A 144,179-nucleotide genomic window follows, 5' to 3' on the forward strand; every position below is an offset into this window, starting at 1 on the left:
GTTCTTTATATCGACGCGTAGGTAAAAACAAGATCTACAACTTTCATTTAGACTTTGTAGGCTAATTTTGACTTTATTTTTAATATATTAATAATATACTATTTTTAGTAGACCGGGAAAGGAAAACTCCGTTCGAAAATTCATAACTCCTTCATCTGAACTCCGTTTTCGTCTGTCTTTTTATCGTTGGACTACTGTTGATGAGATCTTCAATTATCATTTAGAAAGTTTTGGCTAAATATCACTCGACCTCAATCTCGAGTTTCGGGCTGCATAATACTAATGCTGAAACTTCAAAAAATCATAACTTCCTCATACGAAGTCAGATTTAGACGTTCTTTTGATGCACGCTCTCGGTTTAACGTATTCTACGACTTTCATTTAGATTGCTAAGGCCAAATATCGCTCTAACGTAAATTCACTATTTACGTCGCGCTGTGTCGTGCCGGTTCTGTCGCGAAACTTCGACAGGTCATAACTTCTTCGTTATAACTCCGATTTCGGCGTTCTTTATATGTACGGAATCCTTGTAACATATAGTACAACTTAGTTAAGATTACTCCTTTTAAATAATCTTCCATCAAAAAGTCATTTTTGATGCTTATCGTCTCTAAATTGACTAGCCCGGATCTATGGGCGTTACAGTCACCCACCTGGAACTCCAGCTTAGATCGATGTCTGTCAGCATAACTCTTTTGCCGACTCTGAGCGGTCTTCAGTCGCTGTCTGATCTGCTGGATCCTCTCGGTAGTCTGCAGAACTACCTCTGTCCGTCCTATCACCCAGTGACCGATCTCACCCGAACAGACTTGGGTGCGACATCTCCATCCATACAACAACTCATATGGGCGGGGCACCAATACTGGAATGAAAGTTGTTGTTGTAGGAGAACTCTGCAAGAGGTAGGTAGGAGTCCCAGATCCCACCGAAATCAATAACGCAAGCTCTCAGCATATCCTTGAGAGTCTGTATGGTCTGCTCACTCTGACCATCTGTCTGCGGATGATAGGCTGTGTTGAAGTGCAGCTGCATGCCCAGTTCCTCGTGGAACTTCTGCCAGAAACGGGAGGTGAACTGAACATCGCGTTCTGAGACAATAAAGACCGGCACCCCATGGCGAGCAACGACCTCGCGGATATACAAGTCGGCCAGCTTCTCGGCCTATGAACTCTCCCGTATCGCCAAAAAGTGGGTGCTCTTGGTCAATCGATCCACGATGACCCAAATAGCGTCGAAGCCCTTCGCCGTCCTCCGCAGCTTGGTAATAAAATCATCGTGATCTGTTCCCACCTCCACATGGGAACCTCTAGAGGTTGCAGCTTTCCATGCGGCCTCTAGTTCTTGGCCTTGACCATCCTGCAGGTCAGGCACCTCTCTACGTACCAAGCAATTTCTCACTCATGCACGACCAACAGTAACTCAATCGCAAATCCCGATACATCTTGGTGGCCCCCGGGTGGATAGAGAAGCGAGACTTATGAGCCTCCTCCATAATAGTCTGTCTGACCCCACCAGACATCGAAACCCAGACCCGACTGGAACGGGTCAATAATCTCCAGCTATCCTGCACAAACCAGGTGTTCTCACCCCTAATCCTCTCAAGCTTCCAGTTCTCCTGACGCATACCCTCTGCCTATGCTTCCCGGATCAAGCTCACAAGCGGAGAATCCACCGATATCCTCATACATTTCACTGGGGTAGAAGATCCAACTGACTTGCGGCTCAGAGCGTCCGCAACCACGTTCGCTTTACCTGGGTGGTAAAGGATCTCATATTCGTAGTCCTTGACTACATCCAGCCACCTGCGCTGTCTCATGTTCAGGTTCGGCTGATCCATGATGTGTCTCAAACTCTGGTGGTCCGTGTATATGGTACAGCGGACCCCATAGAGGTAATGTTTCCAGATCTTGAGAGCGAATACCACCGCTCCCAACTCCAAATCATGAGTAGGATATCTTTTCTCGTGCGGCTTCAACTGCCGTAACGCGTAGGCTATCACGCGTCCTCTCTGCATGAGGACTGCTCCCAGTCCTGTGATGGATGCATCACAAAACACTACAACATCCTGAACTCCCTCCGGGAGAGTCAAGACTGGAGGCTCACAAAGTCGTTGTCGGAGGGTCTCAAAGGCCCTTTGCTGCTCAGGGCCCCACCGGAAATCCACCCCCTTCCTCGTCAGACGAGTGAGTGGTACTGCAATCTTGGAGAAATCCTTTATGAATATCTGGTAGTACCCTGCCAATCCCAAAAAGCTCCTGATGTCCAAGGGAGATTTTGGAACCTCCCACTGCATAACCGCCTCGATTTTGGCCGGATCGACCAAAATCCCCTCCTGGTTAATGATGTGTCCAAGGAACTGAACCTCTCATAACCAAAACTCACACTTTGAGAACTTGGCATAGAGCCGCTCTCGCCTCAAAACTCCCAATAGCTCCCGAAGATGCTCATCGTGTTGCTCCCGTGTCTTGGAGTACACCAAAATATCATCTATGAATACAATGACTGAGAGATCGAGCATCAGTCTGCAGACCCGGTTCATCAGGTCCATAAATACTGCTGGCGCGTTGGTGAGCCCAAACGGCATCACCACGAACTTGTAATGCCCGTAACGAGTCTGGAACGCGGTCTTCTTCACGTCCTCCTCCCTAACCCTGACCTGATGGTATCCGGACCTCAGGTCTGTCTTGATGCTCCCTGCAACTGGTCGAAAAGATCATCTATCCTCGGGAGTGGGTAACGGTTCTTCACCGTCAACTTGTTAACTCCCGGTAGTCAATGCACATCCGGTGTGAACCATCCTTCTTCCTAACGAAGAGAATCGGTGCTCCCCACGGGGAACTGCTCGGACGAATGAACTGCTTGCCCAGCAGTTCCTGCAGCTGTGATGATGATAGCTCCTGCCTCTCTGGTGGTGCCAACCGGTACGACGCCTTGGCAATAGGAGCCGCGCCTGACACTAGGTCGATCCTAAACTCGACCTGCCTCTCCGGAGGCACTCCAGGTAACTCCTCCAGGAATACGTCAACAAACTCCCTGACCACTGGAACATCTGATACTGAAACCTGATCCCTGACCCGCGTATCCACCACATACTCTAGATAACCTGCACACCCGTGTTGAATGTACTGCCGAGCCCTAGCAGCTCCTATTGCCAAGTTGACGGTGAAGAACCGTTACCGGAACGCGGTCTTCTTCACGTCCTCCTCCCTAACCCTGACCTGATGGTATCCGGACCTTAGGTCTGTCTTGATACTCCCTGCAACTGGTCGAAAAGATCATCTATCCTCGGGAGTGGGTAACGGTTCTTCACCGTCAACTTGTTAACTCCCGGTAGTCAATGCACATCCGGTGTGAACCATCCTTCTTCCTAACGAAGAGAATCGGCGCTCCCCACGGGGAACTGCTCGGACGAATGAACTGCTTGCCCAGCAGTTCCTGCAGCTGTGATGATGATAGCTCCTGCCTCTCTGGTGGTGCCAACCGGTACGACGCCTTGGCAATAGGAGTCGCGCCTGGCACTAGGTCGATCCTAAACTCGACTTGCCTCTCCGGAGGCACTCCAGGTAACTCCTCCGGGAATACGTCAACAAACTCCCTGACCACTGGAACATCTGATACTAAAACCTGATCCCTGACCTGCGTATCCACCACATACTCTAGATAACCCGCACACCCGTGTTGAATGTACTGCCGAGCCCTAGCAGCTGAACAAAACCATGATCCCAATCTAGTGCCCTCGCCGTAGATAATCAGTTCTCCCCCACTTGGGGTTCGAACCACCACCCGCTGACCCTCACAGTCAATCATGACACAGAAGTGACTAAGCCAATCAATACCCACGATCACACACACATCCCCCATAGGAATCAGAATCAAGTCGATCGGAAAAGATACCCCGAAGATCTCTAACACGCAACCTCGATAGACTGAAGAAGCAGAAACCCCGTGTTCGTTGGCGATAGAGACTCGCAACGGACACTCTAGCTCTCCCACTGGCAACCCGAACTTCCACTGAATGATTGAGCAACAAACGACCGACTCGCCCCCGAGTGATATAATACCAAAGCAGGTAAGGAGTTCACTAAAAACGTACCTAATCACATGCACAAACATATAAGCATAAAACATATATAATCAGTAAGATAAGGGATAGAAACATACCAGCGACCATGTCTGGTGCTGCTCTGGCCTCCTCTGCTGTAAGCTGGAAGGCGCGTCCCTGGGCCCTCAGGGGTGCTGCTCTACCCTGACTCCCGTCAGTAATCCTCAATGTAGCCGACGCTGGAGCCTGCACCGGCTTGGCAGCGAGCTGTGGACAGTTGGTCTTCACGTGAACAACCTGATGACAGTGGTAGCAGATCCTCATATCCTGAACCGGGGCTGTCTGGCGACAATCCTCCGCAAAATGCCCTTCCCTGTCGCATTTTCGGCACGTTCTGCTCAATCTGCAAACTCCCGAGTGACCCTTCCCGCACTTGCGACAAGTGTGGCCCTGCTGTCCTCCTGACCTGGAATCAGCGGTCTTGACCGCTTTGGCGCATACTGTGACTGTACCGGGGCCTGCTGCTGCTCCCTCAACTGCATCTCAATCTCCTACTCACGCCGCCTAGCGGCCTCCTATAACTCCAGAAGCGTATCACAATGTTGGGTCGCCACAAACTGACGAATGTCAGTCTTGAGCATGCTCAGATAATGTGTCATCTGAGCCTGCTCAGAAGCAAACTTCGGGCAGAACATCGCCCTCTCCGTGAACATACGGGTGATCTCCGTCACCATCTCACCATCCTGTCTCAAATCCAGAAACTCCTGAGCTAGCCACTCTCGCTCGACCCACGGAATGTAGCGAGCGCGGAACATATCCCTGAACTGCTCCTAAGTAACCGCAACTCTCTGATCATTAGTGTATGACCCAGTCATCAAGCTCCACCGGTCCTTTGCCCCAGACCTCAGCAGGTTCAGGGCACATCTGACCTTCTAGTCAGTAGGACATGAACATGTGAAGAAACACCCCTCCACGTCAGAAATCCACCTCATGGCCTTGATGGGGTCCTGAGTCCCATCAAAAGTAGGGGGCTTCATGTTATCGAAGTCCCTGTACTGAAAAGCTCGACCGGCTCCTCCCCCTGCCGCCGTTACAGCTGATGTAGGTGCTGCGGTAGCCGTCTCCGCAAGGGCTGCATAACGCTCGTTGAAATACTCCACCATGGCGGTCTTAATAGACCTACACATCTCCGGTAGCTGTGCCCGGAACAGAGTAGCAACCTCATCATGCATGATCTCTCGAATCTTGGCGTCCAACTCATCTGCCCTCATCTGACCAATAACCTCGGGCACTGTCGGTCCCTCCTGACCGCCATCTCCTGATCCTGATCCTGATCCGGATCCAGTCACAAAGCGTCTCGTAACCACCATACTGAAAATATACCAGGAAAATATCAGATAACTCGTATAAATAACGAGAAACCAACTCCCAACAAAACCCTAGGGGTTGTGACTTCCTTGCTACGCGTATGGGTCCTGTGCTTTCAGTAGTACGGGCCCGTACTACCTTTCACACCTACCCATATTTGTCTCAATTATCATCACAACGCCCTAACAATATAAATAACATAGTGAGCGCTCAATCCTCACTCCTTGAGGAATGCTAAATATCTCATACTAGCCTACCGACCTCGCACAACCCACCCATCCCTGAAACTTCCACCAACCCTGCAGCACTCGTTTATGCTAGCCATACATAACGCTGTACCCTATAGACTTTCGAATACATGATCCTACCCTAAGCCCTTTATCAAACAAGAATAGGAAATAAGGCCAAACTAAACATTCTCAGGCTATAAGATCTTAATTATGTACGACCGGGATGCATACACTAAGCAACTATAGTAATGATGCAATTTCATATAAGGGAAACCCTAGGCTACCAAACATTATATAATTAGACAATTCTATCATGCAATTCCTGAAGATCCCTAGCCTAGTACTAGCATGATGTTCTAACATATCACAAAATGAAATAATTCGTAAGGTATTTTGGGGTCTATTCGTGAGCTCCGGCTGATCGTACACTTGCATCCTCCCTTATTATTTTGAAAACCATTTGAAAAATTCATTTTAAAATCTTGTCCTTAGTTTGAGACTGGAGACACACGAGTGTTTCCCCCAATTCATTCAAACCGAGGCTCTGATACCAACTTGTAACACCCATAAAAATCATGCCAAAATTAAAATTTTTAAAACATTTCAAAACCAATAATTATTACAAAACTTGTTTTCAAAATGGTTTAGTGTCAGAGTATCCCTGAATCAAATCATAAAAATATAAGGAGGTGCACGATCACGCCTTCGCCTTCCCGCGATCATCAGAAGTACCTGAAACAATAATCGATAAATGTAAGCTCAAAGGTTTAGTGAGTTACCCCCAAAATACCAACGCCATAAAACATATCCATAACATATAATCAAACAGCATGCATAATGAGCCTTCAGCCTGATTGGACCGCCTCGCAGGCCTTCAGCCTATCTGGACCGCTCTCCGAGCTTTCAACACGTCTGGACCGCCTCGCAGGGCCTACAGCCTATCCAGACCGCTCGCCGGGACTTCGGCCTGACTGGACCGCCTCACAGGGCCTTCAATCTATCCAGACCGCCCTGGGTATGTTGGCCTTCAGCACAAAGCAGGACCGCCTCAACCCAACCCCCAATCAAACAATCATGTGCACATAAATATCATACGCTAGCATATATAACAGTCAAAATGATATAACAGATCACTAATCATAGCAACATCCTATAACCAGGATACAGACCTAACCGGCCACTAACATAGCATCATCCTATATACCAGGATACCGACCTAACCGGGTCACTAAGCATATCACCATCCTAAATACCAGGATGTAAATCAATAAGCATATCATGCAATAACCCAAATACTTATCCGAAAGGGCCAACATTGGTGCCTTAGACCCAGTTGATATAGTGAGGAGAACTCACCTCACAAGTAGCTCGAAGTGATAAAGTCAAACTCCACCAAATGCAACTCCAAGTCCAACACCTACATCCACCAATGGTTCACTTCCATAAATTCCCAAATTACCAAAATACCCCAGAAGTCAAACTGGTCAACCCTTGGTCAAAGTCAAAGTCAATGGTCAACGTCAACAGTCCATGTTGACCCGACTCGTCGAGTGCAGCTAGCAACTCGTCGAGTTCCTTAAGAATTCAGAAATCACCAAAACCCTAATCAACTTGCCGAGTTTCCAACCAACTCGTCGAGTCTTTGCGTGTCCAGATGTCGGGGAAAAGCCTAACTGACTCGTCGAGTTCTCTTACTGACTCGCCGAGTCCATGCATAATCAAATACGAGCAATCTTCATCCGACTCTCCGAGTCGACTATGCGACTCGTCGAGTTCTTGCAGTCCGTTTCTTATCCAGATGTTTTTAAGCCGTCCCCAAGCTCCCTTTTGTATATCCAGCTTCCTAAGGCACAGATTGCACGTAAAGTTGCAAACTTTACGTGCATGCAAGGTCTTAAAGGCTTATAATCACTAAAACCTAGCATAGAATGACGTTTAGGGCATGGTGAGGGGTTCATATGAGATAAAGTTGATAGCTTTGTGAGTTTGAGACCTGGAGGAGTCCAGATCTGAAATTGCAACTTCATATCATGGCTAATTACCCGAAATGACTCCCAAATATACTAAAGATGGCCTTAAACCTAAGCATGAAGAGATCTAGCTAAAGATAAGCCAATGTAACAACTTGTGACCTTCAACACGATGCCAAGATGAAGTAGAGTCAGATCCACAAGCTCCTCTTTGCTCCAAGCTCCTTATACTTCAAGCCTTCTTCTCTAAATGCACCAAAAGCACTCTTTAATCCTCACAAACACTCAAGAACAAGGTCAATAGCGATTAGGGTTCCTTATGGCCCTTAAGAGGGGATAAGGGACTGGAGGTAAGGACTTAAGGTCCTTTAAATAGGGTGTAAACCCTAAAAATCAGGGTTTCATCACCCAGTTCCTACTCGTCGAGTCCGGGTCCTCCGACTCGTCGAGTAGGTCCAATAATCCATGCGGGCTAACCCGCCTTTACACGATGAGTTGGGACAACCAACTCGTCGAGTAGGTCCATAAACATGTACAAAATGCTTTCAAAACTCATACCTGGGAGTCGGGTGTTATATAAAATCTGATAAAAACAAATGAAAAGAGACATCAAACAACTAATCTTATTAATCTACTTGAAGGAGATGATCCACAGTCATCAGATCTTCAGAAATCGGAGAAGAAACGCCTCCAAAATCGTATTTTTGTCGTCTGGTACCTCTGGAATCGCCAACCTATGTTACTGGAAGGTTATGAGGGTCTCTTTATACGTCTAACAACAAAAATGACGCGCATGCGATCGCATGTATCAAAGTTTCGATCGCAGGTTTTGAAGAAAATGCGTCACATGCCTTTTTAATGAAGTAGGATGCTATTTTGGCACTTTTTGGGATACCTGCGATCGCATAGAGAGAAAGTTGCGATCGCATGTTTTCTGTGACATCCCCATTTTTCACGGCCAGAAAAGACCGATTTTGTTTATGCTTTATAAAAAATCAGAGTAATTCTTTTGATAAAAATGTTGCAGAATTTGTTCCCAGTAAAACATGATAAATACGTTATCAAAGCATTTCCGAAGAAATGTGTTTTTATTCATTTTAAAACATTTGGGATGTCATTGTCAATACAGAAACATAAGCATAAACAGAACTTACATTCATTTACACTAGTAATCTACATCTCTTTAATCTCTCAGTGTATTGTAACTTCATATCGACACCTGTGATACAAATAAACTGAGTGGGTCAGGTTGGGAAACCTGATGAGTACATAGGGTTTTCAACCCACAATAATTTAATTAATATGTTCAAACATCAAACGATCAACCCAATTACCCATCCCCATTATCTTCCTTACTCTTAAGGATCTACCCTAAGAATCATCTATCCTGCATTCATTCATTTCGAAGCCCATTGCTTCCAGGGTTTATATGATAGGCACTAAGTCCATAGCTGCCAATGCTTGTTCGTAAAGCACTAATTCCATAGCTGCTAAAGTTCATTCATCGGGTACTAAATCCATAGCTACCAGTGTTCAGCTAATAGGTACTAAATCCATAGCTACCAATGTTTATTTAACAGGTACTAAGTACATAGCTACCAACGTTTATCTAACAGGTACTAAGTCCATAGCTACCAATGTTTATTCGATAGGCAGTAAGTCCATAGCTGCCGATGTTATTTGTTAGGCACTAAGTCTATAGCTGCCAATATTCACTCATATCATCTTTCATCTCTCATCATTCATCTACCCATGTTTTACGCAACATATTTGTAGATATAAAATACATATACAGTTTAAATTATTTAAAACATGTATAAAATCGTTCATCCAGCATAGAAAGCAAGTATTTAAATAATATGCACACATAACATGTAATTTATATTAAATACTTCATATTTATGTGTAAGATGAAAGTAACTATGCATTCACCTGATAAGGTGGTGACTCGGTACTCGGACAACGCTTCGTTTACTTAAAACAGCTTCGTTCGACAAAACCTAGTATCATTACCACTAGGGTTTAGTCTAATATTCACCGAGACTAATTAATAGTCTAGCTATTATTACTATTATATAAGCGTTAAACAACACTCTTATATAACTCATAATAATAGCCTAAATAATTATTTGAAGGTCCTAATAATGTTAATATAATTAATTAGAAGCTATATTAAAAATAGCGTAGGCGTAGCTCACTTACAGCGAGTTTTATAGAAAACCGGGCTTCGCTTGGAGCAGCGTTTCCGAACCGAAAGGCTCTTCTTCTCGAAGCCGTCAGGCACTCCGGGGCTTCCGCCTCGTGCTAGGGGGTTCCCTAGGCTTTTTTTTTGGGGGGGGGGGGGGTTTGGGGGTTAGAGAGAGAGAGAGTTTAGAGAGAGAAAGAAGTGGGGAAAGGTGTGAGGAATGAGGCAGCCCCGAGCCTCTATTTATAGTGCTCCTGGAGCGACACCACGTCGTGGTGACTTTCTCCACGTCGTGGTGTTGCGTAGGCTCCAAGGCTTCCCCTGGTGCTGACACGTGGCATCGCATACATGGTGGAAATCAGCCGATTTTCAAAAATTCATAACTTTCGCATACGAGCTCCATTTTTGGCGTTCTTTTTTCCACGCGTAGGTAAAAACAATATCTACAACTTTCATTTAGACTCTGTCGGCTAATTCTCGACCGATATTAAATTTAACAGTAGGAGGAGATTAGACTGTTAAATGACCGCGAAGAATTCGTAACTCCTTCATACGGACTACGTTTTTGTCTGTATTTTTACCGTTGAGTTCCTATTAATGAGATCTTCAACTCTCATTTAGGTCGCGTAAGCCAAACACCGCTCGAACTAAAATTTGAGTTTCGGGTCGTGCACTGCTAAGCCAAATCTTAGAAAATTCATAACTTCCTCATACGAAGTCAGATTTGGGCGTTCTTTTTATGGACGCTCTCGGTTTAACATATACTACAACTTTTGTTTTGATTTATAAGGCTAAAAAGTTCTCCATCGTAAATTCACTATTTACGTCTCCCGGTGCCGTGCCGGTTTTGTCGTAAAACTTCGACGGGCCATAACCTCTTCGTTATAACTCGGATTTCGGCGTTCTTTATATGCACGGAACCCTTGTAACATATGCTACAAATTGATTAAGATTAATCCTTCTAAATAATCTTCCATCAAAGACTCATTATTTTGATGCTCTTTGTCTCTAAATTGACTAGCCCAGATCTACGGGCGTTACAATTATCTCCCCCTTAGGATGATTACGTCCCAGAATCATCAACGAAACAGGGTTGTATAATGACTCCATACGTTATCTCTTCATCCTAAGTAATAATCGTATCTTCTATGTTGCTTCAAACAAGTATCTAACTCTTGGACTCCATAACTGCAGGTGTTGCTCGATCTTGCACCTGCTCCCTATCTCACATTGGACTCCAAATTATGACCTTCAAGTCACAATCTCGATCCTTACTGGAGACTCCATCTTCTTCTTAATGAACTTAAGACGAGTCCTTTGATTTCCACAATAGACTGATGGGTCATGTTCTAATGACCTCTCATCGTATGTTGTAATGCTTAGACTCAGGTCTTTTAGAGTCAAATTCCAGAACAGACTATACCTTCCTTCATGTGCTAATGTGATACAATCACATTTCAACATGTAGCATTTCTAGCTACCAACTTCTTTAACAACGAGCGTGATCCTTCTATTAATCGCTTTGATTCTCTTCAATCTTCTGGCTTAAGTCAGACGCTACATCGAACTTGGTTCTCCGAACCACTTAACATACTCATCGGAGTCGGACTCAATTTGATATGACCACTAGGGTCGGAATAACAATCATCTTCTTAGTTATTACCGAAACAATGGTAACGACATACTTGAATAAAACAAAATCGATTACTAGTTTCTTGGTAACCTTGTGACTTTTCCTGATCCAAGCGTGAGTCCTGTGCTTCCGGTAGTATAGGCCTCTACTACCATTCACACCTACTCATACTCGTCCCAAGTATTGTCTCATAGTTTTTCCAAGTCACCATTCAAGAAATTCACATAACAACTTAACACAGCAGATAACAAAACGAAGGTTTTATATTATTCCTTGAAACGATTACATAGGTGTTCAAGTTCACCCTAGACTATGCCTCTATTAGGCTACACCATACGATACTATGTCTACTGCATAACTCGATCTTCAGACATGAAGTCCTCATTCTTGATTTCTCGTGTTGTTATCTGCTTCGTCGAGGATCATGTGGAATGCCCTTGGCTTTGGCGGTGCCTCTGGCCTTGCTGCTTCATTTTTCTTTGGGCAGTCTCTAGACATATGCCCCTTGCTTCCGCATCCATAGCATACCTTATCATTTTGTGTAAAATCCTTGGAATAGTGACCGATCCTCCCACACTTGTAACAGGTTACTTCTCCATCGCATCTTCCGAAGTGCTTCTTCTTACACTTTTCACACCACTTGGCTCCATAACTTTGGTTATCCGGGTTAGACTTCTGGAACTTTCCTTTCTTATCAGGTCTTGAGGATTCTTCAAGCTTCCTCTTCTCTCCAACTCCAGCTTCTTCCAGACCCTTTTCCCTTATTTGGGTCTCAACATTCTTGGCTGCCCAGATGGCGGCTTTCAAAGTGGTTGCTTGCTTGACCATTGGACCAAAGTCCGTTGGTAATCTGTGGGCAAACTTATTGACCTTGGAGAGTTCAGTTGGAACTAAGTAAGGAACAAGCTTCATTTTCTCTGTAAAACTTGCAGCGTACTCGGTAACGCTGATTCTTCCTTTCTTTAGGTTCTGAAACTCGTTTTTGATCTCTAGTAGATCCTGCTCAGAGCAGTACTGCATTTTTAGTTGCACCAGGAAATCTTCCCAAGACATCTTGCTTGCTTCTCCTTTGGGCATCGTATCTGCCAATAACTTCCACCAGCTCAAGAATTCAGTCTTCAGTTGTCTGACCGCAAAGACGGTTTTCTGCTTGTTGCTACAGTCGCAACTCTCAAACATCATTTCCATTTCGGAGATCCAGTCCATAATCTCTACAGGCTTCGGGCTTCCTGAGAGACTCGGTGGTTTTGCACTCAAGAAGTTCTTATATATTCGCCCATCCTTGTCGCTTCCCCTCTCCGGGCCATTTCTTCGTTCTCCTTGAGTCCCAGCTTGACTCACAGGGCGGGTGTAGTTCCCTTCCTCCGATTGCTCGGGGACCAGTTCAGGTTGTACGATCGGTATTGTAGCTTCCTCTCGGTTCTGTTGAAGTAAACGTCTGGTCTCCTCTATTTGACGATCCAACATCATTTGGATCATCGCTTGTATTCCGGTCATAGTGATTGGCTCAGGAGCGGCTACCACAACAGGTATTTGCTCAATCACTGGGGGTTGATTCCTGTTTCCGTTCGCGTTTCCGGCTCCGCTTCGGGTTCTTGCCATTTCGATCTTATTCACCAAATTAGGCATTTGGTGTGAAATGACGAGAATTAAGATAGGAAATATTTTATTTACAATCGACGTGTAAACCTCCCCATCACTCCGAAAAGTTACACGCCAGTTCTAATACCATATTTAAACGTTTAGAAATCTGAACACATAAATTTTCCAGATCCGGTCGGCAACAGACCATAGATCCGATCATACATTTAGCATCATAAAGCATCATAAATCATTTAGCACATAAAAGCATGTTAGGCATTTTCCCTAAATTAGCTAGTGCTTGTGTATATTCAGGTATATTACCTAAATTATATTAGACACACTCCTCACGATCATCGCTTAGCATTCTAAGTTTAAGTCTAGAAATAAATCCATATTCCTAGTTCGCTTAAACTAATGCTATGATACCAACTGTGACATCCCCATTTTTCACGGTCAGAAAAGACCGATTTTGTTTATGCTTTATAAAAATCAGAGTACTTCTTTTGATAAAAATGTTGCGGAATTTGTTCCCAGTAAAACATGATAAATACGTTATCAAAGCATTTCTGAAGAAATGTGTTTTTATTCATTTTAAAACATTTGGGATGTCATTGTCAATACATAAACATAAGCATAAACAGAACTTACATTCATTTACACTAGTAATCTACATCTCTTTAATCTCTCAGTGTATTGTAACTTCATATCAACACATGTGATACAAATAAAATGAGTGGGTCAGGTTGAGAAACCTGGTGAGTACATAGGGTTTTCAACCCACAATAATTTAATTATTATGTTTAAACATCAAACAATCAACCCAATTACCCATCCCCATTATCTTCCTTACTCTTAAGGATCTACCTAAGAATCATTTATCCTGCATTCGTTCATTTCGAAGCCCATTGCTTCCAGGGTTTATATGATAGGCAATAAGTCCATAGCTGCCAATGCTTGTTCGTAAAGCACTAATTCCATAGATGCTAAAGTTCATTCATCGGGTACTAAATCCATAGCTACCAGTGTTCAGCTAATAGGTACTAAATCCATAGCTACCAATGTTTATTTAACAGGTACTAAGTACATAGCTACCAACGTTTATCTAACAGGTACTAAGTCCATAGCTACCAATGTTTATTTGATAGGCAGTAAGTCCATAGCTGCCGATGTTATTTGTTAGGCACTAAGTCTATAGCTGCCAATATTCACTCATATCATCTTTCATCTCTCATCATTCATCTACTCATGTTTTACGCAACATATTTGTAGATATAAAATACATATACAGTTTAAATTATTTAAAACATGTATAAAATCGTTCATCCAGCATAGAAAGCAAGTATTTAAATAATATGCACACATAACATGTAATTTATATTAAATACTTCATATTTATGTGTAAGATGAAAGTAACTATGCATTCACCTGATAAGGTGGTGACTCGGTACTCGGACAGCGCTTCGTTTACTTAAAACCGCTTCGTTCGACAAAACCTAGTATCATTACCACTAGGGTTTAGTCTAATATTCACCGAGACTAATTAATAGTCTAGCTATTATTACTATTATATAAGCGTTAAACAACACTCTTATATAACTCATAATAATAGCCTAAATAATTATTTTAAGGTCCTAATAATGGTACTATAATTAATTAGAAGCTATATTAAAAATAGCGTAGGCGTAGCTCACTTACAGCGGGTTTTATAGAAAAACGGGCTTCGCTTGGAGCAGCGTTTCCGAGCCGAAAGGCTCTTCTTCTCGGAGCCGTCAGGCGCTCCGGGGCTTCCGCCTCGTGCTAGGGGGTTCCCTTGGCTTTTTTTTTGGGGGGGGGGGGGTTGGGGGGGTTAGAGAGAGAGTTTAGAGAGAGAAAGAAGTGGGGAAAGGTGTGAGGAATGAGGCAGCCCCGAGCCTGTATTTATAGTGCTCCTGGAGCGACACCACGTCGTGGTGACTTTCTCCACGTCGTGGTGTTGCGTAGGCTCTAAGGTTTCCCCTGGTGCTGACACGTGGCATCGCATACAGGGTGGAAATCAACCGATTTTCAAAAATTCATAACTTTCGAATACGAGCTCCGTTTTCAGCGTTCTTTTTTTCTACGCATAGGTAAAAACAATATCTACAACTTTAATTTAGACTCCGTCGGCTAATTCTCGATCGATCTTAAATTTAACAGGAGGAGGAGATTAGACTGTTAAATGACCGCGAAGAATTCGTAACTCCTTCATACGGACTCCATTTTCGTCTGTCTTTTTACCGTTGAGTTCCTATTAATAAGATCTTGAACTCTCATTTAGGTCGCGTAAGCGAAAAACTGCTCGAACTAAAATTCGAGTTTCGGGCCGTGCACTGCTGAGCCAAATCTTAGAAAATTCATAACTTCCTCATACGAAGTCAGATTTGGGCGTTCTTTTTATGAACGCTCTCGGTTTAACATATACTACAACTTTTGTTTAGATTTATAAGGCTAAAAATTCCTCCATTGTAAATTCACTATTTACGTCTCCCGGTGCCGTGCCGGTTTTGTCGTAAAATTTCGACGGGCCATAACCTCTTCGTTATAACTCGGATTTCGGCGTTCTTTATATGTACGGAACCCTTGTAACATATGCTACAACTTGATTAACATTACTCCTTCCAAAATAATCTTCCATCAAAAACTCATTTTTTTGATGCTCTTTGTCTCTACATTGACTAGCCCGGATCTATGGACGTTACATTTTCATTTTTTACTTCCGGATGAAATTTTGGCACTAAAAAACCTCGAATCCAAGTAGCGATCGCATAAAGGATCCATGCGATCGCATGGACCAGAGTGTCACACCCCCAAACCAAGGATGGCGGAAACGTCCGGGGGTGGAGGACTTCATGTATAGTATCACAACAACGAGTATAATAGTGCCCAAAGTAAATACAACCATCATAAATATAATTGAAAAAGTTATACAATAGTATGTGTTTACATGTTTCCAATCAATTACACTTATGATGACAAAAATGAAATGTTTGACGATTTAACGTCCCATCCTCAAAAGCGGCTGATTTCCTGTTTCACTGAATTCCTGAAAATACAAGTAGTTTGAAAAAGCGTCAACAATTAAGTTGGTGAATTCATAAGAGTTTTATTTGAGAAAAGAAGCCGTTTTCCTTGTAAAAAAAAGCGACAGAGTATGATTTCAGAAAATTCAATATTTTCTTTATTAAACGCGAAATGAACTCTCCTATGTTATGCAATAACGTACCCTAGAAAGACCTGTAGATTCCTTCTATAACCACCCAGTGTATATAGGTTATATAAAATTTAAGTTAAATGAACTGTCGAATACAATAGGTCGGCCCTAGATCCACAACCAAACAAGGAAGAGGAAGTAAGGCGGACCCACCAATTCTAAGTTGATTGTGTCTAGATTCTTATATAACTCTAGCACATACACTTAGCAATTATAGCCGAAGTCTAACAATTCCAGATGAAATGTAGTTTTGATAGAAATATGTTTCCAAAGAAAATCCCATATTTTCCTTATAAAAGTCATGTTGTCTTAAATGTCAAGACAGAGAATATATGTGTGTGTTTTGTACTTATAATGTTCATAATGGTAATGTGTTTCCAAAGAAAATCCAATATTTTTCCTTATAAAAAGTCATGTAGTCTTAAATGTCAAGACAAAGAATATACAATTATTTTTCCATACTTAAAGTAATTCATGCAAGTTTAAATCGGCATAAACTCGTTTAATTTAGAAGTAAAATCCCTTTTCATTTTAGAATTTTTCTTGTAAACTCGAAAGATTGTTAACTCCCTATGTGAGTCGCTATAACCATACTACGACAGAATAACCTGCTGCGACGTTCTTCAGGCGTCGGAAACGAAATGACATTTGTCACCCCCGATCGGCCGATCGGGCTTATGCAAGCAGTATGGGTGTCGGTTGTCAATCCCAATATAGATCTATACACAATTATCACGCTCTCCCTACAAGAGACTCTGGTTATAACTAATTCAGGATTTTCTGTGGTACTTAAGAGTACCCCGAAGGAGAATGTCTCACAACTTACGTTAACTAGTTTACAAATAGTTTTGGGTATAAAAACCTCTTCCGTGGAGGAAGTGAAATCACCTTTTATGAAAATACATTTGTGATATAAATCCATAAACTATTACTATTATAGTTTATCAAGTAGCACATGAAAAACCCATTTGTTTTGAGAGTAAAACCTTTTCCATGTAGTATGCTTTTATCGAAAATTCATAAACTATACTTAATGTAGTTTATTGTATGTGTTCGAAGTGAATGGAGGAAAACCTTAACATGAATGACTAATTTCTGTTTATGATGATAAACTAACAAGAATGCATCCAAACATTGAGAAACTTATTGTTATGCACTTTGCTCAACATACTACAAAGTGTTGTTAATATGGTAAACTATGCAACTAGTTTTTATCCTTTCTGCACTGTTTTGAAATTATCATAAAACAATCATACGATGTCGAAAACTAACTCCGTAAACTCTGAGAGTTTAGAAAATGTGTCTAGTTTATTCATAATTTTTATTATGATTTTTAGAAGTCTCTAACTTATGTGAAAGTGTTCATAATCACAGACTGGTCCGAATTCGTTTCTGAAATGATAGGCAGTTTTGTAAAAATTACCATAAATCGTAGAAAAATCATATGGAGATGTGCAAGTAGTAATTTTAAAGGTATAAACCTGAACTACTTTCATATAATACAGTTTTGAAAAATATTAAGCTTAAGTTGGGTAAAATAGTTCGTGAACAGGTCACAACTTTTCTGTTGTAAGCTGTCAAGTTGAGTTTTGAATATGTTTTGGTGTTTTAACTTGTATTCCCCCCTGAAAACTGAAGAAAACTAGAAAATGTAGGGGTATGAACTCACCTTGAGTGATTCTTGGAAGAGTGGAAGGTCGAAGACGAGGAGTATCAAGTCAAGAACACTTGATGAACACGTGAGAGTTTGGATGATCCTAAGAACGATTTTTGGTGTTAAGATATGAGTCAATGATCCAAGAGTGCTAAGAAATTATGGAATGACACTTGAGTTTAGATGGAATACTTACCAAAAAGTGTTGTAGCAACTCAAGAACACTTGCACAAGGTGGTGGAAAGTAGAGAGAAAGAAGCTTTCTTGAGGTGATATGAGAAGTGTGTAAGTGAAGGATTTATCAAAGTGAACCAAGAAATCCTCCAGGGATTTCTTTATATAAATGTTGCTGGAGCAATTTGCAAGATTGAAGGGATGTTTAACTTGGTTTGTGTGATGTGGATAGGGTTGGACTATTGAGAGGATGACACATGGAAGGCAAGTGGGCACACTTGACCCACTTGTGGGGTTAATATCTTCTTAATATAAACTAATGATTTTTAATTAATAAATTCTTGAGAAATAAATAAAATAACAGTCCTGGGGGTTAAAAATGATAAAATATGGATTTTGGTGAAAATCCCACGTTAAAATCATGAAAAACGGGCTTAAAACGAAGTCGTGGTCGAAAACCGGGTGGAAAATGGGAAATCCGAAGTCAAGGCTTGGTTTCGGGTTTCAGCAGCCTTAGATCCGAAGTGGTGGTTTGGTCGCTGAAGTGGATCCGAAGGGAAAAAGGGACTGCGGTCCGAGCAGGTACCGCAGGCGGCTTGTCAGGAGGGACCGGAGGCGAGTTCGGATGCGGTTCAGCGCTGCGGTCTTCAGCAGCCTCGGTCCTCAGTAGTTCCAGTCCTTAGTCATTGCGGTCCGATGGCTGCGGTTCGGAGGCTGCGGCTCGCTGGCTGCGGCTTGCTGGCTGCGGCTCGCTGGCTGCGGCTAGATGGCTGCGGCTACACAAGGGGACTCCGGTTCAAGTAGGGTTTGGTCCCTATAGAGGGACTTCGGCCCTAAAAGGCTATTTTCCAATGTATCTTTCCGTTTCGAATGGTTTTTCACCAAGTCAAGTGTCGGGATGTCCCAAATGATTAAAATAAATCAAGAGAGGTTTTGAGAGAGATTTGGGAGAGATTTCACATTCTTGGAGAGATTTGGCATATTTAGAGAGATTTGGGAGAGATTTCACATATTTGGAGAGATTTCACATACTTAGAGAGATTTGGGAGAGATTTCACATATTTGGAGAGATTTCACATACTTAGAGAGATTTTGGAGAGATTTCATATACTTGGATAGATTTGGGTGAGATTTCACATACTTGGAGAGACTTGGCATACTTGGAGAGATTTAGGAGAGATTTCACATACTTGGAGAGATTTGGCATATTTAGAGAGATTTCACATACTTGGAGAGATTTCACATACTTAGAGAGATTTGGGAGAGATTTCACATACTTGGAGAGATTTGGGAGAGATTTAATCTTAGCCATTATTATCGTATAATCTCGTAATACAAGGTTCGTGAACCCCGTTATGTTTCGTTTATGATTGTTTTAAGTCCCCGAAAGGGTCCTTAGTCATGTTTTGATGCGTTTAACTCCCTTTTTAGGGTTTTTACACTATTAACACATAGATTTTTCGAGACACTTGAATTTTTTACATACAAATGCATATTTTTGTTCATAGAATAACTTCTAACATACAGGCACTAATTAAATTCGACCGGTTTGACTTGTTTGACTTTGACTAGAATTTGACGGTTGTCACACAGAGTTGCGATCGCATTTTTTGCCTAAGACGTCCAAAATTTCGTCTACTTTCCAGATCATTTTGAACCGCATCAATCGGATTTACGGTTCATGAGATATGGTAAAAATACTGAGAGGCGGTCAAAGCTGCCATCAACATCTTTTAACTTTAGATTGTAGATTCTATCTTCGTGTGATCAATTCGATCGAATTTTTCTTGACCAAAGCATCTTCCAATCATTCCTCAACATACTCCATAAGTTCCAAGCTCCATTTGAAGCTCCAAACGCGCATCCAACTACTCCCAAAGCATTGCTCCACTTGAACTATCTGAAATTGACAATAAAACATGAGCAGTATGGGAATTCTAACGAAATACATGAGTTGAACATTATTTATATAAATGACATGCGAATGTACAAAATATGATGCTAAAATGATAATAAAACTACCCTATAAGATGCATAAAATGGCATCTTACAGTAATGTATCCGCACTCCCTTGTGTTATATGTGTAATGAAAGATACTGGTTGTCAATGACCAAGAACTATGTATTTTACTTTGTACTTGGTATAGAAATGCTTTTTCTGTATTTTGAATTGACCTGTGATATCTTTAGGCTAGGGTTATTCGGCATTTCGACTGTAATTATTTTCTACACACTCCCTCGTTCTAGGGTCAACGTTAATTAGCTTAGTGTGTGTCTCGGACGTTGTGTATCCACTACTATTGGCATATATGCTTTTAATGATTTTTGACTAGTATACTTAGCTGAGGTTTTCACGTTAACTCGAGAAATATTAGCCTATGTTCTTGGCTATACTATGAGGTTTAGCTACATGTGTTTTGGCCGAGATCGTCACCTCAAGGCCTTTTACTGTCTGATTTTTAGGGGAAAGGTTATGAATCTTTTTAAGACCCCTTTTTTATGTCATCAAGTAAAATTTATACATTCTCAACTCTGAGATGTTATTGGCAAGTTTTAGGTAAAAAATTATGATTCTTTGAGACCTATGGTTGCATCCTTGCATAGATTTTGCTCAAGTAGCGTAGGTGATCAGTCGTTGTTGCTACTTGGAAAATATACACAACCTCTTTACTTTGTGTTTTTGCAATTGGTTAAACAGAATTATGGAAAGCTCTTTCAAAATAAAGATTATATTAACTCTTAAAAAGGAAAGACACGAAACATTAGACTCTAAATGTCTAAGTACCAGGGTGCGGGCCCGGTCTTCACGTCGGCACTTGGAGTATGGTTATCCTGTGTGGAGTTTGACTATACCCCCTTTTCTCATCATTCGCTTTATTTTTGGTCGAGTGCTCCACTGTGACTACCTCTTCATGGTTGTGCATCATTTTCTCATCTTCTCCAAGTGTTTCTTGATAGCTTGGGGTTCCCTTCTGCTTCCACCATCGGGTCTTGGTGTGGAAGAGCTAAATTTCGTCCTCTATGCTCTGCAGGCGCTCGCACATCCCCTTCTCCTTAGCCCATCATGCGCTGCGAGCGTAGGAAGCGTCTCCTCTCGGCCGGGTGAGAATGTCACTAGCTCTTTTCTACGCGCCTATGAATCTTGCGTTTCACATGATTATTTGGGGTTTTGTTTCGTTCATCAGAGACCCTTCTTGGTTCTCTTCTACATCAAAGCTTGCGTGTTAGAGCGATTGAAACTCCGTCACAATCTTTGTTGTTTCTAGCGCTTAGCATTTTCATCTCAAAGGGGTTTGGTTCATCTTTGACACTGGCGAAGATCCGGTTCGAGTCTTGAATCAATCTTTGTCTGGGCATGGCTTGGCCATCGATTGTGGGCCAGACTGATGCCCTTACCCGTGGGTAGGCATTTCCTCGCTTTGCGATTTTTTCTTCGTGCTTTGGCTGGACTATCTTTGGATCAACATTTGTTTCTTTCCGTGAAATAGATGTTGTGAACCGCCTGAACAGGTCTCTATGCCTTTTCCTTGACTCGTTGACCTGCATTTTTGTCGTTGCTGGTCTCCCCTGTCGATTTTCCACCTTCTGGAAACTTTCACTCTGACACGATTTGGTTTCTTGCTTTGTTTCTTGTTGGGCACTGCATTCATTATCTGGCCTGGTTGCTACGACCGTCACCGACCCGTCACTTGTGCTGAATTTGAGAATGCCGTGGAGAGTGGACGAAATCGCTTGTAGCTGAAAAAGTGCAGGTCGGCCCAGTAGGATATTGTGTTCTGCTGGACAGTCAACAAACCAGAACTTGAGTATCCTCGTCACCTGTTTTGTCCCATCATGACTGACTAGTGTAAACGGGAGCATGATTGTACCTGCTGGCTAGATGCCATGACTAGTGAACCCGACTAGCGAGCCCTGCTGTGGTGGCTGGAGGTACTTTTTCCACTTGATTGGCAACCGCCGAAGGCAGTGCTCATAGATTACGTTGACCCTGCTTCCGTTATCAATGTATGCATGCTTAACATGGATTTGGCCAATAAACCCTATGATGTGCAATGGGCCGTTCAGATCCCATTGTCCTGGCCTGGGATCACTCACTGAAAAGGCTATGTTAAGCATGTTTTGATTGTATACCGTCGTGCTTGCTTGTTGGCTTTGGCGATTACTGCATGGGCGAGGCCCGGTGATGGTAAGTATCTCTGGCCTCTTATCATGGTCCTTTCCCCCATCCTTTTGATTTCTAGGCTGGTGTTTGTCCTCATCAAATTTTGTTTTGAGCTCTTTTGCGATGTCAACTATGTTTCTAACGAGCTGCTTCTCATCTATCTCCCTTTCAACACCGTGCATTCGGTGGTATCATGAGTTTTTCTCTTGTGATATTCATAGAACTTGGTCTTGTCCTTGCTCTCCTTTGATGGAGTTTTGTTTATTTTATGGACATCTGCATGACCACTCCTGCTATCATCTTTGTTGAACGACATGTACCTCCTCGACATGTGTCTAGAGTGACGATTGTGTTTCTGCTGGTTACTGTCTTGCCTCTCCTGCTAAGATGAACTCAGCCGGGACGTCGCCTCCTCCTGTTTGATGTATGCGTTGGCTACAACTTTGATATTGGCTTCCTTTCTCTCTTCCCCATCAATTTGTCTCAGGTATTTTTCCACACGGAACTTGAGCTCGTCTCTAGATCTGGGGACTATCCCTTGCATCTTCTTACATAGGGGCCCGAGAAGCAGACCTGGGCGAAGGCGCCCGTCACTAGGATCTCTTAATGTCCTGGGACGTTCAAGGTAGCTAGCGTGAATTGATCGTAATAGTCACGAATCGAATCTCATTCTCTTTGTTTACACACAATCACAGAGTTGGCATCCCCTTTTCCTTTCCTCAACTGATGAAGTTATTAAGGAAAAGGTATTTCTGCTGCTCAAAATTCGAAATACTGCCTGGGCTAAGAGACTTGAACCACTTGCCTGCGTTTCCTGTTAAGGTGCAGGGGAAATAGGTGCAGGTGAAGCGACGATCCATCTTGAGGGATTTCATCGTCCACTCGTAGTTGTCGATGTGGTCATCTGGGTCAGTAGTGTCGCCGTATTTTGGCTTGTTCGGTATCATCGCGGTGTGTGGGATCTCGTACTACATCAGTTCATGGATGCAATTAGAGCTTGCACTTCACATGTGGTTGTCCATGTACGAGTACGATATACCACCATAGGCCATATGTTGTTGCGCCTGGTAGGGGCTCACGTACATCTGGTTATGCATGTCCACCAGCGAGATGTACGGTTGATATTGTTGCAAGTTTGGCTGCGATCCAAATTGCTGGAATACGTATTGCCCTGTCGTGTGAACTATGTATGGGTTTGCTCCCGTGTACTGTTGCGTGGACGGGTTGAATGGTTGAGAAGTCACCATGAAGGGGGTGGATTTTGGTGCTACTAAGAAATGGACGTCAGGTTCATAGGAGCTGGATCCCTGGTTGATCGAGGTCTGCACACCCATGACTTGCGGCTGAGACACTTCTGGGATTGGACCTTGAGCCTGTTGTGTGAACGGATTTAAGACCGGTGGTTGTTGTATGAACAACGACACATGGGGCAAGCCTGCCATGGTGGCGTGTGGGTAGACCATCGATGAATATTGTGACTGCGGTTGAATATTGTGAGGGATCCAGGTTCAGGTGCCTGAACTGTGTGGAAACGATTGTTGCTGCGAAATAGGTATCTCTGTTTGTTGTGTTGCAACAATCTGGGGAGTTGTGGTTACGATTGCTTCTTGTGGAGGTGGGTTAACTGTTGGACGCCGTAGACTGGCTATGTAGGTTGCCTCAGTTTCGGCTGCAGAGCTAGATGGTGTCTGTGAGACTGGCGTGCGATTTGAAGCGTATTCTTCCTGGATGGGAACTTTCCCTCCATCTAACGACTTCATTGGACGCATCGAGCTTCTCTCCACTGCTCTTGATGTCGCCGGAATTTCACCTGCCATTTTTGCTACTTGATTGTGCTTCGTGGATGTATCATTCTAGAGATACGTCCGGCTGGCGCCAAATGTTTTGATATATCGGATTTGATTGGATTGAGACTGTGGATGAGTTGTGCTGGTTCCTTCTCCTGATATCACAATACAAAAGAAAATAGACGACGTCCGGGAGGGTTTCCTAGGACGAAGCTCTGACGATCAAGTTAGAATTGATCCTGAGAGAAGATAGGGTAATTCTGAGAGAAAAAGAGTTCCGTCCCCTTCTTCGCGAGGAAGAAGGGTCCTTTTATATCTGATTGAGAGGCACGTGCCTCCTAACTGATTCAGTTGAGCTTTCCCTCATGAGACGTGATGTGGCGAATTCGTATTGAAGGATCCTCTTGATGGGTTTTAGTATACTACAACATCCTATGGTGCACATACAACCCTAAATATTTTGGATCTATGTTTTCACTAATTATACATGCAAATGGATTCCAAGGCATTAAACCTATAACTAGCATGCAATTTGACATAAACAAATATGATAATAGTTAGAATAACATACCTCTTTGTTGTAGCTTGATTCCATGGAGCTTAAGAGCCTACTGCCCCAAGTGTGATACCTCAAATGGTTCACACAACACCAACAACAACTTGGAATAACTTTAGAGAAAAGTCCTTATGCTCAAAATCGGCTAGTCCTCACATATGAATCCTTAGGCCCAATTTTCTTGAGCTATGGGGTCTTTATATATTGTGGCTATTAGGGTTACACCATGTAACTCATGTCTTTCCATATTCTTCATGCTCCATGGGTTAAAACCTCTATGGAGTATCCATGGGTTACCCCATGGGTTTAGCCTAACATGAAGAACTATGGATCATAAGACCACATATATAAGAATGAATGATTTACACAATCAATCCCCATATATTTAATTAGTGTCTTTTGATCACAAAATTAATTCCAAATTAATTCTTGATCAATACTAATTAAATAATATGATTTCATATTAATATATTAGAACTTATAATATATTAATAAATCATATATATCCTTCTCTCACAAAAGTCGATCCAAATCGTTCCGATGCCATGCAACCCAAATGGACCATGACAAATCGGGTCAAGTACATACCAATTATAGTTATGGACTTAGACACTAATCCAACAGTCTCCCACTTGGATAAGTCTAAAACTATTATTGCAAGTATGACTCCAAAACCCGACTAGCAATCGTAGCTCTTAAAAGCCGTTGTCGAACTCTGAACAAATCAATGACGCGAGCATTAGATAATGGATCATATATTCCTCCATTCTAGATATCATATAGACTGAGACATGGATTATAATCATTCTCTCTGTCCATCTGTTGTTTCCCGATTTCCGATTTATGACGACTGACTAATTGAACAAATCAAATCAGTCCAGGCCCGACCGATCACTTACGTTTGTCATCACCAAATCATCGAGGGGCCCACATATATCGCTTTTATCCCTCCAAGGGTAAAAGGAATGGATAAACTTCGACTCATATGCTTGTTCTACTACTTGTTGAATCATACACAAAGGCATGTTTTATAACATCGAGTTACCAATGCGTTTTCTTACAATCAATGTATAACCAACTCATAGTCAACAACTCATATCTCTAGGTTTGAAGACTTATATGATATTATCGTCTCATGATTCACTAGTGATAAAATCCATGAAGTGATTCAAATGATCGTGGGTTGAATCCAATACTTGAATCTCATTCCAGGAGTACTCATGAACACTGCAGCCACTTTGTCCCAGACAAACTACAGACCCTTCATGAAAGTCTTGCCTCAATACCTACTTCCAAAGTATGATCGACTGTGGATAGTTTGAATAACCTAGTTATCCGGGAAGTCAAAACATGCAAAGTGAAACACAAGAATAATCGAATCCAATATGGTCTCAGAACTTATGAATATAAATAAAACACCTTTTATTTATCACCATATTGATTACACATTATTCATTGCATAATGTTTCAAATAATCAACTTAGTACTTGAATCAAAACAATAGTCATGCCATGCTCTAAGCATGCACACTATGTTTGTCCAAACAACAGTTATGCCATACTCCAAGTATGCATACTATGTTTGTCTATGATCCTTACTTTGTGGAATAGATCAATTGAACATAATTCTAATGATTCTCATTTCACAATCCAAATCCAAATCCTTATCGTAAATGTAAGAATTCCAAATTCCTACCATTTACCGAAATCTGTTAGATTCTAAACTTATATGCATTGATCCTCTCGTAATGACTATGCACAAAGTCACAAAGACTTGTCAACAGCCATTACAAAGTATTCCAATGGAGATCAATTCCATGGAAACGAAGTCTCACATTCAAAGTACATTCCTTTGAACATCCTTCTTGCAGTAAGTTTTCTAATCTTACACATATTTGAAAAACAACTTCCACATATGGAAACATTTCCACATTCTCATTTTGACTATCACTTCTGAACAAGAGTTGGCTCTTTTCAGAATATGTCAATATGGTTCTTTCAAAATTAACACTATACTTCCAATTGTCCATGAGCAACCAATCTTTGGTAAACCTTAGATTGTCCTCAACAATTGCTTAATCATTTTAGTCATATCCAGTTCTAGTCCTTTTTCCCTCTTAATGCCCCAGGCATTTGGAAAATTTAGAACAGATGAATATTATAGCACATGTAATCGATCCTATATCTGAAGCATATGGGAAACGATTCATGATGTCTCACATAAAGACATGATACTAGACCAGTATTTTGCTATAATATTTCTATTTCTATTTACCATGTTCTCATAATTCAAATTATGAAAAGGAATGCCGTAATCATAATCGAATTTTAGAACGCAAATAATGTTCCCATATATGGAATTTCCTTATGTTGAACCTTTCTAACATAACATTCATATATATACTTGACTAAATTTGATTAAAATCTCATGATCTAAGCTTTTAGATTTGAAATGAAGTATAATTTCCTCTCCCTTAATTATAGCAAAACAACTTTTCAAATCCTGCAAAGCACATTTTGCAAATTGAAACTTTTGTTTTCTATAATTAACATTGCTAACTCGCAACAGCTAACATAATAATCATGCTCCCACTAGCATGATAATTATTAGCATAACACTTATGATCCCACTAGCTTTGACATGTATCCAGAAATCAGCTGGACTTCTAGAAATCAATACTTTATTAACTTTCTTACCAAAGTTCAGATTTCTGATACGAGATGCTTTGATAAGACTTTATCAAAATCATACACCTTTCCTTAGATAGCTTACATGTCTATCTAAACAATTTTAAGAACTATGAAAAGGGATGCCGTAATCATAGTCTCAATTGTTTAGACCTTTGCCATTTCTCACAAGTCCAAGTTAGTGTGCCGGTTAACCACACACGCTCCACTAACGACTTTGAGAATGCAAATATCACAATTGCTTTCTACTTAAAATCTACTTAGTGAAAGAGTTTCCTCACCATCATCTTCATGAATCGAAGAGAAACCTTATGACACTTAGATTTTATGGTGTATGTTATCCATGTAAATTTGTCAGAACCATAATCACAAGACAAGGTTAGTGACAAATACAAACTCATATGGACTGAACTTGTGCAATCTTAACTTCTTGCCACTTGGCAGCACAAGGGCCTATCATTGCTTCCAAGTAGTTATGCAAACAACTGAGAACTCATAGAACTCATATGCACAATCAACTTTAACTGGAATGGGCACAGAAATAAGAATATGTCAACACGATAGGTTACAAACCTCAAGTCGTGTGCTAGTGATAAACAACAGTTTTTATTCTTGATTAGTTCTTGAGACTTTTTCAAGATCTTTAAGACTCCCACTGACTTCTTGTCATATAAGATTCTCTTGTCAAGAACCATTCCCTGACAAAGAAAATATTCAAGAGTTAGTGCGGATTCTTATCAAGACAAACACTTCACACAATTGGCCTTAGTTGGTCTTTGTTTTATCCAAAACATCACAACTTACCAATTTTAAATGTACAAGAGTAAGAAAACATTTTACTCTACACTTGACAAGTGTTATAAACCTTCTAAAGATTATGTCACTCAAGTTACATTCTTGGAGTATCACTCTAAGACTCAATTTTGGAACGAAGTATGATTCATCTATTGAGCTATCCATTTCAACAATTCACGATTCCTCTTCTTAGTCAAACAAATGCACTAAGATATCCTTAGAAAATCAATTGTGATATGGTTTCATAATCACTAAGATAATCATAAAACAAGATACTCAATTACTCTCCCATCTTTTCAGATTGGAGAAACTTTTATCTTTCTGCCTAATTTGATTATACTCATTCGTCCTGTCATACATTGAAACTTTTCCAATATTTCAGAATTATACTTAAACTTGTAAGTATAACCATATTTACTAAACTTTAGTAAATCATAACGAATAGTCTTATCGTTTTCTGTGGTGGATCTGACCAGCGCACACTCAAGTGTACCTGATCCCCTAATCCTTCACTTGACTCACATATACATGTGATCAAGGAATTAGTCTTAATTTCCCAAAGATGAAAAATTCTCATTCATCATACAAGTTGTATGATTCCAAGTTTCTATCCAACTGAAACTTGGGTGATGAGAATCTTTCCTTATTTGGTAAATTATGACACTACCACAAACGAAAGAATCAAATCCATTTTCCAATGTTGCTATCAATGGAATCATATAAACAACAATTTTTCACAAATACCATTGTAAGGATATTTAAAATAAATAAAAAAAATAAAACCTTTTCTTTTATTTTAAAACATGCGGAAAAAAAACTTATCCTTGCAATGCAAATGCATATGAAAACAATGTTGTTATTTATTCCTAGGCAATCTATCATAACTCTTAAGCAACAGCTCAACATTCTGATCACCGAACCATGTGATCGAAATCCATCCTCGCGATCAGAATCAACATATTCTTCCTTTAAGCTTCCTCTTTTCTTTGATTCTTAAAACATCAACATGTGACCTAGTCACATCATGTATAAGAATCTCCAAGTAGGAACTTAATCGAGTCAGATAGTGAACTTTACCCGAAGTAGAGTCAAACTTTTGACTTTACCATCCTCATGATATTTCACGTAAATAGGGTAGCTTCGCAACCAATGCCCCTTCCTTTGGCAATAGAAACATATGGACCCTTTGGGAATGGTACACGAGACTATCTCAGACTTAGCCTTTCTCTTTACCATTTGGAAGAGAAAGCTTTTCTGGATTTTCAATGTTACCATTGTCAATGTCCATGGAAGTTTGGGAAGTAGATCTTCCAATCAAATTTTCTTTACCAGTGCCCTAAATCATTGCTGATTCAGCAGCAACAAACAAATAGGTAAGATCAATAAGGGTCATGTCATAGTCTGTTACATAGTAGTCCTTAAAGAGCTCACTATGTGACTTAGAAAGTGATTGAAGAACCTAGTCAACAACCAACTTCCTCAAGACTTTGACACCCAACTCTCCCGGTTTGTCAATATGTGACTTCATCTCTAAGATGTGAGTGCACATAGACTTGCCAATAGGGCTTGAGTGACCTTGAACTATTCAAGTCTTTAAACTTGTGGGTTTAGGAGAATTATTGGAGGAGGTGTAGGAAGAGAAATATGATTTCCATGATCTAACCACGGGACATCATCTTCATTAGGAGAACTTGTTTCAAGAGATTTGGGAAGATCATAGTTGTCTGAGCCAGACATCTAAAATGGGATATATTCAAGTTAGTTGATTTAAGTCCTTAATATAACACCCAATATGAAATATTAAGGCTAGGACCCAACACTATATTTTATAACTTGGAAGAGGGATGCCGTAATCCAAGCTATAAAATATTTGAAGGTAGGCGAATGACGATTCACCAATTTCCACCATGAAAAACGAAATAGGAATTAGGTTTTAATTGGTTTGAAACTCTTAGATCTTTTAAGATTCATTGAACTTTTCAATGGCATGTTTAAATCTCGGTTGTGCCCTCTCAAGTTTGTGACTGGGATGCCGAGGATCACAAACAAGGTGTGAATAACCATGCAAATTGACTTGGTACCCTTAATTTTTTATCCCCTAATCGATGTGTCGGTTAACCACATGCGCTCCACCGATATATGATAAACCTTAAGCCACCCTTTACCAACCTTGTTAAATCCAAGTTAGTGTGCCGGTTAACCACACACGCTCCACTAACGACTTAAGCAAGGTAGTAAGTGTAATTTCATGGGTTAGCACCAAATTCACATTTTCCTAAGTAACTAAGATTGGGAATTTATAAGTGTTTAGTTACTTAGTATTTATCATTATACTTTTAATGAAGGGAGAATTAATGTCCTGTCAAACCCGTTCAGCTAACGACCCTCCACCAGTCAAGGAAGCGGTGGGTGAGAGTGGACACCCATTAAACTGCCATTTTATAGGTAGTAACCTTATACCCCCTTATATACCAGCTTCGTGAATGAGGCCTACTAACGGTAAGACTGACTTTGTTTTTATACATATATATATAATTATTAAATATTAATATTATAATAGTATAAGGGTTGAATTTTAACTTTTAAAATTCTAAGGGTTTAACTTAGAATTAAAGTATTCATGCGGGGAAACTTTACAAATTCCAAAACTTGAGGGCAAGTTTTGAACAATTCAAAAAAATTTTCAATTCCATAACTTATGAGTTTAAAGTAGTTTTAATGGAAAAACTCTTCAAGTTCCATAACTTGAGGACAAGTTATGGAAGACTTTAAAACATTTAAAAATGAGACTCTTCATTTTTTATAACTTATGGAAATTTTAGGAGTTTTAAAAAATCCTAAATGTGACTTTTCATATAACTTGAGGACAAGTTACAAAAACACATTTTATGAACAACTTTTAGATTAATTTGGATCGAAAACAAATTATCACATAACTTTTCTATTAATCTAAACTAACTCATAAGAACAAGATAATTCAAATCATCAATCTTCAAGAAATTAGCATGAACACATAAACTAATACAAATATTGAAATTATGACAATTATCTTAGAAATTGGATTAGCATGAACATTACCACATCAAAAACAAGTATATAAGTTCAAAAACAGCTTAGGGTAATGTTGCTAGTCCAATTCCAGCCAAAAAACTCGAAAATATGATGTGAGGGGGTCCAACTCGCCGAGTGCAAGAACAAACTTGACGAGTTGGATGAGTTTGTACATGGACTCGTCGAGTCCCCTGTCCAGACAGCAAAAAACTTCTATTTTTAGCCTTTTGCATCAAGTATAATTGAAAACAAACCTTGTATCTGATACCACTGATGGATTTTAGTATACTACAACATCCTATGGTGCACATACAACCCTAAATATTTTGGATCTATGTTTTCACTAATTATACATGCAAATGAATTCCAAGGCATTAAACCTATAACTAGCATGCAATTTGACATAAACAAATATGATACTAGTTAGAATAACATACCTCTTTGTTGTAGCTTGATTCCATGGAGCTTAAGAGCCTAGTGCCCTAAGTGTGACACCTCAAATGGTTCAAACAACACCAACAACAAGTTGGAATAACTTGAGAGAAAAGTCCTTATGCTCAAAATCGGCTAGCCCTCACATATGAATCCTTAGGCCCAATTTTCTTGAGCTATAGGGTCTTTATATATTGTGGCTATTAGGGTTACACCATGTAACTCATGTCGTTCCATATTCTTCATGCTCCATGGGTTAAAACCTCCATGGAGTATCCATGGGTTACCCCATGGGTTTAGCCCAACATGAAGAACTATGGATCATAAGCCCACATATATAAGAATGAATGATTTACACAATCAATCCCCATATATTTAATTAGTTTCTTTTGATCACAAAATTAATTCCAAATTAATTCTTGATCAATACTAATTAAATAATATGATTTCATATTAATATATTAGAACTTATAATATATTAATAAATCATATATATCCTTTTCTCACAAAAGTCTATCCAAATCGTTCCGATGCCATGCAACCCAAATGGACCATGCCAAATCGGGTCAAGTACATACCAATTATAGTTATGGACTTAGACACTAATCCAACACCTCTATCACGTCTTTCTGTCTCGTCGCCTTATTGGCTAGAGGAGAATCTTCGATATTATGATGACCGTGGCTGTCGTCAGATGGGCAAGTGGAACTCTCTGATTGGTTCCACGTTTGACGGGGTATTTCTTCTGGGAGAAGAGGGCAAGGCACAGTTCTACCCCGTAACCGCCATACCAGTGGATCCATATTGGCGGAGGCCCGACCTTGGCCTCGGACTGGGTATGACCAGATTCTAAACTAGGTCAAGCTTGGCGCTAGTTTGATTTCTCCTCTTTTTTTTAACGTTTTTCCTGAGGGATACGTTAACATGAAGCTATTGAAAACTTGGTCAATAATGGATCTGTAGACAACATTTACAATTGAGGTTGGTCAAATGGATACAATGTAACGCCCGCAGATCCGGGCTAGTCAATTTAGAGACAGTGAGCATCAAAAATGAGTTTTTGATGGAAGATTATTTAGAAGGAGTAATCTTAACCAAGTTGTAGAATATGTCACAAGGGTTCCGTACATATAAAGAATGCCGAAATCCGAGTTATAACGTAGAAGTTATGGCTCGTCGAAGTTTCGCGACAAAACCGGCACGACACTGCGCGACGTAAATAGTGAATTTACGATAGAGGACTTTATGGCCTTAGTAATCTAAACAAAAGTAATGGTATATGTTAAACCGAGAGCGTACATAAAAAGAACGCCCAAACCTGACTTCGTATGAGGAAGTTATGATTTTTCTAAGATTTGACATAGCAGTGCACAACCCGAAACTCGAATTTTAGATCAAGCGGTTTTTGGTCAACGCAACCTAAGTGAGTATTGAAGATCTCATTATTAGTAGCGTAATGATAAAAAGATAGACGAAAACGGACGTCGGATGAATAAGTTATGAATTTTTAACGGACTTTTCCTGTCTCGGCCTGTTAAAAATATAACTGTAAAAATTAAATCAAAATTAGCCGACAGAGTCTAAACGAAAGTTGTAGAGTATGATCTCAACTACGCGTGGATATAAAGAACATCGAAAACGGAGCTTGTATACGAGAGTTATGATTTTTCTAAGTCGGGAAGGTGCTGTGCGAAATCGGGTGACGTGGCGCAATCCTGGCCGTTGCTTCCTCCCCAAGGCTGGCCACCAGATGGTGACACCTGGCCTGGAACTTGACGAGTTGGAGGCCAAATCGAAGAATTTTGGTGATTTCCAGCCTATAAATAGAGTGTCGAGGCACCCTTATTTTTCACACCTTCCAACTTCTCTTTCTCTCTCTAGAATCTCTCTCTAAGCCTCCCTAACCCCCCTAAAGCCTAGGTAAAACCCCTAGCGCCCGAAGGAAGCCCCGAGGCTCCCGAAGCCCTGAGAAAAAGGCCTTTCGGCTCAGAAACGCTGCTCCAAGCGGAGCCCGGTTTTTGAGAAAAACTCGTTGTAAGTGAGCTACATCTACCCTATCTTTAGTATAACTTATGTTTCAATATAGTAATGTTATTAGGACCTTATAATAATTATTTGGGCTATTATTATGGGTTATATAAGTTTCGTTATAATATATTTTTAACCACTCACGGTACGGGGAATCTGGTTTGGAGGGCCGCTTGGGTTGCTGGATTTCAGAAGTGCTATATGCCAAAATGATCCTGCCTCCGGTGTTCCATGTCTGGCCCCTGTCTGTACATAGTGGGTGAAGAGTATTGTTTAACGCTTATATAATAGTAATAATAGTTAGACTATTAATTAGTCTCGGTGAATATTAGACTAAACTCTAGTGGTAATGATACTAGGTTTTGTCAAAAGAAATTGTTTTAAGAGTAATGAAGTGCTGTCCGAGTGCCAAGTCAACACCTTACCATGTGAGTGCATAGTTACTTTCATCTTACACATAGATATGAATTATTTTATATAAATTACGTGCTACGTGTACATATTGTCTGTATACTTGCTATCTATGCTGGATGAATGATTTTATACATGTTTTAAACTGTATATGTGTTTTATATCTACAAATATGTTGGGTAAACATGGGTAGATGAATGATGAGAGATGAAAGATGATATGAGTAAACATAGGCAACTATAGACTTAGTGCCTAATAAATAACATCGGCAGCTATGGACTTAGTGCCTATTGAATAAACGATGGTAGCTATGGACTTAGTACCCGTTAGATAAACGTTGGTAGCTATGGACTTAGTACCTAATAAATAAACACTGGTAGCTATGGATTTAGTACCCAATGAATGAACTTTAGCAGCTATGGAATTAGTGCTTTATGAACTAGCATTGGCAACTATGGACTTATTGCCTGTCTTCTAAACCCTGGAAGCAAGGGACTTCGGAATGAACGAATGCAGGATAGATGACTCTTAGGGTAGACCCTTAAGAGTAAGGAAGATAATGGGGATGGGTAATTGGGTTGATTCTTTGATGTTTAAACATAATAATTATATTATTGTGGGTTGAAAACCCTATGTACTCACCAGGTTTCCCAACCTGACCCACTTAAGCTTATTTGTATCACAGGTGTCGATACGAAGCTACTTTACACTGAGAGATTTAGAAGAGATGTAGATCACTAGTGTAAATGAATGTAAATTCTGTTTATGCTTATGTTTCTTTATTGACGATGACATCCCAAGGTTTTAAAAGGAATAAAAATATATTTCTTCGGAAATGCTTTGATAACACATTTATCATGTTTTTCTGGGAACAAATTCCGCAACATTTTATTAAAAGAAGTACTCTGATTTTTATAAAGCATAAACAAAATCGGTCTTTTCTGGCCGTGAAAATGGGGATGTCACATACAATCTCGGAGAGAAATCTCCACCTCGGTTTGATGCTGAACATTCCTATGTCCGTCCTAACAGGACTTTTCACTTCCCAATCAGTGACAAGACCTATCCCGAAGACATTCAATGTCATTTTGTAAAACTTTGTGTCCTAAGCAACAACTGTGTCATTGTAGAAATTATCCCATAAACATTGGGACTCTTTGATAATATTCATTGCATACCAGTCACTGGAACAACATATATACTGGATCAGTGTGACAATCGTCAAAATTTAAGACAATTCTAGATTTGGATAAACTTAGTTGCACGTATAGGCACGACACATACTAGAATTAGTAACTAGAATCTAAGCTATAACCTACTAGAAACTTGGAAACAATTAGAAACAATGGATAGCGTACTTAGATTTCACATTGATATGTGAATTCTACAACTACCTAACTGTAGTGACTATCCATATTCAGGCCACTCTTTGACTCGAACACCTTTTCATGAATCATATACACACATCATGCACTTGACCTAGTAGTAGAAATTAGGTCCGAGTCTCATAGGAACTTAAGTCAAAGTTGAAACTAGGACTAATATACTTGATTCTTCAATTTCGCTCGAATCTCGAAACCACTACATAGAAATGCCAATAAACCGATAAAAAAATAAATTATAAACATTATTTTAAACTTGAATAAGAGTTATGAAACTCTAAAATAGTTTGAAGTCTCAAAATTTAATTAATTTTGATATCCAAAGGCTTACAAACTCCTTAAAACCCTAAAAGCCCTAAAAATTCTTAATTTTTAGAAATCTAATATCAAAATTTATAAAAATGGTTATGAAATTTATAATAACATCATAGAATAATTAAAATTTGAAAATACAATCAAGGAAGATATAAGTTAAAATATTCAACATATATCCCTAATTATTAGTCTAAAAATCAAGAGTTTTATGCATAAAAACTTGGTTAAGTTGCATCTTTTATAAATATTTGATATTTTTATAAAAGATTTAAATTTTATAAAGATAAAAGAGAAAGAAAGGGATATTACACCTCATAAATTCGGCCTCTCTCCTACCCATACACCTTTTCCCAAAATCATAATCACATCCCTCATTTCCCACACTCCACCCTTCTCTTTCTCTCTCTAAAAACTTCTCTCCTCCTTCTCTCTAGAAAATACAAAGTTAGAAGCAGAATCTATAGGAGAAATTTTTCCATTCGATAATTCATGAGTCTACATGTGTCTCGGTATTTTGGTGGACGATTTTGGTGGAGTAAAACCCCAAAGAGATGACAAGGAAATGAGCTATCCAGAGAGATAGAATCTATCTTTTCTCTCTTTTCTTCTCTCTAAAACCCCCATTCTTTCCCCTCTCTCTAACCCAAAATAATATTCAGTCAAGAACATCATTTTACTCAAAAAATGTTCATCATCTAGTGTTATACATCAAGGTAAAATCGAATCCCTCACATTTCCTTTACTTTACCTTCAAAGGTTACAAGTTTTCTTACAGTTTCTTGTTCTTCTACACCATTCTTTATGAACCTTCATGTTTATAACCATGAATTTCGGTTTTGATGATGATGGTGGTAGGATTTCACCCAAAAGCAACATGCATGTTGTAAATGGTGAAGTCCCATGACCAAAACCTAAGTCAAAATCAACATAATGCACTTTTCTACAAGTTTTGGTGGAAAATCACCACATGCACCCTAAGTTTTCTTTCAAAAACGACTTTTGAACATTAGAAACTCATGAATGGTCTTCAAACCAACATGCATGTAATGATCTTCAAGCTTAGATGTTAGATGATCAAAGTTTGTTGCTAAAAGCTTTCAAAGATGTTCACAAAGGATTTATTCACAAATAAATATTTAAAACTTCTTTTTTGTTCAAATCCAATTTTTCCCAGAATCCCACCAACGAAATGACAAGTTCTGCAAATTTTCAGAAGATAACTTAATTTTATCGAATTATTATAGTTAATGCAAGAAAATATAGCAATAATTCACATAAAATACTTTTTATGGTTAATAAATTCTGGAAAAATTCTGAAATTACCCATACACTGATTAATGACGTTTCATGAAGTTTCATGCATTTATGTGACTATCTTCTATTAATTTTGAATTTATTTTTGTTGAAGAGAAATAAATAGTAAAATTAAGTTATAAATGTCCAAAACCATATTAAATAATTTCTGCGTCTTATGGAAATTATAACGACTACATGCGCAAATTTACAGATTTTTCCATGAATATTTCTTATTTTCCCGATTTAATGAATGTTTAATGGGTTAAATTGGTAATAAACTGTTATACTTTTCCAAAAACTATAAAAATTTACTAGAATATCTTATAATACACATTAATCGTGAATAAAAACTTTAATGAATTTCTCTTACTGTTTACTAATTTTTCATGAATTAATTATCATTTAGGAGAATAAATCAGGTAAAAATAGCTAAACTGTTCTTAAAATAATAATAAATTTCCATAACATCGTGTATTATAGTTTAGCCACAAATAAAAAGTTTGGGCAGTTTTCCAAACAGTTTAGTATTTATTTTAATTTTTAATAGAATAAATACACAAAAATTATAAAAACAGGTTAAGTTGTTAAAAAACCAGTTTTGATATTTTTACCAGTTTGTATACATCAAATAATAATTTTACAAAAATTTTGAATAATTATTGAATCATTTTGCTATTTATGCTATATTTCTTACATTAAATATACATAAATCCAAAACTCGGACTCCAATATATGAAAATCAATTTTGGTAATTTTCCCAGCTTATGTACACTGTATATAAATTTTTCAAAAAGTTTGGTAATTTTCATTTACTATTTAATAATTATTCATGAATTAATCATTATCTCTATTCTAATAAATGAATAGTTTTAATCTCCTTTTGCCAAGTGTCACTCTAATACAACTTCTCATTAATATTATGTCATGTGTCATGTAGATATATTAGATAACTCATTTCAAAATTCAAATTTATATTTTCTAATTATATGTTAAATTTGAAGTTATAATAACTTTAAAAATTTGATATATCTCTTAATTAATAATTTATTTAAAATGTCTGATTTAAAATAATTGATTAATAATTATAAATTTTTATTATAAAAGTTTAATTAATTTTATAACCGTGGTTCATACGGGTTATAAACTTGTTTAAGTGAATAAAACAAAGAAAACATCTACACTGTTTAGAAACCAACTTTTATATTTTTCCCAGATTTTATATGTCTAATAACGCTAGTACAAAAAGTTTGAGAAATTTTAGAAACTGTTTTCTAATTATCTCTATTTTTGTTAGAATAAACACACAAAAATCATAAAATCGGGTTAAACTGTTTGAAAATCAATTTCGGTATTTTTCCAACTTTGTATACATTGCATAACAGTTTTACAAAAAAGATTAGGAATTTTTATTAACTATTTACTATTTTTCATGATTTTATGATATTTTCAAGGAATTAAATGGTGGAAAAATAGTTAAACATATCTAAAAATCATGAAAAATTACATGAGGGTTCTAAATTATAGTTAGAACTGAAATGTAAAATTTGACAATTTTTAGAACTAATTTGATTTAGTTTTGAATTTTTAGCTTGTAAAGTGTAGTGGTGTTGATTATGATGGCATGTGCGGAATAAGAAAAGATCTAGTGAATCATCATACAAACTCAAGAACACAAGGAGTAAATAATTCTGTGTAAGCTCATATTAGATCTAGAAAGGATATACAAATGAGTTTGTACAAATTTCTCTCTCTGGTCTAACACTCCAAATGGTTAATTTACTTAATGGGAGTCACTCACTTCCTATTTATAGGAAATACTCAACCCATTTACACATACAAGAAGGTAAAGCCTAAGACTCCACATCCAAGCATGACTTTGTACCCTAACATTCTCCCCCTCAAAGTTAGGATTGAATGTCCCGACTTTAGTCTCCAACGAGCTAGCGCGATCAAGACCAAACTCCCCTTCGAAGTAACACCGGTCTTCAAATCCGTAAATGAATACCCGAAAAACCCGCTTCGAATACCCATCATTCTCCCCCTTTTTATAATCAAAAAATGATTATAAAACCCATTAAGGCTGAGAAGCGCCCGAGGAATAAACTTCACAATACTCCCCCTTGATGTTTACCAAAAATGAAACACCAAAAATCTTGCACGGAAAAACAATCACGAAAAAACTTCAAAAATTTCCAGTTTGTAAAATTTTTTGACTTTTTGAGTGAAAGTTGCAAGATTTTCCAAAATCCGGGTAAAAAATTGTCAATAACAGAATTCTGCAGGGATCCATTGCACCAAAAACAACTTAATATGCGAAACTCTATCCCATTTGCGAAACGGGACATAAAGTGTAAATTCGCACAAACTGCAGGGACTGAACATGAAACTTCTGCATTCTTCACAATTTTTGCTCAAGATTCGAAACTGGACTAATTCTGTCAAGTCTTCGAAATTTCAGGGACCAAGTTCGAAACTTCTGCATTCTCAGCAATTTTTGCTGTAAATTCCAAACTTGACCATTTATACCATATCTTCCAAACCACAGGTCCAATTTCGAAACATTTATGTTTTCTTCTTTTTTCCAATTCGTGAACCCGGTAGCTAAACGTCAATACTCCCATCGACTTTTTTCCAATTCGTGAACCCGGTAGCTAAATGTCAATACTCCCATCGACACAACGCACTCTATGTCGACGAAAACAATTCCAATCTTTCGAAAGTAACAAACAACCCTTCGAAATCGGTTAACTGTAAAACCCTTCGATAGCAAACTCAAATTTAAGTGAACTTTGACTTGCTCATGTTGACTTCGCTATCAATCACTGAACATCAGCGATAACACTCAAAACGATTTCATAACCTTCGAAATCAAATACTCATGCCAAAATTGACAATTCCATATTCTCCCTGAATCATTCGTTAGCAGCCATGATCAAAATTTCCAAAGCTTATTTCCAATGATTCGCTGTCAAACAATCAACTTCCCAATTTCATCCACCCACTTCGAAACTCCAAAGATCACCAATCGATCTTGTCCCAGTCGACTACAAGATTCATCAATCGAACCTCAAAACTTTCGATTTCCAAAATCTTCATTAGCGAAAATCAGTCTCAAATACTCCTTCGTTTTCTTTCTTTTTCACTTCAGTATCTGAACTTCTCAATCCGAATTCAACTAGAAAATCAAAATTGAATTCTCCTCCTTTCGAATGTCAAAGTCGATTTCCTAATCTTCTTAATTGATAACCACTCGAGTCCCAATCCTTCGACATCAGCTTTCATTATCCAAACATAATCAAAATATTCAACCATCGCTTCCCAGTCTAATACCAAATCAACAAATCAACATCGATATCAAATAATTTCGAAATCAAAATCATCTGATTCCTAACTCCAACTCAAGCCATCAATAACGAACCCATCAATATCTATCAATTCGACATCCAGGCTTTATCAATCAAATTTGATTCCAAGTCAAACTTAGTTGCGACCGATGATATCAAGAACCCAACTCAAAAAATTTTCAAAATTAAACCCCAATCCAAACATCAATTCGACATCCACAACCTCAAAACAGCTTGTATCTATCGATTTCAGCATCCAAGTCACCGATTCATCAATTGAACATGGACGTTGACTTGTTTTCAGTTTGACTTTTCAAAGTAAAAAATCACCAAACACCAAATTGATGATTCTGATGCCCAATTTCAGATCAAAAACATGATAAACTAACTATTCTTCACATGTTCTTCACGAAAATTTCAAAGTGCTTGACCAATTTTATCAAAATCAAAAACTCAGTTGATGAAGTATGTGCGATGTCTTGATAAAAAAAAAAAAAACTATTTCATCACATAGGAAATTGAAACTCATTTTCAGATAAAGATTCATCAACGATCGGAAAAAAAACAACGAAAAATCGAGATTAAGAAATCAAGATCAATTGATTATGAAGATGATGAGCTGAGGGTACAAGTATGATATGCGAATGTCGACTGACGAACACAATTCAGATTTACTAAAACAGATCGAACCTTTTAAAAAAAATGATTGGGCTCAATCAAATGTGATGGATTAAACACATTTTGGGCTTAAAGATAGAATGAATAGAAAAAAAATGTGTCGTAAGTTGGGCTTTGATAGATGAACATAACATTTCAAACAAAAAAAAAATTGATTTCAAAATTTAAAAAGAAATATGAGAATATGATTTTCGTTTTGATCTAAACAAAAATAATTGGATCAACAATGGGGTTGAAACGGATTAGATCCAATGAGGCAAATCGATCAAAAATGAAAAACGAAAAATACGAATCGAAATAATGGATGTTTTGGAATCCATTTGAGAATTTGAGATACCTTTTTGACGAATCGAGTTTCCGTTTTAAAAGAATGAATCAAATTTAGAAGATCTTGGTTCTTTTGTTGGAATGAGAAAATCTACAATTTGAACATTATACCACCCACTATGCGTGATGTACAACTCGTTCTTCGTGTTCTTCATCAAACCAAGAACATCTTCAAAAGAACCACCAACACTTTTGGGTTTTGACTTCAAATTCAATGCAACCTTTGGAAATTGTTGCTTTGGAACCCAAATTCGCTTCACGGATTTCGGATTCACAACAACATTCGACGATTTTTGTGAGTAAACCCGCTTGTTTTTACGTTTGATCTTCTTCTTCTTTTTCTTTCTCATCTTTTTGCATCTTGAAGACTTGATTTCATGAACAAACCCACTTTCCGCAACTTCAACTTTGTGAATTTGAATCAAATCTTTTGGAGTTTGATACTTGTGAATTTCTTGGATCACCGACTTCTGATAAAGAATCATTCCTTCAAACGAATTACAAGAACACAAAATATCAGCGGTTTGAACTCCAATCGAGCAAAAACCTTTTTCATCATAAGAATCAACTTGAACTCCTTTTTCTTGAACATTAAGAACATCATGATCATCATCAAGAACACGTTCCCGAGCTTCACGACAATCTGCATAATATTCAAGTTTATTGCTTCCATATTTGCATTCAGCACGAGAAATTCCTTATATGACTTCTCCTTCTTTCTTATTTCTTCGTTTCTTTTGATATGTTGTAACCAAACGATCAAACAAATATTTGGTTGATAAATTGGACAACTAATTAATTCTCCAACTTCATTCTTTTCTCCATTTACAATGATATCACATTCACTTTTCAATCCAATAGTCAAGCTATAATGTAACATACACGTTCAGTTATCGTGTTATGTAATTTTAAAAGTGAATAATATTATGAAATATTATATGAAATTGGAGTATTGAATTCTAACAGATGGTTTTTACTGGAAATGAAGTAAAACTATGTTTAGAATCAATCGGAAAATATTGGAAGTCTTATGAGATTCCAATCTAATATTGAAATTTAACGAAAATATAAAATTTGAAATAAGTAAAATTTTCTTATTGAAAGTTGTAGAGAGTCCCATTAGAAACATTTAGGCGAAAACCTTATCGAAATCCGAGTTATAACGAAGAAGTTATGACCAATCGAAGTTTCGCGACAGAACCGGCACGGCGCCGAATGACGTAAAAAGTGAGTTTTTGATAAAATACTTTTTATCCTTGGTGATCTAAATGAAAGTCGTAAGTATTTGTTAAACCGAGAATTTTCATAAAAAGAACGCCCAAATTTGACTTCGTATGAGAAAGTTATGATTTTTCAAAATTTCGGAATAACGGTAGACAACTAAAAACTCGAAATAAAGATTGAGTGATTTTTAGCCGATGCAACCTAAACGAGAATCGAAGGTCTCGTCAATAGTAGTACAACGGTAAAAAGACAGACGAAAATGGACGTCGGATGAAGAAGTTATGAAATTTTAACGGCCTTTTCCTGTCTCGGCCCGTTAAAAATATAATATTAATATAATATTAAAAATAAATTCAAAATTAGCCGACAGAGTCTAAATGAAAGATGTAGAGCATAATCTCACCTACGCGTGGATATAAAGAACGTCAAAAACGGAAGTCGTATGCGAAAGATATGGATTTTTGAAGTTCGGAGCACAAACTTCGAGAATTGGATTGTATTCACGACGTGAACACAGTGTTCACGACATGAACTCCGTGAACGACGCGTTTCGAGTCTAGAAGACATACGGAAAGCCTAGGGGATGACCGGGATCAAACCTCACGACGTGAACAAGCATGGTTCACGTCGTGAATCTCAAAATTTCACCCTATAAATAGAGAACGAAGCCTTCGGGATTTGTTTGCTAATTCTGATATCTCTCACTCTCTAAACCTTCTTTAGCCCACTTTTAACCCCCCCGAAGCCCCGGTATCATCCTCGACACCCGAAGCAAGTCCCGACACCCCGAAGTTCCCGAGAAAATTATATTTTCAAGTCGAAACTCTGCCCGTGTAAGGCCGGTTTTCAACTAAAATCCCCAGTTTCATCGCAGAAAGTCACATTTAGAGCCAAAGTGCTGCCCAAATTAATCCCTAGTTATTTCACAGTGAGTTCAATGTATAGGAACAATTGTATGTTATGTGTTATATGTTCAATGTGCTTTCCCGTGTTATTATGATAATGAGTTATACCTTAGACCACGAAGTGTATGACATAAGCATCACTTGGGTACATGTATGTAGCCTCTGGCCGTGTAGAGCATGTCTCGTAAGAGAATGACTTCTACCATTATGGCATTGGCAAAAGGCTAGGCAGGGCTGAAAGCCTATAATTTTCTAGCCAAAATGTTTATTCAGCAATTGGTTATTTTTCCATGCCATATGGGCAAAAGTCTTATTGATTGTATATCTTTGAATCAGATTATTCGTTGATATGGAAAGCATGTCATATGATACTCATCTGCCTTTGTTGTTCTTTGTACCTCTTTGCTTCTGTCATATTGATATGTATATGGCATAACGTTATATTGTATCTATTATTGAACTCACTAAGCGTCACCGCTTACCCCTCTCAGTGTTTAACAATTGCAAGTAATGAGAATCCATTATAGTCATATACTGTTGGAAGATTTAGAATAGTTTATACTATTACTTTTGTATTTGGGTTTATGTTTGTATAAAAAATTATAATATCCTGGGTAGTTATGTAATATACTAAAACTTAGTTGGTTTGTATCCAGTTTTTTTTAATCAAACTATCAATGTAAAATATTATTTATAAATATGCATGTAGCATGTTTTGGAGTGACAATGTCTTTAGTACGAAAGTTAGGGTCTTTCAATCATGGTATCAGAGCACTAGTTTAAGCGAACTAAATATCACGGATTGGTATTTAGACTTAAACTGTCTTCAATATATGAACAGAGTCATTTGTAAGTATATGGATACAAACCATAAGAAAGATTTAAGTGGGGTATTGGGTAGTGATAAACCCTAGTATTTTAAAATAATTAAGTTACTTCAACATTTTTATAGAATTAGTTTAAGTAAACTAGGAATTTTGAGAATTTCTAGACTTAAACATGGATTGCTAAGGGATGATGGTACGATATGTGCCTAATATATTTTAGGTTGAATACCTAAATGGAAAAGCACTAGAATATTAGAGGAGATATGCCTTATATTCTAATATGTGCTAAATGATAAATGAAATAACGTGCCTTAGGTTTCTTACTTATATTGCTATTACTTGAGAAAGTTTAAGGTCTGTTGTCGACCATAGTATGGAAGAGGAAATTTTATATATTCCAGATTTAAAAATTTCTATATTAGAACTGATATGAAACTTTTCGAAGTAATAAAAAGACTTATGATAGTCAACTCCGATAATTTTATAGATAAACGATCGAGGGATATCGTAAAATAATATTTAACAAGTAATATCGTAAATAGTGTATTAATACCAATAGAGTGGTGTTGTACATTCAAACTATGTTTAGTGAAATAATAACATCTTTGGAAGAATGATGTGCGTTTGAAACACATTTGGACGAGATAAATGTGTTGGTGTAATCTATAAAGTTGTTTCACCACTATCCAGATTGAAGCAGTGATTGTTTATAGAGTCAGAAGAACCGAAGATGGTGATCAATACTTCGACAGTATCGCAATTGATGTTGTGCAAGATTTAGAAGAATTAAATGAAGATCAAAGGAAAGGCTAATGAAGTTTTCAGACTTAATAGGCCAAGACTTTGCCTAAACATTTTGATGTAGTATATAGTTCAAGTAGTAACCCTATACAGGATGTTCAGACTTAGTATTTAATAATACTGAGTGATGATTGACTTCTATCACATCCTTATGAAAGTTCCATTGTGTGTTAAGTCGACTTTAACATACATGATTAGGATGGTGAAATAGGTTATTTGATTGTGAAAAGGCTGAGTGACTTACTTGTTAGAGTAAGGTAGAGTACTTAGTTGAAGAAGATATACATTCATAGTATTGTATGAGAAGAGATGTTGTAGTTAGGAATGACATAAAAACAAGTTGAAGCTAGTAGAACATGCTGAGATGCAGCTATAATGCGGATTTCTTTGGATATACTCTTAAGAAGAAGACTTAAAAGATACAACCATGAGAAGAAGACTTACTCATATACAGGAATGACGATGTCATAGAAGGATAATGAAATGAACAAATATGCATAATGACTTGCATGAGATAGAAGTTCATACAGGTAGTTGGAAATCGTTTATCTCCACACTGCTAGAATAAATTCTGGTATAGTGTGTCTTGTAGAGTAGACACTATCCGAGAAAGAATTTATGTGAAGAATATGGAAGTGAAATTCCTTTCGACTTAGGAAAAATATTAGGATATGCTAGATCGAGCTTATGCATAAAGGAATTCTAGAAAAAAAATGAATTTAAGAAATCCAAGCTATGTTTGATAGAAACATGAAATCCCTAGTTGAGTCTAGGAGAAATTGTACTATGTACTTGTTTGAACACACTCAGGTGTGAAAAGTTGTTTTGTGAAAACGTTTGAATGGTGACTTGGGAACTGCGAGACAATACTTGGGACGAGTATGAGTAGGTGTGAATAGTAGTAGAGACCTATACTACTGGAAGCACAGGACTCACACTTGGATCAGGGAAAGTCACAAGGTTACCAAGAAACTACAAATTGATTCCGTTTTTGTTCGAGTATGTCATTACCTTCGTTTCGGTGATGACTAAGAAGATGATTTTCATTTAGGCCTTAGTGGTCATAAAGAATCGACTCCGATTAAAATAACTCTGCGAAGTGAATTGATTGGTTTAGAGAACCATGTCTCGTGTAGTGATGAAATTTCAGTCAGAGAATTGAAGAAGGAGATGGTCAAGGTAGTCGATAGAAATATAACTATCTTCATTAAAGGATTGAGCAACCATTAGCTAGAGATGTTACCTGTTATGAAGACGATGAAAATTTAGTTATTCCTGGAAGGATTACGGTATGAAATCCGTGAATTCATAATTAATCGAAATATTCTATCATTTGGCAAAGTTGTTGAGTATGCCCGAAAGCGTGATCATGACTTAGAAATACATGGTGCTACTCTTTCTGTTCCGAAGCATCCACGTGTTGATTAAACTGTCTCTGTTTTCTTTATTCCATCAGCTCGATCTGCTCGATCTGATTCTAGCAGACAAGTACAATCTCATAATACCTTTCGTGACCGCGGTAGGTCACAATCTTTTTCTTTTCAGTCACCATCGTGTCAAAAATGTGGAAAGAATCACCAGGGTCAATGAAGAATAGAAAAGGACTAGTGATTTGCTATGGATGCGGAGAAAAGGGTCACGTGAAGCCCATTTGCCCGAGGAAGAATGTTATATGCTATGCTTGTGGTGCTACTGGCCACAGAAAGCGTTTCTGCCCTACTCTTTTTAGGTAGATGGTGGGAAGTCAAGCTTCCGTTCAACAACCGATGAGTACTTCAACTAAAAAGGAGGAGGTGCCAAAAGCTAAACACCATGCATACTAGATTATCGCAGAGGAGGTGCCAAAAGCTAAACACCATGCATACTAGATTATCGCAGAGGAGGCACGCGAGGACCCGAACGATGTGACCGATATCGTGGGAAGTATATCATTACTTGCTGATAAAGTCTATAGAGATTGTGTCATAGAAATTGAAGGTTATAGTTTTCTTGCTAACCTGATTTCCTATCTTTTTGCCCAACTTTGAAATTATTCTCGGCATGAATTGGTTGTCGAAGAACCGCAAAGAACTCTTGTGTTACGAAAAGATGGTACTTATCCTTATCGAAGAGAAGAATCCTATTTATGTCTTCGGTAACAAAGACTTCAAATCTAAAAAAAATAAAAATAAAAATAATCTCTTTCCTAAAAACTCGTAAACTTATATCGAAGGGGTATTCTGCCTATCTATCCTATACAATTTATATCTCAAAAGAGGAGAAGAAAACTGTAAATGACGTTCCTGTTAATAATAAATATCCTGATATTTTCCCCGATGATTTGCCTGGACTACCCCTGATAGGCAAATAGAATTTTGAAATGACTCTATGTCTAGTGCTGCTCCAATTGCCAAAGACTGCTATACAGAATGATAGCATTTGGGTAATAGTCGACCGATTGACTAAGAGTGCACATTTTCTCGTCGTGCGTGAAACAGATCCTATGGAGAAATATGCACAAGTGTACTTGGATGAAACTGTTGCGAGACATGGTGTACCGCTAAAGATTATTTCCGATCACAGATGGTCAGAAGAAGAGAACATTATGTTGGCATGATATAGGACATAATATCCTTGGTGGTCCTTAAATGATTCAAGACACCACTGATAAGATTCAAATTGTACGAGAAAGAATGAAAGCGGCCCAGGATCGACAGAGGTCCTATGTAGAAAAGAGGAGACGACCCATAGAATCCCAGTTGGGAGATTTCGTAATGCTGAAGGTATCCCCATAGAAAGGCATTATGCGATTTGGGAAGAAAGGAAAGTTGAGTCCCAGATTTGTTGGACCTTTCAAAATCATCCAGAGAATTGGTAAGCAAGCATATCGCTTGGAATTGCCGAAAGATTTGGCAGGTATTCATGATGTGTTTCATGTGAGTTATCTGCATAAAGGTTTAAGCATATATGATGAAACGCTCCTGTTATCCGAAGTGAAACTGTATAATAAAATAAGAATAAGATAAGAGCGAAATATCCTCATTTGTCTAAATCGTTGTGATTTCGGGGACGAAATCCTCAAAAGGAGGAGGTATTTGTAACATACACGTTCAGTTATCGTGTTATGTAATTTTAAAAGTGAATAATATTATGAAATATTATATGAAATTTGAGTATTGAGTTCTAACATATGGTTTTTACTAGAAATGAAGTACAAATATGTTTAGAATCAATCGGAAAGTATTGGAAGTCTTATGAGATTCCAATCTAATATTGAAATTTAAAGAAAATATAAAATTTGAAATAAGTAAAATTTTATTATTGAAAGTTGTAGAGAATCCTGTTAGAAACATTTAGGCGAAAACCTCATCGAAATCCGAGTTATAACGAAGAAGTTATGACCAATCGAAGTTTCGCGACAGAACTGGCACGGCGCCGAATGACGTAAAAAGTGAGTTTTTGATAAACTACTTTTTATCCTTGGTGATCTAAATGAAAGTCTTAGTATTTGTTAAACCGAGAATTTTCATAAAAAGAACGCCCAAATTTGACTTCGTATGAGGAAGTTATGATTTTTCTAAATTTCGGAATAGCGATAGACAGCTAAAAACTCGAAATAAATATCGAGTGATTTTTAGCCGACGCAACCTAAACGAGAATCGAAGGTCTCGTCAATAGTAGTACAACGGTAAAAAGACAGACGAAAACCGACGTCGGATGAAGAAATTATGAAATCTTAACGAACTTTTCTTGTCTCGGCCTGTTAAAAATATAATATTAATATAATATTAAAAATAAATTCAAAATTAGCCAACGGAGTCTAAATAAAAGATGTAGAGCATAATCTCACCTACGCGTGGATATAAAGAACGTCAAAAACGGAGGTCGTATGCGAAAGATATGGATTTCTGAAGTTTGGAGCACAAACTTCGAGAATTGGACTTTATTCACGACGTAAACACAGTGTTCACGACGTGAACTCAGTGAACGACGCGTTTCGAGCCTAGAAGACACACGACAAGCCTATGGGATGATCGGGATCAAACCTCACGATGTGAACAATCATGGTTCACATCGTGAATCTCAAAATTTCACCCTATAAATAGAGAACGAAGCCTTCGGGATTTGTTTGCTAATTCTGATATCTCTCACTCTCTAAACCTTCTTTAGCCCACTTTTAACCCTCCTGAAGCCCCGGTATTATCCTCGAAACCCGAAGCAAGTCCCGACGCCCCGAAGTTCGCGAGAAAATTATATTTTCAAGTCGAAACTCTGCCCGTGTAAGACCGGTTTTCAACTAAAATCCCCAGTTTCATCGTAGAAAGTCATATTTAGAGCCGAAGTGCTGCCCAAATTAATCGCCAGTTATTTCACGGTGAGTTCAATATATAGGAACAATTGTATGTTATGTGTTATATGTACAGTGTGCTTTCCCATGTTATTATGATAATGAGTTATACCTTAGACCACGAAGTGTATGACATAAGCATCACTTGGGTACAGGTATGTAGCCTCTGGCCGTGTAGAGCATGTCTCGTAAGAGAATGACTTCTACCATTATGGCATTGGCAGAAGGCTAGGCAGGGCTGAAAGCCTATAATTTTCTAGCCAAAATGTTTATTCAGAAATTGGTTATTTTTCCATGCCAGATGGGCAAAAGTCTTATTGATTGTATATCTTTGAATCAGATTATTCGTTGATATGGAAAGCATGTCATATGATACTCATATGCCTTTGTTGTTCTTTGTACCTCTTTGCTTCTGTCATATTGATATGTATGTGGCATAGCATTATATTGTATCTATTATTGAACTCACTAAGCGTCACCGCTTACCCCTCTCAGTGTTTAACAATTACAGGTAATGAGAACCCATTATAGTCATATACTGTTGGAAGATTTAGAATAGTTTATACTATTACTTTTGTATTTGGGTTTATGTTTGTATAAAAAATTATAATATCCTAGGTAGTTATGTAATATACTAAAACTTAGTCGGTTTGTATCCAATCTTTTGTAATCACACTATCAATGTAAAATATTATTTATAAATATGCATGTAGCATGTTTTGGAGTAACAATGTCTTTAGTACGAAAGTTAGGGTCTTTCATATAAAGAAGATATTCAAAAGTGCATTCACCTTGAACATCTTTACTATGTATCATCCATTTCTCCATAATTGCTTCTTTTCTTTTGAATCAAACGATATGAACTTGGGTTTTATAGAGAGAGAAAGTGAAAATCACTTGAATTCTAGTGAAGAAAATTGAATTATGAACAGAATCAAAGATGAATTCGATTTCTAGAATCCAAACTCTCAATAACACGAGGATCAAAGATCAAAAAATGAATCACCAAATCTAGATTGCCACCATGGATCAATTCTTGATCCAATCAATAACACCTGCTCTGATACCAATTGTATCGGTGTTGATTATGATGGCATGTGCGGAATAAGAAAAGATGTAGTGAATCATCATACAAACTCAAGAACACACGGAGTAAATAATTCTGTGTAAGCTCATATTAGATCTAGAAAGGATATACAAATGGGTTAGTACAAATTTCTCTCTCTAGTCCAACACTCTAAATGGTTCCTTTACTTAATGGGAGTCACTAACTTCCTATTTATAGGAAATACTCAACCCATTTACACATACAAGAAGGTAAAACCTAAGACTCCACATCCAAGCATGACTTTGTACCCTAACATAAAGCCATTCTAAAAGTGCTAAAATGCATTACAAACAATAACACAAAATGGGATTTGTCACTTGCAAATATTAATAAGTCCATTGGTATATGGAAATCTGAATTTTCAGAAAAGTATTTGCAACTTATACAAAACCTAATTTTGACACAATATTGGCATAATTCTATTATAGAAGTTAAGTATGCTAGTGTTAGATTTCGATTAGAGACTCACTACTGTATACCATTATTGTAGGAATCGGTAGTTGTTAACATATCCCTTAGGGACAACATCAAAACGGAGGAGTCAAACTAACGCCGAGCTTGGCTTGGGTAGAACCTAGTCATATCCAGTCTGAGGCCAAGGTCAGGCCTTCGCCAACGCGGAGTCACTGGTATGGCGGTTAAGGGGCAGAACTGCGCCTTGCCCTCTTCTCCTAGAAACAACACCCCGACAAACGTGGGGCCAATCAGAGAGTTCCACTTATCCACCTGACGACAGCCACGATGATCATAATATCAAAGATTCCCCTCTAGCCAATGAGGAGACGAGGCAAAAAGGCGTGACGGGAGATCCTTCAATACGGATCCGCCACATCGCACCTCACAAGGGAATGCTCAACAGAATCAGTTATGAGGCACATGCCTCACAACCAGGTATAAAAGGACCCTTCTTCTTCATGGGGAAGGGGACTGAACTCTTTTTATTCAGAGTTACCCATACTTCTCTCAGAATCCATTCTAACTTGATCGTCGGAGCTTCGTACCGGGGATCCCTCTCGGACGTCGACTAACGATCATCTTTCTCTTTTGTACTGTGATATCAGGAGAAGGAACCAGCACAATTCTCACCCTCACTTTCAATTAAACCCTCTCTGACATATCACAACATTTGGCGCCATCCGGACGTATCTCTAGACCGTTACATCCACTAAGCACATCCTAAGAGCAAAAATGGCAGGTGGAATTATGTCGACGTCAAAAGCACCGAAAACAAGCCAAGTACGTCCAATGCAGCCGTTGGACGGAGGGCAAGTTCCTACCCAGGAAGAACACACTTCAAATCGCACGCCAGTCTCACAAACACCATCCAGCTCTGCAGCTGAAACGACGACAACCTACATAGCCAGTCTATGGCGCCCAACAGTTAACCCACCTCCACAAACAGCAATCGTAACCACAACTCCGCAGATTGTCGCAACACAATAAACAGAGATACCTATTTCACAACAACAATCGTTTCCATACACTTCGAGCACCGGAACCTGGATCCCCCACAATATTCAACCGCAGTCGCAATATTCATCGATGGTCTACCCACACGCCACTATGGCAGGCTTGACCCACATGCCGCTGTTCGTACAGTAACCACCGATCTTCAACCCGTATGCTCAACAGGCCCCAGTTTCAGTCCCAGAAGTGTCTCAACCGCAAGTCACAAGAGTACAGACCTCGATCAATCAAGGATCCAACTTTTATGGGCCTGGCGTTCATCTCTCAGTAACAATCGAATCCAATCCCTTCATGGCGGTCGCTCAACCATTCAATCCGTCCACGCAACAGTATATAGGAGCAAACCCATACATGGTTCACCCGACAAGGCAATACGCATTCCATCAATTTGGATTCCAGCCAAACTTACAGCAATATCAACCATACATCTCGCCGGCGGTCATGCATAACCAGATGTATGCGAGCCCCTACCATACTCAGCAACATATGGTCTATGGCGGTATGTCGTACTCGTACATGGACAATCGCATGCGAAGTGCAAGCTCCAATTTCAGCCATGAGCTGCTCCAATATGAGATTCTGCACATTGCGATGATACCAAACATGCCAAAGTACGACGGTACCACTGACCCGGATGACCACATCGACAACTACGAGTGGAAGATGACATCTCTTGAGAAGGACCGCCGCTTCACCTGCACCTATTTCCCCTGCACCCTAACAGGAAATGTAGGCAGTTGGTTCAAGTCTTTGAGGCCAAGCAGTATCTCGAGTTTTGAGCAGCTGAAATACCTTTTCCTCAACAACTTCATGCAGTTGAGGAAGGGAAAAGGGGACGCCAACTCTGTGATGACGTGTAAGAAAAAATAAGGAGAGTCGATTCGTGACTATTACGATCGATTCACGCTAGCTACCTTGAATGTCCCAGGGCATGAAGAGTTCCTGGTGACGGGCGCCTTCGCCCAAGGTCTGCTTCCTGGACCCCTATCCAAGATATGCAAGGGACAGTCCCCAGATCCAGGGACGAGCTCAAGTTCCGCGTGGAAAGATATTTGAGACAAATCGAAGGGGAAGAGCGAAAGGAGGCCAATCTCAAAGATGTAGCCAACGCATACATTAAACAGGAGGAAGCGGCGTCCAGGCCCAGCTCAGCCCAACAAGAGAGGCAAGACAGCAACCAACAGAAATATTCGAGCAGGTACAAGCCGTTCAACAAAGATGACAAATGGAATGGTCATGCAGATGTCCATGCAATCAACAAAACTCCATCAAAGGAGAGCAAGGACAAGACCAAGTTCTGTGAATATCACAAGAGCAAAACTCATGATACCACCGAATACACGGTATTGAAAAGGGAGATAGACGAGAAACAGCTAGTTGGAAACATAGCTGGCATAACAAAAGAGCTCAGAGCAAAATTTGATGAGGAAAAACACCAGCCCAGAAGTCAAAAGGATGGGGGAAAGGAACATGACAGGAGGGCAAGGATACCTACCATCATCAGGCCCCGCCCATGCAACAATCACCAGAGCCAACACACAAGCGCGATGGTATACCATCAAAACATGCTTAACATAGCCTTTTCGATGAATGACTCCAAGCCAGAATATTGGGATCCAAGCGACCCATTGCACATCATCAGTTTCATTAGCCAACAAAGTGTTGATCATTTATACGTTGATAACGGAAGCATGGTTAATGTAATATATGAGTACCGCCTTCGACGGTTACCACTTGAGTGGAAAAATCACCTCCGACCACCACAGCAGGGCCTACTAGTTGGGTTCACTGGTCATGGAATCTGGCCAACATGAACAATCATGCTCCCGTTTACATTAGTCAGCCATGATGGGATAAAACAGATAACAAGGGTACTTGAATTCTCGGTTGTTGACTGTCCAGCCGAACAGAATATTATACTGGGTCGGCCTGCGCTCTTTCAGCTACAAGCGATTCCGTCCACTCTCCACGGTATTCTCAAATTTAGCACAAGTGACGGGTCGACGACGGTCGTAGAAACTGGATCAGATAATGAGCGCAGTACTTAACAATAGACAAAGCAAGAAAACAAATCGTGTCAAAACAAAAATTGCCATAAGGTGGAGAATTCACAGTGGAGGTCAGAAACGACACAAATGCTCGTCCATGAGTCTAGGAAATGGACAAGAGACGTGTTCAGGCAACGTACAACATCTCTTCCGCGGAAAGAAACAAGCGCTGACCCAAAGATGGCCCAGCCAGAGCACACAGTGAGAATCGCAGAGCAAGGGAATGCTGACCCGCTGGCAGGGGCACCAGTCTGTCCCACAATCGATGGCCTAGCCATGCCCAGAAAAAGAGCGATTTGGGACTCGAACCAGCTCTTTTCCAGTGTCAAAGACGAACCAAACCCACTTGGGACGAAGGAGCTAAGCGCCAAGAACAACAAAGATAGTGGCCGAGTGTCACTCAATCCAGCAAACAAGCTTTCTTATAGACAAGAACCAACTAGGGCCTCTGATGAGCAAAACGACACCCTAAATAACCACGTGAAACGTAACATTGATAGACGCGCAGAAAATCGCGGGTGGTATTCTCACCCAACCAAAGGGAGGTGCCTCCCACGGTCGCAGCACGCGCTGGGTCAAGAAGAAGGAAAAATGCGAATGCCTGCAGAGCATGAGGGGCAAAGTTCAGCACTTCCACACCGAGACCCGATGGAGGAAATAAGAAGGAACCCCAACCCATCAAGGAACACTTAGAGGAGATAAGGAATAGATGCACAACCATGATGAGATAGTCATAGAAGAGCCCTCGACCAAGAATAAAGCGGAGGATGAGAAAAAGGAGTATGATCAAACTCCACACAGGATAACCATACTCCAGGTGCCGACGCGAAGATCGGGCATACGCCTTGATACTTAGACATTCAAAGTCTATTGTTCCATGTCCTTCCTTTTTAAGAGTTAATATAATTTTTATTTTTGAAAGAGCTTTTCAGAATTCTATTTAATCAATTGCAAAAACATAAAGTAAGGAGGTTGTGCATATTTTCCAAGTAGCAAGAACGGCTGATCACCTATGCTACTTGAGCAAAATCTATGCAAGGATGCAACCGTAGGTCTTAAAGAATCATAATCTTTACCTAAAATTTGCCAATAACATCTCAGAGCTGAGAATATACAAATTTTAAGTTAATGGCATAAAGAAAGGGGTACTAAAAATATTCATAACCTTTCCCCTAAAGACTGGACAGTAAAAGGCCTCGAGGTGACGATCTCGGCCAACATACAGGTAGCTAAGTCCTCAAAGTATGGTCAAGAACATTGAGCAACATTTCACGACTTAACATAAAAAGCCCGATTCAATATACAAGTCAATGAAATATAAGTCACTAGTGGCAGGTTATACGACGTCTGAAACGCACACTATCCGATCAACGGGAACTTTAGAACAAGGGAGTGGGCAGAAAAGAATTACAATAGAAATGTCAAATAACCCTAGCCTAAATATATCACAACTCAATTCAAAATATAGCATTTCCGTACCAAGGACAAAGCAAAATACACAGTTCTTAGTCATTAACAACCAGTATTTTTCACTACACATATAATACAGGGGAATGCAAATACATTACAGAATGAACAGAAGAGATAAACAAAAATCAGTCCTCAGTGTCCGAGGAAGAGCTTCCTGGACCCAGACTACGACAAAACTAGCGGAAGCTGTCATAATCCAACTCCCCCAGACGGAAGTGGCCCGCAAAATCTGTCTCAGCAAGGGACGAAATAGCAATATCCACCTCTTCGGTTCTTCTAGCGACACAGCCAGGGTCCGGGGCTTCAGGTTCACTAGAGATTATGGAACGAAGAGCTAATTGTTTCCCCTTTTCAAGCCCAAGGGCCTCACACGCCTTTTGAACACCTTGAATCCCACTGGAAAATTCCGCGCTCTCGATAACCTTATCGATCAATCGAGCCACCCCTTTTCTAGCATCCACTGTAGACTGCCTTAGGCAATAGCACCATCGACCCGGGCACGAGCCAGTTGACATTGACACCTAGCCAACTCACTCACCAGAACACCCTTCTCCGAGTGAGAGAACTCACTTGATTTTCGAGTCGCTCCGTCTGGCCTTCCAAAGTGGCCACATAATCTTCCAAGGCGGCCTTCTCGCAGGCCACGATGCAGTTTTGCTCGGACAACACTCGATGCTCTGCCTATGAATCACGGAGTGCCTCCCTTAAGCCTGCTACGACATCTTACAAAGTTTTTAATAGCGCTTCATTTATGCCATATCGGCAAACCCGGTCAGTGGCAGCAACCATAAGGGAAGAAGCTTGAGCAGCAGCATACGGAAGATCACCGACCATACGAGCACCCGATTGGCCCGCAAGCAACTTCATCGTGGCCGGTGGATGAGCACAGCTACTCCACTCCTAGGCGATGATATCTTCTGACAGTAAGGAATCCTTAGTAACCACCCAGCCTTGAGCATAAGCCTCGAAAGCCAAGGGGTGAGATGCAGTTCTCATTTCATCAACCAAGGAAGGCTTGTCCTATGGGGAAGAATCTTCTGACGCGCCAGTGTACCCCAAGCACGGAGCTGGAACCATGATCAACTGAGAACGATCCGGTAAGCGGCGAAGGTGATGCCTTTTAAGAACTCCTGTGCCAAACGTTCCCTCTCTACCGGGGGAACATACTCATCTTGGAACATCTGAACAAACCTCTCCCATGTCACTGCAGCATGATCTGCAGAGGTAAAGCTGGCTGTCACAAAATTCCACCAGTCCTTCGCTCCCAAGCGAAGCTGGTTCAGCGAAAACCGAACTCTCTAGTGATCTGGGCATGAACATGTGAAAAAAACCCCTCGATTTCAGAGATCCATCTCATCGCAGCAATCGGATCCTGTGTCCCATCAAACTCTGGTGGATTCGTGTTGCTGAACTCCCAGAACAACAACGAGTCACCTCCCTGTGGCCTAGCAGTGGTGACAACTACAGTGGCGACAACAGCAGCAGCCTCAGTGACAGCAGCGTATCGCTCATCAAACGTCTCAATCAGGGTGGTCTTAATAGACCAAAACATGTCGGGAATCTCTGCTCGGATAGCTACGGCCACCTCCTCGTGAATCATCCTCCGAATCTCATCATCACTAGTCCCACTGCCTCCAGGGTTGTGGCGTGTACCCACCATGATGCCTCTGAAACACAACACAAAAATCATCAGAGACTCGCTTGAGCATACTCACACTCGATCACTCATCCTTACTTGTTCCTTAGTTTCCTAAGGATTCTTACTTGGGTCGCATACAAATCTGGTGTTTTCAGTAGTAAGGGCCCAATACTACCTTCCTCATCCGGCCTGTAGTCATGCCAAGTCCTCCTCCTAGGATTCTAATTCCCAAGTACTCTATCTCTCTGGAATATCAGACTACTCTCGTCTCATAATTCTCTCTCTAAGTGTTTCTGCTCACTACTCTCATTAGCACATACTCATAGCACATAACAGGTAGCAACGACTCCTAAGCTAATGCATCACAAATCAGGCAACCCTAGCCCTAAGATATGAAATACCTAGCTCATTCTCTAGCATGTATCACTATTATTTCATAAATATCTCATAACACACTAAGTAAGGGTATTTTGGGAAATCACCGTTCGGGCTCTGGCTGATTGTACACACTGCTCCATCTCGATTTCTTTCTAAACTCTTTCTCATGTTAGAAAAATTCATTTCTTTTGAAAATCTTTCTCAAATCCTCAGTTTGAGTCCAGACATACCCGAAAGTGCATCCGAATCCCTCAAACCAAGGCTCTGATACCAACTTGTAAAAACGTAAATTTTCAAACCAAAATTTTCAAATTTAAAACACATTTTTCGCAATTCAAAACATCTCAAGTGTCATAATATCGAATCATCAAAAAACATATCCAAAAACTGTATGTATAGCAAATCCAGGATCCTCTCAAAACATGACTCAAATCTCTGATGTGTGTACAATCAAGCCGGCGCCTTCCCGTGATCCTGAGAAGTACCTAAAACACATAACACATAACACGGTAAGCATAAAGCTTAGTGAGTTCCCCAAAATACCACTCATATCTCATCAGCCTCTCATGGCTATACTCAGATAAGACCCTCTGGTCAAATATGTCTCAGTGGGACCCTCTGGTCCCACAACTCAGATGGACCCTCCGGTCCCTCAACTCAGCAACTCAATATAATACACAACATACATATCACAAAGACAAATAGCAGGATATCTCAATACACAGTATATGCACATAAGACCCTCTGGTCACACATAGGTTACCACTCAAGGTAAGTATAGTGAGAAGACTCACCTCGTAAGAACTCAGATAATCTCGAACTCGAATCACCGGTCTAGCCTCCGCCTAACACAACGATAATAATCTATAATTAACAAGGCTATCACTGAAGCTAAACTAACCCTTCTACAAACTCACAGAAGGGCAAAAGACCATTTTACCCCTCTATGGCCTTAATAGTCCACAAATTGACCAAACCCTAAAAGTCAACCAAAAGTCAACGGTGGGGAGTACGCTGCGCGTACCAACTCTCTACGCTGGGTGTACTCGGCTACCATGCAGGCATCAGGGATGCTCGACCCCTACGCTGCGTGTACTGGGATTACGCCCAACGTACGTCCCAGTTTCACCCTACTCACTCATTTGGTCTTAATCAGTTAAGACCTTGGCTCATGTCACAGATCTGGACTCTCTATTAGCTCTTACTCTATAAAGTCAGTGACTTTAAGCCTTTGCATGGCTGGAATGGTCACAAACACACAAAACACTCACTCTCTTTTCTCAACAAGCTCATAGCTCTTGCATGGCTTGATACCAACGACCAAGATTGGATCTTTATGGCATTACACCACAAAATATACTCAAAGGGGGTGGATCATAGTCTCTGGAGTACAATATCACATAAAGTCTCCCTCTTTTGGGACAAAACCCTAAAATACCCTAATATGATTCAAAAACCAAAATAATGAAAAAGCTTTGAGCTTTATACCTCAAAGTGAAGCTCCACACTCAGATAAGCTCAGATCCAAGGCCTGAAATCCCACTCCTTCTTCTTCAAGACTCCTTCTTCACTCCAAAGAAACTCAAGAATGTTCTCAAGGCTCTCAAATGCACTCACAAGCTCTAAGAACGAAAACTCTGAGAATGGTGGCCAGGAATGAGGCCATCATATCCATTAAATAGAGGACTCACCCTAAATTAGGGTTTTCACTCTGGGCCTAGTACGCCCAGCGTACCCTCTGGTACGCCCAACGTACTAGGTGGCTTCTGCGTCAAATGCACGCATATGAGTACGCTGAGCGTACACTCGTGTACGCCCCGTGTACTCATCTACCACCTTTTCTCATAAAGGGACTAAAATGGCCAAATACTCAAATGATCAGGGGTTACGAAGTATACCTGGACTCGGGATGTTACAATTCTCTCCCACTAGGATTCGACTTCTCCCTCGAAGTCATGCTCCGAAAATAACTCGGGATATTGCTCTCGCATCTCTGACTCCAGCTCCGAAGTCGACTTGGACCCCTTCTGATGCTGCCACTGGACCTGAACCAGGGGCACCTCCTTGTTCATCATAACCTTCAATTTCCGATCCAAAATCACAATCGGTCTCTCAATATAATTCAGGCTCGCATCTACCTGAATGTCCTGAAATGGTACCACTTCCGTCTCATCGGCTACACACTTCCTCAACTGGGACACGTGGAAGGTGCTATGAATCTGTCTCAACTCTGCAGGTAGCTCCAACCGGTAAGCTACCTTACCCACTCTGGCGGTCACCCTGAAAGGACCAATCTACCGGGGCCCCATCTTGCCCCATTTCCTGAAGCGAATCACCCCCTTCCATGGGGATACCTTCAGGAGGACAAAATCTCCAACCTGGAACTCTAGCTCGGATCGTCTCCGATCTGCATAACTCTTTTGATGAATCTGGGCCGTCAGTAATCGCTGTCTGACTTGCTGAATCTGCTCGGTCGTCTTGAGCACTATCTCAGTGCTTCCCATCACTCTCTGCCCCACCTCTCCCCAACATATGGGAGTTCGACATCTCCTTCCGTACAGGAGCTCGAAAGGAGGCATGCCAATACTGGAATGATGGCTGTTGTTGTATGAAAACTCAGCCAAGGGAAAATAAGTGTCCCAACTTCCACCGAAGTCCATAACACATGCACGCAACATGTCCTCGAGCGTCTGAATCGTCCGCTCATTCTGTCCGTCTGTCTGAGGGTGGTAAGCTGTAATGAAGTGCAGTCGGGTACCCAGCTCCTCATGAAACTTCTTCCAGAATCTGGAGGTAAAACGCACATCCCGATCTGACATTATCGATGTCGGTACCCTATGCCGTGCCACCACCTCCCGTACGTAGATCTCGGCCAACCTTTCTGCAGAAGAGCTCTCACTAATAGCAAGGAAGTGAGCACTCTTAGTCAACCGGTCTACAATCACCCAAATTGCGTCAACCCCACGCGCAGTTCTTGGTAACTTGGTGATAAATTCCATGGAAATCTGTTCCCACTTCCACTGGGGAACCTCTAGTGGCTGCAGCTTGCCATGGGGATGCTGGTGCTCGGCCTTAACCCCGCGACATGTCAAGCACCTCTCAACTACCCATGCCACATCTCTCTTCATACAGGGCCACCAATAATCTCTTTTCAGATCCAAATACATCTTCGTGGCTCCCAGGTGGATCGAGAATCTCGATCTATGTGCCTCCTCCAACAATACACGGTGAGCTCCACCTGTATAGGGCACCCAAATCCGCCCATGGAAAGTCATAAGCCCATGACTGTTCGTCACAAACTTGGAAACCTGCCCAATCACATGCTCTCTCTTGCGGTTCTCCGGTCTCACCGCCTCCACCTGAGCCTCTCGGATGGTATCTAAGACCGGAGTCATCACTGTCATCCTCATACACACATCCCGGATCGGAGTGCTCTCGGCTCTGCGACTCAAGGCGTCGGCTACCACATTAGCCTTGCCAGGGTGATATAAGATCTCGCAGTCGTAGTCCTTCACTACATCCAACCATCTCCTCTGCCTCATGTTCAGATTGGGATGATCCATCAAGTACTTCAGACTCTTATGGTCCATGTATATGGTGTGTAACACCCGTAGATCCGGGCTAGTCAATTTAGAGACGATAAGCATCAAAAACGACTTTTTGATGATTATTTAGAAGGATTAATCTTAACCAAGTTTTAGTATATGTCTCAAGGTTTCCGGATATATAAAGAATGCCAAAATCCGAGTTATAACGAAGAAGTTATGACCTGTCGAAGTTTCGCGACAAACCGGCACGGTGCCGAATGTCGTAAAAAGTGATTTTTTGATAAACTACTTTTTAGCCTTAGTAATCTAAACGAAACTCGTAGTATTCGTTAAACCGAGAAGTTCGATAAAAAGAACGCCCAAATCTGACTTCGTATGAGGAAGTTATGATTTTTCGAAGTTTCAGCTTAGCAGTAGACAGCTTAAAACTCGAATTTTAGATCGAGTGATTTTTAGCCGACACGACCTAAACGAGAATCGAAGGTCTCGTCATTAGTATCACAACGGTAAAAAGACAGACGAAAACGGACGTCAGATGAAGAAGTTATGAATTTTTAACGGATTTCCTGTCCCGGTCTGTTAAAAATAATAGTATAAAAATTAAATTCAAAATTAGCCGACGAAGTCTAAACGAAAGTCGTAGAGCGTAATGTTACCTACGCGTGCATATAAAGAACGTCAAAAATGGAGCTCGTATGCGAAAGTTATGGATTTTAGAAGTTTTGGCGCGAAAACCGAGAAATTTCGCATAGGTGGCTTCGGCCACGTCACCTTCGCTTAGAACGTGCCACGTGTCCGAAATTGGTGAGTCATGCGAGCCATGTGTCCGAGCTGCTGAGTCATCTGATCTCGTGAGGTGATCCGAAGTGGTCCACTGAGAAGGCGACACGTACCCTCTTTCACGTGACCGAGCCCTCGCATGAAGCCACAGAACGCTCTACTTCGGACCTAGACCTCGGTCCAGTAAGAAGCTGCCAGCAAGCCTTCGCATGCACAACCTACGTGCGAGCCCTCCCCTACGAGCCTCGGATCTTCGCCACCTGGAGGCTTCTCAGCCGTCCGATCAGAAGCTCCTCCCTATAAATAGAAGGCTGCGAGCCTTCTCGGATATTTTTAAGAAATTGCCACTTTTAGCCCCTTTCTTCATATTTTCTTCATTTTAACATCCCCCAAAGCCCCGGTATCGATTATAACCCTCGGAATACGCCACGAAGTGCCCGAGAAGCCCATAAAATTTATCTTTTCGGTTTCGAAGCCCGACCCTTTGCAGAGCCCGGTTTCTCAATAAAACTCCCGGTTTTATTAGAAACGATCGTTTTAGGAAACGAATTGCTGCCCGATTTTCATTAAATCAGGTGAGTGTGTAGTCACTTTCATCTTACACATAGATATGAAGTATTTTATATAAAATACGTGCTATGTGTATATATGTTGTTTGTTTATTCGAGATGGGTGTTGAATGAATGTTTTATACATGTTTAAAATGATTTAAAATGCATAAATATTTTATCTTCGAATATGTTGGGTAAAACATGGGTAGATAAAGTATGAGGGATAAAAGTACAGTATAGATGTACGTTGGTAGCTATGAATTTAGTACAATATAGATGTACGTTAGTAGCTATGAATTTAGTACAGTATAGATGTACGTTGGTAGCTATGGATTTAGTACGTTGGCAGCTATGGACTTAGTGCCTGTTGTGTAAACCTTGGCGACGATGTGACTTCGTGCCTATTTGACATAAATTGCTAAGGAAAGCAGTGTTGTCACCACGTTGGTTGTTTTATTTGACATAAATTGCTGAGAAAAGCAATGTTGTCACCATTTTGATTGTTTTATGTCAGGTGGTCTTATTTGACATAAATTGCTGAAGAAAGCAATGTTGTCACCTTATTGGTTGTTTATTTGACATAAATTGCTAAGGGAAAAGCAATGTTGTCACCCATGTGTTTGTTTTATTTGACATAAATTGCTGAAGGAAAGCAATGTTGTCACCCCGATGTTTGTTTTATTTGACATAAATTGCTGAAGGAAAGCAATGTTGTCACCCCGATGTTTGTCTTATTTGACATAAATTGCTGAAGAAAGCAATGTTGTCACCCTATTGGTTGTCTTATTTGACATAAATTGCTGAGAAAAGCAATGTTGTCACCTTATTGGTTGTTTTATATTAGGATGTCTGGTTTGACCTAAATTGCTGAGGAAAGCAATGTTGTCACCCCATTGGTTGCCTTATTTGACACAAATTGCTGAGGAACCCCCAAAGCAATGTTGTCACCCCTAATGAAAATCCTTAGGCTAGGTCCCTTGTGATAGTTGTTTTAGGGACGTAAGGTGAGGATAACGGGAATGGGTAATTAGGGTTGTTTTTGGTTGATGAAATTAATAAATTATTTGTTGATTGATAAACTTAAAGAGTTTATTATTTATTGTGGGTTGAAACCCTATATGCTCACCAGGCTTCCAAGCCTGACCCACTCAGCTTTTTATATAACAGGTAGTGGACCCCGAGCATAGTCGGATGATGACAATGAGTGATTTTTGGATTATAGGCCAGTAGTTGTAAATAACTGTGTAAGGCTAATAATGTCTTGTTTATGCTTTTGATCTGTATCGGAACATGACATCCCGAGGTTTTGTTATGAAATAAAAATATATATTTCTTAAAGAAAGGTTTTGATAAACTTTTTATCATGTTTTGTTTTGGGGACCAATTCCGCAACATCTTTTAAAAAGATTTCTCTAATTTTATTTTAAAAAGCATAAACGAAATCGGTCTTTTCTGGCCGTGAAATTGGGGATGTCACAGTTGGTATCAGAGCATTAGTTTAAGCGAAGTAGGAATTTGTAGGATTTCTAGACTTAAACTTAGAATGCTAAGCGATGATTGTGAGATGAGTGTCTGCTATATTTTAGACACGAGCATAAGTTTATTTTAGGAAAGATGCCTAAAATGTTTTATGTGTTAAATATTTTATGTTATAGCTATAAGGATGCCTTATATGCTATTATTTGTTCGGATCTATGGTCTGTTGCCGACCGGATCTGGAAACTTTATGTGTGTAGGATTCTAAGCGTATGATTACGAGATTAGAACTAACATGTAAACGTTTCGAAGCGATAAGGAGATTTATACGTCTATCGTAAATAAAGCTTTCCTATCTTAAATTCTCGCCCGGTATACCGAACATTTGTTTGGGTGTACAAAATATTATGGTGAAGACTCGTAGAGAATTGAGTAGATGGAGGAAATGAAAAGCTTATGATAGTGAATGATATAATGGGTTTTGTACATAACAAAGAATCCTATGTGTGCATGCAACCCTAAGGTGAGGATCTATGTTTTCACTATTAGACATACAAGCATTGAACACAAAAACTAGAAACCCTAGGAGACACATGTAATTTTCGAAATTAACATATAATTAGGGTTAGGATACATACCTTGATTGTTATATTGTAATAACAATCAAATCCTTGAAGATCTTGAACTTTGGTAGCAAGCGCCACAAGTGTCGCGCCTCTAATGGCTCACAAACAAACCTAACAAACAAGGATTACTATGGAGAGAGAGAAGTAGAGTAGAATTTCGGCCCTTAGCCTTTCTTGGAGTGCCTTAGACGAAATCCAACCCTATAGGGGTTTATATAGGTGATAAGGAAGGTTTAGGATAAGGCAGGTATATCTTAGATAACCCTAATCCCTTAACTTCCTCCCTAAGGCTTCCAAGGCACCCTTAGAGCCCAAGGAAACCCTAGGACACTCTAGATTTCGTTCCCCACCTCTAAGGGAGGTTCTAGAATACTCAATGCACAACTTTTGAACATTGTCACCTTTAGTCCCTATAGTTTCAATTAATTCCTTTAATCCCAAAATTAATTCCAAATTAATTTCTGATTAAATATTAATTAAACAATATGATTTCTAATTAATATATTATATCCATAATACATTAATAAATCATTTATCTTGATTATTAATTTATTAACCAAGCAATAAATTAATAGATCATTCTTCTCTCTCCAACAATTATCCTATTCAATTGCCAGGTTTGAAGGCAAACCAAAAGGACATTGCTACTATCAATTCAAGTACATAACAATTATAGTTATGTGCTTAGACACCTAATCCAACAGTCTCCCACTTGGATAAGTCTAATAACTATAATTGCAAGTATAACTTCAAAAATTGACTAGCAAATTTTAGCTACCAAAAGCCGTTGTCGAACTCTGACCTAGTTAGTGACGTGTCCTTAGACAAGGGCTCATATATTTCTCCATTCTAGATATCGTATAGACACGAGACATGGATTTTAATCATTCTCTCTGTCTATGTTCTGTTTCCCGATTTCCGATTTATGACGACTGACTAATTAAACAAATCAAATCAGTCCCGGCTTGGCCAAGCACTTTATGGTGTCATCACTAAATCATCGAGGGGCCCATATATATCACTTTTATCCAACTTTGGGTAAAAGGAACGGATAAACATCGACTCATATGCACTTTTATCCAACTTTGGGTAAAAGGAACGGATAAACATCGACTCATATGCTTGCTCTATTTACTCATCAAATCACACACAACAATACATTTTATAACACCAAGTTACTGGTGTGTTTACGTATTATCAATGTGCAACTGATTTGCAAACTGTAACTCATATCTCTTTGTTTCAAGAATATAAGATATTATCGTCTCACAATCACTCGTGATAAAATCCATGAAGTGATTCAAGTGAGCGTGGGTTTAATCCAATACTCTAATCTTATTAAAGCACTCATGAACTCTGCAACAAACTTTTGCTATTTCTAAACACTTTAGACAATCTACAAACAGACTCATGACAGTCTTGCTTCATACCTACTCCCAATGTATGAGCGACTGTGGATGTTTGAATAACCTAGTTATTTTGGAAGTCAAAACATGCAAAGTGAAACACAATAATAATACTTAATCCTATATGACCCCAAAACTTTTGAGTATAAATAAAACACCTTTTATTTAGTCACCATATCGATTACTCATTATTCATTGTATACTATTTCAGATAATCAACTTGACACTTGAATTATAACAACAGTTGTCCCATGCACCAAGCATGCACACTATGTTTACCTATTATCATTTCTTTGTGAAATAGATCAATTGGAAAACATTTCCAATGAAACTCATTTCATAATCCCCAAAACTCATTGTTAGTGTAAGAATATAAAATTCTTGCCACTATTAGAATATGTTAGATTCTAACATTTTATGCAACGATCCTTTCGTAATGTCACTGCACAAAAGTCACCAAGACTCACCCAATGAAATTACAAAGTTCTCTATCGGAGATTGTTTCAAGACAATTCCATAGACATGAAGTCTCACATTCAAAGTACATTCCTTTGAACATCCTTCTTGCATAAAAGTTCCTAATCTCGACATAGATTCTTAATATCCAACTCCCAATTATGGAAACATTCCATATTTGCCATATGACAACTCATTTTAAATAGAATCTTATCTATAATAATGTCGATATGGTCCATCCAATACTATACTTCCAACTACTCACAAGCGACAAATCCTTAGGAAATCTTAGATCGTCCTTTGACAGCTGTTTAATCATTTTAGTCAAATCCGGTTCTAGTCCATTTTCCCTCTTAATGCTCTAGGCATTTGGAAAATTTTAGAACGGTCAAATATTATAGCATATGCAATCGATACTATACCCGAAGCGTATGGGACACGATTCATAATGTCTAACATAAAGACGTGTCTAGTCCTCTGTTATAATATTTCTAATTGCCATGTTCTCAAAAATTTGATTATGAAAAGGGATGCCGTAATCATAACCAAATTTTGAGAATGCAATTATCCTTTCCATATATAGAATTTCCTTATGTTGAACCATTCCAACATAACATTCATATATATTTGACTAAATTTGACTAAAAACTTACAATCTAAGCTTTTAGATTTGAAATGAAGTATAATATTCTCTCCCTTAATTATAGCAAAAACAACTTTTCTACCCCTACAACTTTGCAAAGTGAAACTTTTGTTTTGCTATAATTAATATTGCCAACTTGCAATACTTAAATAATAATCATGCTCCCACTAACATTATGATTATATCCATTCCAGCATAATATTTATACTCCCACTAGCTTTGACACGTATTTAGAAACCAGCTGAACTTCTAGAAAACAATACTTATTGACTTGCAAAGTTCATTGTTTCTAATACGATATGCTTCGATAAGCCTTTATCTAAGCTTCTCAAAATCACACCTTTCCTTAGACAGCTCACATGAGTGTCTAAACTAATTCAGAACTTATTTTACTAAGTCCCAAATGTTCAGACTAATTTCCAAATCTCACAATTCGAACTATGAAGAGGGACGCCGTAATCATAATCGAATTTGAGAATGCAAATTACATAATCGACATCTCCTTAAAATCTCTCTTAGTGAAAGCGTTTCCTCACAATCATTTTCATGAAGGAGAGAAAGCTTATGACACTTAGATTTTATGGTGCATGTGTTCTATCCATGTGATTTTGTCATAACCACAATCATAAGATAATGTTTGTGACAAATCCAAACTCTTATGGATAGAACTTGTTCATTCTTAATTTCTTGCCATCAAGGGTCCCACCATTGCTTCCCAGTTATTTAGCAGCTCACCTATGCCAGTCAATGTACTTTCATTGATCAAGGTGTTTGCCCTTATGCATTCAACTGAGAACTCGTAGAACTCATATGCATAATCACTCAACTGGATTGGCACAGAAATACAATTTTGTCAACACGATAGGTTATAATCCTCAAGTCGTGTGCTAGTGTTTAATAGGTTTACTTCTTGATTTGTTCTTGAAACTTTTCAGGATCTTTAGACTCCCACTGACCTCTTGACATATTAGATTCTCTTATCAAGAAACAATTCTTGACAAAACAAATATCCAAGAGTTAGTGTGTGTCTATATCAAGACAAAACTACGTGCAATTTGGTACTAGTTGGTCTATGTCTTATTCAAGACATCACAACTTACCAAAATGTGCAAATGTAAGAACATTCTTACTTAAGATTATGTCACTCAAGTCACAATCTTGGAGTTTGACTCTAAGACTTGATTTTGGAACGAAGTACGATTCATCTTATTGTCTTAACCATTTTGACAATTCTCGACTCCTCTTCTTAGCCATACTAGTGCACTAAGGTGTCCTTAGAGGATGAATTGTAATATAGTTCTTAAGACGATCATAAACATGATACAAAAGTACTCTCCCTTCTTCTTAGATTGGAGAAACTTTTATTTTTCTTGTCTAATTGATTCTTCTTATTCGTTCTGCCATTCATTGAAACCTTTCAATGATTCAGAATCATACTTAATCTTTTAAGTATAATCATATTTACTAATCTTTTAGCAAATCATGACGAACATTTTATCGATCTTTGTGGTGGACTTGACTAGCGCACAACATTGTGTACCAGATCTCATTATCCTTCACTTGACTCACATACTTATGTGAACAAAGAATTAGTCTCAAATTTCCATATACGAAGGTTCTCATTCGTCACACAATACCAGTTGCATGATTCCAAGTTTCTGTCCAATTGAAACTTGGGCGATGAGAATCTTTCCTCATTTGGTAAATTTCTGACATTTCCACAAATAACATAACTAGGAATCGAATCCATTCACAATATTGCTAACAATAGAACCATTCAAACACCAATTTTCATAAAATCCATCGCAAGGAAACATAAATAAGATAAATCAAAATTTATTTTATTGCGGAAAAATATTGTCCTTACAATGCGATTACTAATGAAAACTATGTAAATATTACTTAGCAATCTATGCTAACTCTAAAGTAGTAGCTTAAATATCTGATCCTTGAATCATGCGATCGAAATCCATTTCTTCGCGATCAGACTCAGCTTGCTCCTTCCTTTAAGCTTCCTTTCCTTTCTTCGATCCTTCAAAACATCGAAATGTAATCTTATCACATCATGTATTAATAATCTCTAAATAGGAACTTAATAGAGTTAGATAGTGGATTTTTACCTGAAGCATAGTCATACATCTTGACTCTCCCATCTCTTAGATCTCTCAGGTAGTCAGGGCAGCTTCGTAACCAATGCCCCTTCTTTTTGGCAGTAGAAACTTATGGACTCTCTGGAATGGCACACGGGACTATCTCAGACTCAGCCTTTCTCTTGCGTAGAGAAAACTTTTCTGGACTTCCAATGTTACCATTTCCCATAGAGGGTTGGGATATTGATTTACCAGACAAATTTGCTGACCAGTGCGCCAAATCATTTCTGATTCAGCAGCAATAAGCAAATAAGTCAAATCAATAAGGGTCATGTCGTGGTCCATCATATAGTACTCTCTAACGAACTTACCATATGATTCGGGAAGTGACTGAAGAACCAAGTCAACAACCAACTTTCTTTAAACAACGACACCCAACAATCCCAATTTATCAATATGTAACCTTTTATCCAAGATATGAGCACATATAGACTTTCCATTTTCGTGTCTTTTGCCAATAGGGCTTGAGTGACCTTGAACTGTTAAAGTCTTCGAACATGTGGGTCAGGGAGAATTATTGGAGGAGGTGGAGGAAATGAAGCATGATTTCTATTTCCACAATACAATCGTGGAACATCATCTTCACGTGGAAAACTTTTTCCAACGGATTTAGGAAGACCATAGTTGTCAGACTTTGACATCTATAAAATGGGAGAAAATTCAAGTTAGTTGATTGAGTCCTTAATAAAACACCCAAATGAGATATTAAGGCTAGGATCCAACACAATATTCTACAATTTGGAAGAGGGATGCCGTAATCCAACTTGCAGAACATTTGGAGGTAAGTGAATGACGATTCACTAATTTTCCACCATGAAAAACGAAAAGGAGATTAAGTTTTAAATGTATTGAAAACTCCTAGATCTTTTGAGATTCATTGAACTTTTCAATGGCATGTTTAAATCTCGATATGCCCCTCGATTTGTGACTGGGATGCCGAGGATCACAAAACAGGGTGTGAATAACCATGCAAACTTACATGGTGCCCCCAATGTTTCAGTCACCTATTCGATGTGCCGGTTAACCACACACGCTCAATCGAACTATGACAAACACCGAGTCACCCTTCGCTACCTTTTCTTAGAACCCATTTAGTGTGCCGGTTAACCACACACGCTCCACTAACGTCTCAACAAGGGTACAAAATGTAATTCCATGGAATTACATCGATTTCACTTTTTCCTAAAGTAACTAAGATTGGGAATTTGGTAAAAACATTTAGTTACTTTATTCATTATACTTTTAATGAGAGGATTTGCCCTATCCTACCCGTTCGGCTAACGACCCTCCACCAATCAAGGAAGCGGTGGGTGAGAGTGGACACCCATTAAACGACCATTTTATAGGCCATAACCTTATACCCCCCTTATAGATCGGCTTCGTGAATGAGGCCTACTAACGGTAAGACTAGCTTAATCTTATACATATATATAATTATTAATCTTATAATATTATAATAGTATAAGGGTGTATTTTAAACATTTCAAAATACTAGGGTTTTAATCATATTTAAAATTTTTCGAAAATTAAAACCTTTTAATTTTAAAATATTAGATATTAAAACTTTGATTTAATAATTATCTCAATTAAACAATTAATTTAAATTATTAAATCTTGGAGGATAATCTATTAAATTAAACAATTAATTTTAACCTAATCCCTTTATCCCCTAAAATTCGAAAATTTGGGATGGGATAATTCAAAAGATCTTTAATTATCTATTTAAACAATTAAGGGATAATTACAAGATATTGCATTATCCAAATCCCTAAAATTTGGGAATCTTATCATGGGGACAAGGCAAATTTCGAAATCCTAGGGTTAGACAACCCTAATTTCGAAATCTTGGTGGCTAAGGAAAGGGTTTGGGAAACCCTAATACAATTCGAAAACTAGGGTTTTGTAACCCTAATTTCGAAAATCCAAGCCCTAGGGTTTATTAGCCATAAACCCTAATTTGTCAAATTCATACATTTGTATCAAATCTAACTGAAAACAAAAACCAAAGGCTCTGATACCACTAATGGGTTTTATACATAACAAACAATCCTATGTGTGCATGCAACCCTAAGGTGAGGATCTATGTTTTCACTATTAGACATACAAGCATTGAACACAAAAACTAGAAACCCTAGGAGGCACATGTAATTTTCGAAATTAACATATAATTAGGGTTAGGATACATACCTTGATTGTTATATTGTAATAACAATCAAATCCTTGAAGATCTTGAACTTTGGTAGCAAGCGCCACAAGTGTCGCGCCTCTAATGGCTCATAAACAAACCTAGCAACCAAGGATTACTATGGAGAGAGAGAAGTAGAGTAGAATTTCGGCCCTTAGCCTTTCTTGGAGTGCCTTAGACGAAATCCAACCCTATAGGGGTTTATATAGGTGATAAGGAGGGTTTAGGATAAGGCAGGTATATCTTAGATAACCCTAATCCCTTAACTTCCTCCCTAAGGCTTCCAAGGCACCCTTAGAGCCCAAGGAAACCCTAGGACACTCTAGATTTCGTTCCCCACCTCTAAGGGAGGTTCTAGAATGCTCAATGCACAACTTTTGAACATTGTCACCTTTAGTCCCTGTAGTTTCAATTAATTCCTTTAATCCCAAAATTAATTCCAAATTAATTTCTGAGTAAATATTAATTAAACAATATGATTTCTAATTAATATATTATATCCGTAATACATTAATAAATCAATTATCTTGATTATTAATTTATTAACCAAGCAATAAATTAATAGATCTTTCTTCTCTCTCCAATAATTATCCTATTCAATTGCCAGGTTTGAAGGCAACCCAAAAGGACATTGCTACTATCAATTCAAGTACATAACAATTATAGTTATGGGCTTAGACACCTAATCCAACATGATACATATCAGAAGATATCGTAAGAGTGGTATCTTGCCTTTAGAATATGTCTAATAAAATAACAGAACGTTTAGAGGGGTACGGTACGTCTGAAGTACACCTCCGATTGGCAGGATGATGAATGGTTGGTGTAATTCTTGAAGTTGTCCCATCGTCTGGAATTTCCATCACCAACCAAGTTGAAGTAGAATTGATGATTGAAGATACGCATGGAAGAAGTCCTAGTAGAGTCTAGGAAAATTCTATGATTAATTGGACACATTCGTATGTGTTAAATTGTTTTATGATTTTAGGACTTGGGGACTGCGAGACAGTACTTGGGACAAGTATGAGTAGGTGTGAATAGTAGTAGAGATCTATACTACTGGAAGCACAAGACTCACGCTTGGATCAGGGAAAGTCACAAGGTTACCAAGAAACTAGTGATTGATTCCGTTTTATTCGGATATGTCATTACCCTTGTTTCGGTAATGACTAGTAAGTTGGTTGTTATTCCGACCCTAGTGGTCATATCAAATTGAGTCCGACTACGATGAGTTTGTTACATGGTTCGGAGGACCAAGTTCGATGTAGCATCTGACTAAAGTCAGAAGGTTGAAATTAATGCGATCGATAGCATCGCACTCGTTGTTAATGAAGCTTGTAGCTGGAAATGTTATATGCTAAAATGTGATTATATCACATTAAGATACGAACGAAGGTATATTCCATTCTGGAATTTGACTCAAAGAGACTTGAGTCTAGACGTTGCATCATCCGATGAAGGTCATTAGAACATGACCCGTCGATCTGTTACAATAGATAAGGGGAAGTACTTATCCTAAGAAGAAGAATGAGTCCTCAATAAGGATTTATTTTGTAACTTGTAGGTTACGATTGAAAGTCCAACCTAGTACGAAGAGCAGGTGTAAGATTGAGCATTATGGTTATTACTTAGGATGGAAAGATAACGTATGGAATCATTATACAAGTCCTATTTTCGTTGATGATTCCGGGACGTAATCATCCTAAGGGGGAGATAATTGTAACGCCCGTAGATCCGGGCTAGTCAATTTAGAGACGATAAGCATCAAAAACGACTTTTTGATGGAAGATTATTTAGAAGGATTAATCTTAACCAAGTTGTAGTATATGTCTCAAGGTTTCCGGATATATAAAGAATGCCGAAATCCGAGTTATAACGAAGAAGTTATGACCTGTCGATTATAACCCTCGGAATGGGTAATTAGGGTTGTTTTTGGTTGATGAAATTAATAAATTATTTGTTGATTGATAAACTTAAAGAGTTTATTATTTATTGTGGGTTGAAAACCCTATATGCTCACCAGGCTTCCAAGCCTGACCCACTCAGCTTTTTATATTACAGGTAGTGGACCCCGAGCATAGTCGGATGATGACAATGAGTGATTTTTGGATTATAGGCCAATAGTTGTAAATAACTGTGTAAGGCTTATAATGACTTGTTTATGCTTTTGATCTGTATGGGAACATGACATCCCGAGGTTTTGTTATGAAATAAAAATATATATTTCTTAAAGAAAGGTTTTGATAAACTTTTATCATGTTTTGTTTTGGGGACCAATTCCACAACATCTTTTAAAAAGATTTCTCTGATTTTATTTTAAAAAGCATAAACGAAATCGGTCTTTTCTGGTCGTGAAATTGGGGATGTCACATGGTGCATCAGACACCATAAAGATAGTGGCACCAAATCTTGAGGGCGAACACCACCGCCCCCAACTCTAGATCGTGGGTGGGATACCTCGCCTCATGAGGCTTCAACTGCCTCGATGCATATGCTATCACGTGCCCCCTCTGCATCAAAATCGCACCCATCCCAGCTATAGAAGCATCAAAATAAACCCCAAAGTCCTCCACTCCCTCGGGAAGGGCTAACACTAGGGCTTCACACAACCTCTGGCGAAGGGTCTCAAATGAGGCCTGCTGCTCGGGACCCAAGTAAAGGCAACAGCCTTCCGAGTCAACCTGGTGAGAGGAACGACAATCTTGGAGAAATCTCTGATGAACCTCCGATAGTAGCCGACTAAACCCAAAAAACTCCTGATCTCGGACGGAGATTTCGGTACCTCCCAACTCATAACTGCCTCAATCTTGGCCGGGTCAACCAATATCCCACTCTGATTAACGAGATGTCCCAGGAACTGGACCTCTCGTAACCAGAAATCACACTTGGAGAATTTGGCATATAGCCTCTCCGAACTCAAAACTCCCAGAACCTCTCTAAGATGCTCCTCGTGCTGCTCCTTGGACCTCGAGTACACAAGAATATCATCGATGAACACGATCACCGATCGATCCAACATGGGCCTATACACCCGGTTCATGAGGTTCATGAACGCCGCCGGTGCGTTGGTGAGCCCGAAGGGTATCGCCACAAACTGATAGTGCACATAACGAGTCTTAAAAGCCGTCTTCGGAATATCCTCCTCGCAGACTCTCATCTGATGATATCCGGATCTCATATCAATCTTGGAGAACCAAGAAGCCCCCTGCAACTGATCGAACAAATCGTCGATCCTCGGAAGTGGCTAACGGTTTTTGACCGTCAACTTGTTCAACTCCCGGTAATCAATGCATATCCGGTGTGAACCATCCTTTTTCTTGACAAAAAGGATCGGAGCTCCCCATGGTGAGCTACTCGGTCCGATGAACCCTTTCCCCAGTAGCTCCTGGAGTTATGAGGATAATTCCTGCATTTCTGGCGGCGCAAAGCGATAGGGTGCCTTGGCAATAGGCGCCGCACTCGGAATCAAATCAATCCGGAACTCCACCTGCCTCTCGGGAGGCACACCCGTCAACTCCTTGGGGAATACATCCGGAAACTCGCACACTATCAGAACCTCGGAGATAGAACTCGGTCTCCCTGCAGCAGCCCGCGTATCCATCACGTACGCCAGAAAACCCATACAACCCTGTTGTAAACTATGTCTCGCTCTGGCAGCAGAGCAGAAAGCTGATCCAGATCTAGTACCCTCGTCGTACACCGTAAGTACTCCCCCACTAGGGTCTATAGTCACTAACTGTCACTCGCAGTCAATCACAGCTCCAAATCTACTCAACCAATCCATGCCCACTATGACACAGACATCACCCATAGTGATCGGTACCAGGTCTATCGGAAATTTAACACCAAAAATCTCTAGGATACACTCATGGATCACGTTAGTAGCAAAAACCGCATGCTCGTCGGCTATAGAAACCCTACGAGGTCGACTCAACGCCTCACGTCGGATACTGATGTGACGACTAAATGCTATGGACACAAAAGATCGACTCGCACCCGAGTCAAATAACACCAAAACAGGTACATAACTCACAAGAAAAGTACCTATACACAACACAATATATGCACAAAATATCTCAAAAGAATAATAATAAGAACACATACCGGCTACGACGTTAGGTGCTGCACGGACCTCCTCCACTGTCAGCTGAAAGGCTCTCCCACGAACCCTCGGTGTCTCGGTCTTCACTGGCTGACTCTCATTAGCACGTAAAAAAGTAGGTGCAGATCCCTGGGCTGATCCCTACACGAGCTGAAGGCACTCGTCCTTCCGGTGGCCGGTCTGGTTGCAATGGAAGCAAACCGAGAACCCCTTGGGGCAATCCTTCGCCATGTGCCCCTCCTTGCCACATTTGTACCAAATCCCTGCACGACACGACCCCTCGTGGCTCTTGCCGCACTTGCCACAAGTGCGGCCCTTCTGGCCCCTAGCTCTGGTATCAGCGGGCTTAGGCCGCTTTGTCGCCGGCTGCGACTGCACTGGCCTTCGGTCCCTAATCCAGGACTCCTCCTCCTCCCTGGTATGTAGCTCACGCTCAATCTCCCTCCTCCTGGCATTGGCCTGAAGCTCAGCCAATGTCCTGTATGACGAGTTCACCACGAACTGTCGTATATCCATCCTCAGTATGCTCAAGTATCGGGTCACACGTGCCTGCTCAGGGCTAAACATCGCCCTCTCGTGAAACATCCTCGACATCTCAGTCACTGACTCAGTCTTCTACTTGAGAGACAGAAACTCCTATGCCAAACGTTCCCTCTCTACCGGGGGAACATACTCATCTCGGAACATCTGAAAAAACCTCTCCCATGTCACTGCAGCATAATCTGCAGAGGTAAAGCTGGCTGTCACAAACTTCCACCAGTCCTTCGCTCCCAAGCGAAGCTGGTTCAGCGCAAACCGAACTCTCAAGTGATCTGGGCTTGAACATGTGTAAAAACACCCTCGATATCAGAGATCCATCTCATCGCAGCAATCATATTGTCACACCCCCAAACCAAGGATGGCGGGAATGTCCGGGGGTGGAGGACTTCATGTATAGTATCATAACAACAATTGTAATAGTAATTCAAGCAAACACAACCAACATATATATAATTGAAAAAGTTACATCATTGTATGAATTACATGTTTACGAATCAATTACAATATGTTGACAAAATATGAAATAGTAGACGCCTTAACGTCCCATCCTCAAAAGCACTTGGTTACCTGTTTAATGATTTCCTGAGAATACAAGTTGTTTGAAAAAGTGTCAACACAAAGGTTGGTGAGTTCATAAGCTTTTGTTTGGTATTATTAAAAGCCTTTCGTTTGTAAAAGTAGTATTTGTTTTAGAAAAATCCAATATTTCCTTAAAATGTATATGTAGTCTTAAATCCAAAGACCGAAATGTATAAGTAACTTTTCTTACTTATAATAAATAATGTAAGTTTAAATCGACATAAACTCGTTTAATTTTAATGAAGTTCCCGTAAATTCCAATATTCATTAATACTTTATGTGAGTTTATTAAAGCCTTTTCTTGTAAAAGTAGTGTTCGTTCCAGAAAATCCAATATTTTCCTTAATGTGTAAATGTAGTCTTAAAACCCAAAGACCGAAATGTACAAGTAGTGTTCGTTCCTTATAGTAAAACAATGCAAGTTTAAATCGACATAAACTCGTTTGATTTTAGTGAAATCCCCGTAAATTCTATGTTTGTTTATATTTAATGTGAGTTTATGAAAGCCTTTTCTTGTAAAAGTAGTGTTCGTTCCAGAAAATCCAATCTTTTCCTTAATGTGTAAATGTAGTCTTAAAACCCAAAGACCGAAATGTACAAGTAGTGTTCATTCCTTATAGTAAAACAATGCAAGTTTAAATCGACATAAACTCGTTTGATTTTAGTGAAATCCCTGTAAATTCTATGTTTGTTAATACCACATGTGAGTTATTAAAGCCTTTTCTTGTAAAAGTAGTGTTCGTTCCAGAAAATCCAATATTTTCCTTAATGTGTAAATGTAGTCTTAAAACCCAAAGACCGAAATGTACAAGTAGTGTTCGTTCCTTATAGTAAAACAATGCAAGTTTAAATCGACATAAACTCGTTTGATTTTAGTGAAATCCCCGTAAATTCTATGTTTGTTAATACCACATGTGAGTTATTATAACCATGCTATGACCTAGTTGGCCTGAAACGACGTTCTTCAGGCGTCGGAAATGTTATGACATTTGTCACCCCATACCTGTCAGTCTAGCTGTTGCATGCAGCTAAGGTGTGGGTTTGTCAGACCCAATATAGAACTTAATGGTAATTTGAAGTAAATGTCTCACAAAGTCATTAACGGAATTTATGAAAACTTGGTATCGTATGGCCGTACCTTGCTTAATGAAAATATCCTTTGTATAAATGTACCTTTTTAAATGTATGTGTTATGTAATGTTTCATAAAGTCATTAACGGAATTACGTGTTATGAAAACTTGGTACCGTATGGCCGTACCTTGCTTAATGAAAATATCCTTTGTATAAATGTACCCTTTTTAAATGTATGTGTTATGTAATGTTTCATAAAGTCATTAACGGAATTACGTGTTATGAAAACTTGGTACCGTATGGCCGTACCTTGCTTAATGAAAATATCCTTTGTATAAATGTACCCTTTTTAAATGTATGTGTTATGTAATGTTTCATAAAGTCATTAACGGAATTACGTGTTATGAAAACTTGGTACCGTATGGCCGTACCTTGCTTAATGAAAATCTTATTTGTATAAATGTACCCTTTTTAAATGTATGTGTTATGTAATGTATCATAAACTATACCTATTATAGTTTATCAACCAAGGGTAGTACGTAGTAATGTATGCAAACTATATTCAAAATAGTTTATTAAATGTTTGAATGTATCGGTTGTACTTTGATTATAATCACTTGTTATTCTTTATATTTTATATGTCCAAATCTATTTGTAAACTGATGTGTGTCTAAATATTAAGATAAAATGTCATATATTGCAATAACATATAATCACATAAAGATATACACCTTGCTCAACATGTTACAAGGTGAAATGAAATTGACAGCAACTTTTTGTTGTATACAGTTTCTGTTACTATTCTTAGAAAATTTATAGAAAAATCATCAAAGCTCTAAATCCAAATCCAAATCCGCAAATTCTGAGAGTTTGCAAAATTTATCATGATTTTTAGTGATGTCTAACAGAGGTGAAAATGTTCATAATCACAGACTGGTCCGGGTTTGCCTTTGAAATGATAGGCAGTTTTGTAAAAATCACCATAAATTGTGGAAAAATCATATGGAGATGTGCAAGTAGCCATTTTAAAGCTAAGAGTTTGAACTACTTGCACCTGGAACAGTTTTGAAAACTAAAATATTTAAGTTGACCAAAACAGTCCGTGATCGAAGTTCATCTTTTCTGATGTAATCTGATAGAAAAAGTTTAATTGTGTTCTTGATGATTTTACTTGTATTCCCCCCCTTAAAACTTAAGAAAAAATGTAAATGTAGGGGTATGAACTCACCTTATGTGATTTCAGTAGATGAAAGTGAGATAGAGGAAGTGTTCAACCCAAGAACACTAAGAAGATGTCTTGATGATTCGAGAATCTAACACCGAATAAGATGGAATTTGTGTAAGATATCAATGATTTGAGTAGAATTGAGTTTACTAATTATGTGATTGATGAAGATACTTACTAATTGATGAAAGAAATCCCTGGAGAAAGCCTTGAAGTTCTTGAAGTTGAGAGAAAAGATGAGAGAATTTTGGAGAGTGTTCTTGGTTGCTAAGTGTAGAATGAAAGGGCTTTTAAGGAGAATGAGGAGAGAGGACCAATCCTCCAGCTCTTAGAACGTGGGAAGAGCTGGAGATAGGGTGTAAAGGTCCCCCAAGGAGACAAGGGGTGGTTGGAAAGAATGGCTGATCATAGAGTGAGGTGGTGGTGGCTTGCTTTTGTCATAAAATAAGGAAAAGCAAATATTCCCTCAATAATTAGTCCAACCACCAATTCTTTTAATACATTTTTATAAAAACCCTGGAGATTTATATATTTTGGGGCCTTAGTTTATAAAATAAAGTTTTGGGTGAAAATCCCACGTTAAAATAATGAAAAACGGAGTTAAAACGAAGTCGTAGTCGAAAAACCGGTAAAAAGGGGCCGTTTGCGAGACCTCTCGCATGGGCTGTCTGAGAGGCTTCTCATGCGAGGCTTCTGTCCTGAGAGGCTTCTAATGAGAGGCTTCGGTCCTGAGAGGCTTCTCATGAGAGGCTTCAGTCCTGAGAGGCTTCTCATGAGAGGCTTCGGTCCTGAGAGGCTTCGGTCCTGAGAGGCTTCTCATGAGAGTTTTCGCTTCTAATAGGAGGGTTTTGGTTCCTTAAGGTTATTTTACCCGTTTTTACCCCGTTTCAAGTGGTTTTTGACCCGGTTAAGGGTCGATATGACCCAAATGATTACAAAAAGTTAAAGTAACTTTTGAGAGAGATTTGGGAGAGATTTCAAATAGAAAGAGATAGAGTGAAAACGATTTAGAGAGGTTTCGTTTGTGATTAATTTGAGTGTCCGGCTTCACAACGCAAGGTTCGTAAACCCCGTTAAACCGTGTTTTAGTGTCGTACACACTCCCGATGAGTGTGCAATAATTTTTTTATCGTTTTGGTTCAATGTTTACTGCATTTGAGACTTAGAAAATTCAACACACGAACTTTCCAAATAATGTTTCTCTCATTAAAATATTGCATTGTACAGTAATTACATAGTGTAAACCCTAATATACAAGGGTTAATTGAGTCGATTGGTTTTGACTTGTTGACTTTGTTTGACTTTGACTTGACTCAATTTTGACGGTTGTCACACATATCCTGTGTCCCATCAAACTCTGGTGCATCGTGTTGCTGAACTCCCAGAACAACAACGAGTCACCTCGCTGTGGCCTAGCAGCGGCGACAGCTGCAGTGGCGACAGCAGCAGTAGCCTCAGTGACTGCAGCGTATCGCTCATCAAATGTCTCAATCAGGGTGGTCTTAATAGACCCAAACATCTCGGGAATCTCTGCTCGGATAGCTGCGGCCACCTCCTCGTGAATCATCCTCCGAATCTCATCATCACTAGTCCCACTTCCTCCAGGGTTGTGGCGTGTACCCACCATGATGCCTCTGAAACACAACACAAAAATCATCAGAGACTCGCTCGAGCATACTAACACTCGATCACTCATCCCTACTTGTTCCTTAGTTTCCTCAGGATTCTTACTTGGGTCGTATACAGATCTGGGGTTTTCAGTAGTACGGGCCCAATACTACCTTCCACACCCGGCCTGTAGTCACCCCAAGTCCTCCTCCTAGGATTCTAATTCCCAAGTACTCTATCTCTCTCGAATATCAGACTACTCTCGTCTTAGAATTCTCTCTGTAAGTGTTCCTGCTCACTACTCTCATTAGCACATACTCATAGCACATAACATGTATCAACGACTCTTAAGCTAAGGCATCACAAATCAGGCAACCCCAGCCCTAAGAGATGAAATACCTAGCTCATTCTCTAGCATGTATCACTATTATTTCATAAATATCTCATAACACACTAAGTAAGGGTATTTTGGGAAATCACCGTTCGGGCTCTGGCTGATTGTACACACTGCTCCATCTCGATTTCTCTCTAAACTCTTTCTCTTGTTAGAAAAATTTTCAAATTTAAAACACATTTTTCTCAATTCAAAACATCTCAAGTGTCATAATATCAAATCATCAAAACACATATCCAAAAACTGTACGTATAGCAAATCCAGGATCCTCTCAAAACATGACTCAAATCTCTAATGTGAGTACAATCAAGCCAGTGCCTTCCCGTGATCCTGAGAAGTACCTGAAACACATAACATATAACACGGTAATGATGAAGTGTGGAATCAACTATGAATCAAATCAGAGTTATACGAATATAGATTGAACACGATATGTAAATATGATCTTGTTTCAGCTCGATTATGCTTTCAACTGTTACAGAGAGAAAAATAGACAAGACGTGCAAAGACTCTTATCTAACTCTAAGTAATGTCCCTATTTAAAGGAAACGAGAAAGCACACAAAAAGTTACAAGGACTAAGCAGTACGCTTCGTTACATAAAATGCCTTGTAAAATAAACTTATGACTTCGACATATTACAACTGGTCTTCGACCCTTACATTCTCCCCTTTGTAATAATGTCGACCATCTTCAGTTCAAAAGGATCTGTATAGCATACAACATCACCCTTCGAATTTCAGAGTACCAAGAAATAATCTTCTTCAACTCTTTCTTATCCCCTTCGTTATTCTTTTTGCAGCTATTCATACGAACAATGAAGTTCGTATACTGAGACGTTGTGTATCTCTCCACTTCGTAAGCTTGGAATAAGAATCTCTTGGCTTTTCCATTTTTGTCTTTTCCTGCGAAGACCATGCCAAAAGGCTTCAAGCATATTTCCCCATCAACATACTTCTTCAACTCAGGTTGAGTCTTCGTTGGTTCCATGGGTACTTTCACTTCTAACCCCTTCGCAGTAGCTAACTCCACATCCGTTTGGGCCAAACAATCATAGTAGTTATCTATGAATATTTTGATGTGAGCAAGACCAAGACGAAAAACATCTGGATCAGTCTCTCGAAGATACGAAGCATCTTTGTCTTTCAAGAGTAATGCAACTTGTATAAGATCATACAAGTTCATTAATGGAAAATCAGCTATCGAGAAATTACATTCCTGACCATTCGCCCTTGCAACGTAAAATCGAAGGTTCTGCATCATGTCTTCGAAAAGAACATCCTTCTTAATAATGATCACCTTCTTTATCTTTACGAGTGACCAAATTTCCTCAGGAAGTTTCCCTAGCACAGCATGAAACCTGAGCTTCATGTAAGTGTAATCATCATCATTATCAAACTTCTCAGCAATTTTGTACTGAGCCATGATAAACATCATTTCATTGATTGCGAACTCCAGTTGTCTCATATCCGTATTAGCATCTGCATAGCTTTGCTTCGGCTTCTTATCAAAAGCATACATGTGGTTATATGCAACTCTTGCTTCAATTGTTTCGTAGTTGTAATGCTTCGCAGGATCACCCTTGTTCATTCCAGGTGGGTCACTTGCACGAAGACTTAAAATGCTTTGAACAACTCTTAATTTCTCAACCTCAGCTTCAGCTTCAACTTTCTTCTCTTCTTTCGACTTTTCGACCAAAATTGATTTTCCTTTGTCTTTGATCGAAGAACTATCACCAACTTCCTTGGGCTTTGAACTACTACCACCTTCCCCAATCACAATTCCTTTAGGAATTGGTCTTGAAATTGGCTTCGTAGAAATTGGCATTGTTGTCACAACTGTCGAAGTAACAGGCCCATTAGTTGAAATAATTGGCTTTGAAACTAGAATTGTTGTTTGAAAAATCTTCCCAAAAGTTTTCACAGCTTCATGCGAAACTTCACCAACTTTCGCATTACCAACCTTCTTTTCTCCCCCTTGCACCCCTGTGACCACAGGTAGGGCATCTGTTGGTAGAAGACTGGAAAACTTGGATAATGGAGCCAATTGTTTGTGCATCACAGCCTCGAACTGAGAAAATTTTTGAGACAAGAATTCTGGATTTATGATCGAAGAGGCAACAGGTGTGGTAGACAAAACTTTCAACCCCTTCAACAAAGAGGTAAGCTCCACAAAACTTCGACTGTTATCTGTAGAAAGTTGAGTTACTTGAGGACTCAAGCTTTCATACATCTTGACATATTTCGTGACAGCATCACAAATAACATCCACTTTTTGATTGAGAGATGCATAGTCTTGCTGAGCACTAGCAATCTCTTTGATCATGTCTTCATGAAGTTCTTGAAGCTTGAGATTGATATCTTCGCATACTTGCTTTACATCTTTAACAAACAAGACATGTCTTTCTTTAGCCACCCTTCGTAAATCATGAACTTCACTCACAAAGTTCGAAGATTGAGACTTCACCTGTAATTCATTACACTTATCATTTTGATCCACCTTCTCCATGATTTTAGATTCAGAATCTTGAATCATACCAGAAACTTTACTAACCATCCTGGCTTCGAATGCTTTGAGCATAACGTCAAGTTCCAAACTTGAAAGAGATTGACTTCCCCCCATGCCAGCTTGAGAGTGAATAATGGAATTCATCTTCATATTCAAAATCTTAAACTGCTTCATCGTCATTAACATGTTGTCAGGGACAGTTTCTTCTTCTTAATCAAATTCCATCTCTTCAAATGTTCCCCCAAAACCCCCTTCCTCAACATCAGTATCCTCAGTATTTTGAACTGGATCAGTGGTTTGCGATGAGAACAATGTAGTGATGGGTTGGGTGAGAATGGTTTCAAATGTGGGTGAATTTGTAGTGTTTGAGACAGGAATAATGAACGGAGGTAAAGAAACACAAGTATCAGAAGGTGCAAGAATACCTTGAGTAGAAACAACAATTTCTTTATTCGAATTTCCTTCACCCATATTGACATTTACATCCGTATCAGATACGTGTGTATTGATGTCTGAAGTTCGAACCTCCTCAATAATTGACTTTGTTAACGAAACTTCGGGTGGTGTGACCTTAGTCTGCTCAGGAAGTGATGTTGATTGGAGAATTTTAGCTTCAGGAGTTTCAGGAACTTTCTCCCCTTCGGATGATTCTGCTTGAAGAACCATTTTTCATTTCTTTAGTTTCTTCTTTGAAATGTGAGTAGCAACATCTTCAACTCTTCGTTTCTTGGAAGAAGGAGAAACAGGAGCTGGAACTTTACGAATGAAAATGCATTGGTGATTCAGATATGGTTTTCGAACCATAGAAGAAGACTTAAATGAACCATCAGAAAGCTTTCATGATCTACGAGACTTTTTCTTAACCCTTCGAAAAATACCTGATTTGGATGGAAGTGTTTCTTTTTCTTAAGTATCATCAACATGCTCAACTGGGTCAACCACAACAGTCGAAACTTGTGCATCTGCCTTCGTCTGTTTCGGTGGTGATGTCTTTTTCTTTGGCTCTTGTACTGGTTTCTCAGGAGTAATTGTTACATCCTTCTTTGACTTGCGAGACTTCTTCGAAGGACCAGTTGTTTCTTTTGGCAACAACTTCCCAGACCCATCATCAGGATTGATGGTTTCCAAGTACTCCATTAGAACCAAATGTTGGATTAATGTCTAAGTCCATAACTATAATTGGTAAGACTTGACCCGACCCGGCATGGTCCATTTGGGTTGCATGGCATCATGCATTTGGATAGACTATAATGGGAGAAATAACACTTAAGGTTGGTTAATATATTATAAGTTCTAATATATTAATAAGGTTATTTAATTAGTATTGATCAAGAATTAATTTGGAATTAATTAAGTGATCAAAAGGAGACTAATTAAATATATGGGTTGATTGTGTAAATCATTCATTCTTATATATGTGGGCTTGTGATCCAAGATTCCTTATGTTGGACTAAGTCCATGGAGGTTAAAATCCATGGAGCATAAGGAATGGGTAAAGTTATGAGTTACATGGTGTAACCCTAATAGCCACCATATAAAAGAATCCCATGGCTCAAGAAATCGTGCACTAATGTGTGAGTGTGAGGGCTAGATGATTTCAAGGAGTGTTCAAGTTTCTCTCAAGTTATTCCAAGTGTATTTGGTGTTGTGTGAACCATTTGAGGTGTCACACTTGGGGCACTAGGCACTCAAGCTTCATGAAGACATTCTACATCAAAGAGGTATGTATTCTATCTTGTTATATTTATTATTTTGTATGCTAGATTAGGATAATACCTTGGATGTTCATAATTGTATGTATAATAGAGAAAACATAGATCCAATGTATTTAGGGTTGCATGTACACTTAGGAGTGTTAGAATGCTCATAACCCAACAGTGGTATCAGAGCCTAGGCTTGTTTTCTTGTTATACTTGCAAAAGTAGCTGAAAAATCGAGTTGGATGCATATATTCGATTGTTTTGGCTGGAATTGGACTAGGAACATTACCCTAAGATGTTTTTGGACTTATAAACTTGTTTTTGATGTGGTAATGTTCATGCTAATCCAATTTCTAAGATAATTGTCATAATTTCAAGATTTGTATTAGTTTGTATGTTCATGCTAATTTCTTGAAGATTGATGATTTGAATTATCTTGTTCTTATGAGGTTCTTAGATTAATAGAAAAGTTGTGTGAAATAGTTGTTTTCAATCCATTTTAATCTAAGAGTTGATTCCAAAGTGTGTTTTTGTAACTTGTCCTCAAGTTATATGAAAAGTCACATTTAAGAATCATAAAACTCATAAAAGTTGGCAAAGGTTACAAAATGAAGAGTCTAGTTCTAATTAAATGGTTTTATGACTCCATAACTTGTCCTCAAGTTATGGAGGTTCAAGAGTCTCTTCATTAAATTAAAAAAAAAGTGTAACCTTAATTAGTTCCATAAGTTACGATAAAAAAAGTTATTTTTTTTTATTAATTAGTTTAAAGTCTTCCATAACTTGTCCTCAAGTTATGGAACTTGAAGGGTTTTTTTTTTTTTTTTTTTTTTTTTTTTTTTTTTTTTTTTTAATTAAAACTATTTTAAACTCATAAGTTATGGAATTAATTAGTTTTGAATAGTTACAAAAATTTCCCTCAAGTTTTGGAATTTGAAAAGTTTTCACTTATGAATACTTTAATTCCAAGTTAGCCCTTAGAATTTTAAAAGTTAAAATTCAACCCTTATACTTTATAATATTATAAGTTAATAATATTTATATATATGTATAAGTGTAAAGTCAGTCTTACCGTTAGTAGGCCTCATTCACGAAGCCGGTTTATAAGGGGGGGGGGGTATAAGGTGACTGCCTATAAAATGGCAGTTTAATGGGTGTCCACTCTCACCCACCGCTTCCTTGACTGGTGGAGGGTCGTTAGCCGAACGGGTAGGACAAGGACTATAATTCTCCTTTCATTAAAAGTATTAATGATAAATACTAAGTAACTAAACTCTTCTTAATACCCAATCTTAGTTACTTAGGAAAATGTGAATTTGGTGCTAACCCATGAAATTACACTTTGCACTTTGCTTAAGTCGTTAGTGGAGCGTGTGTGGTTAACCGGCACACTAACCTGGACTTAACAAGGTAGACAAAGGGTAACTTAATATTTATCATAGTATCGGTGGAGCGTGTGTGGTTAACCGGCACACTGATTAAGGGGTAAATATTAAGGGTACCAAGTATATTTGCATGGTTATTCACACCTTGTTTTGTGATCCTCGGCATCCCAGTCACAAAACCTGAAGGGCACACTCGAGATTGAAACATGCCTTTGAACAGTTCAATGAATCTCAAAGATCTAGGACTTTCAAATCCAATTAAAACCTAATAAATTATTTCGTTTTTCATGGTGGAAATTGGTGAATCGTCATTCACCTACCTTCAAATATTTTATAGCTTGGATTACGGCATCCCTCTTCTAAGTTATAAAATAGTTTGTTGGGTCCTAGCCTTAATATTTCATATTGGGTGTCATATTAAGGACTTTAAATCAACTATCTTGAATATCTCCCAAAAAGATGTCTGGTCTAGACATTTATGATCTTCCCAAATCTCTTGAAACAAGCTTTCCTAAATGAAGATGATGTCCCATGGATATCATACTTCTTTCACCTCCTCCAATTATTCTCCCTAACCCACAAGTTCCTAAAAAGTTTAAGGTCACTCAAGCCCTATTGGCAAGGCAAGGTCTAGGTGTGATCACATCTTGGAGATGTAGTCACATATTGACAAGCCGGGAGAGTTGGGTGTCAAAGTCTTGAGAAAGTTGGTGGCTCAACTACTTTCTAAGTCACATAGTGAGTTCTTTTGGGAATCCTATGAAACAGACTAAGACAAGACCCTTAATGATCTTATCTATTTGCTAAGATCAACTTCCTAAAACGCTATGGACATTGACAATGATGACATTGGATATCCAGTAAAGCTCTCTCTTCCCAATGGAAAGGGATCGGCCATAGTCAACTCGGTTGACCCAATGGTAAAGAGAGAGGCGAAGTCTGAGATAGTCCCATTATCAAGGGTCCATAGGTAACTATTGCCAAAGGAAGGGGCATTGGTTACGAAGCTGCCAAATTTACCTAAGGATGTTAAAGTCAATAAGTTTGGCTCTACTTCAGGTAAAGTCCATTGTCTAACTCTATTAAGTACATGCTGATTCTGATCGCGAAGATGGATTTCAATCGCATGGTTCGGTGATCAGAATTTTGGGCTATTACTTAAGAGTTATGATATTTATATTGCTTAGGAATAGATAACAACAAGGTTTTCATATGGAAGTTTATCTGCAAAGTTTTAAAATAAAAGAAAAAGGTTTTGATTTTATTTATTTTAAGTATCCTTACAATGACATTTGTGAAAAGTTGTTGCTTATAAGATTCCATTGATAGCAATATTGGAAAAATGGATTTGATTCTTTCGGTTGTGGTAGTGTCTAATATTACCAAATACGGAAAGATTCTCATCACCCAAGGTTCAATTGGACCGAAACTTGGAATCATGCAAGTTGTATAGTATGATGAATGAGAACTTTCAGCTTGGAAAATTAAGACTAACTCCTTATGTGAATAAGGAAATGACTAAGGGATCGAGTACACATTCTTGTGCACTGGTCAAGTCCACCACAAAAGATCAAGAAGACTATTCGTCATGATTTACTTAAGTTCAGTAAATATGGTTATACTTATAAGTTTAAGTATAAGTCTGTAGCATTGGAGAAGTTTCAATGTGAGACAGAACGAATAAGAAGAATCAAAGTATGGCAGAAAGATAAAAGTTTCTCAAATCTGAAAAGATGGGAGAGTACTTTAGTATCATGTTTGTGATCATCTTAATGATTTAGAAATCATATCACAATTAGTCCTCTAAAGGTCATCTTAGTGCATTCTTATGACTAAGAAGAGGAGTCATGAATTGTTGAAATGGTTAGATCAGGAAGATGAGTCATACTTCGTTCCAAAACAATTCTTAGAGTCATACTCCAAGATTGTAACTTGAGTGACATATCTTAAAGAGGGTTTGTTAACACTAGTCAAATGTAAGAGTAAAAGGTTATCTACTCTTGTACATTTGAAATTGGTAAGTTGTGATGTTTTGGATAAAACAGAGACCAACTTAGGCCAATTGTGTAAAGCGTTAGTCTTGATAAAGAATCCGCACTATCTCTTGAATATTTGACAAGGGAGTCTTATATGTCAAGAGGACAGTGGGAGTCTTAAAGCTCTTGAAAGTTTCAAGACTTAATCAAGAATAAAACCTAAAGTCCTTCACTAGCACACGACTTGAGGTTTATAACCTATCGTGTTGAAATTTTTGTGCCTATTCAAGTTGGCTTTGCATAGGAGTTCTGAGAGTTCTCAATTGGTTGCACAACTACTTGGAAGCAATGGCAGGCACCTGAGCTGCCAAATGGCAAGAATTTAAGATTGCACAAGTTTAATCAATATGAGTTTGGATTTATCACTAACCTTGTCTTGTGATTATGGTTTTGACAAATTCACATGGATAAGAACACATACACTATTAAATCTAAGTGTCATAAGGTTTCTCTCCGATTCATGAAAATGATGGGGAGGAAACACTTTCACTAAGTAGATTTTAGCTATATAGCAATTGTGATATTTGCATTCTCAAAGTCGTTAGTGGAGCGTGTGTGGTTTACCGACACACTAACATGGACTTGTGAGAAGTGGCAAAGGTCTAAACAATTGAGACTATGATTACGGCATCCCTTTTCATAGTGACAAGAAGTTAAGATTGGAAGCAATGGCAGGCCCTGTACTGCTAGGTGACAAGAAGTTAAGATTGCATAAGTTCAGTCCATATGAGTTTGGATTTGTCATTATCCTTGTCTTGTGACTATGGTTTTGACGATTCACATGGATAAGAACACATACACCATAAAATCTAAGGGTCATAAGGTTTCTCTCCGATTCATGAAAATGATGGTGAGGAAACACTTCCACCAAGTAGATTTGAAGCAGATGGCAAAAGGTCTAAACAATTGAGACTATGATTACGGCATCCTTTTTCATAGTTCTGAAATTGTTTAGACACACATGCATGCTATCTAAGGAAAGGTGTATGATTTTGATAAAGTTTTATCAAAGCATCTCGTATCAGAAATCTGAACTTTGGTAAGAAAGTCAATAAAGTATTGATTTCTAGAAGTCCAGCTGATTTCTGAGTACATGTCAAAGCTAGTGGGAGCATAAGTGTTATGCTAATAATCATCATGTTAGTGGGAGCATGATAATTATTGTTAGTGTTGCAAGTTAGCAATGTTAATTATAGAAAACAAAAGTTTCAATTCGTGAGGCTGCAGGGATTGAAAAAGTTGTTTTGCTATAATTAAGGGAGAGGATATACTTCATTTCAGTTCTAAAGGCTTAGATTGAGACCTTAATCATCTTTAGTCAAGAATATATATATGAATTTCATGTTGGATTGGTTCAACTTAAGGAAATTCTATATATTGCGTTCTCAAAATTCGATTATGATTACGGCATCCCTCTTCATAGTCAAATTTTGAAAACATGGCAAATAAAAATATTGTAGCAAAAGACTGGTCTAGAATCATGTCTTTATGTGAGACATCATGAATCGTGTACCATTTGCTTTGGGTACAGGATCGATTGCATGTGCTATAATATTTGTCATTTCTAAATTTTTCCAAATGCCCAGAGGCATTAAGAAGGGAAAAGGTCTAGAATTGGATATGACTAAAATGATTAAGCAATTGTCGAGGACAATCTGAGGTTTACCAAAGATTGGTTGCTCAGGGACAGTTGGAAGTATAGTGCTAATTTTGGAAGGACCATATTGACATATTCTGAAAAGAGGCATCTCTTATTCAAAAGTGATAGTCAAAATGAGAATATGGAGTTGTCTCCATAGGTGGAAGTTATCTGTGTAAGATTAGAAAACTTAATGCAAGAAGCATGTCCAAAGCAATGTACTTTGAATATGAGACTTAGTTTCCATGGAGTTGATCTCCATTGGAATACCTTATAATGACCGTTGACAAGTCTTTGTGACTTTGTACATATTCATTACAGGAGGGTCAGTGCATATAAGTTTAAAATCTAAACAGATTTCGATAAATGATAGGAATTTGAAATTCTCACATTTTTCGATAAGGATTTGGGAGTGTGAAATTAGAATCATTGAAATTATGTTCAATTGGTTTATTTCACAAAGTAAGGATCATAGACAAACATAGAGTGCATACTTGGTGTATGGCAAAGCTATTGTTTAAGAAAAACATAGTGTACATGCTTGGAGCATGGGACAACTAGTGTTTTTAATTCAAGTATAAAGTTGATAAAACCGAAACAATGAATAATGAGTAATCAGTATGGTGATAAATAAAAGTGTTTATTTGTATTCATAGGGTTTGATACCATATTTGATTCATTTATTCTTGTGTTTCACTTTGCATGTTTTGACTTCCAGAATAACTAAGTCGCTCTTCCTGAATGATTAAGTTATTCAAACCATCCACAGTCGGTCATATGTTGAAGTAGATATGAATCAAGACTGTCATGGGTTGGTTTGTAGAGGTCCAAGTTGGTGGACAAAGTGGTGCTACAACACTCATGAGTGCTCATAAGTTCTGAGTATTGGATTCAACCCGCGCTCATTTGAATCACTTCATGGATTTTATCACGAGTGATCATGAGACGATAATATCTTATATTCTTCAAACCTAGAGATATGAGTTGTTACTATGAGTTGGTTGTACATTGATTGCATGAAAACGCATTCGGTAACTCGATGTTATAAAACGTGCCTTTGTGTATGATTCAACAAGTAGTAGAACAAGCCATATGAGTCGAAGTTTATCCATTCCTTTTACCTTCGGGATAAAAGCGATATCTGTGGGCCCCTCGATGATTTAAAGATGATACATGTGAGTGCTTGGCCAAGCCAGGACTGATTTGATTTGTTCAATCAATCAGTCATCATGAATCGAAAATCGGGAAACAACAAATGGACAGAGAGAATGATTGATAATCCATGTCTCAGTCCATATGATATCTAGAATGGAGGAATATATGATCCCTTATCTAATGGACAAGTCATTGACAAAGGTCAGAGTTCATCGACAAGGTCAGAGTTCGACAGAAGCTTTTGAGAGCTATGATTGCTGATCGGTTCCTGACGTCATACGCAATAATAGATTTAGACTTATCCAAGTGGGAGACTGTTGGATTAATGTCTAAGTCCATAACTATAATTGGTAAGACTTGAACCGACCCGGCATGGTCTATTTGGGTTGCATGGCATCATGCATTTGGATAGACTATAATGAGAGAAATAACACTTAAGGTTGGTTAATATATTATGAGTTCTAATACATTAATAAGGTTATTTAATTAGTATTGATCAAGAACTAATTTGGAATTAATTAAGTGATCAAAAGGAGACTAATTAAATATATGGGTTGATTGTGTAAATCATTCATTCTTATATATGTGGGCTTGTGATCCAAGATTCCTTATGTTGGACTAAGTCCATGGGGTGACCCATGGATACTCCATGGAGGTTAAAATCCATGGAGCATAAGGAATGGGTAAAGTTATGAGTTACATGGTGTAACCCTAATAGCCACCATATAAAAGAATCCCATGGCTCAAGAAATCGTGCACTAATGTGTGAGTGTGAGGGCTAGACGATTTCAAGGAGTGTTCAAGTTTCTCTCAAGTTATTCCAAGTGTATTTGGTGTTGTGTGAACCATTTGAGGTGTCACACTTGGGGCACTAGGCACTCAAGCTTCATGAAGACATTCTACATCAAAGAGGTATGTATTCTATCTTGTTATATTTATTATTTTGTATGCTAGATTAGGATAATACCTTGGATGTTCATAATTGTATGTATAATAGAGAAAACATAGATCCAAGGTATTTAGGGTTGCATGTACACTTAGGAGTGTTAGAATGCTCATAACCCAACACCAAATTCGTTGGATCAGCACGCTGTAACATTGCATCTGGAATTCTTGCAATGTGTGTAAAGATTTCAGCATCATCCGTAACCTCCTTCGGAAATTGATACTTGATGAATTCAGCAGTCTCCTCATCAGTAGGCACCGCAATTCCCTCTTTGGCATAGAAATATCGAAGGATTAAACTCCAATACCTAGCAAACGAAATACCTTGAACAACATTCGTGTTTTCTACATTCTTTTGAAATTACTTCCATAGCTGTGTAGAATAATCCACAGTGATGTCATAATACAACCCAACCACCATCGCATACACCTCCATCCGACCTTTGTCCAAACCTACACTGCGACCAGTCAAGCAGCGTAAAAAGATTCCGAAGAGAAAATTCCAAACAGTTGGAAGTCCAGACTTCTTGAAATCACTGATCTTGGTGAGTGGGGGTTGATAACCCATCTCCTTGAACATGTGGATGATTTGTGCAGAAGAAAGATCAATATAGATTGGAGAATTAGGGATATCAAGAATCTGACAGAAAATCTTCTTGGACAATCGGATCTTCTTGTCATTCATCAGTTGAAAAGTGATGATATCCATTGCTTTGCTGTACGTAGCGGTGGAACCTGCTTGAGAAAGCTATGAAAGTGGAACTGCAAACGAATTGAACATGGCAGTGGAAAGAACATAACTCTTCAATGCAACTACCAACATCTTCAATTCGTCTGGGTAAAGAGAAACATCATCTTCAACTTGATAGTTTGTTCCTTGAATCTTCATTATCGGTTGGGAAGTAACATCTTCAGTGTTTTGGGATTGAACAACAACATCAGCAGAATTGGCCATGATTAGGGTTTGTTGAAGCTTTGAAGAACAATCAACAATTTTCAGAGAAAAGTTGGAAATTTTTCGTTTGGAAGCGTAAACTGATAACACGCTTTGATTCCCCTTTTTATATGTAACCCTAGTGTTTGAATTTGAAGCGCGATTGACATTAAATGAGATCCGACGTGGTACCTTGAATATCACACCATACTGCCGATAAAGTAGCCATGCGTCAAAAAGTAGCTGTCACATCACCTAGAAACCCGGACTAAATACATAACGTCTTTTCAAACAGTCTGATCGTATATCCCAATTGAATTGTAACCGTCACCAGTCTTCGGATGGAGGTAAGGCTCTTTCACTTTTGGGATAAAAAGCAAAGTCATGTGCCAGATGTTTGAAATCATCAGCCTGAGTTGGTATTACCCAGAACCTCGAGGATTTCGTGAGTGCAGTGTGCCAAAGAAAAGATAAGAAGCAAATTAACAAAAATTTGGATCTGTGATGTCAAAAGAATTTCGACGCAAAAGCAGATGAACCCTTGGAAAAGGTTGCTTCGTTAATTATTAAGAGAGATAATCAACTGCTTGTGTATGTTCCCGTGAATTTCAATCGAATACTTATAGAAAAGTATCGAAGGGCTTCTTTTATAAGGCTTCGTGGGTAGTTTACAATTTCGTTACATATCAACCTAAACATAAGGTGAGTAATTGTAACAGAAATTACTTGTTTGACCAGTGTAGTCAGTGACAAGTATGCTTTGAATTATATTTGAAAGTGACTTGGAAAGCAAATGAAACTCACACGGAAATCATATTCATAAAAAAAATTGATACTGATTCCTGTTGGGTAACAAACATCGTGGGCTTCGATAGTTTGATCAAGAATACTCATAAGAAATGAATATGATTTGGAGTTTCGAAAAGTGGTACGGGAACAAATGTTTCGTCAAAACTAGAACAAAGTTCCCCGTCAATTCCTTACGAAGATAGAATGTTGGGTTTCACCTTCATCACGGTCTCATGATGTCATATAATTAAAACATAATTTTGATATGCCTAAGTCATGATTGGTTTGATCTATGACCTCTCGGACATATGTCATTGTGTGTGAAATGTGTTAGAACTTTGTGATGAAAAAGATTGCTTCAGGAAAACACTTGTACCTCTGTTATGATTGGAACAAACAGACAACTCTTAACTCATTTGAGAAGAGTAAGGTAGCTCATTCGACTAATGTGAATATAAGCCTGACTTGGGAAGAAATTTTCGTATGAAAAATTTCATTAAGGCTTTCGTAAACACACATTGAGTCTATGGAGGCTTGGGTCGACATGCTACAGCATGCTTCTAGGGACAGTCTAAATAATACAAAGTTGTCGAAATTGTACCTTCCCTGAGAAATATAAGCATGACCCTTGTATAGCCTCGTGAAATTTGTACACACAAAAGATAAAGAACAAAATAACAAAAATCTTTTTGATGTATTTGATTTTTCTTAAAAGAAACAATTAACAAACAAAAGAAAATCTTTTTGAATTTTGTGATTTTTTGAAAATAAAATGACAAAACAGAAATAAAATATTTTTGTAGTTTTTGAGTTTTCAAAAATAGAATGACAAAACAGAAATAAAATCTTTTTGTAGTTTTTGAGTTTTCGAAAATAAAACTAAGATACAAATTTTTTTTTGAAATCTAACGAAAAGAATTACTCCAAACCAAATTGCTCAATGTAACGAAGTCGAGGCATGTCGAAGCGTTGACTATGAACAATAACCTCTGAATGGTTGACTATCAGCCTCTGAATGAGTCATGATGACCTCTGAATCGACATATTTATATGACACTTCGTTGTTATATATTCGAAATCATTCCTGGAACTGAACTTGCTTCGATCATTCCCAATCCTGTCAAAATTCGAACAAATGATTTTTCATCCAAAGCTTTTGTAAAAATATCAGCAAGCTGATCCGTTGTTTTTACAAAATGGACTTCTATATTGCCATCTTCCACATGATCTTTGATAAAGTAATAACGAAGAGCAATATGTTTTGTTTTTGAATGCTGTACTGGATTATGACAAATGCGTATAGCACTTTGTGAATCACAATACAATGGAATCTTTTTCATAGTAATGGCATAATCTCTCAACTGACTCTGAATCCAAATACTTTGTAAAGTACAAGCAACAGCTGCAACATATTCAGCTCCAGCAGTAGAAATCGAAACACATGTTTGCTTCTTCGACTGCCAACTAACCAACTTCCCATCCAAAAATTGACAACCACCACTTGTGCTTTTTCGACCCAAAGTACACCCTCCAAGATCTGCATCTGAAAATGCCTGAATGAAAAACCCTGTTTTCGAAGGATACCACAATCCTAACGAAATTGTTCCCTTGAGATAATGAAAGATATTCTTCACAACAGTTAAATGTGGTTCTCGTGGATTTGCTTGATACCTAGCACAATTACATACAGAAAACATGATATCAGGTCTACTTGCAGTAAGATAAAGCAATGAACCTATCATGCTCCTGTATAAGGTAAGATCAACCGCATGCATTTCTAACGAAGGTGATAGCCTTGTGCCAACTGCCATTGGTACTCTTAGCTTCATACTATTTGTCATTCCAAATTTTTCGAGCAAATTCCTTGTATACTTTTCCTGATTGATGAAAATGCCTTCTCTGCTTTGATAAATGTTTAAGCCAAGAAAATTATTGATTTTACCCATCATGCTCATTTCAAATTGGATTTTCATCAAAATTTCAAATTCACTAGACAAAGCAGGGTCAGTAGAGCCAAAAATAATATCGTCGACATAAATTTGAACAAGCATTAGATGATGTCACACCCCAAAACTGGAACGGCGGAAACGTTCGGGGGTGGAGGACGTCATGTACAGTATCACAACAATGCAAAGTAGTAAACAAGCAACAACATCATCCATTGCATTAATAATATAATTTAATACAAGTGTGTTCTGTCAAGTTATATAGACACCAAAAATATTCATCAAAATAAAAGATGAGTCTTGAACGAGCTCCATCTTCTCAAAACCTGGCACCGGTACATGTCTACTGGTGACCTGAGAATACAAGTTATTTTGAAAGAGTTTATCAGCTTTAAAGCTGGTGAGATCATAAGTATATTAATGTCTGTGTTTGTATGAAAGTGTTTGTAAGTCTGTAATGTATAAGTTTTGTAAAAGTTTGTAATTGTTTGAACTCTCCTAGAAAACACTATGTTTCCTACTAAAAGTAGCCTTCTACCAAGGCATCTAGTGTCTGTGTGTGTGTCTCTTGTAAGAGTATGTATTTTCCCAAATCTGACTATCATTAACCAAAAATATAGTTTCTACATTATTGTTTATTGTGTGAATATCACAAAGTAAATGTAAAGGGAAAATGATATAGTACTGTAGTGTTGTATTAAGTAACTACTGTTGTACTAATTACTTTAAACCAATTGTTATTTAAAGTACCATGTGATCGGCCTGTATCCTGCTACTGACTCTAGTAAAACGACGATGTAAGACGTCGTAAGAAATGACGCTTGGCACCCGTAGACTTGCCAGTCCCACTGTAGCGAGCAGCAAGGTGTAGGATAGTCAATCCAGTATAGATCTATACACAAACTCATACGCCCTCCACTTAAGGAGATTCTGGATACAAAACGGGTCATGACAGGTAGTGCCATGCCCTCGTTAAGTGGTTTACATAACTGTAAGTAATGTATATGTATATGTATATGTATGTGCTAACTGTATTGTGTGTTCTTTCTTTGTCTAGCCTGTATGTTTTGTTTCTCATAAATGTGTATTATGTTTGTTTCTCATCACTATGTATTATGTTTGTTTCTCATCACTATGTATTATGTTTGTTTCTCATCACTATGTATTACTCATGAATGAACTGACTCATTGTATGTTTCATTGTTCTAATAATAGTATCTTCCTAAACTATACCTATTATAGTTTACTAGTAATGTTGTTTGTGTATATGAACATGTTTGTATACCTTTGCTACCTAAAGGTATTGAACTAAATGAAAGAAGTAACCTTTTATATCTATACACATATACATGATATATAACTTTCGGACAAATAACCCGAATGCCCTAAGTCCACAACCAAACAAGGAACATGAAGTAAGGTGAGCTATCAGTCCTAAGTCCTTTCAATCCTACTTATATAATTATATCCATATAGATACACAGAATATTAGTTAAAAGAGTTTAATAAAAGTATTTGATATGTAAAAGAGTTTGTAAAACAGTTTGAAGTAAAACAGTTTGATAACACAGTTTGAAAAGTAAGAAATCCACTTGTTTGGTAGTTATTAATCACATTTGATTGATATAATAACTATAATAGTTCAACTTGTATCCCCCCCATAAAAGCATTTAAAAACATTTAAAAGGTTAATTAAAGGGTATGAACTCACCTGTAGTGAGTGGTTTGGATGAACGGAATGTATAGGGTGCTAGGTGTCAAGTGAAGACTTGTACACACACGATGATCCTAGTTAACATATAATATCACATATATGTATCCAATTAGTCTTTAAACAACTAATTAACAAAGTTAAGACATCCTAGGACATGTAAAACACCTTATTTAAGTGCTATAAGTCCTAAGGATTGCATCTAAGTGTTGTAGGACATTGCTATTAAGTTTAGGGTTCAAGGGGACCCTTTATTGGAGTTTACGGTTTTGTGACCATAACTCATTGAGTTTACGGTCGTAAACCCATGAGTTTATGACCGTAAACTCATGGTACTTTTACCATGTTGAGTTTTGAAGCTTTACAAGTCCTAAGAAGCATTCCTACTTCATGTATAAGCCTTAGGAAGAGATTAGGGCACCATTTCACTCCTTTAGGGAGTTTACGGTCCTTGGACCATTTGTCTTTGGGTTTACGGCCGTAAACCCAAATGATTTATGGTCTTTTGATGTTTTCAAGTCCTAAACACATTAAGGAAGGGGTCTAGGCTAGTTTCCAAAGCTTTGTAAGGGCTAGGGCACACTTTGGCACCCTTTTTAGGGTTTACGGTCCAAGGTGTTCTTGGACTGTAAACACCTTTGATCCTTCAATTCTTGGTGTTTTCTAGTTGATTAAGAAGTATAACAAGCCCTATAACACACTAGGGTAAGAGTACTTACAAGTAGTAGCTTGAAAAGGTGCTAAAAGTCCAAGAACACTAGTGTGTGTTCTTGGTGTTCTTGGTGAAACTTGAAGATCTACACTTTTGGAATGATTTCACGGATAGAATCATGTTATATCACTAGATTAAGTAAGATATCAACTTTTTAGGGCTAGAAACACTTACAATGTTGAAGATCAAGAAGAAAAGTCGATGATACTTGAGAGAGAATTGAGTTTTGGATCTTGAAATTGTGAAAAGTGATAAATAATGACTAAGTGTCATATTTATACCCTCTTTTAGGGTTTACAGCCATAAACACCTTTTTTTAGGCCGTAAACTCCAAACTCTTGGAGTTTTGGGACATTATTGTTGCACAATAAACCCTAGGGCATCCTCTCTCCTGTTATCTCCTGAAGTACTAATCTTAAAATACTCAAACTTATTCCAAAAAGCTTGAAAATTAGCAGAAACAGTTTTTGACTCCTATTGAAGTGAATGGTTGTACAGAATAGAAATTTCGAGTTGTCACATCATCCCCCCGTTAGAAGGAATTTCATCCCGAAATTAGAATTTAAGCAAATAAGTACTTATAAATAACTAAGCAAAAAGACGTGGATATTTCAGTTTCATCTGATCCTCTCGTTCCCAAGTGAATTCAGGTTCTCGCTTGGCGTTCCAGCGAACCTTCACTATCGGGATACGGCTTTGTTTCGTTTGCTTGACCTCCCGGTCCATGATCTCTACTTGTTCTTCCACGAAGTTGAGGCTCTCATTGATCTCGATCTAGTCGAGTGGGATTACAAGAGTCTCGTCGGACAGACAGTTTTTCAAGTTCGAGACGTGGAAAGTAGAATGTACGTTACTGAGTTCGCGTGGTAAGTTAAGTTTGTAAGCTACAACGCTGATTCTTGCGAGAATCTCGGAAGGCCCTATGTACCTTGGATTTAGCTTTCCACGCTTTCTGAAGCGTATCAAGCCCTTCCAGGGTGAGACCTTCAATAGAACACGGTCGCCCACCTGGAATTCCAACGGTTTCCTTCGTTTATCAGCGTAGCTTTTCTGTCGGTCTCTAGAGGCTTTCAGTCGTTTACGAATCTGAACGATCTTCTCTGTCGTTTCCCGAATGATCTCCGGACCTGTGAGAGTGCTGTCAGGAACTCGTCCTTTAGCTAACTGGGTATCACCCACCTCAGCCCAGCACAGAGGGGATCTGCACTTTCGGCCATAGAGGGCCTCGAATGGAGCAGCCTTTATGCTTGTGTGATAACTGTTGTTGTAGGAAAATTCGACAAGGGGTAAATGAGTATCCCATGCTTTCCCAAAGTCGATCACACATGCTCGCAACATATCTTCCAAGGTTTGGATAGTCCTCTCACTTTGCCCGTTTGTCTATGGATGGTTGGCTGTACTCATGTCCAGCCTAGTTCCCAGGGAACTTTGTAGTGACTGCCAGAACCTCGAAGTAAATCTACTATCTCTGTCCGAGATAATGGATATGGGAACACCGTGCAGTCGTACAATCTTCCTAATGTAAGATCTTGTAAGCTTCTCCATCTTGTCTGTTTCCTTGAAAGGCAGGAAGTGTGCGGACTTGGTCAATCTATCGACGATGACCCATATGGTATCAAGTCCACCCGTTGTCTTGGGCACCTTGGTTATGAAGTCCATAGTGATCCGCTCCCACTTCCATTCCGGTATCTCTGGCTGTTGTAGTAGACCGGAGGGTTTCTAGTATTCGACCTTGACCTTGGCGTAAGTAAGGCATTTACTCACGAAGGTAGCAATCTCTGCTTTCATGTTAGGCCACCAGTATAGCTTTTTAAGATCCAGATACATCTTATCTGAACCTGGGTGGACGGAATAACGAGTGTTGTGCGCCTCGTTCATGACCAAGTCTCTGAAACCTCCAAGTTTCGGGGTCCAGATCCGATCCATGAAATAATAAGCTCCGCCACCCTTAACCTGCAAGTTCTTATCCATCCCTCTCAAGGATTTACCCGCCACATTTTCAGGTTTCAAAGGTTCGAGCTGAGCCTCCTTAATCTGTTTGGACAAGTGCGAATGGATAGTCATAGTCAATGATTTGACTCTACGACCAGAATATTCTTTCCGACTTAGGGCGTCAGCTACTACGTTGGCTTTACCCGGATGATAACTGATTTCGCATTCGTAATCACTGAGTAGCTCGACCCACCGTCGTTGTCTCATGTTGAGCTCCTTCTGGTCGAATATGTGTTGTAGGCTTTTGTGGTCTGTAAAGATAGTGCTTTTTGTACCGTACAGGTAGTGTCTCCAGATCTTCAGAGCAAACACAACTGCTCCTAGCTCAAGATCGTGGGTAGTGTAGTTGACCTCATGTGTCTTTAGCTGTCTCAAGGCATAGGCGATGACCTTACCTCGCTGCATCAAAACACATCCGAGTCCTTGATTTGACACATCGCAATAGACAACGAAGTCTTCTATCCCTTCGGGGAGGGATAGTATTGGTGCGGTGCACAAGGCTCGCTTGAGCGTTTGGAACGCTCTCTCCTGCTTCTCTTCCCAATCAAAGGCCACGCCCTTCTGGGTCAGTGTTGTAAGAGGTTTCGCAATGCGGGAGAAGTTCTGAATGAACCTGCGATAGTAGCCAGCGAGGCCTAGAAATTGACGAATTTCTGTAGGCGTCTTCGGTGTTGACCAGCTATCAATGGCTTTAATTTTGGAAGGGTCCACGTGTATTCCCTCTTTGCTAACCACGTGCCCTAAGAATTCGACTATTCGGATCCAAAATTCGCATTTCGAGAACTTCGCATAAAGCTTCTCCACACGCAGGGTTTCTAAGACTAGTCGCAGATGTTGACTATGCTCCTCCTCACTACGAGAGTAGATAAGTATGTCATCGATGAAGACGATGACGAACTGATCCAAGTAAGGACGACACACCCTATTCATTAAGTTCATGAATACTGCGGGCGCGTTTGTTAATCCGAACGGCATCACTACAAATTCGTAGTGCCCATAACGAGTTCGGAAGGCTGTCTTCGGAACATCCTCCCCTAGCACTCGTAGTTGGTGATATCCGGACCTTAAGTCGATTTTTGAAAAGAAGTTCGCCCCTTGAAGTTGATCGAATAAATCATCAATCCGAGGCAAAGGATAATGATTTTTGATGGTCAGTTTGTTGAGCTCCCTGTAGTCGATGCACATACGAAATGATCCGTCTTTCTTCTTGACGAACAAGACTGGAGCTCCCCAGGGTGATAAGCTTGGTCTTATAAATCCCTTGCTGAGCAGTTCGTTAAGTTGACAGGACAGTTCTTGCATCTCTGCAGGTGCTAGACGATAGGGCGATTTGGCTACGGGGGTAGCCCCTGGAACTAAGTCGATTCTGAACTCGACTTGACGTTGCGGAGGTAATCCTGGGAGTTCTTCTGGAAAGATGTCGGGAAAGTCGCGTACTACTGGAATGTTCTGAATGACTTTCATTTCTTGGCTCACATCGACCACATGAGCAAGGAATGCGCGACATTCCTTTCGCAATAATTTCTACGCTTGAATGCTCGAGATGATACGAAGGTTCGTTCCGGGTTTGTCTCCATAAACTACTAGAGTTTCGCCAGACAGCAGATTAAGGCGTACAACCTTTTCGTAACACATGATGTCGGCACGATGAAGACTCAACCAATCCATGCCGATAATGACGTCGAAGCTTTTAATTGAGACCGGCATGAGATCGATTGAAAAAGAATGGCCATCTAAAGTTAGGGTACACCCTATGTATATACTGCTAGTGCTCTCTGTCTTTCCATTAGCAATTTCTACAGTGAACGGTTCTTTAAGTGTTCGTGATTTTTGCTTAAGTAAATGAGCAAATTTTTGGTTCACGAAACTCCTTTCTGCTCCATTATCAAACAATATGCATGCATAAGAGTTATCGAGGAGAAATGTACCAGTGACCACTGTGGGGTCGGCAACTGCTTCCTCGTGGCCTATGGCCAGAACTCTTGCCACTCCACCGGCATTTCCTGCCTTCGGGCAGTTCCTTTTGTAGTGGCCTACCTCGCCACAACCGTAGCAAGCTTGGCCCACTCCTGTGCCGGGGACTTGGTTGATTGGCCTAGCCGAAGCTTTGCAGAAACGGGCAGTGTGCCCCTTCCTATTGCAGTTCAAACACTGCATTTCCCGACAGGCACCGACGTGGTGGAAGTTTCATTTGTTGCACTTAGGCAAACTTCCTGCGTACTGCTTTACCGGAGCAGCGGCGGCAGGTGCTATCGCAGCATGAACTGCCACGACCTGCTGCTTTTTGGTAGTCTTCGTCTTTCTCTTGTCATCCCAAAACTTCCGCTTGGAATCAACGGTTCTGGCGGGTTCCGAGATGGCCAGGGTTGTTGTTGCGGCCGGGGTACGAATCCCATGGTCTATAAGCCGCTGTGCCAATCGCTTGGCACTATCGAATGTAATGGGGTTTGAAGCCAAAACATTTCCCTGGAATGGAGGCACCAGCCCCCATATGTATCTTTCAATCTTCTTCCCCTCTGTATGAACCATGTTGGGACAGAGGGCCACCAGTTCACAGAACCTGGCGGTGTAGGAGACTATGTTGGAGCCCTTCATGGTTAGGCTCCACAGTTCTTCCTCCAGTTTTTGGATTTCGCCCCTCGGGTAGTACTCTTCAACCATTAGCTCTCTCAGGGCTTCCCAGCCCATAGCATTTGCCACTATAAGGGATAGTGATTTGACATGGCTACTCCACCATGTTAGGGCTTTTGCCTCAAAGGTGCAAGCAGCAAACTTGACCTTGCTTCCCTCCGGGCATGAGCAGATCTCAAAGACCGACTCTATCTTTTTGAACCATTGCGAAAGGGCAATGACTCCGCCAGTCCCTTTGAAGGACAATGGTTTGCAGTTTGTGAAGTCCTTGTAGGAGCACTCTCTGGAGAGCACAGGGATTTCACCATGAGTAGATAGGACAGGGGTTCCTCCTCCAGTGGAACCATAAGAATGATATTGTGCCATGGCTGTAGCCACAGCCGCAGCTACAACAACATTTAGAGCTGCCGTATCGAATTGAGGAGCAGGTGGTGTTGGTGCAGGAGGATCGCCTCTTGTTGATCGGCGTGGAGGCATCTTTCAACTATATGTTTAGAAAGATGAAGATATTGATAAGAATTTAATAGGAATTTGATGAGAGTGACTCATAGACTAACTCTCCATAGTCCAACAACACAAATGAATAGCACGAGTGATTGTAAATGAAAGCATTTGGATATAATTTCCATGAGATTAGATATCTGTCAATAATACTGGAATTACAGATGTAATGAGTTCGGGAAAAATGACCTAGATGTAGGTCTTACATCAACCAAGATGGGAAAATTTTGACAGAGTACTACCAAATCAAGACCTAACGGGTCTAAGATTTACAAAGATAGGAAATTAGACTAGAGTTTTTACACTAACTAGGTTACATCCAAAAGAGAAGTCGATGAGACTCTAACGGCGATGAGAACTACTAGTGAGTTCTTGAATTCGACAGTAGACGTTCTATGTCCCTCATACGCCTATCAGATCTTGCTTGCTGAGCTCGAAGTTCCCTGACTTCAACTTGGGTTTCAGCAAATTCCCTCTGTAGAACTGCATTGCGGACCAGAGTCCTTTCATGAGCAGACTCTAGTTGGCGAATGCGGACAGTGTTAATGCCAGAGTTGGCGTCAATCTCCACGACTCGGTCGATAGTTGCTCGACCTTGCTTGGTGTTCCGAGCAATCCTACGGACCATTATGGGTAGGACCCTGTCAGCTGAACCTCCCTCAGTGAGGTTGTAGAAACTTCTGTCTCCATTGTAGGGAAAAGGTTGACCCTGTTCCTGACTCCATCTGTTCAAGTTTGTGGCCCACAGAGGTGTGGGTCCTTGAAATGCTGGACGAGGGTTCAGGTTTGGGTCTTGAGCAGCTGGGGGTAGGTTGTTGACTTCAGGCTCTGAGTCAGAACCATCAGAAAAGCCTTCAGCTTCGTGATCATCCAAAGGGATTGGGTGATCATCTTCTGGCTCTTCTCCTAGCCATCCTGCATTGCCGTGGTTGGGATAGTACGGGTCTCCGGGGATATGAAATCCAGCCATGGAATCTACACGAGAAAAGGGATAAAGAAATAACTAAATAGACGAACTAATTAGATAATTATAAGATGATCTTTATCAGTTACTTCAACATTCGCGTAGTGCATACCAGTCATATGTAACCAAGACAGGATAGACCTTCGAATAAGCGACCCTAACTCTAAGCCCACAACCAAACAAGGAACAGGAAGTAAAGCAAAGATCACAAATTCTAAGTCTATGATATCCTAGACACATATAACCTTAGCGTATCCACTCCGCAACTATTGACATACTTAATAAAGACCTTTAGTTCTCAGATAGGTAATTAATAGCAACACAAAATAGTCCTATAGTATTTTAAGTTTATGTTCTGTTCTAGTGTTCTCGTTGTAGTAGTGTTGGTAAGTTTTTAGACTTGTTGCAACCTCACAACCATACTTAGGCACATGCTAATCACTCCTCGGATAATGTAGTTGATCAGGCTACATCTTCCCAGGGTTGGCCATATGTCTCTAAGTCTATTTGTGCTGTCCAACAATCGTAATACTTTTGTTCTGTCCTAGTGACACTGATTTTAGTATGAATGCAGGTATGTATACTTCGTTAAATATTTTATTATTTAAAAGTATAAACTCTTTATCAGAGTATTTTAATCCCGCTGTGTTTATAGTTCGTATATCTTTTATTGGTTGATATACTCGATTCACTATAAACAATGCTCTGATACCAATCTGTCACACCCCAAAACCGGAACGGCGGAAACGTTCGGGGGTGGAGGACGTCATGTACAGTATCACAAGAATGCAAAGTAGTAAACAAGCAACAACATCATCCATTGCATTAATAATATAATTTAATACAAGTGTGTTCTGTCAAGTTATATAGACACCAAAAATATACATCAAAATAAAAGATGAGTCTTGAACGAGCTCCATCTTCTCAAAACCTGGCACCGGTACCTGTCTACTGGTGACCTGAGAATACAAGTTATTTTGAAAGAGTTTATCAGCTTTAAAGCTGGTGAAAGTGTTTGTAAGTCTGTAATGTATAAGTTTTGTAAAAGTTTGTAATTGTTTGAACTCTCCTAGAAAACCCTATGTTTCCTACTAAAAGTAGCCTTCTACCAAGGCATCTAGTGTCTGTGTGTGTGTCTCTTGTAAGAGTATGTATTTTCCCAAATCTGACTATCATTAACCAAAAATATAGTTTCTACATTATTGTTTATTGTGTGAATATCACAAAGTAAATGTAAAGGGAAAATGATATAGTACTGTAGTGTTGTATTAAGTAACTACTGCTGTACTAATTACTTTAAACCAATTGTTATTTAAAGTACCATGTGATCGGCCTGTATCCTGCTACCGACTCTAGTAAAACACCGATGTAATAGGTCGTAAGAAATGACGTTTGGCACCCGTAGACTTGCAAGTCCCACTGTAGCGAGCAACAAGATGTAGGATAGTCAATCCAGTATAGATCTATACACAAACTCATACGCCCTCCACTTAAGGAGATTCTGGATACAAAACGGGCCATGACAGGTAGTGCCATGCCCCCGTTAAGTGGCTCACATAACTGTAAGTAATGTATATGTATATGTATATGTATATGTATGTGCTAGCTGTATTGTGTGTTCTTTCTCTTTCTAGCCTGTATGTTTTGTTTCTCATAACTGTGTATTATGTTTGTTTCTCATCACTATGTATTATCTTTGTTTCTCATCACTATGTATTATGTTTGTTTCTCATCACTATGTATTATGTTTGTTTCTCATCACTATGTATTATGTTTTTTTCTCATCACTATGTATTATGTTTGTTTCTCATCACTATGTATTACTCATGAATGAACTGACTCATTGTATGTTTCATTGTTCTAGTAATAGTATCTTCCTAAACTATACCTATTATAGTTTACTAGTAATGGTGTTTGTGTATATGAACATGTTTGTATACCTTTGCTACCCAAAGGTCTTGAACTGAATGAAAGAAGTAACCCTTTATATCTATACACATATACATGGTATATAACTAGGATTCAAACGACCTTCGGACAAATAACCTGAATACGCTAAGTGCACAACCAAACAAGGAACAGGAAGTAAGGTGAGCTATCAGTCCTAAGTCCTTTCAATCCTACTTATATAATTATATCCATATAGATACACAGAATATTAGTTAAAAGAGTTTAATAAAAGTATTTGATATGTAAAAGAGTTTATAAAACAGTTTGAAGTAAAACAGTTTGATAACACAGTTTGAAAAGTAAGAAATCCACTTGTTTGGTAGTTATTAATCACATGTGATTGATATAATAACTATAATAGTTCAACTTGTATCCCCCCATAAAAGCATTTAAAAACATTTAAAAGGTTAATTAAGGGGTATGAACTCACCTGTAGTGAGTGGTTTGGATGAACGGAATGTATAGGATGCTAGGTGTCAAGTGAAGACTTGTACACACACGATGATCCTAGTTAACATATAATATCACATATATGTATCCAATTAGTCTTTAAAAAACTAATTAACAAAGTTAAGACATACTAGGACTTGTAAAACACCTTATTTAAGTGCTATAAGTCCTAAGGATTGCATCTAAGTGTTGTAGGACATTGCTATTGAGTTTAGGGTTCAAGGGGACCCTTTATTGGAGTTTACAGTTTTGTGACCATAACTCATTGAGTTTACAGTCGTAAACCCATGAGTTTACGACCGTAAACTCATGGTACTTTTACCATGTTGAGTTTTGAAGCTTTACAAGTCCTAAGAAGCATTCCTACTTCATGTATAAGCCTTAGGAACAGATTAGGGCACCATTTCACTCCTTTAGGGAGTTCACGGTCCTTGGACCATTTGTCTTTGGGTTTACGGCCGTAAAACCAAATGATTTATGGTCTTTTTATGTTTTCAAGTCCTAAACACATTAAGGAAGGGGTCTAGGCTAGTTTCCAAAGCTTTGTAAGGGCTAGGGCACACTTTGGCACCCTTTTTAGGGTTTACAGTCCAAGGTGTTCTTGGACCATAAACACCTTTGATCCTTCAATTCTTGGTGTTTTCTAGTTGATTAAGAAGTATAACAAGCCCTATAACACACTAGGGTAAGAGTACTTACAAGTAGAAGCTTGAAAAGGTGCTAAAAGTCCAAGAACACTAGTGTGTGTTCTTGGTGTTCTTGGTGAAACTTGAAGATCTACACTTTTGGAATGATTTCACGGATGGAATCATGTTAGATCACTAGATTAAGTAAGATATCAACTTTTTAGGGCTAGAAACACTTACAATGTTGAAGATCAAGAAGAAAAGTCGATGATACTTGAGAGAGAATTGAGTTTTGGATCTTGAAATTGTGAAAAGTGATAAATAATGACTAAGTGTCATATTTATACCCTCTTTTAGGGTTTACAGCCGTAAACACCTTTGTTTAGGCCGTAAACTCGAAACTCTTGGAGTTTTGGGACATTATTGTTGCACAATAAACCCTAGGGCATCCTCTCTCCTGTTATCTCCTGAAGTACTAATCTTAAAATACTCAAACATATTCCAAAAAGCTTGAAAATTAGCAGAAACAGTTTTTGACTCCTATTGAAGTGAATGGTTGTACAGAATAGAAATTTCGAGTTATCACAGATGATTCCCAACTTTCTTTCGAAATTATGTGGGGTCAACTGATCCTTGTTTAAATTTTGACTGTTTTAAGAAACTGGTAAGAGTTGCATACCATGCTCTTGGTGCTTGTTTTAACCCATAAATTGTTTATCTAAAATGTACACATGATCAGGATGCATTTCATTTATGAAACCTGGAGGTTGTTCAACGTAAACATTTTCTTCAAGTTCACCATTGAGAAAAGCACATTTCACATCCATTTGATAGACATCAAAATCCTTATGAGCTGCATAAGCTAAATATATTCGAACAGCCTCAAGTCTTGCGACAGAGGAAAAGGTTTCTTCATAATCAATTCCCTCTTGTTGCGAATACCCTTTAACAACAAGTCGTGCTTTATTTCGAACAATATTTCCATCTTTGTCGGTTTTGTTTTTAAAAATCCATTTTAACCCGACAATCGAAACATTTTCAGGTTTTGGAATTAATCTCCATACCTTGTTTCTATCGAATTCAGCCAGTTCAGATTGCATTGCAACAACCCAATCAGACTGTTCCATTGCAACCATAACTATTTTTGGTTCAATTTTCGAGATAAAAACATTGAACATGAAAAATTCTTGATGAGTGTTTAATACCTCATTCTTCGCACAGATTTGAGCTCTTGTTAATACTCCATCTTGAGGATTCCCAATGACTTGATCTTTCGAATGAGTCCTTGTCTATTTCTCTAACGGTGGATATGCTGGATCAAATTCCAAAGGTGCATCTTCGTACATCTCTTCATGTTCAGATCCTGCAACAGAATAATTTTCATTAATTTCGTGAAATTCATCATTTTCATCAAGACTTATTAAATCATTATTATTTCCTTCAATTTCAATAGAAAGATCATTCTGATGCTCCCCCTCAACTAGATGCTCCCCCTCAACAACATCATCCATTCTCCTATTCTCCCCCTCGAAAGAATGCTCCCCCTCAACCAGAGTATTCGAATCCAAGTGCTCTCCCTCCACTGAATTATTATGCATACTTTCGCCAACTCCTGGAGAATTCGTTGTTGAATTATCATCTACAATATTTTGAGGGATTTCCAAGTCATCAGTATGCTTCGAAGATTCAGAGTGAGGATTATCATTCGCAGAAACTTCAGCATCCACAGCCCTGTCAGGAATACCAAAAATTAAATCATAATCAAATTCAGATGAATTTGATTCTTCAGTTTCATCAGATGATTCATTAATAATTGGTTTTTGTTCAAATTGCTTTTCAACTTGTTTGACATAAAAATCATCAAAAGTAAGATTGACTATCTCTTCGACTTTTTGTGTACGCTTATTTAACACTCTGTATGCAACGAAATTGTGCGAATATCCCAAAAAATATGCCTTCGTCAGCCTTAGCTTGAAATTTTGAAAGGTTATCTTTAAGATTCATTATAAAGCACCTGCAACCAAAAATATGGAAAAATTTGACTAGGTTTTCGGTTATTGAGGATTTCATACGGAGTGATATTAAATCGACGATGAATGAAAGATCGATTTTGAGTGAAACATGCTGTCGAAACTGCTTCAGCCCACAGATATTGAGGAAGATTCGCATATGTCAACATAGTTCTTGTAGCTTCACAAAGTGACCTATTTCGTCTTTCAACCACACCATTTTGCTACGGTGTGTATGGTGAAGAGAAGTTATGCGAAATTCCTTTTTCTGTTAAGTACGAATCCATCACTTTGTTCTCAAACTCAGACCCATTATCACTTTTGATCTTTCGAACATTTTTCTTCAGACTCATCTCAATTTTCTTGATAAAATCAATCATTGTTTGACCGACTTCAGATTTTAACCTGAGAAAATACACCCAAGTGAATCGTGAAAAATCATCAACAATAACCAAAATGTACCGTTTCTTGTTGAGAGTTTCAACAGTTGATGGTCCACAAAGGTCAATGTGAAGAAGTTCCAATGGTTCCACAATTTTCGAATCTATCACAATTGGATGTCCTTTCCTGTGCTGTTTCCCTTGTTCACAAGCTGCACACAAGGTATCATTGTCAAACTTTAGTATAGGTAAACCTCGAACAAGATCATCAAGTACCAACTTATTTAAATTGCGAAAATTTAAATGTGATAAACGACGATGCCATAACCAGCTGATGTCTGAGGAAGCTTTCGAAAGTAAGCACACTAAAGGTTTGCCGATGATTGGTTTGATATCAAGAGTAAACATGTCACCATGTCGTTTGGATTTGAGCAAAACTTCGTTAGTTTCCATATTCGAAATGATGCTGCCTTCTTCGTTAAACACCACTTGATTGCCAGTACCCACAACAAGTTGTGAAACACTTATCAAGTTATGTTGAAGACCTTCGACATAAGCTACGCGATTAACAGTAAACTTTCCATTAGTGACTTTGCCATAACCTTTCACCTGGCACTTGTGATTATTGCCAAACTTCACAACTCCTGCATTTTCTAAGCTTCGAAAATCTCTCAGATTTTCCTTTCGTCCTGTCATGTGACGTGAGCAACCACTATCGATATACCATTTCTCATCATATTGCTCGTCACATAGTACCTGCGATCAATGAAAGAATTTAGGTACCCAAGGCTGTTTGGGTCCTTGGAAATTAGTTTTGAAAACAGAATGAAATGAAGAATTTTTAACCCAGTCACAAACTTTAGTTTTGAGACTATCAATTAAGTCCACATCACTAGGTAAAGGAACAGAAACATAAGTTTTTGTTAGTTTGGGATTGTCACTGACACATGCCTTCGTCTTTTTTGATTGTGTTAGTTCATGCTTTTTCTTTCGAAACCGGTTGCCAAGTTTTCACTGAAACATTTGAGTCTTTTGAAGATGAGCTCTCAGTTGACGAAGTATTCACATATTTCTCATAGGCTTCGTGAATTTTTTGTTGAGAATATTTCCTTGATTGATACATTCGTCCTTTTCCTTCAAGCCAATGATCGATGTTTTTGCTACGAGACAACCCTTTTATGTATGAAACTTTTAAGGTTTGTTTCCCTGTAGGATTTGGAAAATTCGATTTTTGTGGGACGAAATCAAAATTTGATATAGGTCGAAATGCCATAGCGTATCGACTTCCATCATTGTTTCCAACACTCTTATTTTGAGAAAACCGATTTTGAGATTTTTGTTTTTGAGAAAACCTTGTTTGGTGATTAGAAGAAAATCGTTATGGTGATGGTTGATTTTGAACACTTTTTGAGGTATTTTTGTTATCTTTAGAAAATGATGAGTTTGGAACTTTCGAAGAATTTGGTTTTGGATGAAATTCAGATTTAGTTTTATTTGTTTGAGCGGTATTTTTCTTTTGATCTGAATGAATTGCTGAATGTGAAGACTTGTTCTCAACAGATTTAGTCTTTGTGTTTTCAGTTGTTTTTAATGTCAAACCATTTTGTTTCTTTCGTAACTCTATGGTTTGACAAAAAAATCTTCTTTCGAGCTTGTCTTTTTGAAATTGAATTTTCTTTTGAAAACTTGTCAATTTGTTCTTTAAATTCTTTGGAATTTAATTTGACAACAGTTTCATTTTCCACAATAACCTCTTTTGTAACTTCTTTCACAATTTTCGATTTTTCAACCCATTTGCGTTGTGGTTTTTGTCTTTGATAAACATACGAATTCTGTGTTAGATTATTTTCAACAGTGCTTTGATTTGAAAAGAGCCCTTCGTCTGTTGTTTTCTTCTTGTCATCTTCGACCATTTTGTTAAATTCTGGTTTAATGTTCTCAACATTTCCAGTGGTAACAAACACTTGATTTGGGAAAACAACATCATCAGTACACTTGAAATTTGGATACACCACTTGATTTGTTTCCAAATAATGGACTCCTTTTTCAGACAACACTTTGTCGAAATTTTCAGTGTCCCCTAACACTTGATCAACAACCACACGTGGAATTTCATTTTCTTTCGAATCTTTGTTTGATGAGACCCTTTTGTCCGAATTGTCATCATCATTTTCATCATCACTACTATCCGTTTGACTATCTCGGATATCCACAAAATCACAATCTTTTGAAGTAGAAGGTTTGTCTGTGTTAATCTTAACCTTCAAATCCTTAAGTTTTTCTTTTCCTTTAGATTTTGATGCAACATTAATGACAGACAACTGAGAACAATTAACATCCTCAATATCACTAATTTCGCTAATATTGTCATAATTATCTTCAATATCGGCAAAATTAGATTGAGAATCAGATGTCGAATTCTCAGTCTTTTTCAAAATTTTGATTTGTTCTGATTTTGTTAAAGTATCATTTACAATGTTAACTAATTCACTTGAATCAAGACATTTGTCAATTTTGACAATTCCATAAGCATATCTATCATCAGGAATTTTGTCAAACTCAACAATATTTTTCTCACAATCATACGAAATATTATCAACCTTCGCTCTTTCATATGCTAGAAAAGGTAATAATTTTCTATGTTGTTCCTTGCTAATATCACACGAATGATGCAATGCAGTTAACTTGCCATATAAACGTTTAGCAGAATTACAGCAGATATTTCGTTGAGCTAATAAGAGTTTTCTATCACTAGAAAACAAATCTCGATCACACATAATGTTTGTTATTTTCAATTCTAAACGTTCTATCTTGATAACTTTCGAATCTAACTTCTTCTGAGTCTCTAACAACTGATTGCTTAATTTCTTATCTTCATTGCTAGCAGAAACAACCAAATTATCAAAATAAGCAACAATATCATCAAAAGAAACAATTTCAGAATCATATGCACTCAGAGGAATATTGAAAGATTGAAGAATATTACGTACCTTAGTTGTCATTGGAGACTTGTCAGCAGACTTCGACACAAAGCATCGGCCCTTGACCTCTTCGTCTGAATCTTTCTCCAGCTTCGCATACATGGCCCCATGCGTAGGATTACGAATTTCCTCATCATCTAAGCCCGAAGACCAGATTTGATATGTGCCATCATCCTCCTGTTCACCTTGAGCCACCAAAGACAAATTGTTCGCCTTCGTACGCACCTCTTCCAACCTTTCCACATAATATGCCTCATCCTTCACTCTATTCTTTTTCTCATCTTTCTTTCGAAGCATGCAATCATTTGGTAGATGATTGGCTCCATTGCAATAATGACAATCCATACCAGAATCTCCTTTCAGTTTCTTCTCTCTCTTCTCCTTAGTACCCTTCACATCATTCTTCTCATACTTCTTCTTCTCCTCTCCAGCAGCTTTATTCACGAAATTTCCTTTTCCATCATTCTTCATCTTCGAAACAAACAGTTTCTTAAAAAACTTTTTGACTCTATTGTTTGAATAAAATGCTACTGCCTCATCATCCGAATTCATGATAAACCCTTCTTCGTCATCAGAATCACCTTTTTCCACTGCCTCCTTTTCAGTTACTTTAGAGACAAGTGCCAATGGACCTCCAAGACTAAGCTTCGACTCTTCAGCAATTTCATTTACTTCATTTTCGTGAGTTTTCAATTGATTGTACAAATCATTTAGAGAAGAAGTATCGAAACTTTGCTGATTTTTCACCATCATACTAACACTCCTCCATTCTTTACGAAGTCCCATAACAAAGATGAGATTGAATTCCATAGTAGTTCTCGTGATTCCATAACGATTGCATTTGTAGATCAACTCATTCAGCCTATCATAATAACATTCAATCGTTTCACCATCTTTTTGCTTGAACTCCTTCAATTCAATCAAACATTACTTAACTGAATTGATTTTGGTCTTCTCGCTACCTTGAAACTTGTCTTTGAGATTATTCCAGATATCTTTTGCAGCTGTACAACTCCTGACATAGTTATACACAACTGGAGGCAATGCACCATGTAACTCCCTTATGCATCGTTTTTCAAGTTTCTTCATTCGATCATTTTGATTTTTCACACTCGTAGTACTAGATGACGATCCAATTGGTTGAAGATTCGTCGGAAGAGTAACATTCCCTAAGATACATGACCAAAGCTCTTCATCGATTCCATTCAAGTAATCTTGCATCCGATCCGCCGATTGATCATAGTATTCAGGAATAAGCATAGGAATCTTAGTTGAAGATCCTAGCAAGTGAGAGAATGAAGTCATCGAGTTGAGATTGAAGTTCGCCATTGTTGTACGGAAATTTTTTTTGAGAAATCAAAGAGAATTTGAAAGAAAATTTTTGAATTGAACAGAAATATCAAGTAGAATACTCGATTCAACAAATCAGTTGCAGAATCGAATCACAACTGAAGATCTAGAACGCTTTTTCACGTTAAAAGGTGCGAAACTTTTGAACCAGAAATTTGATTCAAAAACCTTTTGAATCAGAGTGAAAATCAGATCGCAGATGATGATTCCTGCTCTGATACCAATTGATGAAGTGTGGAATCAAGTATGAATCAAATCAGAGTTATACGAATATAGATTGAACACAAAATGTAAATATGATCTGGTTTCAGCTCTATTATGCTTTCAACTGTTACAGAGAGAAAAATAGACAAGACGTACAAAGACTCTTATCTAACTCTAAGTAATGTCCCTATTTAAAGGAAACGAGAAAGCACACAAAAAACTACAAGGACTAAACAGTACGCTTCGTTACATTAAATGCCTTTTAAATAAACTTATGACTTCGACATATTACAACTGGTCTTCGACCCTTACAGGTAAGCATAAAGCTTAGTGAGTTCCCCAAAATACCACTCATATCTCATCATCCTATCATATCTATACTCAGATAAGACCTTCTGATCAAATGTGTCTCAGTGGGACCGTCTGGTCCCACAACTCACATGGACCCTCCGATCCCTCAACTCAGCAACTCAATATAATACACAACATACATATCACAAAGACAAATAGCAGGATATCTCAATACACAGTATATGCACATAAGACCCTCTGGTCACACATAGGTTACCACTCAAGGTATGTATAGTGAGAAGACTCACCTCGTAAGAACTCGGATAATCTCGAACTCGAATCACCGGTCTAGCCTCCGCCTAACACAACGATAATAATCCCTAATTAACAAGGCTCTCACTGAAGCTAAACTAACCCTTCTACAAACTCACAGAATGGCAAAAGACCAATTTATCCCTTTATGGCCTTAATAGTCCACAAATTGACCAAACCCTAAAAATCAACCAAAAGTCAACGACAGGGAGTACGCTGCGCGTACCAACTCTCTACGCTGGGCGTACTCGGCTGCCATGCAGGCATGAGGGATGCTCGACCCCTACGCTGCACGTACTGGGATTACGCCCAACGTACGTCCCAGTTTCACCCTACTCACTCATTTGGTCTTAATCAGTTAACACCTTGGCTCATATCATAGATCTGGACTCCCTATTAGCTCTTACTCCATAAAGTCAGTGACTTTAAGCCTTTGCATGGCTGGAATGGTCACAAACACACAAAACACTCACTCTCTTTTCTCAACAAGCTCATAGCTCTTGCATGGCTTGATACCAACGACCAAGATTGGATCTTTATGGCATTACACCACAAAATATACTCAAAGGGGGTGGATCATAGTCTCTGGAGTACAATATCACATAAAGTCTCCATCTTTTGGGACCAAACCCAAAAATACCCTAATATGATGCAAAAACCAAAAGAATGAAAAAGCTTTGAGCTTTATACCTCAAAGTGAAGCTCCACACTCAGATAAGCTCATATCCAAGGCCTGAAATCCCACTCCTTCTTCTTCAAGACTCCTTCTTCACTCCAAAGAAACTCAAGAATGTTCTGAAGGCTCTCAAATGCACTCACAAGCTCTAAGAACGAAAACTCAGGTTTAGGAGGGTTGGTGTCTGAGAATGGTGGCCAGGAATGAGGCCATCATATCCTTTAAATAGGGGACTCACCCTAAATTATGGTTTTCACTCTAGGCCTAGTACGCCCAACGTACCCTCTGGTACGCCTAGCGTACTAGGTGGCTTCCACGTCAAATACACGCATATGAGTACGCTGAGCGTACACTCGCGTACGCCCCGCGTACTCATCCACCACCTTTTCTCATAAAGGGACTAAAATGGCCAAATACTCAAATCATCAGGGGTTATGAAGTTTGCCTGTACTCGGGATGTTTCAAGATGAAAGGTCTTGGGAAAAGGGGGGATTTTAAAGGCAAAACTGGCGTCATGAACCGTCTCTCGATGGATCTGACACACATTGATGGCGCTGCCTAAAGTCTGTCAAATGCTGGAGATAATCTTAGACATACACGTGTTGAAATATAAGCTCGAACGACAACGCTACATAGCCAACGCGTACGCCTACAAGCCTAAGGGACTTGTTAACATATCCCTTAGGGAGAACGTCAAAAAGGAGGAGTCAAACTAACACCGAGCGTGGCTTGGGTAGAACCTGGTCATATCCAGTCTGAGGCCAAGGACGGGGCTTCGCCAACGCAGAGTCACTGGTATGGTGGTTAAGGGGCAGAACTACGCGTTGCCCTCTTCTCCTAGAAACAACACCCGCCAAACGTGGGACTAGTCAGAGAGTTCTACTTGTCCATCTGACGACATCCATGATGATCATAATATCAAATATTCCACTCTAGCCAATGAGGGGACGAGGCAAAACGGTGTGACGGGAGATCCTTCAATACGGATCCGCCACGTCGCACCTCACGAGGGAATTCTCAATAGAATCAGTTATGAGGCACACGCCTCACAACCGGGCATAAAAGGACCCTTTTTCTTCATGAGGAAGGGGAGTGAACTCTTTTTCTTCAGATTTACCATTACTTCTCTCAAAATCCATTCTAACTTGATCGTCGGAGCTTCGTCCCGGGGACCCCTCCCGAACGTCGACTAACGATCATCTTTCTCTTTTGTACTGTGATATCAGGAGAAGGAACCAACACAATTCTCACCCTCAATTTAAATTCAACCCTCTCTGAAATATCACAATAGTAGTGGTACAAGTGGAACTTAGTTTAAGGCATCATTTGCATAATCTCAAAGCATTGTGAGTATTCACACTTCCCCCTATTTTCGGTTTTTATGTTTTGGGGTGGAAAAGCATGTCCAAACTAGCCCTGTCGAAAATACTCGTTACCCGAATTACCCGCCCGATTTTTTCGGGTATCGGGTAAATTTTTTCGGGTATTCGGGTAACCCGATTTTTTTTCAGGTCGGGTATAGGGTAGGTTTGTTGGGTTTCGGGTATACCCGAATTACCCGAATTATTTTAAAATTCATTTTTTTTTCGTAGACCTTGTACTCTGTAGCAGGTATTTGATCACGCTTAAACTAACTATCATTATTGTAAAACATGAATCTATTTATTATGGAAGTACGACACTAACAATATTAAAAACAATTGTTTATATATCACCATGTTCTTTAAAACTTAATTGTTTTCTATATTATAGTTTTTATTGCAACTAACAAACTTATTATCTTGACGAAACTTTAGAACATGGAAAAACTTATGGCTACAATTATCTTAAACATTTTAAACTTTTAAACTAAGATCTTCAAGTATTTGTTTTTTTAACATCATATTAGATTAGATTAAGCTGTTAAAAGATTACTTGATATCTCAGGTATTATTGAATAAAAAATCTCAATGTTCAAAGTTTGAGTAACTTCGTTTATGCCTCGTTTGTTTATATAAACAAGACTAATAAAGCACATCATATTTATTTCATTATATTTATTTTCAGGTGCAATTCAAAAAAAAATATATATATTTCGGGTAATACCCGAATTACCCAAACCCGACCCACTACCCGAATTACCCAAACCCAAATTACCCGAATTTAATTTGGGTCGGGTAACGGGTATTTTTTTTAACATGAAAAACCCGAATTATCCGACCCGAATTATCCGAAACCCGAAAAAATTACCCGATCAACACCCCTAGTCCAAACTATTTACGATTGATGTATCTATATCAAATTGTATCAAACTCCATTGCTATATTTTGCTATATTTCGCTATGTATGATTATGCAACTTGCAACATGAGACCTTATCCTCTTAAGTCCCTTCCCTTACAGTTTACTCCAACCATTAACTCTTTGAGCCAATGGCCATTATGGATAACGCTATTTGGAATTGACAACTCCTCACTCACTCGATTGCTTGAGTGCATGATACTATATTCATCTATGGAATTATAAGCATAGATCTTGATAGGGGATCAGTCATAGGCTTGGATGTGAACTCATTGTTTTCTCATATGCATACAAACTTGTTTATTAATTATAGCAATGAACTTTGTTTCTTATTATAGCAATGAACTCTGTTTCTCATTATAGCAATGAACTTTGTTTCTCATTATAGCAACGAACTTTTATTACTGGAAACTTATATACTTGTCTTAGTAATGAAACTATTTGCTCCTTGTAGCAACGAACTTGATTGCTCATTATAACAATGAAACTTGTTACTCGTTCTAATAACGAACTTTATTTCCCATGAGAATATGAGCATTGCATCTCATTTGGGCAACGTACTTTATTTCTCATGATGACAAAAAAACATTGTTTATGCAAACTCATTTACTTATTTTAGCAATGTACTTTTATTTGTGGAAACTTCTCTTAAAACTTTGATTACGATTCATGAAACCAATATTATTTTTAACTTGTGAACTCACCAACTATTTCGGTAGTTGACCGCTCATTATACATGCTTTTTCAGGAATCATATAGTAAGAGGCACCTACATACACATCACTCGTAGGAGCATTTGAATGTGTTGTATTTCAAATACATTGTAATTTATCTTGAAAAGTTGTTCAAACTCATTGTAAATTGTAATGCTTTTTAATACTATGGTTGGTGTTGTCTTTTAACTTTTTTTATGAGACCCTTTGTACTGCCATGCCTCGTGTTTCCGCTTTAGCGGGGTGTGACAATCATGATCTGACGAGGACGAAGAAACTATTCTGGAAGGACCAGACATGTCCCTAAAATCCTATGTTAACGAAGAAATAATCATAGAAGGACATGACTTACCTCTCAAATAAAATGTTCTGGAAAAGTGACTATTGCACCCTCTGCGATATCCCACTCAACAAAAGTCTCAGCACAAGCTTCTGTTAAATCCACCACTAAGATTCAAGCTCTTGCTCAAGGAGTAAGAACAGACAAGTTTGAGATAGCACAATGCTGTAAGTGTCAAGAACTCTACATGACTCTTCTCCTAGACCCATACCGAAGTCCAAACTTTTCAAGAACAAAAGACCTAATCTGAATAAATCTGATATTTTGTCATTAAAAAATGAACAAAAGCAAGCCTTGAAAGTTGAAATCAAATCTTGTATAGAGAAATGGAAAGATGAGTCGAATATCAAGGTTACTGCGAATAAAAGGTCACCATTTTCAAAGAAAGTATTTTCAAATGACTCCGCGGGTGGAAAATATTTTCAAAATAACTATGCGCAAAAACATTTTGACAAATCTAACTCTTTGCATAAGTTAAACCAAGAACGGAAAATCAAAAGTCCCAACAAGTCACCAAGTCCCAAAAAGACTCAAAGTCCTGAAAGGACTCAAAGTCCCAAAAGGACTCAAAATCCCAAACCTGTCCAAAGCAACAACACCACAGTTTTTACTCTTCTAAACAAAAATCCTGAACAAAAACTCAATTCAGTCCTGGTTGATAACACTACAATTGTCAATTAAAAGAACAAAGAAAAGTCTGAAATGAAACTGAATCTAGCCAAACACATTGAACATGTTCCTAAGTCCAAACATAGGCAAACCATCTGGATAAATGAAAAGAAATTAACTTTTTGTTCTTATCCACCTGTTAAGAAGATTGCCTCTAGACCCAAAAAGAAGGATTTTATCTCAAAAAGGATTTGGAAGAAAAAGGAGAGAAAGAAGAATATATCCTCAAAAATCACAACAAAACCACACACTGCATACTTTAAAATGTATTATGTTATTGTAAAAACAAACAGGTTTGGGTGCCCAAATTAACTAACTAATACTGCAGGCCATGTGCGAGGAGGATCCTGAAATAGAATGGTTAATCGATAGCACCTGCTCCTTGCACATGACAGGAAGGTTGGAATACCTTTGTGACTTTAAGGTAGTCACACATGGTGGTCACGTGACTTTTGGAAACGACGCAAATGGAACCATTCGAGGATATGGTGTCCTAAAAAATGGAAACTTTTCGATTCAAAGAGTTGCCTATGTTGAAGGGTTAAAACACAATCTCATTAGTGTTAGGCAACTCTACAAAGCTGGTCATCGTGTTGAATTTGATGATGAATATAGCTACATCATGACAAAAGATAGATCAAGATGTCTAATTAAATCAAAGGCTACTGGAACAATATTCCCATTGGACATATCTTTAGTCATTGGTAAACCACAACTGTGTTTTCTATCAAAAGCAGTCTCCGAGGTAAGCTGGATCTGGCACATAAAGCTTGCTCACCTTAACTTTCGGTATATCGACAACCTGGTTACCGGAGTGATGGTACGAGGATTGCTTCTCCTCAAATTTGAAAATGATACTTTATGCCCTACTTTTGAGTGTGGAAAGCAAACAAAAGGAAGTCATCTGTTGATACATGAGTCATCCATCACTGAACCTTTGGAGTTACTTCATATCGATCTTTGTTGTCCATCAACTGTGGCAAGTCTACATCATAAGAAGTACATTTTGGTCAAAGTCGATGATTACACTCATTTCACATGGGTGTTTTTCCTGCGACTTAAATCAGAGACACCGTAGACCCTGATGAACTTCATCAAGGAAATTGAATTACAGATCAATCTTCCCATTAGAAAGATTCGCAGTGATAACAAAACAAAATATACAAATCGATTGCTTAACGACTTCCTGGTGTCAAAAGGAATCAATCACAACTTTTTGGCACCCTACACACCGCAGCAGAATGACATGGTAGATAGAAGGAACAAAACTCTTGAAGAAGCTACCAAATCAATGCTCAACTTCGCAAACCTGCCTCTATATTCTTGGGCAGAAGCAGTCTAAAAAACATGCTTTGTACAAAACCGCAACATCGTCACCAAACGCCTCAACAAGACTCCATATGAATGTTTAAACACTCGAAAACCAAATGTTCGTTTCTTTCATATTTTTGGTTGCAGGTGTTTCGTAGTCAACAACAAGGAGCATTTGAGAAAATTCGCACCCAAATCAGACGAAGGAATATATTTGGGATACTCTACAAACAAAGTGGCATACAGAGTTCTGATCCGAAGAACAAGAATTATATAACAAAGCTTTGACGTGAAATTTGATGATTTCTATGTCCGGAAGACCACTCCTCTCAATGAAACAAAATTTATCATGGATAATGACATTCCAATCTATTTTGGACCTCTCAACATCATAGAAGTCAACTATGATACACTCTTCGATCCTCCAGAAACTGCAAGACTATCTGAAGTCTTAGTCTCTCCTTCTACATAATTACAACATATCGAAGAGTCTAGACTTTTAGTATTTGAAGACCCTTCGCATATGACTTTCACCTTGCCAGTTGAGGGGGAAAGCAATCCCTCCAATCCTGAATCAATCATAACCATTGAGGTTCCAGTCATAGATGAAGCCATTCCAGTTGTCAACATCAATCGATCAAGGAATTTGGATGAATCTGAAGAATCAGAAAAATATGTTGAAGAGATAGTAACCTATGAAGTTCCCGTAATTCCCAATGCTTCATTCCAGGGGAACCATCAATTTCGCAGGGGGAACCTTCATCTTCATCATAACAACCCAATGAAGACCTATCTAGAGTATGTTCTCATATCGAGGGGGGAGAAGTTCAAGATATTCAAAGAGAAATATGTACCGAAGTTGAACATATTCCATCCAATGCAGCTGCTGAACATCAACAATCACGTCTACATATCTGGACAAAAGATCATCCACCCGACCAAATAATAGGAAGTCCTTCTGCAGGTATACACACTTGATCTTTTGATGATTTAACTAAACATTGTCATTATGCAACTTTCATCTTCTCTACGGAGCCTAGTACTATCAAAGACGCACTTATAGATCAGGACTTGATCGTTGCAATGCAAGAAGAACTTGTTGAATTTGAAAGAAACAAAGTGTGGAAATTGGTTTGTAAACCAAAAGGACATACCGTAGCTGGAACTCGCTGGGTATTTCATAACAAATTGGATGAATCCAGTATAATAATCAGAAACAAAGCCCAAATTGTAGCTAAGGTTATAGTCAATTGAAAGGAATTGACTATGATGAAACATATGCTCCAGTTGCAAGACTAGAGTCCATTACCATCTTCATGGCTTATGCGGCGCATAAGAATGTCAAACTACATCAAATGGATGTAAAAAGCGCTTTCCTTATTGGAAAACTTAAATAAGAGTTATACTTACAACAACCTCTAGGTTTTGACAATCTTGATCTTCCTCATTACTGTTACAAATTAGAGAAAGTTGTGTATAGCTTGGAGCAGGCACCGAGAGCTTGGTATGAAACTCTCTATACGTTTCTTATTGAGTCTGGATACAAGCGTGGGGTCATTGATCCTACCCTCTTTCGATGTTCAAGTGAAAAGCATCTAATGCTTGTTCAAATCTAAATTGGTGACATCATTTTCAGTTCAACTGATCAACTTATGGTAGATGACTTCGCCAAGCTCATGACTAGTAAGTTTCAAATGAGCATGAACAGAGAGATTAACTTCTTTCTTGGTATGCAAATTAAGCAAGTCCCTCAAGGAATCTTCATTCATCAAGAAAATTATACCGCAAAACTACTAAAGAAATACTCTATGGATAGCTTCTCCTCGGCAAAGGTTCCTATGGCCTTTGGATACAAGATCACCGCAGATCCCATCGGAGAGTCAATTGATTAAAAGGTATACCGAGGAATGATTGGTTCTTTACTGTACCTGACCACAAGTAGACCATATATCGTCTTCGCAACGGGTTTGTGTGCCAGATATCAAGTTGATCCCAAGTTTTCTCATCTGAATGCAGTCAACCAGATTTTTAGATACCTCAAAGGGACTAAAGCTTTAGGCCTTTAGTACCCAGCATGAAACGACTTCATTCTGCATGTCTTTACAAACTTAGACCATATAGGATGTCGATTAGAACGCAAGAGCACTTTAGGAGGATGTCAATACCTCAGTGGCAGATTGGTGAGTTGGTCTTCGAGAAAACAAAACTGTGTCTCACTTTCCATTGTAGAGGCTATGTTTCCACAGCCAGCTGCTGCTCTCAAGTCCTCTGAATGAAAACACAACTTATGGATTATGGCTATATACTGTTATGAATACCGATGTATTGTGACTCAGAGAGTGCAATTGCTATTTCTCATAATCTAATTCATCACTCAAAGACGAAGGACATTGAACTTCGGTATCACTTTCTCAAGGATCACATCTTGAAAGGTAACATTGAACTTATTTTCGTTCCATCCCATTACGAAATAGCATATGTTTTCACAAAAGCACTTGATTCCACCAAACTTAATGGATATTTAGAAATGTTAGGAATGATGAATCCCGATCCTCAATTTTTCATGAAAGGATAAATTGTAAAGAGTTCAATTCTTTACATCTAACAAATAGATATGCATCATTCATCTTGTCATTTGATCTTTGAAGCACATATATTTGTTTATAGTGTAAAATTTATTTATTTTAAGGTTAACTATTAAGCACATATTTCATAAATTCCTCCTCTGTACACTTTGGTTACCAAAGACTATCTATGATCTATGTACTCTCTAGGTCAATTTATTGTTTTTATATCTAACCTTGTGATCAAGTTGCTCTACACTGCTCATAATACCGCTGTTCTTCCTTCAAGAACCTGAAATCTTGTTTGTCTGTTTGGCAATAAATAAATTTTTTGTTAAGGTGTGCTACTTAATGAATGTGAAAATCCTTTCAAATTTTTTTATTCCTTTTCATTAAATTTGTTTGCATCTTTAATGCGTATCTTTTCAAAAACCGTACCTTTTTCCTTTTTTATAATAGAGTCAAGATTTGTATTTTCAATAAAAGTACCTTTACCAAACATTTTATGAGGTGACTGGTCCATATTCAAGTATCGTACGAAAAGTAACCCCTTAATCCATGATCTCTAACAGTTATTTCAACCATCACCCCACATTTACCCACTTCATCCTCATTTTCATTTAATGTGCCCCTTAACTGCATTTAATGCGAGTCTTTTCTGGTTAAATACTTTACTATTAAAATAATCCAAATGGTAGAAATCCTTTGGGTTTTTACAGCTGTAAATTTTTCCTTTTTGTATTCCATTTTCAAATCCGGAGGTATAAAGCCCCCCATTTCTTCCTAAGAAAGATTTATGCTTTATGAACCCTAATCGACACTCATCTTCTTCATCATCTTGCTAAAACCTTTTCTGTAACTTCTTAAAAAAAATTTCGAAACAATCATGGTGAAATAAGGAGTCTCAAAGAAGCAATCATAACCAACTGGTTCAACCTCAACTGCCAAGAGCACAAGCCCCACGACTGCAGCCAACAACTATCGAGCAATCTTTAATGATCATGAACTCTATGACGTTGCAATCAAGCTGATGATTCAATTCCTACCCAGAAACCCATTGTTTGGACCTTTTGATGCTTTCACTGAATTTCTTCCCCAGTCAATGCTCTTCAACCGTGCTTTTTCTGCATTCCAACCATTATACAAACTCGATGACGTTCATCTCAAGATTTCTGATGAATTAATGGCGGTCCTCACCAAACAAAAATTTATTGAACCTACCAACATCAAAATTCCTCCTTTAACCACCTTCATCAACCCAAGCAATTCTGACGTCTTCACAACTCTTTACAAGATTGGTTATCAAACAAAACTTAAAGGAATTGCTAACAACATGCTTATCAGGAAGAACTGGTGGAACAGAGAACATGCCAAAACAGTTATTAGACATTGTCTATAGTATCTTCACCGGAGAGGTTGTTGATTATGGAGCTCCAGACGAGGGAGTAGTCGCAGCCTGCGGCGAAGTAGTTTAAGGCCGCTGATGTGAGGTCGGGGAGTCAGAGGGGCCGCACTTGTGGAAAGTGCGGCAAGGTTCACGAGGGTCCATGTCGGATTATTTATGGATGCCACAAATATGGCAAGGAAGGAAACTATGTGAGGGATTGTCGCCATCCGGCCCCAGTTTCGAGTACCAGGATTTGCTCCCACTGTGATCAGGTTAGCCATATAAAGATCAACTGTCCATTGCTCACCGCCAAGCCGCGCGACACCAGCCACTATGAGGATCACCGATGGGCGCCAGAGGAGGGTGGAGCCCCCAAGGGCTCGGGGCCATGCTTTTCAGCTCATTGCCGAGGAGGCTGGAGCAGTGCCTGACGTCGTGAATTGTATGTTTCTATTTATTATTCTCTTGATTATATTTTTATGGTATGGTCATGTTTATGCTTCTAATAGGTATGTTCTTCGTAAACTCTTTGCCTGCTCTTGTGTTATTTGACTCGGGCAAAAGTCGGTCCTTTGTGTCTCGATATTTTAGTAAGGATTTTTGTATGCCCCTTAGTGAGTTGTAGTGTCCGTTGTGAGTTTCTATCACCAACGAACAGAAGGTTTCTGCATCCAGAGTGTATCAATGATATGTACTGGAGATCTTCGGGGTGCCCTATCCAATTGATCTGATCCTTATCTCCATGGGCGATGTGCGTACGATAGTGGGGATGGATTGGCTGAGCAGGTTTGGTGCCAAGGCGCAATACCGCTTGGCACCGCCAGAGATGCAGGAGTTGTCCTCTCAGCTTCAGGAGCTGTTAGGCAAGCAGTTCATTAAACCGAGCAGTTCACCATGGGGAGCGTCGATACTGTTCGTCAATAAGAAGGATGGTTCACACCGGATGTATATTGATTACCAAGAGTTGAACAAGTTAACGGTGAAGAACCGTTATCCCCTTTCGTAGATTGATGACCTATTTGATCAATTGCAGGGTGCATCTTGGTTCTCCAAGATCGATCTGAGGTCCAGGTATCATCAGGTGACAGTGAGAGAGGAGGACGTGGAGAAGACCGTGTTCCAGACTCGTTATGGGCATTACGAGTTCGTTGTGATGCTATTTGGGCTCACCAATGCGCCTGTTGTATTTATAGATTTGATGAATCAGGTGCGCATGATGATGCTCGACCGATCTGTTATAGTGATCATTGATGATATCCCGGTGTATTCCTAGACCAGGGAGCAGCATGAGGAGCACCTTCGAGAGCTTTTGGGAGTACTGAGAAGCGAATGGTTGTATGCCAAGTTCTCAAAGTGTGAGTTTTGGTTACGAGAGGTCCAATTCTTGGGGCATCTCTTTAACCAGGATGGGATTTTGGTCGATCCGGCCAAGATCGACGCTATGATGCAGTGGGAGCCTGGGAGGTTTCGAAATCTCCCTCAGAGATTAGGAGTTTCTTGGGTTTGGAGGAATACTACTGGAGATTTTTTCAAGACTTCTCCAAGATTACGGTACCCCTCACTAGTCTGACAAGGAAGGGAGTGTATTTTCTATGGGGCCCTGAGCAGCAGATAACATTTGAGACTCTACGGCGGAGGTGATGTGAGGCCCCGGTATTGACTCTGCTTGAGGGGTCGAGGATTTTGTGGTATTTTGTGATGCATCCATCGTTGGTTTGGGGGCGGCCCTTATGCATAGGGGATGAGTGATTGCTTATGCTTCGCATCAGCTGAAGCTACATGAGGCACGATATCCTACTCATGCCCTGGAGTTGGGGGCAGTGGTGTTTGCCCTCAAGATTTGGAGACATTATCTTTATGGGGTCTATTGTACTGTTTACACGCATCACAAGAGTTTGAGATATCTTATGGATCAGCCACACCTGAATATGAGGCATCGCAGGTGGCTAGACGTGGTCAAGGATCATGACTGCGAGATCCTTTACCATCCGAGTAAAGCGAATGTGGTAGCAGATGCATTAAGCTGCAATTCGGCTGGGTCTTCAGTTGAGGAGATGTGTATGAGGATATCCGTTGATTCTTTGCTTTTGGGTTTGATCAGAGAGGCTCAGGCAGAGGGAGTTCGGAAGGAAAACCGGAAACATGAGAGGATCAGGGGCAAGATCGATAGGTTTGTCACCGATAGTCGGTGGTTGTTGACCCGATGTGGTCGGGTTTGCATTCCAGTTTCTGGTGGGATCAGGCAGATAGTGTTGGAGGAGGCTCATAAGCCTCACTTTTCTATACACCCGGAGCAACCAAGATGTATCAGGATCTGAGATTGAGCTACTCGTGGCCGTGTATGAAGAGGGAGATAGCCCGGTATATCGAGAGGTGCTTGACCTGTAGGATGATCAAGGCCGAGATCAGAGGCCGCATGGGAAGCTGCAGGCTTTGGAGGTTCCCATGTGGAACTGGGAACAAATCACCGTGGATTTTATCACCAAGCCGCCAAAGACGGCCAAGGGTTTTGATGCTATATGGGTCATCGTGGATCGATTGACCAAGATTGGCCACTTTTTGGCCATTCGGGAGAGCTCTTCGGCAGAAAAGTTAGTCGTTTTGTATGTTTGGGAGATTGTTGCTCATCATGGGGTTCCGGTCTCCATTGTTTCAGACCGAGATGGTCGGTTCACTCCCCAATTATGGTAGAAGTTATACGAGGAACTGGGCATGAGACTATATTTCAGCACGACTTATCACCCGCAGACCTACAGTCAGAGTGAGCGGACCATCCAGATCCTTAAGGATATGTTGCGAGCATGTGTGTAAGGTCCTAAAACGGATCTTTACCAATGATCAAGCAACAAACAATAACAATAGAAGTAGAAGAAGAAAAGAAATCAAGCTTGCACACGTTTATAGCATAAAACGTCTGGTACAACTCGACACAGTACACCGTAAACTCTCTAGCATCAACAACTACACAAATACCTACACCTCCACTATATATACTCGATTGGGCCACAAATTGGGTTTACGGCCGTAAACGTGTTTACGGCCGTAAACTCACTCACCGACCGTAAACAGCTAAACAACCCAAAAAACACATTAAATACTCATTAATGAACTATTACAATGAAAGCCTAGACCAAACCATTAACTGGACCCTTCAATCTCCCCCTTGGTTTGGTGCTAGCTTGGACTCAGTCTTTGTCGACCACCAGCACATCAGATTTTCCCATAGCTCCGTTCCACATCTCTTTCTCGATAATCTCAGCAACCATTGAAGTGTACTACTTTGCAGCGGAATCAAAAAGGTCTTCATCCACCTTGATCTGATGAATGGAGAGCTTATGTATATCCTACTTACCAAATTGAAGCAAATCCCTCTTGTCATACAAGCGGATACAATCGTCTTTAAGCTTGATGACAGCAGAAGCTGTAGATTCATCAAACACCCAGTATTGCATGGATGCGAGAGATCCATCTGGATGATTTTGAAGAACGGGAATCTGCTTTACTTGAGCAGTAGCGGGCCACATCACTGACCGAAGTGGCTGACTTCTTTTGGGATCAATGACGCTAGGGTAAATCTTGATGATAGACTCTACAGTCTTCATTGAAGGGAAGCCCTTAGCCACTTGATCTTCCAAAAATGTCTTGAACTGAGTCGCCCTGGGATTGTTTGATGGATTTGAGAAAGGAGCATTAGACAGCTCCGTAAGATCAACCCTAGTAAAAGAGTGAAAATCGTGAGCATCTTTGTACATTTCAGTATTGCCGCTCTTTCTTCTCACCATCCACATGTTCATAGTGTCATGGAATCCCCACGAAATGATTCCTGATCTATCACCATAAACGTCTCTGAAACGATGTTCTCCCAGATCCGTAAAGGTGATCTTTGATTGATCCCAGGGAGCATTATGATCTAAGCTCCTTTTGAATAGAAATTGACCCTTTTCAGCTGACTTGGCCAATTTAGCACGTTTCAATGCCACTACACTCGGAGCCTGAGCCAGTTCCTTTTCAAAACGGTCAACAACGGTGGTTGTTCTTGTAGGTTGTGGAACTATGGGAGCATCTTGATCAGGAAGATAGATCTTTGGCTCATCAACAGATGACTTGAATTTGTCGCCAAAATTGTTTTCCAGCTTCTTTTTAAGATCGTAGTAGATGGCGGTCAACAAGCCGAAATGCGTCTGAAGATCAGTAATTTGCTTCGACTTCAGAGTTTTATCTTCAATAAGTTCGGCAACTTGAATATTGAGCTTTGCATTTTCTGTCTGAAGGTCTGCAACCTTGATATCCAGCTCAATATTTTTTTGATCTAAATCAATATTTTTCTGATTCAAAGCATCAATCTCCTTCTGAAGTCCAAGTATTGAAGGATTCTCTTCTCCTGAGCTGCCACCCCCAATAGAAATTCCTTTGCCACGTAAGGGAGGCGTTGTGAATTGTTCTTCGGCCAAAAATCTAGCTAGCTTAACAGAGGCAGCATCATGGTCTGGCTTGGGAGGAGAGAAATCTGTGGGGAAGGAAGAGCCACCAGCTTCATAGAAGGTACTAGGACCTTCACTGACGGGTTCAGATGAAACGATAACAGGAGTTGTTGTTGGTGGAGTTGTAAAGCTTTGAAATACACCCAAATCAAGAATTCTCTGTCTAGGGTCAAGTCTTCGTCTTTTTGTTGGAGGTTAAGAGGCTTGTGAAGTTGTGCGATCACTTTCCAATGGCTCAGATGTAGGTAAAACAACATCAAGGGGAGGAATCCCTGACACTGTGACCATAGGAATTGCTATTTCCGCCATTCGATTGGTAAGAGGAGGCGTGGCTTCGAGAACGTCTTCATTTTCCCTTATCTCTGTTGTTGGATGAGCAACTTCATCGATATTGTCAAGCAACGTGTTGAGGCTTTCACCGGTCATAAAGTCTTCATTACTACCAAAATTTAAAGGAATTTGATCGTTATCGAATCCTGTGAGATCGAGGTCTTCATACAAATCAGTCTCCGTTCCAGTTTTAGAAGACCCCTCGTTATAATCACTTTGGAGCTGAACAGATGTCAGTTCATGTTCCTCAGCTACTTGTGCATTAGGATCTGGAGTGTCTTCTTCTTCAGCGCGATCTGACACTGTAATAACATCATCTTCCGAAATGACTTTCTCGGAAGAAGTGGGCTCAGATGACATTTTGTCTGACGTTCCATGAGATTCAGAGGATTCATTTATCTCAGCAAATTTTCCGAATTTCACAAGAGGATGTAATCCTTGGAAGACGACCTTGCCCTTGTGATTCTGCTTAATAAGACCAACAGTGTGGGGGCCTAGTGACTTCATGTCTAGTGTGTCTCCATCTTTGACCATCTCCGGAAATTGGTTGTCAATGAACAGCTGAATAAACCTAGGATACAGCAAGAATGAATCTCTAGTCTCCCGGATTATAGCGTTGATGTTTACCAAGAACTCATCCAATATGAACTTTGAGAAATTGAATTTGATACCAGCAGCTAGTGAAACAATTGCCCCTGTGTTCCTGAGTGAGATGTCATCAGCACCTGATCTTCTGCCCGAGATACAGCTCACAAACACATGCGCCAAAAATCTCGAGTAGGGTGGCAGAAGCTTTTTCACCGTGGGAGGGTAGATGCCTTCATACCCCATCTTCTTGAGAATCTTTTGCACATCTTCAATCCCGATTTCAGTAGGAAAATCGGGTTGATCATTGATCGGCAATGTTTCTCTGATGTACTGCTCAGTGATCATAATCTTGCATCCTTTAACCACAGCTTCAACTGTAATCACTCCATTGTTTCTTGACATCTTAGCAGTCTGCCAGAACTCCCTGACAATCTTCTGATAGATGACTGGATTCACAGTAATGGCAAAGGCTAGGCAGCATTCTCTCAGCCTGTAAATCATCGATCTGAAATCTCGATGAGCAGTAGGAGGATCATCTAGTACAATAGCCAGGTTATGCATGTCAGCAAACTTCAAACTCGCCATTGATCTGCACTAAACCAGGCCAAGTAAGAAAACAAAATATTTGAGCAGTTTAGGCTTTAAGTTCTCTTAATTAACCAATTTCATTTTTTGGCCTTAAAAATTATTTTGATTAAGATTTTTGAGTTTACGGTCAAACATGGTCATAATGGGTTTACGGTCAATAGTGGTCAAAATTGAGTTTACGGTCAAAATGGTCAAAATGGGGTTTACGGTCCAGATTCGGTTTATGGCCGTAAACTGAGTTTACGGTCGTAAGCCATCCCCAAACCGTAAACGCCGATGAACAGAAAATCGTCGATTAATCCCCCAGTTTCAGTCGAATCGCTGAACAAATAGCATTTCCTCAGTCGGTTTTAGCATACCTTTGATGTGGACTAAACGATTTTGCAAAATCACACAAAAAAATTTCGAGGATGAGAGAGAGTAGAGAGGGTTTGCGGCCGGAAGAATGAAAGAGGAGGTGAAAAGGGTTTACAGCAGTAAACTCCACCTTTTATACCTCCTTTGAATTTTACCTTTCTCCCACACAGTATAAGGCACAGTCCAAATCGCAATTAATATTTCAAAAATAAAACCTTTTGAGGATTTTAAAATTAAAGTAAAAATAAAATTAAACTAAAAATAAAATAAAATAATTTCTAAAATTTAAGAATTAAAGAATTTAAAAAATTAAATTTTGACAATTATAAAAATAAAATAAAAATAAAATAAAAATAAAAATAAAAATGAAAATGAGATAAAATAAGTATAGACAAAATTTATCTCAACAGTCACTGAAATTAATCTTGTGATATTGGGATCAAAGTTGTTAGACAACCTTAATCCACTTGTCGGTACCTTTATCTTCACGTCTTTGTGTGGTCGATCGCCGGTATTGTGGTCCACTTAAACACGAAAAATTGTGACAGAATTAGGACATACCATTAGTTACAAGACAAAGTGTTCCTAAGTTCCTAGATAATATTTCTTAAGGACCATTCAGCTGACGACGACCAGGGATATTGTTGTCCACCTAAATTGAGCAGCGAGATCTATAGATAATTTGTAAGTGTTCAATTTTTAATTGTACTAGAACATGTTTCCCGCTTCCTGATATGCTCCAATAATCAAGGACTTCCAGAATACTCCTTACATCGGGTGAGCAGACAATTATTAAGAGAGAAGATAGATTTAGAATGCATATGCTATACACCCAGGTCGGATCTCTTCCAATCACGCAGAGGGTGAAACATATGACTAACTGAAGTTTTAGAGGGATTGAGAAAAAGAATGATGCATATACTGTGTACCAGGTCGGAAAGGAGACAGTATATGGCTAACAGATAGAAAGAATTGCATAGATAGAGGATGCAGAGAAATAGAGTTGCATATGTTACAGTCCAGGTCGGATCTCTCAATCACGCAAAGGAAGCAACATATGACTAACAGACAGATAGAGAGAAAACAATTTTCTACATACCTAATTTATTGGAATTCACCAGTCACCCCATCAATACCGGAATTAAGGACAGAATCCGCACATCGAGGAAAAGTTAATCCACGGTTCCAGGTATAGGTTCTTTTAATGTGACCAATAGATGCCCATATTTATCTCCCTGCTCAATCTATCCAAGCGTCGTATTGTCAGGCTAAACGGATCTAACTAGGTCAAGATTTGTCAAGTCTATGAATTCCTTAAGTTCAAATCTGCCTAGTCCTGTCCATTTAGAATCTTTCGTTCCTACCAACGCATCAAACACAGAGCATAGACAATTTAATTTTGGGTACGTTACGCAGACTCAGATTGCCTGTTATCACTTGATAATATCACTTCCCAGTACTACATCAACAAGCAAAACTGTAAGCGACAATATTTTTGATTTTTTTGAATTTTTAATGTTTTTGGATTTTTGAATGTTTTCTGAAAAAAAATAAAACAGAAACAAAGTGTTTTTGGATTTTTTTTTTTGATTTTTTTTTTAATTTTTGTTTGGTTTTTGTTTATTTCTCCCCCTAAATTTGTGCATGGGTGAGAATGAAATGACTAAAATGCGCAAATTTAAACGAACCTAACCTAAAAAAAAAATTAATCCTCAAAACGAATCATTTTCAAAAATCCCACAAGCACATCGAATCGAGCTTTGTTAAAAAGCTTGGTGAACAGATCCGCCACATAATTGGCAGTGGGAACCTGTTGTAGCCGGATGAGCGAGCGCTCATAACAATCTCTGATAAAATGAATTTTGATATCATTGTGCTTGGTTTTGGAATGTTGGACATGATTTTTAGTAATCTGAATTGCGGCCTCATTATCACAGTGAATGGGGGTTTCTAGATAGTTCAAACCGTAGTCCAACAGCTGATGTGTGATCCAGATAACTTGAGAGCAACAAGCAGATGCAACAACATATTCCGCTTCTGCTGTTGAGGTGGAGACGGTATGCTATTTCTTACACTGCCACGGCACCAGCCTATCTCCAAGGAATTGGCACCCTCCTGATGTAGATTTCCTGTCAAGCTCACAGCCTCCATAATTACTGTCAGCAAAAGCATATAAATCAAATTCAGAATTATTCGGATACCAGAGACCCAATTTTGGGCTGCCTTTGATATACCGAAAAATCCTTTTGATAGCAATAAGATGTGAAAGTTTACGATTAGCCTGATAGCGAGCGCATTGACAAACTGCAAACATGATGTCGGGACGGCTTGCAGTAAGATACATCAACGATCCGATCATTGATCTGTAGTGTGTCTGATCTACGGATTCTCCATCAGTATCTGGATTTAGCAGGGGTCTTTCAGCCATTGGTGTCGATGCAGGTTTTGCGTCTTGAAACCCGAACTTCTAAAGAATATCCTCCACATACTTAGCTTGATGTAGCAGGATTCCGGTTGAATTTTGTTTGACCTGAAGCCCCAGAAACATGGTCATTTCACCTAGTGAACTCATCTCAAACCGCTTTTTCATCATGCCTTCAAACTCTTTGCATAGCTGTGGACTGGTAGACCCGAAGATAATGTCGTTAACGTAGATCTGGACTAGAATCTGATCATTACCAACATGCTTGATGAATAAAGTTTGATCAATAGTGCCGCGAGAGTATCCATGCTCGAGCAAGTGCTTTGTTAGAGTCGCATACCATGCTCGAGGAGCTTGATGTAACCTATACAACGCCTTGTCCAACTTGTAGACATGATTAGGAAACTTTGAGTTAACGAACCCAGGGGGTTGATCAACGTAGATTTCTTCCTTCACATTGCCATACAAGAAGGCAGTCTTGACATCCATTTGGTAGACCGTGAAGTTCATGTAGGAAGCATATGCAAGAAAGATACGAATAGCCTCCAATCGAGCAACTAGTGCGTAAACCTCAGTATAATCAAGACCCTCAACTTGTCGAAACCCACGAACCACCAACCTTGCTTTATTGCGCACTATTACACCAGAATCGTCCTGCTTGTTTCGATAGACCCATCGTGTGTCAAGAGACCTTTTGCCCTTTGGTAACTCAACCAATTTCCAAACCCCGAGCTTTTCAAACTGATTTAGCTCTTCATGCATCACATCTATCCAGCTGGGCTCATTCAAAGCCATTTCAACATTCTTGGGCTCTATTTGAGATATAAAGCAAGAATAGAGACATGCATTGACATCTCCACACTGACTTCTGGTTTTAACTCCATCACCCAGCTGGCCAATGACGTTTTCGATCGGATGATCGCGTTGAATTCTTGAAGGTATGTCTTGGCTGATATCATTGAGTGAAACAGGAAGAGTGTGAATGTTGAAACCTCCATCATTTGCTGATTGATCCACATTAGATGAATCTGCTACAAACTCATTAGCAATTTCTTCAGGAAAGAGTAGTTCCATAAAAGTTGGAGTGACAGCGGAAGCATCTCTAGACATGAACTCTCTTTCAATTGGGGTAAGAGGTGTAGCGTCAGCATCAGGAGTTCCATTTTGAACTTTAGACTCTGGACTATCAAGTCGATTAGATGACTCCCCCTCAGGTGGAGCAGAGGACTCCCCCTCAGATGGAGCAGAGGACTCCCCCTCAACCGTTGGAGGTCTGTAAACAACTTCTTCGTCTTCGTCTTCAGAAACAATCTTCGAACCAGAAGAGGATCCATTTGAACCATCTGAAGACACATTTAAGGATTTGAAAAGCGATGTGTAATCAAATAACCAGTTAGGACCCACTCGAGCGTCTGTTTCATTCTCCTCCAACCAGCGCACGTCATAGGATTCGACAATCTACTTAGTCTTCTTGTTGTAAACCCTATATGCGGTGCGCGCAGCATACCCTACAAAATAACAATCATCGGCTTTGGCATTGAATTTAGGGTTGGATTCCAAGTGAAGAAGGGTGCAAGGGCAACCAAATACACGGAAATGGCTGACTGAAGGCTTGTGTCCATAGAGAATCTCGTACGGTGTCTTCATCTGAGCTTTGTTGATTAGAACACAATTCTGCACGTAGCAAGCAGTGTTAATCGCCTCGGCCCAAAAGAAAACAGGTAATTTTGAATCACAAAGCATTGTCCTTGCAGCGTCTTTTAAAGTTCTATTTCTCCTTTCAGCAACACCGTTTTGTTGAGGCGTGTGAGCAGAGCGGTATTGACGCACGATCCCCTTTTCTGTGCAAAAATGGTCAAGAACAGCATTCTTGAACTCAGTTCCATTGTCAGTACGAAGCGCCTTCACCTGGTTGTTGGTTTGATTCTCAATCATCACAATGAACTTCTTTATCAGATCAGCAACCCCAGCTTTGTTGGATAAGAAGAATACCCACGTAAAACGAGAGAAATCATCGATCACAACTAGATAATACGAATTCTGTTGATGCTCAGGACGTTGACCGGACCAAATAAGTCCATATGCAATAATTGGAGCACCTGACTGATTGAGTTAACTTGCTTTGGCAGGTGTAGTTTTCTATGATGTTTTCCTTGGGCACATGACACACACTTCTCAAATGTAATAAAGTCTCTAACAGGTAAGCCTCGGACCATCTCATTCTTAGCAAGGGGATTCAGGTTTTTCGCGTTAGCATGACCGAGTCGTCGGTGCCACAGCATCGCATTTTGTTCGGACACTTTTGAAAATAGGCAAGTGACTTGTTCAGGTATGTTACTGTTCATGTCAATAATGTAAGCATTCCCATCCCGCTTAGATTTGACGAGAATCCACTCTTCCGGGATGACAATGTCTGGCTTGAGAATCATGCATTCTTTATCGGTAAAATGGGTAGAATAGCCTTTGTCGCAAATTTGGGAAACACTCAACAAGCTATGCTTGAACTCAGGAGCAAAGTTGACATTTTCAAAGCTTAGCACTCCATTTGTAACGGTTCCTCTCTGAGTGATCTTGCTACCATCTCCGCCCGCGAAGGAAACATACCCCCCATTAAAAGATTGAATGTCGCTCAATTGGGAGATGTCTCCTGTCATATGTCGGGAGTAGCCGCTGTCGACGTACCAAGGACGAACGACATTCCTCCGCAACTGTCCCTGCAAATTGAGCGGGATCATTTAGATTTGGGAACCCAGGTGATCACTGTCCTGGGTTTCCTTTTCGCTTTCTCTGATTTATCCTTTAATGTTTTCAAATTAGGATCCTCATTTCTAATCATTTCAGAGGATGATGATGATGGATTGGAAATTGATTTGGGCATCCAATGATATTTAGGTTTTATAACATTCTCAAGTGGTTTTGAAATAGGTTTCCTATTAGTTTGCATTGAGCTTCTGGATGTTCTACTAGAAGTGGTTGGAGATCCAGAATTGCTTTTTGACGAAACCGATCTTGGCGGAGCCTTGTTTGGTTTTGGCAAACTATTTGGAGCTTTGTTATTAAAAACCTTTTTATTCTTTTGAAAAACTGCCATTTTCTGCTTCGATCATCTTTCCAATCATCATTTCGAGAACGAGTTCTTGAGGATTTTCTAATTAAAGACCTTCCTCGAGATTCGTTCTCTCCTCTTGGTGACATATAATTCACAAAGATCCTATTTTGACAATTCCTAGCTATATGACCACCAACACCACAATTAAAACAAATCTGTTTATTATTTGAACTTGTACTGCATTTCTCAGATTTATTTTCTTGACAGACACTCTTACTCTTCTAAGAAGAACATGCATGAGAAATAGGTTGTGAGATAAGTGAGGGTGCCTCAGATGGTGTGACTTGTGGAATTGATGCGTTTTCATGAGAATCACAAACATCAGAATTACCAAACAATTCATCAAACATATCAAAGAAATTAAGTTCAACATTAGCAGATGTGGAAACATCACACGAAACATTCTCAGTCTTAACATCAGAAACAAAAACTTTTTCATTTGAAACAAAAATATCAGAATCAGAAACAGAAACAGAAACAGATTCTCCAACTTCACACTTGGCCTGATCTAAGGGTTGATCTGCAGGGGAAGTAGAAATGTTAGTAATTTCAACATTAATAAATCCGCCTGAAACGAAACCAGACGACTTGCCATAAACCATAAACGGTTCGTTGGCAATCTCATCCTTGGATAGGGGTTGATACTGATATGTATGATTATAAGGAGGAGGTACACTATCATATCCTAAACCCTTTTGTTGGTTTCGTTTGAACTGCATGCAGTGATCAATCATGTTGGCAACTACCTCGCTTGATCCATCAAATTTTCTAAAATCAAAATTTGCAGTTTCAAATTGTCTTTTTAATGTATCAAGCTCGGTAATTAACTCGTCATTTTGTCTCTTAACATAATCATAAAGTTCACATTTTTCACTGTACTCTGTTTGAATTCTTTTAAAATCTTTTATTTTTGTTTCTAACTGGGCCTTAAGGGGTTTTTATCCTTTCCTAAGTTGATAGCCCTCATATCTAAGGTCCTCTACTTCTCTACGTAATAATTGAATTTCATCATGAAGAAGTTTAACATATTCATTACAAGCCTGAGAACAAGACGGTAGATTTACCTCACTTTTCCTGGGCTCGGAAGTAGAAGACACCATCAGAGCAAACTGCAGCTCCATCATTTCTGCTTCAGGATCAGCTGCATCATTCTTCAGGGGATCATCATCAATTTGAGCTAGGTGAGCGTTTTCTGGCCCTAAAATATTCAAAGCCTGAATCTGGTCCTCCTAGTCAAAGGACTGAGCGACCATAGCAGTTTCACCATTAACCGCAGCACCTGCACGATTATTTCCCACTGCAACCATTGTCCTGTTGTTGTTCATCCTACGATCTGGCTTTGGACACTCACGAGCAAAATGACCCGGCTCGTGGCAGTTGAAACATCACATCATGCCCTTGTTGAATCCCACCTTCTTGTCAACATTCATGCCCCAGTTGTTCTTCCCTGTCTTCTTAGCAAACTGCTTGGCCCTAAAAATAGCCATAGCAATCTGCCATGTAATGTCCATCTCTTCCACGTCTTCTGGATGAATCTGATCCAGGTCAGCAAATGACAGCTGAGGTGGAAGCTCTCCAGCTACAAAAGCGTTGTAGCAATTAACAAGCCCAGTGGCTAGAGCCAGATTTTCATCAGTGTCTATCGTGTTTGAGGAAGAGGCTACAACTGGCACATTTGGAGGGGGAACAGCTTGTGGAGTGAAAAATGGCTGGTTTTGAGAATGAGGAATGGATGATGCAGCAGCGAAGGTCTGAATCTGAGGTTGTTGAGCAGCAAAAGCTTGACCTGAGGAAGACATGATTGAGGAGAGAGCATTGTTGGATGAGATTCCAAGATTTGCAGTAGAGTACGAGTTTACATGGTTAATTTCTCTCTGTTTGTCATCAATATCACAAGCTTTGATGATCGCCATGATTTCAGCAAGAGTGAGGCGATTTAGATCCTTGGTCTTCTTAATCACAACAACATTCATGTCCCATGACCTGGGAAGAGCATTCAGAAGCTTCTTGTTAATCTCCGACTTGGTCAAGAAAATCCCAGATATATTCATGTCAGTGGTGAGAATTGTGAACCGCTGCAGCTGTGCCTCAAGAGTCTCTCCGAGAATGTAGTTGAACATATTGAACTTTTGTCGCAACATGTCCTGGCGACTCTCCTTCATATCTTCATTTCCTTCATATACCTCAATTCGGGCTTCCCACAAATCTTTAGCTGAAGTGTACTCTCGGAAACCTTGAGCAATATCAGGAGATAATGCCATGGTTAGAGTGGCTAAAGCCCTTTCCTGCTCTTCAACTTTCTCAAACTCTTCATCTGTGTAATTCTCAACAGCTTTATCAATCACTTGACCTCCAACTGTCATAGTGATTCTAACAGGGCCTCTAAGAATGCTTCTCCAGACTTTAAAGTCCTTCATTTTAATATACTTTTCAATCTTGTATTTCCACTCAGGAAAACCATCTGCAGACATTAATCTTGGAATACGCGTAGTTGTGCCCATGACAGTATCAAGTTCATGAAAATGAGTTTGACTTTGAGATTCCATTAGAAATTAAAGCAGAATAAATTCAGAAAAGAGTTTACGGTTGATGATGATGAGATTACGACCGTAAACTGCGTTTACGGTTAATGAGTTTACGACCGTAAACTTGGTTTACGGTTGAAGTGTTTATGACCGTAAACTGGGTTTACGGTTGAAGTGTTTACGACCGTAAACTGGGTTTACGGTTTGGATGATTACGGTTTGGACGTTTACGGTTTAAGCGTTTACGGTTATTGAAGCTTAGTTTACAGTTAATGAAGATTCACAGTTTACGGTTGTTTAAGGTTCTTGAGTTTACAGTCGTAAACTGAGTTTACGGTCGGCAGTAAACTCCCAGAAGATCTTCAAAAACGCGTTTTTGGTGTAGATTCAGTCCCTTTAACCACGAAAACACTAAAACCAATCTCGAGCAATAAGGAATGTCAGTCTAAACAGCCGAAAACTCGATTGAATGAAGCTTTGACACCGGTTTTTGCTCTGATACCAATTGTAAGGTCCTAAAATGGATCTTTACCAATGATCAAGCAACAAACAATCGCAATAGAAGTAGAAGAAGAAAAGAAATCAAGCTTGCACACGTTTATAACATAAAACGTCTGGTACAACTCGACACAGTACACCGTAAACTCTCTGGCATCAACAACTAGACAAAGACCTACACCTCCACTATATATACTCGACTGGGTCGCAAATTGGGTTTACGACCGTAAACGTGCTTACGGCCGTAAACTCATTCACCGACCGTAAACAGCTAAATAACCCAAAAAACACATTAAAGACTCATTAATGAACTATTACAATGATAGCCTAGACCAAACCATTAACGGGACCCTTCAATGTGTCATAGATTTTAGTGGGAGTTAGGATTATTACCTACCTCTTGCGGAGTTTTCTTACAACAATAACTATCACTCAGCATTGGTGCCCTACCTTTTGAGCTTTTGTATGGTCGGAGATGCCGTACCCCGGTATGTTGGGGAGAGGTCAGACACAGGGTCATGGGAAGGACCGAAGTAACCCTACAGACCATGAAGCTTATTCAGTAGATCAGGAAAAGACAGCAGACACCTCAGAGTCGGCAGAAGAGTTATGTCGACCGACATCGATCATAGTTGGGATTTCAGGTCGGCGATATGGTATTACTGAAGGTCTCACCTTGAATGGGTGTGATACGCTTCAGGAAGAGGGATAAATTGGGTGGCCTACCGGTTAGACCTTTCCTTGTGATTGCCAGAGTAGGCAGGGTGGCCTACCGGTTGGATTTTCCGAGTGAGCTCAATCAGATCCACAACACTTTCCATGTCTCTCAATTGCGAAAGTGTGTGATGGACGGTGGGGCATTGGTTCCTTTGGCTGATATTCAGGTCTATGAGTTCTTGAATTATATTGTGAGGCCGGTGGCTATATGGGGAGGAAGATAAAGGTCCTGCACAACAAGGAGATACCTTTGATAAAGGTTCAGTGGCAACATTGAAGAGGCTCTGAATGGACATGGGAGCCAGAGGCTGAGATGTGGGAGGATTATCCTGAACTATTCGTGACGTCCGACTTCTAGGACAAAGTCTAGTTTAAGTGGGGGAGAATTTTCTCCATGCACCCTTTAGAAGGTCTTAATGCATTAAGATGATGTACTTTGGGGTGTTGGGCACTTAATGGACATGCAAAGTCATGAAGTTGGAAACTTTATGACTCTTGAGGATAATTTAGCCTTGGATTTGAAAGTTGGACGTAAGAGCTTAAGGCATTAAGCTCTTAATGAAATTTTGAGAAGTATGGGTGTACGTACTGCGTAACCTGGAGTACGTAGCATTTACGCGGTCAACCCTCCCGTTTGCAATCAAGATTTGAGTACGCCCCGCGTACCTCTAGAGTACGCCCTGCGTACGCGTTCTGTGTCGACTCGGCTGGGTTGACTCGGCTAAGTTGATTCAGTTGACTTATAGTTCTGACCAAGTTTGACCAAGGGTAATTTAAGAATTTGTGATTATTTTATTTACGGGAAATGTTTTGACATTTAGGACTTTGTGGAGCCGGTATTCGGGATCAACGTATTGACCAGTTTCATCAGGATGTGAGGTGAGTCTTTCTCACTATACTTACGGGTCGAAGGCACCATGTTCAGCCCAGTAGATTAGATATCCTGTTACATGATAGTATGTTATTATGCTGTATAGATCTATCAAATCGCTATCGTGGTATATAGAATATTAGCATGCGTTAGTGATCTGTAAATCTGTCTGTTTCTCTGATGCATGGTTATATGTTTATATGTTATGTGTATGTCGACATGTTATAGTTGATTGGGTTGAGGCGGTCTTGCTTTGTGTTGAAGGCCAAGATACCCAGGGCATTCCGGATAGACTGTAGGCCCTACGAGGCGGTCCAGTCGGGACGAAGACCCGACGAGTGGTCCAGATAGGCTGTAGGGCCTACGAGGTGGTCCAGTCATGCTAAACGCTCGGGAGCTGTCCAGATAGGCTGTAGGCCTTCTTCCTCAAAAGGGGGAAAGAATATGGCAATCCAAGTAGATGAAAGTGCAAGCTCCTCCTCGAACTCTAACATACCAAAGTCTCCCCCTCGGAAGATTCCAACTCCTCCTTAGTCTCCAAAATATAAAACACCACCGTAGTCCCCTCCAAGATCTCCTCCAACGACCAAAACGCCAACTCCTTCAATCTCTCCAAAGAAGTCTCCGTCCATCCAATAAAATGAACCGGAGCCCTATATGTCCGATAACAATTCCTATGATTCCCCAAAGACAAGGCAAAAGAACGTGGACTGGAGATCAGCTAAGTTAGTTGAATACATTTGTCAAACTCCAGGATTTAACATGAGAATGGATGAGTTTCTTATCAATTCGTGGGTTAATCTGATGCAAAGACTCTTGGAATCTGATTATGTCCCTCATCTTACCCACTCTAAACCCTCTGGAGCATACTGGGATATTTCTCTCTCACCCAACACTAAATACTACCCAGTGTTTAAGCCGTTTGGTCAGAATATCCCTGATGGGAAAAGACTTCCCATGTAGTTTGAAAGATTAATTTTTTTTTCATAAAAAGTATGGAAAATCAATTGTGGAAATCAGGTCATGTGACATACCTGATGTTGTGACGACGTACAAACCAAGGTCTTTCAAAGGAGAAAGGCATTATCAATACACTCTTTCACGCTATGTAAACGAATACCACAAAACTCAAGCATAATTAATCTATGATAATCCCGGAGAAGTCTTTCTGATTGCAATGGTCTTCCAGCTCAAAGCGCTAAAATACCCGAAGATGGAAGATGTATATATTAGGGTTGCTGATTTCCTCAAACCTCTTATATGTGACTTCGGAAAAATCGATGCTGAAATCCATTCCATCCTTGCAGAAAAGATGAACTTCCCTCCATTTGAACACGCCATTTACATTACCGAATGGATTCAAGACTTAAGCCTCGGAGCAACAATCTTTCCAAAACTTGGCATTGTTTTCAGACTCTCCAGGGATAGTGAAAACTTCCTTCTTCCAGCCACTGCATTTCATCGATATTCTCCCAAACAACTTGAAGGAACTCTCTCTATGGCTCAGAAGACTAAAAACACCACTAAAGAGGTGAAGTATGAAATCGCCAGGAGGATCAAATGGATTATGGAAGTTAGAAAGTTCAAGTGGCTCGTTATCAAGTTTCTCAAACTTGATAAGTGAAAGAGATGGTTGCGAGGTCACTTAGAGGAAAATTGTTGAAACATGAAGTGACCCTCGACAGCTAAAAATGTACTCAAGTACCAAAGACACGTTTTGTTTGTTGTGGTAGAAGCTTTTGTTTAAGATCAATTGCAAAGACTTGGAAGATCATACTAAAGACTTGATTTTCCAGAGTATAGGAGTTTTACACAAAGAGAAACTTGTTTTTGTCTTCTGTACGACGAAGTGTTAGAAAAGTAATATTCACCTTTTCTGATATTGAGTGTTAGATGAGCTATGTCAGTCCAAGCATGGCAAGCATGGCCACCATACTTAGGAATATTTTATTGTTTATCATGTAACTCGTCCTGCTATATATAGATGATAATATTGATCGATCTAAGAACCACTTGTGAGACTTTTTTTGTATTACTCTTTATTGAATACAAGTCTTCATTATCTCTTACTTATGTTGTTCTTCAATTACTAACTTGTGTTTGAATACAAACCTTGTTATGATTCAACTAAGTATTTCTACTTGCTTATATTTACTGATTAATCTTGTTAGATTCTTCCTTATTATTCCACATTTATTATTGTTGAGCTTTCTAAAAGATCTGTCGAGATTAACTTTTATTTCCGAAAATCAATCTTAAAGATTTTCTTTCAACAAATTCCTCTACCTTTGAGTTGTGTATTTGATGAAATAAATCCCCATCAGTGGTATCAGAGACTAATTATTTTAGTTATGAGCACAAACTTTCCAAAAAACAAAAAACAAAAAGGAACCTATTAATTGACAAGTGCGACGCCTGCCTGGATTTCTAGATTTCAAAATTTTGGCTAATTTCGAAAATCTAGCTATAAGCCTCTATTTTAAAACATTATCCTAATTGTTTAAATTTGAATATTCAATTTTGGTAATTAAATTGGCATATTATTTAATTAAAATTTATTAATTAAATTTATTATTTAAACTAGAATCAAAATTTGAATGTTTATCTTGAACTTTATTTAATAAGAGAATTAAATTAGAAAGACAAGATTATAAATTTAAAAGGTTTAAATTTACTATATGGTATTATTTACTATATATAAAACGTAAAAACCATATGTGTCCTCACATGTTAAAAAAAGAAATTATCGTCGAATCAAGACTAGGCTCACCCAGTCTAATACTAGTTTAAGGAAGTCTC

Source organism: Lactuca virosa, chromosome 9 (genome assembly GCF_052849685.1).
Source record: "Lactuca virosa cultivar CGN04683 chromosome 9, Lactuca_virosa_CGN04683_v6, whole genome shotgun sequence".
Lineage (NCBI taxonomy): Eukaryota > Viridiplantae > Streptophyta > Magnoliopsida > Asterales > Asteraceae > Lactuca > Lactuca virosa.